Here is a 121,896-nt window from a genome sequence, read left to right as displayed (position 1 = left end):
CTGGCACAGTTGAATTTCCTTTAATCAAAACCACTAACATGAAAATCTTTCTCATGCTGTCCCTGAGTTTGTTCCTGTGCTTTGACTTTTATGGTTATGGAACTGCTTCCTGTGATGGGGAATCAGAGCTGAGAATTCGGAATCTGCAGGTCAGGTTGCATAACGTGACCTGGCCACTTCGAGCTCTCTGTCCTCTGGAGTGTTACGTCACGTGAAGCGTCCAGAAGAATTCTGCCCACCTTTTCCAATTCTGCATGTGTAAATGTCAGAGCTGCTGTAACCGCAGTTAAATGTCTGTCAGCTAAAGAACAGCACTTTTAACAGCGCAGTAGCTACTAGTTCATATAGGTTAGTAGTACTGCAGCAACCACTATGATTGTTTCCTTCTGCTGCCCCTGTCAGTCTGTCTGGTTCCACCTGTTGTCCCTGGGTTTATATTTAGACTGTAAGCTTTTTAGGGCAGGGACTGTCTTATTGTTTTGTGTTTATACAGTGCCCAGCACAATGAGGTCCTGGTCCATCACCAAGCACTGCTGCAATAACCATAATCATTATAATTAATGATACAATTAATAATTGCTCTGCCAGCAGTGGGTGGGATCTCACATGCTAAGTGGGAGCTTGAAACCACAACCTGGCTCAGAAGCAAGAATGTAACCAATTGACCCATGATGAGGATGTACGTTTTCTTGCATAACTGGGGCTGAGAGAACACCCTTTGCAATCTACGCCATATTCAAACACCCATGATGTAAGAATTTACAGGAATGATCCTGGCGACGAGACTGGTTTTGCCACATTTGTTTCATGTCACATTGCTGTTTTTTTTCTTTTAGTTTATTTACTTTGGCTTCATCACACTCAACTGATCATGTCTTTTTGTACTGATGAAATATATGGATCTTCCAGCACTTACCACATGTTCTTGTCCTAACATATGATACCAGAGTTATTAGATACAGGCCACAGCTCTCTAGCTGGGTGGTCAGGTTTGTTCATTTAACCAACTGAAAATTGCAAAATCAGACTCTTCACCAAAAGTGAGTCCAGGACCCAATTTGTCCAATTTAAGATATATGGAAGTAAATCTGATAGACTGTACATACTGTTAAGTATTTCAGTTTCACAGCCACAGAAATCCCAGGCGGTAAATGGAAACCTTTCAAAGAATGAATAAGAAACCACAGCAGGATTGAAACTGCAAATAAGCAAATTGTTTTACAGATTTAATCAGCCCCATGTGTTTATTATCAACAACTTCTAAAGGGATTTGTTACTGATGAAGAAGAACACCCAGCAGGAAATAGGGGCATACTGCAGTAAATTTGAGAATTCTAATCAAGTTCTGTTCCTTTGATGTATGACCTCCTAATTTTATTAGGTAACAACTAATTATGTGCTCTGTTTCTTTGAGGTAACAGATTCGGTTGGATGCATTTTTGTTTTCTATCATCAGCTAAAAGAGAAAGTAGTTATAACCTAAATTTTTAAAAGTCATTTTCAAATGAACAAATAACTCAATAAACAAATTAGTTGCACTCCAGTGGTGGGGAAAAAAACCCTGCCTGGTGGTGAGGATGTAGAGTCCCTCACAGTGTCAAAGGAAGGAGCTAAAAGAAATACAAGGCTATGCTGAAAATAATACTTCACATAACAATTTGGCACATCAAAGAGGAATTAAAATAACATGAAATCTATGATTCTGACACAGTCTATAGTGTTCCAAGTCACACATAAACACTGTTAGAAACTGAATATACATCCTTTCTTCCCTGTATTCACTGAGAGCTGGGAATACATGCATAGCTATAGTAACATGGCAAAAGAAATGCTTTAGCTGAACACAACTTAATTGTCCCTCAGTAATTTCCCAAGAACCGATCACCAAATCCAAAGAGAGACCTCCAAAATGCAACAGTAGCTATTGTGTTCTTTCTTCCCTCCTCAGCAAAGGACAAGACTGCAGTGTAAGTTGTTCAGAACTGTCAGAACCTGTAATGTGGGCAGTCTGATCTAATGGTCACAGCTGGAAGTAGAGTCAGGGTCAGCAGTCCCACCAAGGGCCACAGCAAGAGTCAGAAGCCTTGGCAAGGGTTAAACTGGAGTCAGAGTCACACAGGGCCAAGCCAGGATCAGAGTTAGAAGCCACCTCAGGGATTAAACCAGAGTTGTAACCAGAAGTCACATTGGGATCAAAGCTGAAGTCAGAGTTAGAAGCCATGCCAAGAGTCAAACTGGACTCAGAGTCACAGCAAGGAGTCAAGCCATAGTCAATAACTGGAGTTAGGGTAAAGAGCAGGAACAAGGCACAAGTCAGGGCAACAGGAAAAATGAGCAGCAACTGGAACTTAGTCTCAGAGTTCTAGTCAGCAACAGATCTATTAACTAGCTGCTCAGATAAGGGGTGGGGCAGGAACAGGAAGCGTTATGCAAAGAGGTGCTAATCAAGAGTCGGCTGCTAGTCAGCTGATTATGCTGAGTCAGCACGTGTAGCCCCTCTTTGAGGAGTGTCAGTTGCAGTTCCTTCAGCTGGCTTTGCAATGTGGTGATGCAGAGGGGTAAGGCTCTTGCTTTGCAGCCCTGTTTGGCCAGGTGTTGAGGCCCATAGTGCTTGGCAAAAAAGCTGATGTTTTTCTTTTCTTCTTGATGTTTTTTGCATTAATTGTTAATCAAGCCTATAGAGAAATCAAAGCCTCCTATTAACATGAAAGGGAAAAAAATTAACTATCTTTTATGCCCCATTTAATAATATGGTGAGTTACTGAGCCACATAAAATTTCTACTTTTATATAGGAATACATTGTAAATTAACTAATAACCTACACTAATCTATCTTATGGTACTGAATAGAGCCCACTGGCATAGGATCTAAGCACTGGCACTTAAACTAAATCTTTACACTAATTCATTTAATGTACAAAAGCAGAATCGGAAAAATTATCCATTAAAAGCAAACTTTTGAGTCTATCATGTTATTTTGTATAGTGACTGTCATTCAAAATCTTAAAGCAATTTACAAAGATCTAAATGGGAAAACTAAGTAAAAGCCCAAGTAGAATAGGACTAAGGTTTAAAACCATTAACAATTTCTATGCTCTTTATACTTAAAGAAGAGAATTCCACAAGAAGAGAGCAAAACAGGAAAAAAAAAAAACAAATACAATATTTTAATACAAGTTCAGATAAAGCTGGATGTAGAAGTAGCCCCAGGTACATGAGATCAATCAAACATATAAGCAGAGCAAAACGGTGAAATTTCTGTACAACAAATAAATATTATAATCAGTGTATTGTCATATAGCCATGCATGTCCTGCAGAACTGATGTGGTCTATGTTGTAATTTACCAGTAGAATTCTGCAGAAGGTAAAAATAAAATAAAAAGCAAAATACCAGTCACTTTTGGGTTACTGTAGCTGAATCTCACAGATGCCAAGACTTGAGCAAAGGTGTCCAGACTCTGAAAAGTTAACAAAGAATCATAATATTCCTCAGGTGACAGTAGAATTTCTGATTGTAAAATATTAACAAGTATCAGGAGAGAAGTAAGAAACAGAAATAATGCCAAGATTTCTAATGAAAGTTTCTATTGCCACGGTCAACAAACAGATCCATCAGAGAATATTGTAAGAATACTTCAGGCTTATAGAGACATATTTTTAAAAACAGGTTGAACCTAGCCTCTAATTATGTACCTGTACTAAATTGCAGGGGGAGAAATTGTGCATACAAGTAATTATGGACACAAGTGATAGCATTTAGACATCTGACTATCTGGTTTATGGGTGCATTTTGATAGGGTGTTTATCATTTGTGCCCTTAGTTAATGGGTGATTTTTTTTTGTTAAAATATTGACCTTCAAAAACCAAGTATCTTAATATTGCCAGAAAGAAGCACACATAAATCAAAAGTAAGTGGGCTAGAAATATAGGACTTGGGTTTTTACCACCTAATTAGGCAATAGCAGATGAGCCATCGTCCATGAAACCACTTGGAAAGATAAAATGGCTTTAAGGCTGTGGCTCTAACACCAGGCCAGAATTCAAGTTGTTCCAATACTATGATTGAAGCTAAACTTTCAAAAGCAGCACATTATTATAGTAGTAGAGTCAAGGAAATGAAGTCAAGAAATCCTTTATCCGCAGAGAGAGGCAAAGGAGTAGTTTGGTTATAATGCCGGAATTATCTGCTGTGTTTGAAACTTTAAACCATATGACTGGTGAGAATCTTGAATTCTGGCCTGAGATGACAGGGAAAGCTCTAAAATGGTTACATTCTTTCTTGAACTTTTCTGAGTATCTTTATTTGGGTAATCAGACTGGGAATCTCATGAGATCAGTTTCCTGAAAACTTTCAAATTAGGCGGGCCATTCAGCTGGTTTTAAGCTGGACAGTCCTGTTTTGTCCTTGCCCAGTACTGATATAAAACCAAATGTGGTTGTGTTTGATATCATCATGGACACACAGAGGATACCATTTTCATGTGGGTGGGATCACTCAGGTAGGGGTGGGCCCATATCATTTGGAAGTCCTGTATTCTGGGGGTGCATATGTAGCTATCCTATTTCTAACATTTCTGATTCTGGCTGGGTTAGAAATTTAAGGCCTGATCCAAAGCTCATTGTAGTCACTGGAAAGCATTGTTTTCCAATGACTTAGACTCATAGACATTAAGGCCAGAAGAGACCATCGTGATCATCTAGTCTGACCTCCTGAACATCACAGGCCACAAAACCTCCCCCACTCCTGAAAGAGAACCCTAAACTCTGGCTGAGTTACTGAAGTCTGCAAATCATGATTTAAAGATTTCAAGTTAAAGAGAATTCACCATTTACACTGATTTAAATCAGCAAGTGACTGTGCCCCATGCTGTAGAGGAAAAGAGCCAGACATCCTTCCCAGGGAGCCGAACCGCCAGCAGAGCCCTCGATCAGCTGTGGTAGGTGATTACCCTCCTGAGCCAGCTTGGGGGAGAAAGCAAACCACTGCTCCAAGAGAATAAAAGACCCAATGAGGGAGCAGCAAGCAGGACACTCTACAAGGAGACCAGAAACCAGGCCCCAACAGTCACAGAACAGTCTGACCAGATGCCAGGAGGAAGTAGCCCAGGGAATAGAGACATTGGTCCTGTTGTGTTGCCAGGAGGTAAGACAGTAACCTCATGTTCTCACATCACCCTGTTATGGGATCACTCATTGCTTCTAGGGCCCTGGGCTTAGACCCGGTGGAGCTGGATGGACTCAGGTCCCACTACCCCTGGCCCTGCACTCGGGGCTGGATGAGTGCTAACCCTTACGCCAGAAGGCTGAGTTACTGATTGTCGATTTGCTCAACCCCCAGCCAGAAGGTCTGAGCTACAGACTATTGATTTGCTCAGCCCTTACCCAGAAGGACTGAGCCACTCACTCTACTAGCTCAGCCCTCATTCAGGAGGCCTGTGCTACTGCTTACTCAGTTGAGAGACTAACCAGCCCCTTCTGTGGCATCAGGGAGACCTTGATGCTCATCTACCTGGAAAGTGCCAGATTGCAGCACCTTTTCTGGCTCCTTCAGAACCTTCTCCTAAGATTCTGGCTGCACTTTTCCTCACACTTCCTAAGTTATGCACACCCTATCCTTGGCCCTATGAAGTCACAAGACCTCTTCATTAACCTCCTCCTGGTACTGACCAAGATGGCCGTTTATAAAACTAGGAGGCGGATGCTGGACAGGGAGGTGCTCTGCGACTGTGGAACCTATTTATGTTCCTCCATTCGATCATGTGTCCGGGCAGAGGTCCTCTGGGCCACTTCCACTGGCTCCCTAGAAATCTTTGAGGAGCAGTGGGCACTGTCTGGGGTTCTCTGTGTCCCCCTATGATTCCCTGCTGATAGCCCCAGGACCTCAAACCTGTCCCTGTTTATTTTATTAGTTGTCCCTCAGAATCATTTGAGCCCCGGATTTAATCACTTAGGCTGGGGGAAAGCCCTTTAGACATGGGTGGGCTTGTGCCCACCCCGGTCTCAATAGGGGAGAGACTAATCAACTGTGAGCACTGATTCCCTGCCACCTCCGAAGGGGGCACGCTGGGCCCTGAAATGCAGGAATGTTACAGGCACGCCTGGGGAACCCCAAAGACATAAGAGGAGACTAAAATGCAAAGCAAAATATACACTATACACAGAAAATAAAGAGGGCAAAAGAAATACAGAACTCACCCACTGCCTGGTCAAAAGCAAACAGACATGGAGACAGAGAGTGGAACAATAGAGAGCCCAGGAAAGTCCTTTTGTGGAATGCAGAGGCAAAATCCAGAGCCTCAATGAAATGCCAGTCAAGAGCTGTGGGATAGGAGAAGGTAAGCACGGCAGAACTGAGGACTCAATAAACTCAGTAATATTTAGTAAGCAATATCCTGGGGCCCTCTCCTCCCTCCATAAATAAGTATTATTATCATTGCAAAAAGAAAAGGAGTACTTGTGGCACCTTAGAGACTAACCAATTTATTTGAGCATGAGCTTTCGTGAGCTACAGCTCACTTCATCGGTTGCATCCAATGAAGTGAGCTGTAGCTCACGAAAGCTCATGCTCAAATAAATTGGTTAGTCTCTAAGGTGCCACAAGTACTCCTTTTCTTTTTGCAAAGACAGACTAACACGGCTGTTACTCTGAAACCTGTTATTATTATCACTGTTTCACAGGTGAGGAACTAAGGCAGGGAGGTTATGAGATTTGCTTCTGACAGGATCAGAACACGGGAGATCCTGCCTGACAATCCTGTACTCGAACAATTCTCCTCACCTGTGTGAGTATAACACAGCAGAGAAGTGGGATACATTTGTCTTCACTTGTACAGGACCTACAATCCAGGTACCAGGTGAAAAGGAGGGTCTCAGCACAACCCAGCAGTAGCTTTTTCATCTTAAAAAAAAGCACTGAAGAAGGCAGAGCTTATGCAACAGTGACAGGTTTTCAGTACATATGTGTATACTTTGGGATCTGCCTCCTTGACTCTTTTTAGATGGTCTCTAATGTTGGCCTGCTGTAGTTTGCCCTTTGACTGAGTGCCAGCATCCATTACTTTTCATTCACTTATGTTTTGACAGGACGTGTTCTTAATAAAATCTCCTGTGCACAAGCCAGTATAACCTGACTCTTTAGCGGACTCATTTTTTCCATTTCAGTTCTCTGTGAATCTGTGGTGGGTGCTACGCAAACCCCTTGGCTTCCTTTTGCAAAGTATTCTCCATCGGCTCATAAATATGCATGAACAATCAGGTGTAAATAGGCATGTGACATCAATGGAGAAATGTGATAAAGAAAAAAAAGTCTGAAGAAGAGATGGTGCTGATAATGATTAGCATCCTGCCCATCTAAACACATCTTTGGTGGGCGCTCATGCCTGTGTGCATCTGTTATCGTGACTGTGGCATTATGCCTCATATTCTTCATAGTAATATTATTATGATATGATTATGACATAATTATAATGTACTTTATGCAAGATAGGTCATGTGAGATATCATTGGAAAGGTTATGATTTACTGAATATTATTATCCTATTTGTATGCATGTATCATTTTTATATCTGAAGTTAGGAATATTGACTATGTATCTGTATTACAAATTGTGTTTACAGATGGGGAATGCCCACTGGACAAAAGACTATCAGTCTAGATGGCTAGCTGGGAAGGAACCATTCAAGTTAATGGACCATTAGGGATTAAAATAGGTCTTAGAAGAAGGTAGTCTTCCACCAGGGAGCCTTCCTGGGGAACCTTCTTGTGGACGCTACAAACAGCTTCTGAGTCATGGCTGCTATGTCCCTACAGGGACATGTGACCAAGTCAGCTGGTACTGGACTCCATCATAGAATACCAGTGTTTTTCCACAGAAAGGCATGGGAACTAAAGATCGAGACAAAGGGTTCCCGCCATATGCAAAAGCTATTTAAGGCAGGGGAGTGACATTATTGTAGTTCTTCACTGTCTCCCCACCCAAAGGGATGCTTGGAAACACCTGAGAAACAAGAACTAAACTGGGGGGAGAAGAACTGAACCCTGGCTAGAGGGATTTCTAGCCTGTGAAAGGAATACCTGGAGTTTTAAGCTGCAAGCAAGTGCAGCTTGCCTTCAAGAATCTCTGCAATCTGCCTAAAACAACATTTAGGGTGAGAATTTGCTACACAGATCCAATTTCTTTATATTAATCTTAGTTTGCAGGTTTTGCTTTGTTTGCTTGGTAATCTGCTTTGATCTGTTTGCTTAAGTTGCTTTAATCACTTAAAATATGCCTTTTGTAGTTAATAAAGTTATTTTTTGCTTTGTCTAAAACCAGTGTATGGAAGTCATAACTGGGGGCAGAAAGCTATATATATTCTTCTCCACATTGAGGGAGGGGGCAAATCTCATGAGCTTACGCTGTACAGATCTCTCTCTGTGCAGCGCAAGACGGTATAATTTTGGGTTTACCTTCCAGAGTCGGGAGTGTGCCTTAGGAACTGGGAGGTGCCTTAGCTGAAGCCTTCCCATGCAGAGCTGATCTCAGGAGTAGCTGCAGTTGTGTGTGTCCCTACCTATGTGCGGGTGAAAATGTGAGACTGGGAGCGTGTCTGCAGCTTGTCACAGCATTACAGGGTGAGTGGGAACCCAGGCTGGTGGCTCAGGAAGGCTCCGTGGTTCCCCGGTTCCAGGTGGCACCCCGAGAGGAACCCGTCACAGCGACTTCAAAAAATGGACTACATTTCCATAATTACATATGGGAACAATTATTTGCTGACAAGCAGTCCTTACAGTAATAAATTCCTAAGGGGCATAGAATTTTCTATTGCTGCTACAGCTCAGAAGAGGATGAACTTCAAAACATGTTTAAAATGCTTCTCCAAGGTAGTTTCATTGTCTACTGGAAAAGGATGAGTATTCTGCAATTAGTGGGTATCCATTACACCTCCTTATGGCTTTCTAAAGGAAGTTCCCAAGGAGATGGCTAAATAGAACTGACTAGAAAGTATTCTTCAAAATGACCACATTTCTGCTGAATAGCTAGAAAGCAAAGGAAGCCCATTATGTGGTTTCTGCGAGTGTGGTAATGTGTGGAAAAGATAGGTAACATTTCTGCTGAATAAATGGCATTGTAATTATCTATATTTTCTCTACTAAACTACATGGCTCAAAGCATTTCACACGCATTGGAAGGGAGATATTTGTTGCATGAGATACACTAAATATTTACAAAGTGTCTGGTTATTTTTATGTAATTTGCAAAAGAGTAATTTAAAAGCAATTTATACCTTTCTTGGTTAAAAAAAGTATACCAAAACGCTCATGCTATAAATTTATAAATCAAGTTATTTGCAAATATTGCCTCTAGCTCTTTGAGACCCCATGTACTGAAATTTATTTTCCTACTGTGATAAGTGTGCTATTTACAAATGATCATTACAATTTTGTTTTTCTGAGAGAATCATACAGAACCATTTTATAGACACCTTTGGGCTTACACAACATATGGCTTCCATATATGGTAAATTCCATAGAATTGCTTCAAGCCATGAAAAGGAATAGACGTATGTTGTTATTTCTTTGGAGTTCAGCTTGCATTACAGACATCTCACTCTTACTACACTTTGCCTTCCAATGATCACTCCCTGCTTCCCTTTTTATTTTCTCCTTTCTCAGACAAACCTTTTAATGTCAAAATTCATTCTCATTGGGTCATTCCATTGGTCTTCAGATTTTCATCAAGCCTGGAAAAATGCTTCAGTTCACCTCCTACTTTGGAGCTGGTAATGTAAATATTAAAATACTGTTGAAAGTCTGGTATCACAATGAGCTTGAATGTGGAGGAGTCTTGGAATTACTTTAAGTCAAAGTTGCAGAAACTATCTGAAGCCTGCATCCTAAGCAAGGGAAAAAAAATTGTAGGGAAAGGTTGCAGACCAAGCTGGATGAGCAAGCATCTCAAACAGATGATTAAAAAAAAGAAGAAAGCCTACAAGGAATGGAAGATGGAAGGGATCACCAAGGAAAGCCCCTTTTGGAGGTCAGAAAATGTAGGGATAAAGTGAGAACTGCCAAAAGCCAAGCAGAGTTGGACCTTGCAAAGGGAATGAAAGCCATTAGTAAAAATTTCATAGCTATATAAATAAGAAGAAAACAAGGAAAGAAGAACTGGGACCACTAAGTAGTAAGGATGGGGTGGAGATTAAGGATTATCTAGGAACATCCCAATACCTAAAAAAATACTTTGCCTCAGTTTTTAATGAGGCTAATAAAGAGTTTAGGGATAGTGGCAGGGTAGCTAATGGCAACGAGGATGTGGAGGTAGAAATTACCACATGTGAGGTGGAAGCAGGGGTGAAAGTAAGTCTAGGGACTTACTGGTACGGGGCTGGGCTGGGGCCGGCTCTGGCCCCCGGAAGAGGCAGGGCCTCGGGCGGAAGGGGCAGGGCTGGGAGAGGTCAGAGCCAGCCCCAGCCCACCGTGTACCGGCAAGTGCCTCCTTCCCCCTTCCCGGGGTAACAGCGGCAGCTGGGGGCTCTGGCTGCTGTTTAAAGGGTCCTGGGCGGTAGTGGTGGCCAGAGCCCTGGGCCCTTTAAATAGTCCCCGGAGCCCTGCTGCTGCTTCCCCAGGGCTCCGGCAGCAGGGCTCCGGGGACGGGGCTCCGGCCGCCACGACCTCCCAGGATCCTTTAAATCGTCCCCAGAGCCTGCCGGAGCCCTGGGGAAGCGGTGGTGGGGCTCTGGGGACGATTTAGAGGGCCCAGGGCTCGGCTGTCGCTACCGCCCCAGGCCCTTTAAATTGCTGCCCGAGCCCCGCTGCCGCTACCCCAGGGCAATTTAAAGGGCCTGGGGCTCCAGCTGCTGCTGGGAGCTGCCCTTTAAATTGCACCTGGGGAAGCCGATCCACCCCAGTAAGGCGCACCGGCTCTTGCTAGTATGCCATATCGGGGTGTACCGGCTTACTTTCACCTCTGTGTGGAAATCAAACTCAAACAGCTAAATAGGACTAAACTGCAGGGGGGGGGGCAGATATTCTCAGTCCTAGAATACTAAAGGAACTGGCACATGAAATTGCAAGCCCAGTACCAAGGATTTTAAATGAATCTGTAAACTCCGTGGTCATACCCTATGACAGGAGAATTGCTAATACAGTTCCTATTTTTAAGAAAAAAATGTGATCCAGGAAACTACAGGCCTGTTAGTTTGACCTCAATTATATGCAAGGTCTTGGAACACATTTTGAAAGAGAAAGTAGTTAAGGACATAGAGGTGAACAGTAATTGGGATAAAGAAAAGGAGTACTTGTGGCACCTTAGAGAGCTCACCTCTTGAGCTCATGAAAGCTCATGCTCAAATAAATTTGTTAGTCTCTAAGGTGCCACCAGTACTCCTGTTCTTTTTGCGGATACAGACTAACACGGCTGCTACTCTGAAACCAGTAACTGGGATAAAATACAACATGGCTTTACAAAAGGTGCCAACATGGCTTTACAAATCTCCGTCTTTGAGAGGATAACTGATTTTCTAGCAAAGGAAATGCAGTGGATCTAATCTACCTGGATTTCAGTAAGGCATTTGATACAGTTCCACGCAGGAAATTATTAGTTAAATTGGAGAAGATGGGGATTAATATGAGAACTGAAAGGTGGATAAGGAACTGGTTAAAGGGGAGGCTACAGTGGGCCAGACGGAAAGGTGAACTGTCAGCCTGGAGGGATCAGTCTTGGGACCAATCTTATTTAACATTTTTATTACTGACCTTGGCCCAAAAAGTGTGAGTGTGCTAATAGGATTTGTGGATGACTCAAAGTTGGGAGATATTGTCAATAAGGAGGGGGACTGTAATATCATACAAGAAGATCTGGATGACCGTGAAAATTGGAGTAATAGAAATGGGATGAAATTTAATAGTGCAAAGTGCAAGGTTATGCACTTAGGGACTAACAACAAGCATTTTTACTATAAGATGGGTACCTATCAGTTAGGAGTGACAGAGGAGGAGAAAGACCTGGGTGTATTGGTTGATCCCAAGATGACTTTGAGTTGTCAATGTGATGCAGACATAAAAAAGGCTGATGCAGTCCTAGGATGCATCAGGTGAGCTATTTCCAGTAAAGGCAGGGAAGCATTAGTACCATTATACAAGGCCCTGGTGAGACCTCATCTGGAATACTGTGTGCAATTCTGGTCTCTCATGTTTAAGAAAGATTCATTCAAACTGGAACAGGTGCGGAGAAAGGCTAGCAGGATGAGCTGAGGAATGGAAAACCTACCTTATCAGTGACTCAAAGGGTTGTTTAGTCTAAGCAAAAGAAGGCTGAGGGGAGATATGATTGCTCTCTATAAATACATCAGAGGAATCATAAAAGGGAGGGAGAGGAGTTATTTAAATTAAGCGCCCATGTGGATACAAGAACAAATGGTTATAAACTGGCTAGCAACAAGTTTAGGCTTGAAAGTAGGTGAAGTTTTCTAACCATCAGAAGAGTGAAGTTTGGGAGCAGCCTTCCAAGTGGAGCAGTGGGGGCAAAAAACCTTACTGGCTTCAAGACTGAGCTTGATAAATTTATGGATGGGATGGTATGTATGATAAGATTGCCTATAATGGCATGTGGCCCATTGGTAACTGCCAGTAGCAAAAATTCCCAAGCTGGAGATGGGATGCTAGATGGGCAGGACTCTGAGTTACTACAGAGAATTCTTTCCCTGGTATCTGCCTGGTGGGTATTGCCCACATGCTCAGGGTTTACCTAATTGCTGATAACTGATATTTGGGGTCAGGAAGGAATTTTCTCCTGGGTCAGGTTGGCAGAGACCCTGGGGGTTTTTCACCTTTGTGGTCTGGCTCCAACTGAGATGCAGGGCCCTGATCTTATATTTCCTCCCCCACCACACACACACAATTCCTGCAAGAGGGGTGGGGAGGGATTAGCGGAGCCGAACAAGGTGAGTTAATCCCCTCTGCACTGGAATGAGGCCACTCCACCTTATTACAATGCCACTCATGGAAAATGGAACGTATTGCAAATGAGGATGGTGTAAAGTCTGGCTCAAACTCAAAAAGAAACCAATGGCCAATACTAGTATATCCAGGCAGATTGCTCAGTCACAATATATTCTTCTATTATGTGAGGAGCAATATCTGTCAGTAACCTTCAAATGCCTGCTCTTCTCAGGATGGAGGAGTGTAGTGGCTCAGGTACACTGTGGAAGTAATGTGCTTACTTTGCTTGTGGTCAGGTGACTCTTAAATCTTCTCTTCAGCACCTTCTTCTCGTCACCCTAGAGATAAATAGTAATACATTCAAAAGAAATTGCCTTTTCTGTCCTCTCTCTGGCATAACTGCTGTCAAATCAGTATCACCACCAATGCCTTTGTGGTGGTAGAATTACAATTATCATTATTACATACATAACTACTACACACCAGCCACACAACCATTACAACCACCAGCTGAAGCACTGAACACTGGAATAGGCAACTGGTAGCATTGCTCCTGAAGTTGATAACTTTAGCTGGTATAGTGTAGATGAATTGGGCCTGATTCTTCTCTCACATAGACTGGGATCAATCAGGAGTAAATCTGTTGAAGTCAATGGAGTTACATTATGTACAATCAATGCAAGCCAGAGTAGAGTCAGACCTGCTGTGTCTTTGTTGCTTTTAATTGAGAAAATGCAAATAAATTATCATTGCTTAAATTAGATTGGGAGAGACAGTGGCCTGGGTTCTGTGCCTGTGAAGGGGCAGAAGGTGAAGGAAGACCCACCCATACACACCTAGTGTGTCTCTGTATGGCCTCCCCTATACCTTAGGTCCAGGTATACATGGGTAAATGGCTGCTTGCCCCTCCTCTCCAAACAGGGCAATGCTAATGGACAGAGTCTTGCTCTGCCCATCACTCCCAACTCACAGGCTATTGTAGCTGGAAGGACATGTGGAGATAATAATCCACTGCTGGCATGGGTCAGTAAGGGAGGAACAGAGAAGGAATTATGACTCAGTGAGGCATGCATGATTCCTCCCCTGTGCTGCCCCTTCGTCAGGGCTCGAAGGAGAATCTGATTATTGTTATCAGCTGGAATGTAGTACATAATCAGAATCACATCTGGCACTTTACACATGCTTGAAGCTGTTGCGTATGTGTAAAGTTTTTATTATTATTATTATTATTATTATTATTATTATTTTATTATTTTTGCAAACTGTTCTGATAATTGTATTCCACAAAGTGGGGTTGAGCCTTTATGGGGCACCTTATAGCTGGTTGTTCCTTTGTGAAGGCCTACTCCTTTGCTGATGCAGAATGTACTGGGTACCTGTACGGAAACATCGTATTATCTATTCATTACTGATATAGCCTGACACTGAATACCTTGATTTCAATGTAACATCCATCTAAAGTAGCAACAGCAAGGTTTGAAATAAATCCATTCAGTTGTAAAGAGGTTAAGAATATCCTAGTTTAAATTCCTTTATTTTGTTGAACTATTCCTAGAGGCTTCTAAATTCTGATTAAGTGCAATAGAATCTGAAACCCTGCAGGTAATCTAGAAGCTTTTAAGGTAGGTTTTCAGGGACAGGGTTTAAAAGGCTTGTAAAACATACACACACATGTTGAGCTGAGGGTGGATTCCTACTGGTTTGCCACCTAAAAGCACTGCAGGTAGGTTTGGATTTGCCAACTTTAACTTTAATATCATAAACTCACTTTAATTGCTTCATTATAGGACCAAACAAGAAGTTACAGGAGAAATGAAAGCAGAATCTCTACACTGTTTAAACATGAATCATTAATGGTGGCAAAGGGCACAGAAGAAAATGTGAACCTGCAGGTGTGTATTTAGTTGTTATGGAAAACCAGTGCTGATGTTTCACAGCTTCTTGTTATTTTCATAATATTTGTGTAGTGCCTCACTCTTTGATCATCTGCAAATGGTTTTCTTCAAAGGTCTGTTGATTCCTCCCCCCCCCCCCGAACACCTTATTCTCTTTAAAAAAACAAGCAAACATAAGAACTGGATCCTCAGACACTGGAAGAGGACATGGAATGCTGAACTGTGCCCTGGCCCTGCTTTCTCAAATAACATTCAGAGAGGCCAGAAATTATTAGGCAGTTGCAAAGTCTGACAAACAACGTGACCCCAAACGATTTGCTCTTTGCCTAGAGAAAATACAGAACACAGACATACCCACCAGTTTTGTGATAGAGGTTTAATAAGTGAGGAATTGTTCTGTGGAGCTAGCAGAAGATTTGGGGATCAGATTCTGGCCTCTGCTATAGAGCAGGAAAACTTGCAATAAATGGGCACCTGAGGATTGCTTTGGACCGTTTAACTTGCTCCATGCCATTACCCTGGCATAGGGGTCATGTTGTGAAGGTCTTGGCTACAGTACTCTGCACTTCAGTGTTCCCTGGTTGGTGTAATGTCCCTTAGGGGTCATTACAAGTTGCTATAAGTTAAAGCAGCATTGCAGCTGTCATAACTCAGGCCTGGGCCCCCAAAATCTCCCCACTTCGCCCCCTGCTCATGTCCTGCACTGAGTAGAGCTTAGCTGAGCCTGAAGATCAGGCCTTAGGAAAATTTCAAGGCTGGGAGCCTATATAGTTGCTGATAAAACACTGAATACAGTGAATACTCTTAATATGGTAACCTTGGTGGATTGCCTGTTTTCATTTTTTGTTTTCTTTCTTTTTTGTTTTGATGTAACTAGCTGTCCATTTAAGAGATGGGCCCATTTTTAAAGTTTGAAAAGCCTTAAACCACAGTACTGTGCTAAATGTGGCCCCTCTCCTTCAACTGTCTGTGAATAGGTACATTCATGCATAAATATGGGGTCTTGTTGACTCCATTGGCCTTTGTGCAGGCTCATGGTCCACCCACATGTACTCAATTGCAGGACCAGTGCCTAAAAAGATAAGAGTAAGTTTCACCTCATTTTTCTCTTTGTTTCCTCTTCTTTTGATCTTTGTTTGACAATTTCTCTGTGACTAGAGCTCAGAATTCCATTTTTAGTAGCCACCCTGGGCTTCTGGAACTTACCCTCACTGGAGAAACAGGCTCCGTGTGACTGTGATGGGGCCCCTCACTGGTATGTAAGGGGTTAAAGCAATCTTGGGAAGGCTGCGTGAGAGGCAGCCGATAAGGAAAAGGCTTGTAATGCCAGCCAACTGGGGGAACATTTATTGGAGGAGCCAATCAGGGCCAGACAGGCCCATATAAGAAGGGGCTGCTGAGCAAAACAGAGGTAATCATTCCATGGAGTTTGAGGGAGGAGGACTGGCTGCTTAGAGGGCTAGAGAACCATGGACAGAGCAGTGCTGGGCAGGGTCAGCAGAGTACGAGGAAGCTCCAGGCTGACAGCTGCCTGGCTGAGGCCCTGATACAAGGGCAGAGGAGAGGTGCCGGGGCTGCAGTGAAATGGCCAGGGAAAGGAGATGGTGGAGTTGAAGGAGGGGCAGCATAAGGCTGATGGCTGTAGGGTCCCTGAGTCAGGACCCGGAGTAGCAGTGGGGCCCAGGTCTTCCCCTCCCCGACTTCCTGCTTAGCCTCCACTTGCCACTGAGGGGAGTGGCCAGTGTATGGACTGCAGTTTGCCACTGAGGCAAGTGGTTGGACTGGCAAGTGGTTGGACTGAGGACTGTTGGTCCCCTGGAAGGAGGGAAACAACCGAGTGGGGCACAGCCAGAAGAGGATGACATGGTCAGGGGAGCGATGTGGGTCCTGGAGGTGGAGACAGAAGTGATGATGGGTGAGACACCACCAGAGGAGGATGCACTGGCAACCCTGAGCTAATTCCCAGGATGGCCAGCTGGAGGCGCTGCAGTGGTGAGTCAAACATCCTGTTAGTGACCTATATACCCAGACTTTCTTTGAAGTGTGCCTTGAGTGGGTAGAGTGGGACTTGCCTTTGATGAGTCACTGCACTTTATTGCTGACTTTGCTCAGCCTATATATTTTCTATGTATTTTTAAAATTGGATTATTTGTGGCTAGAACACTGAACAGAATGTTTTAATGTATCTAATTAAGGGAATTTGAATGAGCAATGAAGTCAAAGGGGAGGAGAATAGGGATCTTCTTGTGTAGCACTTTTGCTTGGGAAGCCAAGTCATTAAAACCCTTTCAAAAGATAAAAGAACCTCAATCCTGTGTTTTAGAGCCCTGGAGGAGTCACAGCCAAAGTGACATTTTTAAAGATGGGGGTTGTGAGGGAGTAACAGACAGAGATTTTACCTTTGAAAAACACACTCCCATAGCAGTTAGTAAAGCACACATGGGGAAAAGCTGCTCCAAAACATAGAACTGTAAACTGCACCTTATCATCCCATCAGCTTTCAATGGGAGTATTAACTGGTGGGTGTTTGAGTGAGGGCAGATGTTCCAGACAAAGAAGAGGAAAAGGTTTATCCATATGAAATAACAGTGCCCTCATTTTTGTCTCTTGGCAGCCCAACAGAGGTCCTGATCCAACTCCCACTGAACTCAATGGAAAGAATCCCATTGGCTTTAATGGGATCCGGATCAAGCCTCTATATCAGACAATCTGTAACCAGGATGGAAGCATAGGATCACATCAGTGTAACTTACAATCTTTTTGAGAGGGTTGGTTGAAATATGTATCCCTCCAGTCATATGCACTGGTTTTCTAAATATTCCATGAAACCTCTGGAATGTTTTGGGAGTGGGCCAGGGCCTGGAAGAAAAACACTGGCGCTTCTGGGGGGAAAATAGCAGTAATTGTGTAAAAGAGCATTAATTTAGAGTGACTGAGGAAAGTTGCTGAGCAGGCAGAATGGTTGTATGAAGTTCCAGATTTAGAAATTTTGTTGGAAATCTAAGCGATTCAAGGAACTATAGAGATTTTGGGCTAAGACTTATTTTTGCCTCTTGGTTTTGCTAAGAACTTTTCCCTGATGGTTAATATCACACATTATCAGACCTGTACACAGTGCCATCTAGTGGGTCTGGGAGCACCACTGGTTTCCTTTTCTTTGAACTGTTAAAATAGCATTGAAGTCAGCTTTCTCATTTACTCCAAGAACTAGCATATTTATTTCAACATTACCATTCCAGATAACTCAAAAATGCTTAACTTACTGCCACATGCAATATTTAAACAAGTCTAAATCTCATAAAAGCCATACAAGACTGAAATACATCATCTGCTATCATAGGCAGCGAGTTATATGGGCCTATGGTGCCAATGCTCCACTAGTGTTCGGGTTTATATTTTTGGAGCCGTCCCGTCCATAGGATGGACCAGGGCAACTGCCCTGGGCCCTGTGCTTCAGGGAGATGGAGGGTCCAGGGCAGCCTGGGGGGTAGTGGGGGCCTGGCACCAGCAGCAGCAGCAGGCGACCCGGCCCCAGCCTGCCCTGCTCCACCCCGTCCCCACTCAACCCCTTCCCCCTAGCCTCTGCCCGCCTCTTCCTGCCTCTGCTCTGCCCCCGCCTTGCCTCTTCCCATCCCTGCTTTGCCCACTCCCTGCGCCCACTCCATCCCTTCTCCCAAATCCCTTCTCTCCACCTCTTTCCAGCTTCCATACCTTCCCCCAAGCGACACCGGGAGCTGGCGGAGCGGGGCGGGCTGAGGCGGGGTCGCTTGCTGCTGCCGGCGCCAGGTCCCCCGCTAAGTCCCCAGGCCACCCTGGACCCCATGTCCCCCTGAAGCGTGGGGGCCCCCCCAAAGTGCAGAGCCGGGGGCAGAAAAATGCTCATGTGAAGAGCAGGAGATGAGCATTATGAAGGGTATGTGAAGTTTTTTCTCCAAGAGAAAGAGTAGCAAATGGCCAAACTGAACAAAACTGCTTAAAACAAAAACTGCTTAAAGATAAAGCGCCATTTCTTATGATATGATCTGTTACTTGCACAAAATTCTGTTACACACTGTAAGGGCACCCACCTTTTCCCAGTATCTAGGGCTCAAGGTGTAACCTTATGCTCTAGGGCACCCACTCTTTATCCTTCCATGGGCTCAAGCCATAATCCTGTTAATTTAGGCACCCCCACCCTTACGCAATTCCCAGAGCTCAGAGCATATCTTCTGCAGGTTTGCAGGACCTCTTCTCAGTGTAAAGCTCTTTCACAGTAATATCCTTATCCTCTATTTACTAACAATTACCAAGCAAAATACACATGCTAAGCATACAATGTTATGCTCACAAATCTGGATCATGCAGGTGGACTTTCCCTGTTGGTCAGGCAAGGTCAGTCTCATCTGAATTCACGGCCATGGCCTCAGACCTTACAATATGGCTACAGGAAAAGGCTTTATCGTTACAGATCCAGTCACCGTGTGCTGCCCAGGTGGTGCAAAGTGGCTAGATTCTGTCCACAAGTAGCCAGCTGAGAAGTCCACTTGTGAAGAGAACTTTTCACTGGTGCAAATCTGATGGGACCAGTTTTTATGCCAGCCACCCTCTGCCCTTATTCCTCTGACCCCCCACAGATGTTGAGGCATGCTGGGGAAGAGAGGAACATGCACACTTGACACTCCGCTTACACTGCTCCAAATAATTCTGGGGGTAGGTGGCACAGTGCCTCCCAGATGATTCAGGGGGCCTGGTGCAAAGCAATTTCGGGGGCCCCTTCCATAAAAAACAGTTAGTTTTGCCGTCCCAAGTGGTGAAGAAAAAAAAAAAAGAAAAACCCAAGTCGTGCCACCGAAGAAAGAAGAGGACAGGAGGACCCACCTCCGAATTGCCGCAGAAGACTGAAGCAGAGCGATTGAACTACTGCTGAAGTGCTGCCGACGAGGAAGAGAGGGACTGAAAGACCCACTGCCGAATTGCTGCCGAAATTGCACGCCTGGGGCAAATTGCCCCACTTCCCCCTCCCCCCCTCCCCCGGGCAGGCCTGGGGTGGCAGAGAGTCAGGTAGATGTAACTTGCTCCCTGATGGCCCCTCCCTCTGCTCCCTGTTCTTCTACATATAGGATTATTAAGACTCAGGGGAGAATTGAGCCCAATATGTGTAATCAAATCATACTCTCTGGGCTAGACTGTGAACTTCCTCAGAAAGTGAGCAGCTAGTCTGATATTTCTTTCTCCACATAAGGCCTGCCTCATTGTGTGAGAGCCTGTGCATACATGCCACATTCCTGGAAGTAAGTTGCTTGATATGGCAGAACATGCTTTCTTTTAACTATTGGTGAAACCACTACCATTTGCACAACACAATACCACTAGGAGTCAAAATGCTGTAAACATGAAAAGATCACATTAGAGAAGAAAAAGATACTGTAACTCTGAATGTAATCACAGCCTCACCTTTATCTCCTAATGTGCAGTTTGACTATAGCAAGATCAAATGTGAAAAATAAAGTTGTTTTCCCTCTCAAGCCAAAGTCAGCCTTTGGGCATTTCACAGGATTTCACAAATACTTGAATATTTTTATTGCTGCCTTTCAAATCATTGGTAGGTTCAGTGAAGAACTAAATAAATTTAGGCTCCAGTCCTGCTCCTTTTGAAGTCAGTGGAACAACTCCCATTGACTTTAATAGGAGATGTTTGGGGTCCTAGATACGTAATTGTTTTGATTACATTTTGAAAGAAATAGCCAGGATCAATAGAAATCTGTGCAAAATTGTAGTCGGAAGGAGGGATTTTGTTCCCTCGTGTGTGTCAATGTTCTGTTATTAGATAAGGAATTTTCTTGGAAACATTGAACACTTCACTTGCTGTTTTAATACTTATATACAACTTCCATTATTGCTCCCTTTTCTTAATCTTAAATTTTATTTTAGTCTTGCACTCTAAGTACAATTCACACTGAATGTTCTTTCAAATCATTGAACCAAAGTAATAATAAAGGCTGGAGAGGAAAAAAGAAATCCTGGCTAAAATTGGTCCCATCTGATTTTAAAGCAAGCGCAAATAGAATAAAGCTTTTCACTGACAGATAGTTCAGATAGAACTATAATTATTAGGGCTGTTGATTAATCGCCATTAACTCACGCAATTAACTCAAAAAATTAATCGTGATAAAAACATTAATGAAGATTACTTGCAGTTTTAATAGCACTGTTAAACAATAGAATACCACTTGAAATGAATTAAATATTTTTGGATGTTTCTCTACATTTTCAAATATATTGATTTCAATTACAACACAGAATACAAAGTGTACAGTGCTCACTTTTCTTTTTGTTACATTGTTTTGTTTTTTGAGTGCAGCTATGTAACAAAAAGAATCTACATTTGTAAATTGTACTTTCACGATGGAGATTGCACTACAGTACTTGTATGAGGGGAATTGAAAAATACTATTTCCTTTGTTTACATTTTTACAGTGCAAATATTTGTAATAAAAATATAAAGTGAGCACTCTGTATTCTTTGTTGTAATTGAAATCAATATATTTGAAAATGTAGAAAACATCCAAATATATTTAAATAAATGGTATTCTATTATTGTTTAACAGCATGATTAATTTTTTAATCACTTGACAGCCCTAATAATTCTATATAATCATACAAACAGAATACAATAAACTTCGTAAGGAACAGGAAGCCCTGCTACACCTTCACATGGAATAGGATCTCGTTATCATAGTATCAACTCATTATAAACCCTATAAAAAGTCCAAAATACTCCATGTAAGACTTTCATGCCAAATGGGTTTGGCTAAGATGGTGACCTTATGACCTTTGGCAAGGGTTTCAACTGAGCATCTAAACCAGTGGTCTCCAAACTTTTTTGATTGCGCACCCCCAGGAAAAAGAAAAATTGCCGCAGGTCTGCCGCCGAAGAAAAAAAGGGAAGAGCTGCCACAGGCGTGCCGGTGGCGCTCCTCCTGCCGCGCACCACCAGGGATCATCTTGCGCATTCCACTTTGGAGACCACTGATCTAAGCTATGGAAAGAACAAATCCAAGGATCACATAGGGATGGTAGAAACACATGGGAAAGAATATATGAGAATCTGGTAGTGAGCCAGTAAGTGAAGAATACAATATAGTAAAACTATAAACACCTATTAACTATTTAGGCCCTGATCCAGGAAAGAACTTGCATTTGCTAAACTCTGAGCATGTGAGTAGCAATGCAGTTGTAGTCAATGGAATAAAGTTAAGCAGGTTAACTGCTTTGCTGGATCACAGCCTTAGAAGACACAAAAAGTTACAGGAGAAAACCATGGTCCTTAAGCATGGTATAATTTTACTAACGAGCTATCAGAGACACCTTTAGTCCAGCCAGGAATGGAATCAATACTTATTCCAGGAAGTGATAACTGACTCATGTTAGAAATGTCTGTGAGTCATTCAGATCTGTCACTGCTTCTGTTGCCTGGTGGTCCAAAAACAGTGAAGCACCACCCATTGGAGAGAGAGAAACCTAAATATGTCCTAGTAAATCTTCACATCTGTGTGTCTTGCAAACCCTTATGCCTTTTTCCCGCAGTACACATTAATTATGTGCTCCGTAGCTTTCTGTGCCAAACATTTTCTTTTGCTCTAGAGCTATAAGATTACTTTTTTTTTTGCATTGCTTCTTGTTTTCTCTTTACTTCTTTCCATATAATTTCCCTCCTCTTTGCCTTTGGCTACAGATGGCTCTTTTCTGAAAGAACATCTTGTACCTAACCCATAAAGCGTTTAGTTTCATTAATACTGCTGCCTATAGGGATGAGACTGGCAGAATCAACACTTGGGATTTCTGGCTTCCCCTCTCTTTCTGGAGGATTGCTAGGGGAATACTTCTGGTGTGGTGAGCAGGATATCACCTCCAATTAATATGAATGGGAGCTGTGTTGCCAACACCCTGCTCACAGGGTTGGAAATATATTTATTAGATTATATTTTCTCAACAGCAGAAAAATGCTGTCTTGGCTCTTTTGCTATTTCTTTTGTGATCATTTTTGCAATGCTATCTATTAAACTGTTGATGCAAATCCTCTGTCCCACCCCTTTAAAAAGAAACACAACAAAATAAATGTATCAAATTAATGTTCCAGCTCTGTCATCGGTGAACTCCCAATGAGATTGTCCCCATGTATAAGTAGCACTCCCTAGATGGGACGCATATTGCTCCTTCTTGGAGATGTAAGCCAGTTTGGCATTATTAGATTTTTTTATCGGAAAATGTCAGTAAATGGCAATTTCACTGCACACAAAAAAACTGATGGAAAAATATTCCTATGATAATAAAAATGTGCAGAGAGGTAAAGTATGAAAAATGCTGCTAAAGAACTTATTAGAGTTTGATTTAAGGCTATTTACCTTGTATATTTTGACGTGATGTTAAAAATTTGTGTTCTAATGGTAACAACAGTTTTTTGAATCGCAACATCTACTGTCCTTAAATAATTGTCTGCCGCCCCCAAATTTCCTGTAACTGTGAAAATTTAAATTGACATAAAATAGAAAAAAATACTTTAAAAATAGATATTATGTTTCTTAAGTCATCTTGAAAAAGCCTGATGCTCACTACACAAATCTGTAGCATCAATATCTTTTGTATTTTCATGAGACAATGCCGACTCCAGTTTTATACAAAATTATCTGTTTTGCTGTTTTCTTTTGCAAGCTGTGGATACCATATAGAAAGCCAAATACTGACTCTAGCTGCTGCATCTGTTGAAATCTTTCGTCAATCAAGTGCATAGCAGTATCCAGGACTGCGAAGTAGAAATTCACTTTGAACCTTTGTTTTGGGTTCCGAATGGGTGTGTCTTGTCCTTCATATGAAAACTACTGTTTCTTTTGCCAAATGTGAACTGGCTCTAGTTCAAATTCTGTTAGTCTATTTCTTCAGCAATCTCGAGAGAATCTACCAGTGTTCTTTTGAACCCTTCATCACTTCTGAATTCATCTAGAATATTTTTAGTTTGCTTCAGTATTTGAATAGCAGAATGTATGTTCAAGTTCTTTTCCTGAAGCTGATTACTAGTGAGGTTAATCTCAAAAAGGATATTATACCACAAAATGATTTGAACTTGGAAAGGCCATTTGCAAAAGCTTCTGCGTCTGAACGTGCTGTATTGCCAGATGATCCAGTAAAGGTAGTATCATCAGAAATTTCAATTAGGGCATCATAAATGTTTCCAAGTTCATAGCGAAGAGGCTTCAAAGCATCAGTGCGACTCTCCCATCTTATCTGACTAAGTGATTTCACAGTTAGAGAATTCACATGGCAAGTCAGAATCTCCCAAGGGTGTGTTGAGCCTGAGAAAAACACACAAACACATTGCACCAGGTCAAAGAAACTGCTTGCCTCCAAACAGCATCTAGCAGCATCATTGACAAACAAATTCAGAGAATGCACACTGCAAGGAATGAAAAAGGCCCTAGGATTGATTTCCATCATTCTCCTTTGCACACCATTGTGTTTACCCTTCATGTTACTCCCATTACTTAGCCACGTAAGTTTTCAACAGATAATGACATTGTTCCAAGCTCTTCTAGAATAGTTTCAGTCATAAATGCTCCAGTCATCTCCTTCAGTGGTGCGAAACCCCAAAAATGTTCCTTTATGAGCACTTCAACATTGTCTTCATCTGCAGACTTTTTCATATCCACAAAATGAATGGTCAACATCATTTATTATGAATGATCAATGTCAATGATTCACATCTGGTATACAGTCCAGTATTATTGAAAAGTATTTTGCAGAATGGGCAGCTTCTACAATTTTCTTTTTAATGGCATTTGCTAGGATTTGAATCAGTTCATTCTGCATATTTTTTCCTAAGTAATGAACCTGTGTTTCATGATCAGTTATTTTACATAGATGCTCCTTCATGACTTGATCGAACAAAGCTAGGTATTCAACAAATTTTTTAAAAGTTTTCATTACCTGGAGTGTATAATTTTTCATTTCTACCACGGCTGCAGAATGCTAAATTTTGCCCACTGAGAACTCTCACTAAAACAATCAGACTCTCTAATAATTGTTGCCAGTATTCTTCTTTTACCTTGATCACACGTAAATTTTCTTCATCAATAGTTTTTCCTTTTTTCAATCGTAATTCAAGTTCTTTCCAATTTTGAAAACATTCCAAATGTTCTGTACTTCTTTCATGTGAAGAGAGAATTGAAGATATGTTTTTCCAGTCCTTTGAAATATTTTCAGTAAGTGATGTACCAATTGCTTGATTTCTAAACAACTTGCAGCAAAAGCAAAACACAGAGTCCTTCAACACTGAATATTGTAACCAGTTTTGATGAATTTCTTCCCCATTAATGAGTTTCCTCTTGTAATGCTGAGCAAAGAATTTTCTTTTATTTCTACCCTTAGGGAAGGGAAATTCATGAACTTGTTTGGGTCCATGTTCCACGAGAATTTGCCACACACTGTCATCACATCTGGGCCATGAAGCTGGGTCCCCATACTGTAACTTGTTTGTAACTTCCTCATCCTTTCTTCCTTCTACTTCATTTACTTCAATTTCTGCATGTGTCTCTGAAGGTAAATAAATTTTTTCCACTTCCATATCAGTCTGATGCTGTGAGCTGCCTTCATCTAGAAGTAAGTTTCCATCATCTTGAGTTTCCAAACTGCTTTTTTGTGGATGTGAGTTACCCCCATCTCAAAGTAATATACCTTCATCTTGATGTTCCAATCCGCTTCCATGCGGATGTGAGCTAACCTCCTCGCCAAGTAAAATGCCTTCATCTGGATGCTGTGAACTGCTTCCATCTTTATTTGGATTAAAGAGAAGATATTTCAGGAAGAATCCCTGCTGTTTTGCTTGGTCCTTTTCCTTCTCAGCCTTTTGTTTATGATACTCAGTTCCTGAGGGCTTTCTTTTCCTCTTTCTGCCATGGGGCATTTGAATATTGTTATGTACTAACTGTGTTCCCAACTGCAAGCATTATAGCGTTAAGGATGGCTGACACACCACATGGTTGGTGATTTAAACCACATTGCAGCTATCCCAACACTGCTTAAAGGTTCACTGATTAGTAACATACACTCACTTACCTATTAAAACAGTTAGTTACAACGTTTACACGGAAACAAAATGACCTTTTTTGACGTAATAACCTGACACTGGTTGTTTGGAAAGTAATCCCCTTCCTCATGGTTACCCGCTTGGCCTGTGACATCAGCACTTTTGTAGTCTATTAAGCTTTAATGCTGTTACTTTTCTTTTATGGACCTTATTTATTACATGTGAACTAGTTAGAACAAAGAAAAGTTCATAATTATACAGCCCGATAATAACACTAAGGCAGGGGTCGGCAACCTTTCAGAAGTGCTGTGCCGAGTCTTCATTTATTCACTCTAATTTAAGGTTTCGCGTGCCAGTAATACATTTTAATGTTTTTAGAAGCTCTCTTTCTATAAGTCTTTAATATATAACTAAACTATTGTGGTATGTAAAGTAAGTAAGGTTTTTAAAATGTTTAAGAAGCTTTATTTAAAATTAAATTAAAATGCAGAGCCCCCCAGACCGGTGGCCAGGACCCAGGCAGCATGAGTGTCACTGAAAATCAACTCATGTGCCGCCTTTGGCACACGTGCCATAGGTTGCCTACCCCTGCGCTAAGGTTTAATAACGCTTAAATATACTCACGTTTTGGATTTATAATGGTAAAAGACGTTATTCTTTATTCTTTGGCACGAAGAAACATAATTTTCCACAGTAGTCACTCGATTCTTAACCATCTACCTCCGATGTGTATTAAAATGACCGTGTGATGGTGCCCCTCATAAAGCTTTATGGAAATATGCTTATGAATGTATATATGACATAACTGGAATGTGTTTTATGTGACATATGCCATGTAATATATCTCTGTAAAGGTTATGATCTACTGAATCTATTAATCCTATTTGTATGCATGTATCATTTTTTATTCAAAGTTATGAATATTGGCTGTGTACTTGCTTGATTTTTAAGTAGCCTTAGTAAAGCATTTGGTCAGCTTCTTTAGAAAGGAATTTACAAGTTAAGTGCCCAATCAAGAAGCACGTAATGAACAATGGATCTTGAAAGGCTCCAATCCACATAAGAAGTCTACATGAGGACGTTCAAGGTAGGATGTGGGCAATGGCTGCTGCCTGTAAAAATTGAGTCATGCATGAACATGTGACTTGCCCATATGACTCAAAAACTCCATCTTGGAGCTGGACTTTGCAAAGGAGAGAGGAGGTGATCTCCACCCATAAGACAGTCTATGTAAACCCCTGGGAGACCCCTCCATTTTGTCCTGAGCTGGCTAAAGAGATAGCTTCTCCACCCCCAAGGATACCTGAAAGAAATTGGAACAAAGGACAGTAACTAAGGTGTGAGTGATTACTGGACCCGGACTAGAAGGAGACTAGTCTGTAAAAGGAAGCTTACTGGAATTCTTCTGATGGTGAGGTTTTTATCTGTATTCAGTTTTCTTAGTGTATTAGACATAGACTTGCGTGTTCTATTTCATTTTGCTTGGTAATTCACTTTGTTCTGTCTGTTACTACTTGGAACCACTTAAATCCTACTTTCTGTATTTAATAAAATCGCTTTTTACTTATTAATTAACCCAGAGTATGTATTAATACCTGGGGGGGGGGGGGCAAACAGCTATTCATATTTCTCTATCAGTGTTATAGAGGGCGAACAATTTGAGTTTACCCTGTATAAGCTTTATACAGGGTAAAATGGACTTATTTGGGGTTTGGACCCCATTGGGAATTGAGCATCTGAGTATTAAAGACAGCAACACTTCTTAACCTGCTTTCAATTAAGCCTACAGCTGTTAGGGGACATGGTTCAGACCTGGGTCTGGGTTTGCCGCAGGCTAGCGGGTCTGGTTCAAACCAGGCAGGGCACTGAAGTCCCAAAATGGGAAGGCAGGGAAAGCAGGGGCAGAAGTAGTCTTGGCATATCAGGTGGCAGCTCCCAGGGGGTTTCTGTGATCCAACCCGTCACAGTGGCGTAGTCGGCAGGATCTGTACACTTAGAGTGTAATTGCTTTATAACAAGGACGGTCTCTTCACATGTGTTTCTACAATGTCTACCACATTTTGGGTGCTTGCTGTAATGCAAATAATAAATAATTCAATGGCAGCAGTTTAGTAGTTCTTGTGCTCACAAGATTATGTTATCCCCACAAAATTCTGTTACTTGCACGCTGTAGGGACACCAACATTTACCCAGTTCCTAGGGCTCAAGGCATAACCTTACACTCTGCAGGTTTGCAGGGTCTTTTAGCAGTGAAAGAGCCTTACACAGTAATATCCAATTAATCTCTATTTATTAACAATTACCAAAACAGAATACAAACGCTAAGCATACAATGCTCACCACTCCCAATAAGGCAGATGAACTTTTCTTGATGGCCAGTCAGGATCAGGTCATGTGGGGGACTCCAGCTTCTCCACAGCATGGTTGGCAGGCTGTTGAGGTCTGGCAGCTCTGGTCTTGGGGTTGTGTCCTGGAGTTGATTCCAAAGAACTTCCTTTTGGACCCCAGTTCACACAGTGAAACTTGAGTCCTGCTTAGCTATACCTTAACCAATCATTTTACTAAAGTATTACTAAACAATTTTCTAACCAATCCTAACATATTGTAAAACAATCCTTTAACCAATCATACTCCACCACCTTCCTTGATTTACACCTCACAACATTAATTATGTAACAGACAGAAACGATCAAAGAACCAGACAGAGATCACACAGACAAACAATAGAGAAGTGGGGACCATAAGGACAAAACAAGAAAGAAACCACAACTATTGATATTGATATATGATTTCTTGCCAGACGGAATGCTATTAAACTAAGTTTTCTTTAACCATCTTAAGATCTGTTTCTTAATCTGGTGATGGTGGACTATTGGGACAGGATCGACTTCTTAACAGCCCGATAGTACATTGTTTTAATGTAATTTAGATGGAATGTGAAGATGTGACTTTCTGGTTCTGAGCTCATGGCTGCTTCTCTCCTAATATGGCCACAGACAAAGGCCTCAGACCTTACAATATGGCTACAGGAAAAGGCCTTATCCTTACAAATACAAGGATAATTTTGTGCCCAGCCTGTATATGGGTGCTTGCACCCTTCTAACCCAACCTTGAACATCTGTGCAGGTCCAAAAAATAAAAAAGTCTTGCCCATTATCTGCATGATGACCAGTATATTGCAACAAATTGTATTTGATTTTGGGTTTTGGTCATTTCCTGCAGGTGTTTTTGAGACTGTCATAAATATAAAGGGAAGGGTAAACCCCTTTGAAATCCCTCCTGGCCAGGGGAAAGCTCCTCTCACCTGTAAAGGGTTAAGAAGCTAAAGGTAACCTCGCTGGCACCTGACCAAAATGACCAATGAGGAGACAAGATACTTTCAAAAGCTGGGAGGAGGGAGAGAAACAAAGGGTCTGTGTCTGTCTGTATGCTGCTTCTTGCCAGGGACAGAACAGGAATGGAGTCTTAGAACTTTTAGTAAGTAATCTAGCTAGGTATGTGTTAGATTATGATTTCTTTAAATGGCTGAGAAAAGCATTGTGCTGAATAGAATAACTATTTCTGTCTGTGTATCTTTTTTGTAACTTAAGGTTTTGCCTAGAGGGGTTCTCTATGTTTTTGAATCTAATTACCCTGTAAGATATCTACCATCCTGATTTTACAGGGGGGATTTCTTTATTTCTATTTACTTCTATTTTTTATTAAAAGTCTTCTTGTAAAAACTGAATGCTTTTTCATTGTTCTCAGATCCAAGGGTTTGGGTCTGTGGTCACCTATGCAAATTGGTGAGGCTTTTTATCCAACATTTCCCAGGAAAGGGGGGGGTGCAAGTGTTGGGAGGATTGTTCATTGCCCTTAAGATCCAAGGGTCTGGGTCTGTAGTCACCTAGGCAAATTGGTGAGGCTTTTTACCAAACCTTGTCCAGGAAGTGGGGTGCAAGGTTTTGGGAAGTATTTTGGGGGGAAGGACGCGTCCAAACAGCTCTTCCCCAGTAACCAGTATTAGTTTGGTGGTGGTAGCGGCCATTCCAAGGATAACGGGTGTAATATTTTGTACCTTGGGGAAGTTTTGACCTAAGCTGGTAAAGATAAGCTTAGGAGGTTTTTCATGCAGGTCCCCACATCTGTACCCTAGAGTTCAGAGTGGGGGAGGAACCTTGACAGAGACAATGTTATTTTTATCATAATTCCATTGAGGAAATGTTGGCTGGCATTATACCAGGTATCACTGGTGCCTGCCAAGATTTCTCTAGCAGGCCCTGGAGTCATGCAATTTACAGTGAAAACAAATGGGGATTCTGCTTAGGGATAAACTCTATTCCATTTGTCTGGCAGAATAGTTTGAATTCTCTTAGCCAATCCTAGATTGCCAAGCTTTATTTGTAAAACTTGTTATTCTGGCTGACTCACTTATAGACTTGGGATATCAATGACAATTAGATCAGGATTTGACTTTTCTGTGTCTTCTCATCAGCAATGTCAGATATAGTTAAAATTTCACAAGATGTTTCTGCACTCACAAGTAGTGCATTGTAACTGCCTATAGAAATCCCGGGGCACTGTGTACTCTGCTTTTAAATATACAGCCTGCATATCTGGGATTTTCACCTCTTTAAAAATAAGAGATCATGTAGGCCCATTGTCTGACTGAGTTTCCCATTATCAGTATTCTGACCATCCAGATCTATATCTTGAGCTCCTAACAGTCGCCCAACCTAACCTCTCAGCTCCGTTTCCTAACTCCCCAGTTCCTTCATCTCAACATTCAGGTCTTCTGCCTTCTGTTGGAAGCAGAAAGGCAAGGTCTCAGGTCTGGCACTCACTCTTTTGCTGTCTTCATATTGCAGTTTTCAAACTTAGCAAGTTGTGGGGCTCTCCCAGCTCAGTCGTTCCCAGAATGCATTTCCAGCACTCGTGAGATCTGTAGACAGTGGCTAGACAAGCAGAGACTGCTAGATCTGAGACTCACCTTGCAATATATTTCAGTAAAAGACAGACCTGCTATGGTGAAAAAAGCAGGAGAAGGGTTGTGTACCTGAACCAATCAGAACAAAAATGAAATCTGAGGTCCACTTTATTCTGAGATTTGGGATTGCTCTTGTATTTTCCCCAATTGGTTTGCCCATTTGCAATACTGGCACCACTGACAGTGGCCAGTGCCAGATGCTCCAGAGGGAATGAACAGAACATGTCAATATAGAGTGGCCCATTCTCTGTGGTCCAGTCCCAAGTTCTGGCAGTTGGAGGTTTAGGGATATCCAGAATATGGGGTTGTCCCTGAGCCTCATGGCTAAAAGCTATTGATGGACCTATGAACTTACCTAATTTTTTTTAACCCCCAGTTATACTTTTAGCCTTCACGACATCCCCTGACTAAGAGTTCCCCAGTTCCCCACCTTCACACAACTTCACACATTTGTGTGAAGCAGTACTTATGTCCTTTTTAAACCTGCTGCCTATTAATTTCATTGAGTGACCTATTAATTTCATTCCTGTGTTATGTGAAGAAGTAAATAACACTTTCCTATTCATTTTCTCCATGTCATTCATGATTTTATAAACCTTTATCATATCCCCCTTTAGTCATCTCTTTTCTAATTTGAACAATCCAAGTCTTTTTAATCTCTCCTCATATGGAAACTGTTCCACACCCCTAATCATTTTTGTTGCCCTTCTCTGTACCTTTTCCAGTTCTAATGTATATCTTTTTGAAACGGGGCAACCAGATCTGCATGCAATAGTCAAGGTGTGGGCTTATATAAATTTATATGGTGGCATTATATGGCTCATGGATTTATAAGGGGGATTGGTCCTGCTTTGAGCAGGGGGTTGGACTAGATGACCTCCCGAGGTCCCTTCCAACCCTGATATTCTATGATATAGTGGAATTATATTTTCTGTTTTATTATCTATCCCTTTCCTAATGGTTCATAACATTCTGTTAGCTTTTTTGACTGCTGCTGCTCATTGAGACGTTGTTTTCAGACAACTATTGACTCCAAGGTCTCTTTATTGATTAGTAACAGCTAATTTAGATCCCATTATTTTATATGTATGGTTGAGATTTTTTTCCAAAGTGCATTACTTTGCATTTATCAACACTGAATTTCACTGGCTGAAATTGCCACTTGGTAAGGCAACTCCCATCCTTTCATGTGCTGTGTATTTATACCTGCTACTGTATTTTCCACTCCAGGCATCTGATGAATGGGTTGTAGCCCACAAAAGCTTATGGCCAAATAAATTTGTTAGTCTCTAAGGTGCCACAAGGACGCCTCGTTGTTTTTGCTGATACAGACTAACACGGTTACCACTCTGAAACCATTGGCTGTTCTGTTGCTCAATCACACAGTTTTGTGGAATCCCTCTAACTTTTCACAGGATTTAACTATCTTGAATAATTTTGTATCCTCTGCAAATGTTGCCACCTCATTGTTCACTCCCTTTTCCCAATCATTTATAAATATGTTGAACAGCACAGGTCCCAGGACAGATCCTTGATGGACACCATGATTTACCTCTTTCCACTGGGAAAACATACCATTTATTCCTACCCTTTGTTTCCTATCTTTTAATCAGTTAGTGATCCAGGAGAGAATCTTCTCTCCTACCTCATGACTGTTTGTTTTGCTTAAACACCTTTGGTGTGGGACCTTGTCAATAGCTTTCTGAAAGGCCAAGCACACTATATCAACTGGATCACCCTTGTCCATATGCCTTTTGATCCCCACAGTGAATTATAATTGGTGATGCATGAAGCTGTGTTGACTCTTCCCCAACATATTGTGTTCATCTGTGTCTGTTACGTCTGTTCTTTGCTATAATTTCAACCAATTTGTCTGTTACTGAAGTTAGGCTCACTGGCCTGTAATTGACAGGATTGCCTCTGAAACCTTTTTTTAAAAATCAGCTTCACATTAGCTATACTCCAGTCTTCCAGTACAGAAGCTGATTTAAATGATAGGCAACAACCACAGTTAGTAGTTCTGCAATTTCACACTTGAGTTCCTTCAGAACTCTTGGGTGAATACCATCTGGTCCTGGTGACTAAGCACTACTTAATTTATCAATTTGTTCCAAAACCTCCTCTACTGACTCAGCCTGGGACAGTTCCTCAGATATGTCACCTAAAAAGAATGGCTTGGGTGTGAGGATTCCCCCCACATTCTCTGCCATGAAGACAAATGCAAAGAATTAAATTACCTTCTTCACAATTGCATTGTGTTTCCTGAGTGCCCCTTTAGCATCTCGATTGTCCAGTGGCCCCACTGGCTGTTTAGCAGGCTTCCTGCTTCTGATGTACTTAAAACTAGTGTTTGTGTTGTATGCTAGCTGCTCTTCAAATTCTTTCTTAGCCTGCCTTATTATACTTTTATACTTGACTTGCCAGAGTTTATTCTCCTTCCTTCTTTCCTCATTAGGATTTGGCTTCTAATTTTTAAAAGGATGCCCTTTTTTTGCCTCTACCTCTTTAACTCTGCTGTTTAGCCAGAGTGGCACTTTCTGGTCCTCTTACTGTGGGGTTTTTTTGTTATTTTTTTTTAATTTGGGGTATACATATAGTTTGAGCCTCTATTATGGTGCTTTAAAATAGTTTTCATGAGGTTTGCAGGGATTCAACTCTTGTGACGGTTTCTTCTAATTCTTATTTAGCTTCCTCATTTTTGTATAGTTCCCCTTTTTAAAGTTAAATACTGTTGTGATGGGTTTCTCTGGCATTTCCCCTTACAAGTATGTTAAATTTAATTACATCATGGTAGTTATTACTGAACAGTTCTGCTGTATTCACCTCTTGCACCAAATCTTGTGCACCAGTTAGGGCTATATCAAGAATTGCCTCTCCTCTTGTGGGTTCCAGGACAAGCTGCTCCAAGAAGCAGTCATTTATGGTGTCTAGAAATTTTATCTGCATCTCTTCCTGAGGTTACATATATCCAGTCAGTATAAAGATAGTTGAAATCCCCCATTATACCTGCATTTTCTGCCTCTGTAGCCTCTTTAAGCTCCCTGAGCATTTCACAATCACAGTCACCATCCGCATCAGACAGTCAGTAGTATATTCCTATTGCTATACTCCTATTGTTCAAGCATGGAATTTTTATCCATAGAGATTGTATGGTAAGGTTTGAGTCTTTTAAAATTTTTACTTTATTTGACTTTATGCTTGCTTTCACACATAGTACTACTCCCCCACCAGCACAACCTACTCTGTCATTTCTATATATTTTTGTACCTGGTATTACCATGTCCTGTTGATTATCCTCATTCCATCAAGTTTCTGTAATGCCTATTATATCAATATCCTCATTTAATGCCAGGCAAATTAGTTCATCCATCTTAGTGTTTAGACTTCTAGCATTTGTATATAAGCAATTGTACATTTTTGTCAATATTCAGTTGCTTGCCTCCATGTGTTATATTTAAAGAGGACTCTTTTTTATATTTGACTGTTCCTCTCTAGCCCCTACCCATCCTTACTATCTTCTTTCCTATCCTGTTTTAGTATATGCCATTCCCCTATTAATATATTCCTTCTGAAAGGATGTCTCCACTCAAACTGTGTGCTCCTCTGCATCTAGTGTCCCCTCAACCCATAGTTTAAAAAGTCATCAACAATCTTTTTAATTTTACATGCCAGCAGACTCATTCCATTTTGGTTTAGGTGGAGCCCATTCTTCCTGTATAGGCTCCTCCTTTCCCAAAAGGTTTCCCAGTTTCTAATGAACCTAAAGCCCTTCTCCTTATACCATCATCTCACTCATGCATTGACACCCTGCAGTTCTGCTTGTCTTTCTGGCCCTGTGCATAGAAGTGAAAATATTTCAGATAATGCTACCATGATCCAAAGAGTTGTACAAACCACAGCCACCATAGACATGCAGTCACTTCTTGGGAAGAAAGCAGAAAATGTCAACAGAGCACCTTTAGGGAAGAAAGAGATGAAATATTCCTTATCCACCTGAAGCTACCAGGATAATTTAGGGGGAGAAATAAATTACCCAAAATGGAATGTGGACAGGACATTGGGATTCTTGTGATGTACCAGGGGCTCTTTAATTATGCTACAGTGATAGGTTGCAATATACAATGTTCACAGAGTTACTATCAGGTGATTAGACACTCAGTTTTGCATTTCATTTGCATATGGCACTTCTTAGAGCAGTGCTCCTTAAAATAACTGATAATCAGACAATTTGATGATGAATGCACTGTAGCCAGAGTTTTTAAACATACCACATTAATAACTCCTGGATTTTACATATCCAACAATTTGCACAGCACTGACTATGTCATGTTGTAGATTTGGTTTGACTGACTTGACGGTTTTGCTTGGTGCCTATGCTGAGTGTGAATCGTTTGAGTGATTCGTATTCTAATGAAGCCCTGCCATTTAGCAGAAGTCCAGCTTAATTAAAAGATCTTCTTATGTTGTATTCAGAGCCCATGTTTAGGGGTTTAAGGAAGTAAGTTAATACCAAGGCTGGGATCATCTCTTGGAATGGAGAAGCCTATGGATGGGGGCCCTTGGGGAGGATCCCCTTGTAGAGCTCCTCCCTATCATTTTATTGAGGGTATGGAGAGCATAATTGCCGTCCCATAGAAAAGGCCAATCCCATTGGAACCTGTGGGATCCATGGGAGACCATGGTCATGCACATGAAGACCCTGTGAATCTGGCCTGGTTCCAGCCCCTGGCAGGCACTCCTAGTCCTTGCAGCACTGACTTCAGCGGAGCTAGACCCATTTACACCACCTGAGGCTCTGTCACTGTCTCTTTACAAGACTAATTGGTATGACATGTAATTCAGGGGAATAGATTCGAGTCTCATATATCTATACATAAGACTTGAAGTAATTGGAATATGTTAAACCAAAAAGATTTTGTGGCAACGTAAACTTTGTGCAATTTATTAACTACATTTTCAAATAAAAACCAGGGATAAATGTAGTTATTGTACACAAACAAATTCAATAAACATTTAATTTTGAAACAAGCTAAAAAGCAGTAAAATGCAGCAACGTATAAGACAACCCTCTTTCAAGAGGTTATGTGGCAACAGTTAGTTCATTTAAAGTAAATATATCTGACATATTTTTCTTTGTCATTTCTATGGCTTTTAATATCTTGCCTAGAAGTATTTTAGCAAAAGTGATGCTGTATTTAATAACTCACTTCTTTCTATCATCCTTTCAATGATATGAAAAGCCTAGGATGGGATTACAAGTTTTCCTGGAATGAAATCTCAACTATTGGTTTCTTGATGTGTGAACCAACTCAGGTCTAGGCACTGCAGATTTTTTTTCTTTGCACTTTATTTTAGCTTTTTTATTGCATAAATTACATTTTTGTCTTTCCAACTCCTTCCACCACTAGGATCATGAGTTCAGTGAACTTCTTCAAAAATCAGAGTTCCTGGCTCAACCAAGGGAAAATGGAAGTGTAAAACTTGTTTCACTGTAGTGTTCATTAGAAATCAGCACAAATAGTATAACATATTTCAAAAATGAATATCAGTGATGCTACAAATGGGGAAATGTATGAAGTTTATATGGAAAATGAATTGATACTGCTTTAGACTAAAGAGTCTTAATGTTAGTGGTGCAGACATTATTAGCATAGCAAGAGAGAGGGATGGTCTAGTGATTACAGTGTTCACCTAGGGCAAGGGAGACTGAATTCAAACCCATGTAGTCTCTCTGGGCCTCAGTTCTCCATGTGTAAAAACAGGGATGATTGTATTACCCTACCTCACAGGGCTATTCTGAGGTTACACACGTACATTCCAAGACAGCAAGGTACTCTGATGTTATGGCAAGGAGGGACAGATATTTCAATTTTCCATTGTCATCTAAAAATCAATACAAACCCTTCCAAAATGAGACGGAGTATATGCAACAACTATATTACATTTTTCAGTGGTGTATTTCTAGCAGGAAATCATTGTATCCTTAAACTCCATTTCTGTTTCTGCAGTGTATTCACAAGGCTTATTTACTACTAATATTGTGAAAAGAACAGGTATTGCATGACTTCTGGATCATGCAGTTCTGCCTCATATTTCAAGAAATGATGTTTTCAGAGAAAGTAACCCTCAAATATATACAGCTGGCGTTTGCTTCCTGAGCAGTATGTGCTTTCAGAGTGCTGCTTCTCAAGGTTACTGCTGGAGGGCATGTTTCCCAAAGGTAGAGAAGTGACAACTGGCACCTTGTGACTTTCACAGAACCTCACTGAAGTGTTCTGCCTGACATTTATTAATGTCCATTGGTACAGTGCGAAAAAAACTCTCCATTTTACTGTTAGAAAACAATTTATAAAAAAGGGATAGTCACTTTAAATGTTATAAACAACTCAACTTTCTTGCTATCTATAAAACACAAATAGTGTCCTGTGCGCAATGCTCCAGCAAGAGGTACTCAGTATTTATGCCATTTCCATACCACTGCCTTCAGTTCAGGATGTACAATTGAGAAGCCAATATGGAATAAAACTTGTTTGAGGAGTTCATATATTTTAAAAAAGGGAGCTACATTTCTTTTTCCTTCACCAGACATAGAATTAATATATTAGTTATTTTCCAAATGCCCATCCCCATGGTATCTGAGCAGTATTGTAAAGACTTTCCATTATGGGTTGCTACCACTGTGTAGAATTTTGCCACAAATATGCAGATATAACTGTAGCTGCAAAAATCTGCTAATAAACATGCCATTCCGTTACCAGTGTACCTTGTTTAGTAAAATGATAGATAAGTTGAGCTTTGTTGCTTCATGTTTAGTAACAGAGCTGCTGACTATATTCTGACACTTTAACTTGTTGTGCACTTCTTCAAATCATGTCAAAGTTTGTGAAAGTTCACGATACAAAAACATCCTATAGAAAAACAGCTTGGACTCAGTCCTGTATTTCAAATTCAGGCAGAAAATTTGCTTTTGTAATTTGGGGAAGAGGAGGAAAACCCATTATTTAAACTAAATGGAAGATCAGCACACGTGTCTTCATATATAACTGATGAATTTTCTCTTGACTAAAGCAGACTGCACTGCTGAGAGGAAGCAAACAAGCAAGTGCATGTCTACTGCAAAAGTAGCCTGAATGCTGGTTGAACAGTGAGTTTAATTAATTTGTCTTCAAGGAATATTTTTCACACAGCTTGAAGATGAAAGATTAGTGGGATCTTGTGACTATCCACCCAAAGTTTAAATGATGTTTAAGTTATTGCTGGATGAAAACCACAAGGCAATTTAATAAAATTATGATGAATTCACTAAATTTCATCAGAAGGAAGAGATCAAAGTTTTATGGCATATTGCTGGTTTCACAACTGCCATGATCAGGTGTTTCTAAAATCAGGTGAAGCAGGAAATGTGTTATAAAGAATTAATGAATGTGTTTCTGTCACTTTACATTTAACACAGCCAAACCCAAACTGCCCCTCTTTCTTCCCAAGCCTTCCTATCTCTCTCCACTGCTCCATCACTACTGAGCATGCCATCAGACTCCCAGTCACTCCGGCCCACAATGCCGGTGTCATCGTCAAACTCCCCTCTTTTTAACCGGCGCAACCAGCCCATTTTCAAATCTCACTGCTTTGTCCTCCAAAACATTTCCCTCTGGCCTTGTGTCTCTGCCCACATCACCAGAACTATCATTCAGGTTCTTGTTGTTCAGAGCTACCCAGAGGAAGCCATTGTAGTGCACAATAAGGCCTTTTCCTGATCCTATGAACCCAGGAAATATGCTGCTTAAATAACAGACGTTGACCACTCTCATAGTGCTTATTTCCCATCTGAGCTGCTGACACGCCCTCTGCCTGAACTAATCTGTAAAACCACTACTCTGTCCTCCTCTGAATCTCTCCTCAAGATCCACTTTTGATAAGTGTAACAGTGATAGGAACCCACACATCAGAATATTCTTGTCAGAATACTCAGTTACACTCATCACTGTTAATGTTCCCAGTTCTGGAGGCCACATTTTAAAAAGGCTGATAAGTTGCAGACAATTTGGAGAAAAGCCACATGAATGATTAAAAGATTCAGAAGTATGCCTTAAAGTGGGAGACTCAAGGAGATCGATCTATTTAGCATGTCAAAGAGAAAGTTAAGAGGTGACTTGTGTGATGCACTCTATAAGATTTTATAAAAATATGCTAATGAGTGTGAATATAATGTAACTAAAATATGCTTCATGCAAAAGGTCTCTTCTAAGGTATCATTACAAAGCTTATAATCTCCTGAGCGTTGTCATCCTATTTGTATAAATGTATCACTCTTGTATCTGAAACTAGAAATATGAAATATAACTCTGAGGGCCTTTTGTAGTTATGCAAAATGTGGGCCATTAATGGTGGTCTGGAATCTTGATGGCTCCCATCAGCCAGGGCAATTGACTGTAGATGGCTCTGATTGCAAACAGGCCTTTTTGTGAGTCAGGCTGGGAGGAATGGAGGCTTGGGGTCTCACAGGAAATGTGACCATGTCACCTGGTACTGAAATCCATCTTAAACCTGGTTCTTTTCCATCTTAAACCTGGTGCTTTTCCATTTAGGCGGGGGGGGGGGGGGGGAAGAAACCCAGAGAGACAAAGGATTCCTGCCTCGTGCCAAAGCCATATAAGGGGGTGGAACAGAACAAAGGAGGCAGCTATCATGAGAAATCCCCTAGCTACCACCTGAGCTGGAACAAGGGCTGTACCAGGGGAAAGGATTGTGCCCAGACTAGGAAGGTGTCCAGTCTGTGAAAGAAACTTATTGAAACATCTCTAAGGGTGAGATTTTATCTGTATTCAGTTTTTATTACTGTACTAAACTTAGACTTGCGTGTTTTATTTTATTTTGCTTGGTAATTCACTTTGTCTGTTACTACTTGGAACCATTTAAATCCTACTTTCTGTATTCAATAAAATCACTTTTTACTGATTAATTAACCCAGAGTATGTATTAATACTTGGGGGGAGAGGGGCAAACAGCTGTGCATATCTCTCTGTCAGTGTTATAGAGGGCAAACAATTTATGAATTTACCCTGTATAAGCCTTATACAGGGTAAAATGGATTTATTTGGGGTTTGGACTCCATTGGGAGGTGTGCATCTAAGTGTTAAAGACAGGAACACTTCTGTAAGATGCTTTCAGTTAAGCCTACAGCTGTTAGTGGACATGGTTCAGACCTGGATCTGGGTTTGCAGCAGGCTAGGGGGTCTGGCTCAAACCAGGCAGGGCACTGAAGTCCTAAGCTAACAGGGCAGGAAAGCAGGCAGAAGTAGTCTTGGGACATCAGGTGGCAGCTCCCAGGGGGTTTCTGTAATCCAACCTGTCACAACTTGATTACAATCTGTAAGTACCTATGTAACCCACACACCTCCTGGCTGTGGTAGTTTGTCCCCTCTAGTGGCACCGAGAGCACTTAGATTAATGAGTATTCTACAGCCTTAGCTAAAGGCCCTGTGGCTTTTAGCTCATGCATTTAGCTCTTGAGGTCCCAAATTCAACCCTGCCCGCTGATGACTGGGGTCTGTGGGTGTTACACCTACATGGGGAATAAAAATTTGATAATGAGCTCTTCAATCTAGCTGAGAAAGTTATAACAATATCCAGTGGCTGGAAGTTGAAGCTTGTCAAATAAAAGTGGAAATAAGGTGCAATTTGGGGGGGGGGGGGGCAGGGGTGTAATTAGCCTTTTGAACAATTTACCATGTGGATTCCTCATCATTTGGAATTTTTAAGTCAAGATTGGATGTTTTTTTCTAAAAGATATGTTGTAGTGCAAACAAGAATTAATTCAGAGACATCCAATGGCCTGTTTGGATAGGAGGTATGAGCAGATGATCGCAACGGGAAAATGGGATTAATACAACCTCAGAATGTCGCTGGTGAAGTACCTGCAATCATTTTTAACTAATTTTTGAAAAACTGACGAGACTTCAAATGGACTGTCTTTTTAATTCTGATTCTCAAAGATTTTCTTGGGAAAATAATTTACATACGAATTTCACTGGGAACATAAAGTTTCAGTCAAGATTACTTTTAAATTAGATTAAAGATGAAAACAAAACGAGAGAGAATAAATATAAAATCTTCCTAAGAGAGAAACCAGAGTATCTCTCATTTTGTAAGATCCTCCATCTTGAATCCTCTCACAGGCAGACATCTTACATTTAAAGGTGCATTACACAAGAAAACAGAATAATAACTACACACAGCACAGGGCTGAGTCCTGCAGACTTCATGCAGGCAAATAGTCCTTTCTTGTGTAAAAACAACTTGGGTAATTGTTGCAGGATTGGACCCAGGTTCTGTAATTTTCTTATGGAGCCAATGAACCAAATTTTTTCCTATCATAATATCTTTTCTGAACATAACATGTTTTATAGGTCATACTTCAAGGTAAATTCAAAAGAAATTAGTTTGGCAGGCAATATAAAACTACATATAAACCTGGATAAATTGGCAGTATGCACCTAGCATGAATTAAAATTAGTGATTGAGTTATAAACAAAGAACAGAAAACATAACCATCACTTCACATAAATGTCTGTCTAGTTAGTATTTATATTTTCTTTACACAAAACCCTTCCACTTAATCACACTAATTTAATTTTCTTCCTGTTAACTTCCAGATATTTCACAAGATTACCTGACTTGACATAGAATCTTCTGATGGAAATTAAATTTTATTTGTCTTGGGGCAGAAATTCTTCAGTTAGTTTCAGCCAGAGGTCCCATGAGGTAGTTGATTTGTCATCCACACTTTGCACAGAATACTTTATGAGCTCACTCCAGTAAATAATAGAGGCAAGCTACATCTTCCCATTTAATTTTAATTTTACTGATATATTTCAGGACCTAATAGAATATGCTGATTAGATATTTGTGCCAGATCACACTGGATCTTGGGTCCCAGGAATTGGGTCTTAGGCCTTGAGTATGCATTACTGAAATCAACGCTATTGTCTTCCCTGGGCGCAGGATCAGGCCCTTGGTTTATATCAAGTAAAGCTGCTCAGTAATTTTCCACTGGAATGACTTTCCAAAGGAGAGCATAGTTTCCACAAAATCTAAATTTTCTGTAGGAAAACTTCAATTTAGGGTGCTAAAGGAGTTGGCGGATGTGACTGCAGAGCCATTGGCCATTATCATTGAAAACTCATGGTGATCAGGTGAGGTCCCAGATGACTGGAAAAAGGCTAATATAGTGCCCATCTTTAAAAAAGGGAAGAAGAAGGATCCAGGGATCTACAGGCCAGTCAGCCTCACCTCTGTCCCTGGAAAAATCATGGATACACTGGAGGGAAGGGATAGGATACAGAGGGACCTAGGCAAATTGGAGGATTGGGCCAAAAGAAATCTGATGAGGTTCAACAAGGACAAGTGCAGAGTCCCGCACTTAGGAAGGAAGAATCCCATGCACTGCTACAGACTAGGGACTGCTACAGACTAGGTAGGCAGCAGTTCTACCAAAAAGGAACTAAGGGTTATGGTGGACGAGAAGCTGGATATGAGTCAACAGTGTGCCCTTGTTGCCAAGAGGGCTAGTGGCATTTTGGGCTGTATAAGTAGGAGAATTGCCAGCAGATTGAGGGACGTGATCATTCCCCATTTGGCATTAGTGAGGCCTCATCTGGAGTACTGTGTCCAGTTTTGGGCCCCACACTACAGGAAGGATGTGGAAAAATTGGAAAGAGTCCAGCACAGGGCAACAAAAATGATTAGGGGGCTAGAGCACATGACTTATGAGGAGAGGCTGAGGGAACTGGGATTGTTTAGTCTGCGGAAGAGAAGAATGAGGGGGGATTTGATAGCTGCTTTCAACTACCTGAAAGGGGGTTCCAAAGAGGATGGCTCTAGACTGTTCTCAGTGGTAGCAGATGACACAACAAGGAGTAATGGTCTCAAGTTGCAGTGGGGGGAGATTTAGGTTGGATATTACAAAAAACCTCTTTCACTAGGAGGGTGATGAAGCACTGGAATGGGTTACCTAGGGAGGTGGTCGAATCTCCTTCCTTAGAGGTTTTTAAGGCCTGGCTTGACAGAGCCCTGTCTGGGATGATTTAGTTGGGGATTGGTCCTGCTTTGAGCAGGGGGTTGGACTAGATGACCTCCTGAGGTCCCTTCCAACCCTGATATTCTATGATTCTTTTACTATTGCTGTTTCTTGTTCCATTACATTAATTGAAATTAATAACATTTAAAAAAATGTAAAATATTAAAATTGCCAAGGAAATTGTACATTAGATTTGTCACACATACTTAATTTTGGCAGTATTATATGAAACATATTAATATTTTTAAAAAGCTGTCTTGCAAAAGAATCTACAAATCTCTCTCTATATAGGGATTTCTTTTAAGATAAACAATATGGGTTTATTCTAATTCTCTTCAACCCTGCTTGTTATCACCTCAATTAAGGTTCAATTAAGCTAATTTTCCTTTGATTATTTTCTGTCATAGCAAGATCTGTCCATATTTTTCAAATCATGGAGTTGCCATGCTGTTTAGCACATCTTGTTTTTTGTTGTCTGTAGTTTACTGCAATTCCTTTAGAGCTTCCGAAAAGGTCATGAACTACTCTGCTCTTTTGACAACTGAAATCTCTGACTTTCTTCAGCTATTTTCTTGATGATCCTTCCATTGCATAAATTATAGTAATGGTATATTAATACTGCTAGAGTTCTCTGTCCATGCACTCCATGCTTCTGAAGAAGTGGGTTTTTTACCCATGAAAGCTTATGCCCAAATAAATCTGTTAGTCTTTAAGGTGCCACTGGACTCTTTGTTGTTTTTGTGGATACAGACTAACATGGCTACCCCTCTGATACTTATCTTTAAATGGACTGTGGGTTAGCTTAAATGAGGCTATCCTCTCTCAGAGTTGAAGGAATTGCTGACTAGTGTAATCAGTGGTTGTTGTTTTTTTCTTTTCCGAAAAGCTTCTTTTCTCCAAAGTTGTATCCCTTTGGCCATCTGTGCTCCTATAAGCAAAATATAATGGTTTCTTCTGATTCAGATGCCAGTGACAATCTTGCCTTTCTAGTAGAAATCCACAACCTCTTATGGAACTTGGACTCCTTTTCCCTCTTAGAGATTATGACAATGGTGGACATCAAATTAGGGTCCACATGGGTCTGCCACGTGGGCCTTCTGAAACCACTATGCTACAAAAGCTATTTTTTCTTGTTTGAGTACATAAGGTTATCTAAAAAAACAAAGCTTATAGTGGCATACAGGTACATAACACAATAAATGGCCTTTGTGATGTACTGCTAATTTTGAATATTCTGAAACCTACCAGTTTCAGTGCTCACTCAGGTATGAGACTCCACAGCTTCCTTTGGCTGGTAACTGCAGCCAATGGGAGCTGCAGGGACAACACATGTGGGTGCGGGCAGCGCATGGAGCCCCCTGCTCCTTCCCAAGGGCCACAGGGATGGGACGGCCACTTCTGGGAGCAGCGTGGGGCCAGGGCAGGCAGGGAGCCTACCTTAGCCCTGCTGCGCTGCCGACCAGAAGCCACCTGAGGTAAGTGCCTCCAGCCCAAAGCCTGCACTCCGCACCCTCTCCAGCACCCTAATCCCCTGCTCCAGACCAGAGCCCCCTCCAGCACCCAAACTCCCTCCCAGAGCCCGTACCCCACACCGTCTCCCACATCCCAGCCCGGTGAAATTGAGTGAGGGTGGGGGAGAACCAGCGATGGAGGAGGGATGGAGTGAGCAGGGCCGGGCCTCGGGAAAGGGTGGGGCAGGGGTGGGACCTCTGGGAAAGGGCAGGACAAGGATGTTTGGGTTTCTGTGATAAGACCGTTGGCAACCCTAGATTTGCATCTCCATTGATACTAGGAATAGCAACTTGTGAGTGGACATACTGGGAGTGTAACAGAAGGCATAGACATGGCTGAGATTTCGAATGAAATCCTGAAGTCAAAGAAGTTTTGTCCATAGGGCCAAGATTTCACCCTAGAATGTACAATGTAAGGATTATGAACCAAATTCCCATTCAGGCATATAGATAATGCTCTGTGTCAAACTGCATTCCCTATCGTTAGAGAAGATACCATCTCTGCTGTAGCTCAGAATTGGTTTAACTTTGGGGGGAAAAGCTTTCAAGTTGCAGTGGGGGAGGTTTAGGTTGGATATTAGGAAAAACTTTTTCACTAGGAGGGTGGTGAAACACTGGAATGTGTTGCCTAGGGAGGTGGTGGAATCTCCTTCCTTAGAAGTTTTTAAGGTCAGGCTTGACAAAGCCCTGGCTGGGATGATTTAATTGGGGATTGGTCCTGCTTTGAGCAGGGGGTTGGACTAGATGACCTCCTGAGGTCCCTTCCAACCCTGATATTCTATGATTCTATGAATGTCATCATATCCGAAATAATAGTCTTTGTGACAGAAGGGTAAATCAGAAGGGAAGGAGAAGAATTATAATGGCATTTTCACTCTTGCATAGCTGTCTGCAATAATAACAATGGCATCTTCAAGCCTGCAAAGCTGACTATAATAATTATGGCACATCTTCAGTCCTGCATAGATGTCCATAGGAAGTGATATGGATTCAGGCAAAAATGCATTCATAGTCTAGCCGTGATTCCTGTTGAATAACTTGGCTGCCTAGAGAAGACATTTGGCTTCCTGTAAAGGGATGTCTGTGTAATTATTGCTACACTGGGCATCACTATCTATACTGATGTTTTGAGAACCTTTCAAACAAGAATTTGGCGCAATTAGTCTTTTGTGACATTTAGGATTCCGTTGACAGATATTCCCATTAGTTCTAGGACCTTTTCTTCTAGTAAGTGGTTTTGTAAGCACTAGAAAAATAATTTTTCTAAAATAAAACATTTAGCCATTTAATTTCAGTATTAAGTAACTGAACAGCATGGAGGCTTTTCATGCTCTTCCATACTGATTTTCCAGTCTGAAAATCTTTGTTCTGAAAAGAAGGCAGAAGTAATTTGCAACAAATCCTGTTCCTGATACCAAAGATAGTTTTACTTAACTCTATCTTTGTCACAGAAATTCTAGATATAAATTGAGTAGCTAACATGTTCTTTAGGTTATGAACATAATTTGAATTCTTAAAGATCTCCAGTGCTAATTTTAATAAAAAGGAAAATAATGATCAAGATAACTTACTATCTAGCAGTTGGAAATTGTTTAAAAATTCCATATCTCCAAATGTGAGATTTTTTTAAATTTTGTATGTCTTTCTGACTTCTAACTGAGAAGGTGTTATTCATATACGCTGCCTAATGAAGTCCTAATGCTTAGACATCAAATGGCATTGTCATCAGAAAAAATCACGTGTCTAGCAGCATTAAGGAAGACAGAGGATATGTGGCAGACAAAGGAAACAGGGAATCAAACAACTGTGCCCTTCCACTAGAAGGATGTATTATTTTACATATGTTGGCAAAGTTCACTGAGGTAATGAGGATCAGAAAGGAAAAAGACAGCAGGGTTGAATGACAGCTGGGATAGTTAACCAGAAAATTCCTTGTAGTTAAGACTAAATAAATAATACAGGAAGAATACTAGGAAACTGGTCTAAATCACACCTGGCCAGGCCCTTGTCTCTCTCCAAAATACAGGGTAAACAAAAGCTACTTTTGTTCCACCCCTCTGTTTCTGCACTGAGTGCAGGACAGGCAGGGCTAAGAATTGAAGCCAAGGGGATCTATATCTAAGAGATTTCCTTAAAGTGGCATACATTAAGAAGGACTCCCCTACCTCTTTTGCTCCCCAGTAACATCAGCTACTGTTTCCACCTCCCTGCTGGCAGGTTTCTTAATGGTATGATTTCAGATATATTGGCCTATATACCCATGCCTGCAGGGTGACAAATTGGATAAATCCTTATAAATAAATTGTATAATATCCATCATTTGGCTTCCCTTTTCCTAAACATTTCTAAAGGCAGAACCCCAGTGACTGTGACATCAACTGAGTTACATTATCCCTTAGTAAACCACAATTCCCTTGGATTATCCAGTTACTAGCAAATGCTGAAGTAATGCTGTTGAAAGTCTTAAACAAATGTATCTATTTATTTTTTGATATCTTGGATTTATCTTTGGAAAGGCTATCCTACTGTTGAGAAAAGCCCTGATAATTCATGACTGTAAAAACTACATTGGACATCAGAAAGCTTTTCTCCTAGAAAGGTTAAACATAAGCTATTTTGTTCCAATATTATACGTTCAACTTAGAAAACAGGCAATTAGGTCACTTTGTAAAATGGGTCTGCCCTTTAAATATTTCCATTTGTTAAAAATGTTGGTATGATTTTGATTTGGAACCACTTCACACTGCTCATTTAGCTGTCATTGATGCTTTTTTTTTTTTTTCTTTTTTGCCTTAGTCACAAAGTTGGCTTGTCTCAGATACAACGTTGTAAAATGGCAGGAAAAGTTTGGGAAGGTATTTTGATCTAATTGACCAATGAACTCATGCTGTTGAAGAAAGTGATGATAATAGTATAAACATGCTACATATGTAGTATATCAACTGAATAATTCACAATGATACATTGTGTTGAAAAGCAAAGAATGTTCATGTCATATTGACAAGTTAGAAATTAGTTCGAACTCTGTTTGCACCTGGTTAAATTGTACTGAGAGTTGTTTTCTGTACTCTGCTTGTCTGCACTTTGAGTTTGACTTTGTGTGGTCTGTCACTTTCTTTGTTGAGAGACCACCTCTTTTCCTGTGATAACCAGATGGCTGAGATGACCTTAGAAACTTGAACTGACAGTTCCTTGCTTTAAAACTTGAGCCTACAAAGCCCTTAAGGACATGCTTAACTTGAAGCACACGAGTAATGGGACTGTTCACATGCTTAAAGTTTAGCACATCCTTAAGTGCTTTACTAAAGTGAGGCCTTAACCCAGAGGAGGCTTTTGGCAGGGCATTCTCAGTGAGGGGCTGCCCTGGGTTCTGGAACTTTGACTCTTTTCCTCTCCCTTAGCCTGACACACCCTCAATCTGCTTGAGGATAGAGCATGCTACAAGGTCTGTCAATTATCTCAGGCTTTTGAGAAGAGGGTGAGGAAAGAAGAGGATTTACGATAATTTGTATTTAATCTTGAATAAGGAATTTGATGTTTATTTAATAAGGTTAGTCAATGATTTTAGTGTGCATGTGCCTGGAGCAGTACATAGGACATTTAAAACAATACCTATATATACATGTGACACGCTGGTTGATGATTTACTGGAGAATGGCTGCTGCTCTTAGGGCTACACAACAGCATTCTCTACTCAATTGCCTCTTGCAGCAGATTGCCTCTTCTGAAGTGAGCAACTCCTTTTGTTACAGTAGACACTACTGGGCCAAATTCAGACCTGATATAAGAGAGGCCCTCTCCAAATTGCGAGTGTAACAGAGTTATGTCCTTTTACAACAGAACTGAATTTGGCCTTCTGTATTTTCTCTGTGAAACACACATGAACTATGCGATCTTTATGGCCATCTCCCTTTCATGAAAAGGCTAATGGCATTTAAAATGTTGACAAATTGTATGTAATCACATAAATAAAACCTGAGGTAATGCAAAGACATGATAGGGCAGAGTCAAGTTTGTTCTTTCGCAGTTCCTGACCTTTAAATTCTCAACTGTGCTACCTTAATGGTGTAATGTCTTTGGCTGAAACCTAGGACTACCTGCTCAGTTAGCAATATGGGTCTCAAATAGACCTGCTATATAAGAAGGAAGAACACTTCAGTAGTTAGGCCTCTGGCTAAGGACCTAGAAGACCCAGGCTCAATTCACTGCTCTGCGATGGACTTTCTGTATGACCTTGGGCAAATCTCTTAGTTTTCCAAGCTGTAAAATGTGGATAATAGAGCTTCCCTATCTCAGAGGAATGTCCTGGAGCTAAATACATTAAAAGACTGTGATGTGGTTTGAGAGCTTCTGATAAAAATGCTATATAAGAAATTGTTTAAAAAAATATTATTACAGCAAAACATTTCAGATTTCCTATAATGAAAGGATGAGGAATGAACTTTAAAAGCAGATAATGACCTTGTGGTATTCTCTTTTCTGGCTGAGGACTGGCTGTTTGCCCTAACCCCCTGTGATGTTTCAGGGACCACTCAGACGGGTAAGGGGTTCTGCCACCACCTGCTCTGTAACTTCGGAGGCCTTTGTGCTGTGCAGCTATGGTTCAGATCCCTGACACTATTAGCCATCCCACAAGCATAAGGTCTCACCCTGCTCTCACCAGCCCAGTTACTTCTTGTAGGGTGACATCAACAGCCCGTCCAATTCCAAGTCTCCCCAAATATGCCCTCCCTGAGTTTTAAGTTATCAGAGGCTCAGATGGTTCCACTCTGGGTCATTATCCCTGAAGGCATGAACCCCCCCGCCACACCCCAGTTATCAGCTCCCTTTGGTGCACACACACACACACACACACGCACACACAGTTTGCACCATAGGCGCTGACTCCGTGGGTCTCCAGGGCTGGAGCACCCACGGGGAAAAAATGGTGGGTGCTTAGCATCCCACCGGCAGCCCCACAATGAGCATCTCTCCCTCCCCCTCCCCTCAGTGCCTCCTGCCTGCCAGCGGGCCCTGCCAATCAGCACCTCCCCCTCCCTTCCTGCACCTTCTACCCGCCACAGTCAACTGTTTTGTGACGTGCAGGAAGCTGGGGGGAAGGGAGGAAGAGCAAGGACATTGCACACGCGGGGGAGGGGGTGGAATGGGGTGGGAAGAGGTGGGGAGGAGGTGTGGCCTTGAGGGAAGGGGTGGAGTAGGGGTGGGGCCTGGGGCAGAGCCAGAAGTGAAGCACCCCCCAGCACAATGGAAAGTCGGCACATGCGTTTTGCACACCAGAGACCTGTTGGGGATGAAAATAAACAAAAAGTTTATTTAATAAAAACAACCCAGACTCAAAGATGAAATAGTAAGGGAGCTCAAGCACATACAGGTTACACAGAAAATAAACATAAAGACGAAACCTCAGGCTTTACACTTCCATATTAGATAAAATCCCTTTTATAATAAGAGTTACCCTATTGCCTTAAAAGAGTTTCCCAGTGTAGCCCCCTAGTTGTAGGAGAGATCCAGCATTCACGGACAGCCTCCTGCCTCAAAACTGTCCCCCAAGTTCTGGATAAGAAACCCTAATTTCCAAACCTGCCTTTAAAAGCCTTTTTAAAAAACTTTTTTCTCCCTTCTCGGTCCACAGTGACTCATGGTGAATCAGAGTGAGGAAACTCCTTCCTGATTTGATGCGCAGGGTCTGGGGAGCCAGGGTATTCCTTTTAATTTTGAGTTGTCTCCAGGTCTTCCCATTAACTCTAATGGTCCATCATTGTCCCTTCCTGGGCTGGACAATGGATAGTTACTGGAAGGCAGTTTCTTGCAAATAACTGGCTGCCCTCTCCTGTTTGACTGATGTCAGGTGGAGTTGAAGTTGCAGCACAGATTATGAGCACGGTTTTCTATATACATAGATACATACATTCATAACCACAGTCTCCTGTATACCTATCTCTTAATGATTGAGTTTAGAACATTACAAGGTTTAATAAAAGAACTAACAATGTATTTTTATAGTACAATACTATTGTATAAAATCAGTTGATTTAACTGCTTATTTTGGGAGTTTAAACCTTCTGTTCTCCCTTTTGGGTGTCTTCATCCTGATTGTCACACCCTCTCCCAGCCCCTTCCTCAGTCTCTTCAACTCAGTCTTACTCCACCTGCCATGCTCCTGTCCTTCCTTCTCTCCCTCTTCTCTCCTCCTGAACCTGTTACTTCCCTCCCTTCTATGTCCACTTCCTTTCCTTTGTCTTTCCATTTTGCTATTTCCCCTCTTAACAAAACCTCACACAGAGAATTAAAAATAAATTGTGTAGCTAACATGATGTTTGCAAATCATCACTCTGCTTGTCTGTTTGTACTTTCTATCTATTTCCCTTACCCTTTGTCTCTCTTGTCTCTTTAGACTGTAAGCTCTTCAGAGCAGGGCCTGTCTGTCGGTCTGTATTTGTACAGTGCCTAGCACATTGGGGTGCAGTTGTCAGTTGGCTCTAGACACTACCCTAATACCAGTAACAAAGAAAATATCCAGCCTTGATATGGCTACTGTTCAGTAGCATTTTTAAAAAATGGCATTTTCAGTCTCATTCCTGGATCCTGAGACATTACTGAGGAGCAGAAGTGGGAAAAGGAGTAGACTTATGTCTGGAAAATGTAAACACATGTAACTAAGCCCCCAGCCTGAAAAACAGAAAAGTTACACAGACGTAACTGAGGTTAAGAATAGAAGCGTTACATCATCTTTTGAACAGTGCAGTAGTGGGAAAAGGGAGGAAATGAGGCCTTGGGAGAGGAATAAATAAATTACAGCCAGATTTTATAGAAAAGTGGCTAGACTGGAAGGTCCTTAGGAAAAATCTGGATTGTGGTGTGTGTTAGATACAGGTGAGGAAAGAATGGAAAGAATCATTATAACAAAGGACAAAGAACCACTCAGGCTGCATAATGACATGGAAATAGATGTTAGAGAAAATAAAAATGAGCTTTATAGAATTATCAATTACTTTTTAAAACAAGAGATCTCTTCTGCTGGCAATCTGCCAGATCTTCCTACTCTACGAGCCTCTCTAGGCTTAGCTGGAAAAACGTATACCAAAGTGTAAACAGTGTTTATTGTGTTTTACCCACAAATGAAATCAAATAGGCCAAGAGAAAGATTTCTTGGGGCAAATCAGCCCCTCATGTCTGAAACTGTGGAGGCTCCTCTGGCACCAGAACCATTGCCCAGGGAAGAGGGCAGGAGTACAAAGCCCCTGCATCATTGAAGCTCAGTTATGCAGTGGTCCCCTGTGCATGGACAAACCATGAATGAGTTGGGCTAAGCCAGTGTGAGTCATGAGGAAGGATTCAGAGGATCCACAGCTATGCAACATCTCCCATCCTCCCCACAGGTAAGAGGGCACCTAACAAACCTGAGGGCTGTTGCAGCATCCAGGCTGTGGAGGAGCTCAGCAGCTGCTACAATCCTTAGAGGAGATTTCCTCTTGACTCATTGTGGAGCAGGACAGTGCACAGCCCCCGACACAAGCTGTGTGCTGCTGCTGTGTAGCATTTAGGCCTCAGTGTTACAAAATGAGCAAATCTTTTGTAAAACAGCAGCTGCCCAGTTTGGTTTATGCATGAATATGGAAATAAACAAAGGGTTCAGAAGATAACTAGTAAAAAAGCACCTAACCTGTTGGAGGATGATCTGAAGAAAGAATCGAGTTGGGTGGTTTATCAGCCTCTAAAACTTTGAGTTAGAACTTTATATGAAGACTCTTTCTTTTAAGGTTTTGAAGACAGGCCTAGAATGGGTGGTGGTGGTGGTGGTGGTGGTGGTGGGTTGGGGGGGTGGGGAGAAAGGAAGAAAATCCTCTGGTAGGGTGTTTTTTAACTCAGACGAATGGAGGAAAGCAGCATCATAACTCTGAAAGGAAACACTGAAAAGCTGAAAGCAATTTTAAGTGCAATTTTGAACAATTTAAAGCTTGGAAAAATAAACAAAGTGTACATTTTTAAATGTAAGAATATTGGAAACTATGATTAAATCAGAAGCAGGTGTCATAAGAAAATTGGAAAAACTCTAGCTTGGGGATAAAGATGAACTTCATCAGGTTTCTAGAATATGTAACCCTTCTGCCCGTCAGAGTTGGCAGCAACAAGGACCGGGTTCAATATCTAGGGGTTCCATTCCAATAACACAATGCAAACCGGCTCGAGCCCCCACCCAGTGACCTGGGACAAATATATACCACCCCCGCTGGGCGCCTCCAAGAGGCAATACTTCCCCTCTCGCAAGCACATAGTCTGAGTGTAGCAAAAGCCTTTTAATAACAGAGAGAAACAATGTGGCATTATGTTGGGGAAACACCACCAACAGGATTCATAACACAACCCATGAGCAAAAAAAACCCACCCCAGGCAAATTGGGGCATGCCCTTTTCCCTTTGGTTCTTGAGTCCAGCAACCCCAAATCACCCAAAGTCCCAAAAGTCCAATGCCCCAAAAGTCTCTGTCCCTGGTCAGGGCAGCCCCAGAGTTCGAAAGTTTATCTGCGGAGCTTTACCTCCCAACCTGGGTGGAAATGGAACGGGGGTAAGAGGCACCTTACATGATCTGAAGCTGACCGCCCCATAGCTCCATAGTGGCGCTCCGCTCTGCCAGCCGCCCCACAAACTCCTTCACTCAGCTGCACTCTGCTCCGCCAGCCGCCCCACGAACTCCTTCGCTCAGCTCCACGGCCCACAAGCAGCTTCTGCCATCCACACACTGCTCTGCGTCAAACTGCTTCACCAGCCGTCCCGCAAACTGCTCCACAATATATCTTTAGACTCCTCCACTACTTAACACAACACTCAGTGATTTCAGCTCTTAGGTGAATTCAGCTTGTAGTAGGGGAGCCCCAGTGCTGGTGCACTGTCAGCCCAAAGTGAGCTCAGCAGCCTATAACTAGACTTCTAATGAAATCAAAATTAGCTCTGATATTCCACAGTGGAGAGAGGAGGAAGTGCAATTAGCATGTAAGGCCCTCACCAAGGGGCCCATGCCACCAAGTATTAATACTTGTCCCCAACCTCTCTCTATTCACACAGTTTTGGAACCCATGACCCTTGCCTAGCGAGTGCTACTTAGTTGATGGTGAATCCCTCCATCATAACAAAAGGCCCAGTACAGTTCCAAGCACAGTTCCCATAATCAGGGTAATAACAATTTATTCTTCCTGCCCCAATAACAGAGACACTGGGGATCCCACAGCAGCCAAAGTGACCATTTGGGCAGCTATGGTCTCATTCTAGGCGTGGTGGGTGTGCCTATGCAAATGAGGTCGGCCCCTGAAGTTCTTTTCCACAACTTGCCACACCTCACCACCAGATGTCAGGGTGGAGCTCATCCTGACACTGCTTACATCCTCCCCCCAGCTGAGACTTTGTCGTCCCGACAAATCACACTCCCTTTATACCAACTCATTGGTTTCCTCCAAAGGGCCTCAGGAAGCCCACTTTAGCTTCCACAAGCCTGTGTGCTAAATGTATTGGCTCCTCACTAGTCACCCCAGGTGCATCATAAGTTAACCGTTTCACAGGTCTTATCACCCTGTCTCGTCTATTGAGAATCTCTGTTGCCGAGGTAGGGGGAACATCCTCTTGAGTGACGGATGGAGAGGCTTCCCTGGAGGGTCCCTCGGCTACTGGCGTAGGCCCCTGCACTCCTAGTTCTAACGCTGGAGGGTCCAAGGTGCCCAGGATATCCTCTACCTGTCTGTCCCCATTGTCCAATAACCTGTGTGTGTCATCACAGGGGGGTCTCATCAGCAGCACCGGGGTATCAGAAAGGGGCCTAAATAGTTCCGCCATTGGGTTTAGGGCGGAAGAGGGAAAACTCTCGTTTGGTTCAGCTGATCGAGACTGAAATCTTGTCTCCATCCCAGGATACACCAGGGTTGTGTCTTCCTCCTCAGACTCACTCTCAGATGTGCAGAATAGGGGTAAGTTAGCTGCAGGGGGCCCACTGTCTGTGTTGGATGGCGGCTTTGGTCTAGCACCTCTGTTCTGCCCGGCGGCCCTGCCGTGGCCCATCTCACAAGGGGTGCTTACCAATTCCCCCACAGGGAGCAAAAGGTTTCTATGCACCGTCTTTATTTGCCCTGGACCGTCTTCAGGTTTGATCTTGCAGACCAGCAGATCTCCCAGATTTTCCATCACCAGGTAAGGTATTGCCTTCCATCTGTCAGCTATCTTGTGTTTGCCAACAATACCCAAATTTCGCAGCAGGACTCTGTCCCCCGGCTGGAGCTCCTGCGAACGCACTCTAGCATCATATCGATGTTTGTTGCGGTCTGCGTTCTTCCGAGCCGCAGCGGTAGCTAAGCGATAAGCATCCCGCAGCTTTTCTCTTAGTCGGGATACATATTGCTGATGAGTTTCATAGCTATCTCCATCCTCTGATACACCAAAGCACAAGTCTATGGGTAATCTTGGTTCTCACCCAAACATCAAGAGATATGGGGTGACTCCCGTAGCATCGTTCTTTGTGGCATTGTAGGCATGCACCAGAAATGCGACATGCTGGCTCCAGGTTGCCTTCTGCTCTGGTCGCAAAGTTCCCAACATATCTAATAGGGTTCGATTGAACCTCTCTGGCTGAGGATCACCTTGGGGGTGATAAGGCGTTGTCCTAGACTTTTTAATTCCTGCTATCTTCAGCACCTCCTTCAGAAGGTGACTCTCAAAATCCCGCCCCTGATCAGAGTGTATCCGAGCCGGGAATCCATAGACTGAGAAATATTTGTCCCACAATACTCGAGCAACGGTGGTGGCCCTCTGATCACGTGTGGGATATGCTTGTGCATACCGTGTAAAATGGTCAGTCACTACTAGAATGTTTCCAACATTCCTCTTGTCTACCTCTACAGACAAGAAATCAATGCATACCAACTCCAAAGGTTTGTTGCTGGTGATGTTCTTGAGATATGCAGCCCTCGTGGGCAGAGTTTTCCTTTGAACACATCGAGCGCAAGTCTCACATTTCCTGCGAACATCTTCAGCCATTCGGGGCCAATAGAACCTACTACGAATAAGTTCCAGGGTCCTCTCCATCCCTAAATGCCCAAAGTCATCATGCAGGGCCCTCATGGCCAGGGCTCTGTACTTTTTTGGCAGTACTAGTTGTGCTCGTTGTTTTTGTAAAGGGTCAGTGGTCATTCGGTGTAGCACTCCCTGAATCAGTTTTAGTTTGGTCCATTCTCTCAATAGTAGTTTACCCTCCGGGTTAGGTGGGACAACCGCAGCTGGGCTTCGCCCCTCCCTTTTGGCAAGTAGTGTATCACGAATGTTAATATCTTGCCGCTGGGCTTCTTGCCAGTCAGCCGCATTGAGCATGGGCAAAGGAGATTGGTCTAATGCAATATAGTTCACCGAAGCAGAAGGCATGCATTCAGGGGGCAGGCCCAAAGCTTCTGCAACACATCCCTGAAAGCCCTCACGGGCCTCTGGCTCTCGGCGACTCACACTGCAAATAGATCTCACTCCATCTGTGGGTATCACAGCAACTTCTGGAGCCTGCGGACGCCTGGACAATGCATCTGCATTTACATTGCTTCTCCCTGATCGGTACTGAATGCTGAACTCATAGCTAGCCAAGGCGGCCACCCATCTCTGCCCTGTAGCATCCAGCTTAGCACTTGTTAACACATAAGTCAGTGGATTGTTGTCTGTCCACACCTGGAACTAAGCACCATACAAGTAGTCTTGAAATTTCTCAGTGATGGCCCATTTCAAGGCCAAAAATTCCAGCTTGTGGGTGGGATAGCGAGTTTCACTATCAGACAATCCTCGGCTGGCAAAGGCTACAGGTTTACATTTGCCTTCCACTTCCTGGTACAGGACTGCTCCCAGACCCTCCAAACTGGCATCAGTATGCAGGATAAATGGTTTGCTTGGGTCAGCAAAAACTAGGACTGGAGCATGAGTTAGGCAAGTAATGATTTCTCGAAAAGCCCTTTCACATCTCTCATCCCACCGTGGCCCAAATGGTGCAAAGGGGCCATTGTGTCTCTGCACAGGAGGCTTTGGGGACCTCCCCTTATTCTTGGACTTAGATTTGTTCTTGCTGGACTGATGTCCCCTGGTAAGATCATTCAGAGGCTTTACAATCGTAGCATAGTTTTTCAAAAATCTGCGGTAGTAGCCACTAAATCCAAGAAAGGTCTTGAGTTCTCTGTAGTTACTTGGACGTGGCCATGTAGTGAGTGCTTCTATTTTATCAGGATCAGTACTCACACCTTCTTGGGACACAATGTGACCCACATACTTCACTGAGGTTCTGCAGAACTGGCATTTGTCAATTGAAAGCTTCAGACCATAATCCTCCAACCTATCAAGCACTTTAAGAAGTCTTTCTTCATGCTCCTCTAAGGTTCTTCCAAACACAATCAGGTCATCCAAATAAACTAACACTTACAGTAAATTCATGTCTCCCACAACTTTCTCCATGAGACGTTGAAAGGTGGCAGGTGCTCCAGAAATCCCTTGGGGCATGCGTTCGAACTGATAAAACCCTAATGGGCAGATGAAGGCTGTCTTCTCCTTATCTTCTTCTCCCAGAGGGATCTGGTAGTATCCACTTCGAAGATCCAACACAGAGAACCACTGGCTTCCCAGCAAACAGTCTAAGGCATCTTGCACTCGAGGCATAGTGTACTGGTCGACCACAGTACGGCTGTTTAGGGTGCGGTAGTCAATACACATCCGGATTTTCCCATTCTTTTTGCGGACTACCACAATGGGTGAGGCGTATGGGCTGCGGGACTCTGTAATGATGCCATTCGCAGCCAGCTCCTGAAGATGATGTCGCACATCTTGCATCTCAGAGAGAGCAATCTTCCTAGATCTCTCCCTGAAAGGTCGAGAGTCATGTAGTCTGATATTGTGCTCTACTCCTTTTGCACATCCCACATCCCACTCATGCAGTGAGAACACCTTGGATCTTTCACAAAGTTTCTTCGTCAGGCGATCTTTCCAGTCCTCGGACACTGGTGAATCTCCAAAGTCAAACTTTGCTGGGTCTATTGTCGGAACTTGAGTTTCACACTGGGGTTTTACAATCGACTCAGGCTCAAAGAGGTCTGCTATCTTTTGTCCTTGCTTCACAAAAATATCACGACTCGTTTCATTAGCAATCAGTATAGTCACCCTTTCCTGGGCTTCAGCAGGTAGGGTTATGACTCCACTGGGGACCAGCACTCCTTCAGGGAGCTCTCCTCCCATCGGCTGCTCTATCATTGCTAACGTCCCTTTACTGCCTTTCAGACAGGTACTCATGACAAGCACTTCTTGCTCCGTCCTTGCAGGCACTACTAAGGGGGTTGTGCCCGCGTACTTCAGTGCCCCAAGCGGTAGCTCAGAGGTGTCCCTTTTAGCGCTCTCAATTTTCCTATAGGCTTCAGCACAAAGCGTATGGATCATCAGGGTATTCAGGTATTGGTCCCCAGCCCGCCTTCTGCAGTAATCCGCGAGTACCTTGAAGAGACTGGAGTTGGTCCCTATCAGCACAGACACATCAGAAGTCCCTTTAGGGTCAGGGCATATTAAGGCAGCTGTGTCTACCTCTTCTCTTACCCCAGCAACCTCCTCTGGGAATTCCAGGTGCACTATGACATACCCTTGGTAGGGGTACTCATCCATGCTGAGGCCACACAGGCCAAGGCCAGTCAGTGGCTGTATAGGCAGGTGCCTAAGCATCTGTTGGTAGAATGACTGAAATATAATAGTCACTTGAGATCCAGTGTCAAGCACTGCTTTACACTCCACCCCTTCGATCCTCACCGTGACCTCTGCTCGAGGCCCTATCAGTCCTGCAGGGATCCCAGCTGGACAGTCTTTCCTGGGGGAATCTTCAAATCCTGCAGACCTGGGGGGTCCCCGTCCCCAGACCCTCTGGCAGCTACCGGATCTCTCCCAACTGATCCTCAGCTTTCCATACACTAAGGAGGGGTTTTCTTCATTACGGCACTTGGCAGCACTGTGTCCATCCTGACCACATCGGTAGCAGAAGAATTGACCTTTCCCCCTTCGCCTGGGGGGGATGGTGGCTCTAAGTACGGGCTTCTCAATCGCCACAGTTTGAGGCTTCTTATTCCTGGAAGTCTTAACTCGGTCAACGGTACTTTACAGCTCAGCTATCCGTTCCGTCAGGACCTGCATTTGTTGGGCAAGTTCCTCTCTGGTGCTCACCATCAGTACACTGGCCGTTTGCAGTGGTGTTGTGCTGCCTGGCTCCGATGTTTGGGCTTCCCAAAACTCACTGGCAGCCTGCCTTTCTTCCTCCTCTCGGACCTCTTTTATCAGCTGGGAGTAACTTGGGGGATGTTCCCGTCGTTCTCTTAGCTGGAGATGAAGTAGAATCGGGTTCTGATACTGAGTTCCTCTTACAATTTGAGCCAGTCTGGTCTGATCCATCTGCTCAGCAGTCACTGGGGATCCCACAGCAGCCAAAGTGACCATTTGGGCAGCTATGGTCTCATTCTAGGCGTGGTGGGTGTGCCTATGCAAATGAGGTCGGCCCCTGAAGTTCTTTTCCACAACTTGCCACACCTCACCACCAGATGTCAGGGTGGAGCTCATCCTGACACTGCTTACAAATACATCTACAGGAACTGGGAATATCTTTGAGTTAAGAAGCCATCAATTAGAGCCAGCTGTTTGTTTAATTTTAGTGCTCTGCATAGTCATGTAGGACGGTCCAGTCCAATTCCTGGTACCAACCTTACTCCCTGGAGTGTAAAAGACTGGAAGACATGGAATACAGTATCATACTGCTCAGCACTTTTTACACTATAAAACTACAACGAATACTACATTTTATTTCAAATTGTTTCAGAGTGTGGATATAATTATGGCTTACACAGCTGAGCCAAGCCAGATTCATCAAAAGTATGTTTTGTGTATGGAATAATGGGGCCTAATTCTACTCTTATTTAGAGCCTATTGCTGAAAGTTTCCAACCATCAATGGCCATTAGTGGTTCTTAGTACCTTGCAAGATTGAGGCCATACACCCATGTAAATGCAGAATAAATAAATTGGGCCCAGCTTTTTGCAGATGGTGTAGGAGGTGTTCATCCTGAGCGTGCAAGTGGTGTTTTTGCCAGACTGTCCTTTGGGGTATTACACTGGGTAAGATATAGCAGGGGCTTGGCCAGGAAAGAATGCTAAGGGGATACTCTGAATCAGTGCTTTTGCTGAGCATGCATGCTCAGAACCACCCACTTTTGATGTCATGCTGACCTCCTGCACACCTTAAGAAAATAAATTTGCAGTTGTGAAAGCATCTTACAATTGTCCCCTTCCCCTGTTGACTTTCTGCTGCTGTTGGCTTATACCACAAACTGGAATTGATACCAGAGAAATTCCCCAAACTCCATTTTGTATCCCTGCCTTCTATTTTAAATAAGAGTCAGTCCATCATTAGATGGAAGCTGCAGGTCATATAGCATAGCACTAAAAATAGAATTGGTGGGGAAAAGGGTGGCAACAGCACATCATAACCCTGAGGAAAATAACAGTTGCAAAAATAGAATTGGCAGCAATAAACAAGTCTAAATATAGAACTGGCATGCTTGGAATGTTGGCATGAGTCCAAGAAAATTCAGACAGAAAGATATTAGCAGAAGTGTCTAGAAAGTTCTGACAGGATAGTATAAAGGTCAGTGTGTCAGTGGATAGTTGTAAGAAGGGAAAGGGATGCCTGAGGTGAAGCGAGAGAAGAACAGCAACAGCAGAAGTAGAAGAAACAGCAGCAGCGTTTGAGAAAACCAGCAGCAGAGGGAGTCCTGTCACGGGAGCAGAGGGAGAAGAGACAGTGTGCATGAGGAACGGTGCAATGAAGTCAGCAAACAAAGTAAGCTTGTCAGTTATAGTGTTAGTGTATATACGTGTGTGTGGGAGGTTAATAAAGATGCATGAGTGCATGTTAAGTATGAAGTATGAAGTTAAGTATGGAATTAGAAAAGGTTCAGAAAAGGGCAACAAAAATGATAGGAGTATAGAATGGTTTCCGTATGAGGAGAGATTAATAAGACTGGGACTTTTCAGCTTGGAAAAGAGGTGACTAAGGGGGGATATGATAGAGGTTTATAAAATCATGAGTGATATAGAGAAAGTAAATAAGGAAGTGTTATTTACTCCATCTCATAATACAAGAACAAGAGACCATCAAATGAAATTAATAGGTAGCAGATTTAAAACAAGCACAAGAAAGTAATTTTTCATGCAATGCACTGTCAACCTCTGGAACTCCTTGCCAGAGGGTGTTGTGAAGGCCAGTACTATAAATGGGGTTCAAAAAGGAGCTAGATAGATTAATGGAAGATAGGTCCATCTATGGCTATTAGTCAGGATGGGCAGGAATGGTGTCCCTAGCCTCTGTTTGCCAGAAGCTGGGTTTGGGTGACAGGGCATGGATAACCTGATGTTGATCTGTCTGTTCATTCCTTTTGGGGCACCTGCCACTGGCCACAGGACAGGCTACTGGGCTTGATGGACCTTTGGTCTGACCCAGTATGGCCGTTCTTATGAAAGGAATTTATATATGTAAGAGCTAAACAATGATTTAAAACTATCAGTTACCTGTGAACAACAGATCACTGTAAGCAGGGCACATCATTTAGAATAATCTCAACTGTATGTTATTGCAGTTTGGGTGCTTTTTAACTTGCAAGGGATTTGTGTCTTAGATTATTATTGTATTAGGGATTGTGATTTGCAACAACTAAAAAGATGCCTTGTTCTGGAAAGGGCACTGCTTGTGTCAATCTGTTATTTATTGGAAGGCTGTATCCGTAGCCTCCAAGTATTTCCCTTGTCACTCTGGAGACCCATACCTAATGAGATCAGATTGGTTACGTTATGGGTATACCCTGAAATAGACTTAGGGTAACAGCATCAGCCCTATCTCTTGCCCAGACTCTAAAGGCTAACTCTTCTGGGTTAATTTACAACTATAACCTAATGCATATACATGAAGGGGCAGAGTTAAGGTTGTGCAGATAGCCTTAACTTTGGCATTTCTTTACTTTTAATGTTTAATTTTGCAACCTTAGCAATCTCCTGAAGTTTTTTTTTTTAACAAATTTCATATATATTAAAATAGTTTTTTAAAAATCTCTTCTGTGGAATTAAATGCTAGACTACATTAGAATTCTCTGTCTGGCATACAATGGACTATCAATTGGGCATGGTATTACATTAGAAAATGACTGAAAATTGATGACATCAGATAATTTTTTTTACATAAAAAACACATAATATTTAGGCTTTCATACGGTCTGTCAGTTCAAAGAAAACCTCCTTTTCTTAAATGCATGCTTCCTGTTTACAATTTCAGATGACTATTTCATGATTTCAAAATGCTTACCTGTTCTCTGTCCTCCAAACGTCAATCAGTTTTAAAACAAATAGAGTTAGAGGGGATTAAGCTGTCAAAAATGTAAATCTATATGTTGTAGTTAAAGTCTGCTCTGGTTACTGATCAGACTATAGTTTAGTGTACGATGAAAATAAAGATAAATTTGAAACACATATCAAGAAGTACTGTGCTGTATAAAGAGCCAAGTTTGGAATGGCCTAACCAGGCAAGGTCATTGAGGCTGAACTCAGAGGCTGTTTAAGAAAAAGTACCTATTCTAAGGGGAATTGGTGTATTATGGTAGTGCTATTATCATTGCTCACTTTTTCCATTATTAGCCCACAGCTTTAAATGGTTTATAACTCAGTGATTGTATTAAAATATCATACCCTGACTAAAACTCTGCATGTAAGATCCAATTAGGAATTAAAAAAAAAATAAAATTTGTTTGGCTTTTATCTGAATTTTAGCAAACACAACAAAAGGATTATTTGGTTACTAATGGGCTAACCCAGTTTACCTCTGAAGCCAGCTGTGGTGCCATGATGAATGCTACACATCACACCAGCTCACCCTCCTAGGGAGTGTGGGCATCTGAGAGTAAGGCGCTGATCATTACTGGCTAATACCATGAAGTGATAATATTCTTCAGCTGCTACTGGCACAAATTCCTGTGGCCATAGTTAAATTAGTGGCATACATAATTTCCTCATTAACATGCCCTTCCGTACCTGTAACCCTCTCCATCAGGAGGGGCTTATTTATATATCACCACTAAGCATAATAATGCGTCTGAACAGGCCCTTCTTCGTAGAGGGAAAAATGGAAGGGGATGGAAGGGAGGGAGGTTGGAGCTATGATGTTAAGTGGAGTGTTGCTTTAGGAAAAACTGCAGGATTGAGTTTAGAAGTTTCCTAAAACCCAAAACGCCATTGGCTTCTCATATCCCTATTAGCAATGTTGTCCAGACTTCTTTACATTCTAATTCATTCTTTCCCATGTTGTATGTGAGTGCCTTAGTGTGGAATCTGCTCCCTTTTTAATGCTCTCACATTGTCTTGCCAATTGCCTGAGTATAATAATTTTGCCACTATAAGATTAAGGGAAATCCATCTTGATGTCTCATATGGAATCTGTTTTGATTATTTCAAGATGAGCTGTTTGTAAATATGGGATTTCATGATAGACTCTTTATTGTATGCTGTTTTGGAATGTGTTACCATGACAGAGTACTGGAAAGAGGCTGATATGACGGGAGTTGTGTTAGGATTCAACACTGAGCTGTTTTCATGTTGGCATTTTGCTCAGTACTCTGAAGGGGTTTTAGAGTCCAAACAATGCTCGCTTAATGCTGGCATTAAGCTTTAACACAGTGGAGGGGGCTTTGAATATGTGGCTCTGCAGGTTTACATGTTAGTTGACTGTTGGTGTTTTGCCTGCATTTAAAAGCATGTCATTTAAATAAAAATATAGAATGCGTTTCTTTGTTAGGTTGTTTTTGGGATTCTAAAAAGAGCTAATAAGGACTGTTCAACTTATTGTTTCATGATAATATGTAAATTATGCATAGTACATAATATTTAACTCACATGATGCTTCTTGAAAAGTTATTTAGTAGATTAAATACATGGTTTTTACACAAAACTAAATATATAGCTAAGAAACATGGACTTTTTTGTCTCTTGGATAATATTTTTTGTTTAACATAGGGTATGTGCTTTTATAAAACCTTTAAATCTAAATGTGAGATATGGAGGAATATAGTCTAAGATTGAGGGACCACTAAATTAATAGTATTACCTAGCTCTTACATAGCACTTTTCATTAGTAGAACTAAAAGCACTTTACAAAAAAGGAGACAAGAATCATTGTCCTCATTTCACAGATGGGAAAACTGAGGGACCAAGGTCACCAGCCAAGCCAGGACTGGAGTGCATATCTTCTGAGGCCTTGTTCAGTGCTCTAGTCAGCAGGACACATTAGTGAACTCTGATCCTGAGGCGCTTTGAGTTCCATTTAATTTGTGACTGTTCAGAACATGGTTTATTTAGTTCAAATAAAAATAGAATCAACTCCAGAAATAGAATTTCTCTCAAGTTTTCCAGCCCTAACATAATACAGTTTTGTGTGTGATTTTATATGATAGGAGTACAAACTGTCCAAGTCCTTGACTCATTCGCCATTAATTTCATTCTTTTTAACAACCTCATATTTTGGATAACATTGTTAAGCAAGAGTTATTAATCTGTCTATAGTCATCTCTTTTATTAAGTGTAACTTTTCCTATTGCTTCCATTGCATAAGAGTCCAGTACTATGGACTGTTAGGTTTCTGTAAACCGGGCTATTAACTGATCTGTTGCATATTGAAAACATCTGCCCAAAATTAAGGAAATACCAGACAATGAAGAGATGATATGATTTTATCATTATATTTTATAATTGTCTGTCCTTTAAGCTTAGCATTGACTTATTTTGTTTTTTAGTTCTTTAAAATAAGTTTAACACACTACGATGGAAAGAAAGTAAATGGAGCATGCTTCCTTGTTTTGTCACATCCAACATATTCCTTTCTATGGATCAAATTAAAGTATTTACCCTACTCTGGTATTGAGAAGAATTTTTGCAGTTGTCTTTTTGAACATGTACATGTTTCTGAAATATACATCCAGGAAGCTGCTACATCTACTCTCATAATGTCCAATTCCCCACTCAGTATAAGTCAGGAGTTACTACACTGACGTAAATCAAGTTAAACTAATGTAAAATTGAAGTAAATAAGAGCAGAATTAGGCAGGCCTATATCCTTATTGTGTTGATCTTCTCTGCTAGTCTTCACCAGCTGAGTTTAACTCTCTCCATTGACTCTCCTGCCAGATGAATTAGCAGCTTTCATTACACTGCATTTCATCATTATGGTCTCTAGATTACTTTCAATTGGATAATTAATAAGCAATAGATCTACTGATGAAAAATGCTATATAAGGGCTATGACAAGGTGGCTATGATACTCTGAGTACGTTTCCCAGACCTGAAGAAGAGCAATGTGTAAGCTTGAAAGTTTGTCTCTCTCCTGAACAGAAGTTGGTCCAGAAAAGATATTCCCTCCTCCACCGTATCTCTCTATATAAGAGCTAGGCATTATTATTACCAGAATATGTTAACAAAGGGCTTCATATATCACTACAGAATATTATCACTACTCAGGAGCTGCTCCGATAAGGTTGGGGGATCAAAAGGATTCAAAGGCAAATTTGAATAATCTAATATTTTTGCGAATATATTGAACAACATTAGGTTTCGGGGGGGGTTATAAAATAAATGTTACATACAAAAAGTTACATTGAAATAATAGTACTTTGCTTGTAAAATCAAGCACTCAAAAGTTTGAAAATGACAGATTTAGGATTGCCTGTGCAACCTGAATTTGATCCCCTTGTGCGTCTACATTATTATGCAGTCTTTAATTACATGATCACATATTTCCTCTGTAGGATACCTGTCTCATTCAGTGCATAGGAAGGATGGTGCTCAATGAATGAGGCTGCTGTTCAATATTATTTGCCTCCACACCTTATTTCTTGCACACTTTTTTATCCCTGCCCTAAATACAGGATTATTCATTGCCTTGTGGCCTTTTATACGGTACTCAGGCCAGTTGTAACTGAGTATCTCATTCATATTAATGAATTTATCTTCACAACTCCCCTACAAGATAGTGTTATCAGCCCCATTTCACAGATGTGGAAACTGAGGCAGAGGCAAAGGCTAGGATCCACAAGGCCCAATTTTAGGTGCAACTGCACACTACAAAACTACCTCTTGACTGCCATCAAACCCTGTAGTCAGTGCCAGTCCTAGCCCATTGGGGACCCTAAGCAGGAATATTCCCCCCCTCCCCCACACACACAAACAATACATACTAATAATTCATAGGGAGTCCTATACTACAATCTTAAATCAATCCAGGTTGGGTTGACTTACAACCACCACAGTAATTACCCTCCTTCTGTCAGTGGTGTGTGTCCTCCCCAGGAATGCTTCCACTGACTGAAGAGGGTCAATGTGGGGGGCTGAGAACCTGGGATTCTAGCCTCTGGGAGTGGGGGAATCCAGCCAGGACATCTCACCTCTGGTGGGGAGATCCGCGCCCAGGGTCCAGTTAGTTGCTGTGCGCCTAGTGGGAAACCAAGAGGCAGGGGAGGCAGCCAGGCTTCTAGCCAAGAGCCTTGGTGTAGCTAGGCTCTCTGTTGGGAGCAGGAAGCAGGGACCCCGGGGAGGGCGGTGGGGAGGGTAGCAGGGCTCCCTGCAGGGAGCAGGGAGCCCAGGCAGCAGACCAAGCTGGGAGCCTGGGTGACAACCCAGCTTGGAGTGGACAGCCAGCAACAGCCCGGCTGGGACAAGACAGCCAACAGCCGATGTACGTAACGCAGTGCCTACATTGACACTGAGTCGCCTTAACTACACTGAGGCATGGTCTACACTATGAGTTTATGTTAGATTTAGCAGCGTTAAATCCGAATTAACCCTGCACCCGTCCACACAACGAAGCCATTTTTTCGACATAAAGGGCTCTTAAAACTGATTTCTGTACTCTTCCCCAACGAGGAGATTAGCGCTGAAATCAACATCGCCGTTTTGAATTAGGGTTAGTGTGGACGCAATTTGAAGGTATTGGCCTCCAGAAGCTATCCAACAGTGCACATTGTGATCGCTCTGGACAGCACTCTGAACTCAGATGCACTGGCCAGGTGTACAGGAAAAGCCCCGGGAACTTTTGAATCTCATTTCCTGTTTGGCCAGGTGAGCTCATCAGCACAGGTGACCATGCAGAGCTCATCAGCACAGGTGACCATGCAGTCCCAGAATCGAAAAAGAGCTCCAGCATGGACCGAACGGGAGGTACTGGATCTGATCGCTGTATGGGGAGAGGAATCCATGCTATCAGAACTACGTTCCAAAAGATGAAATGCCAAAACATTTCAAAAAATCTCAGAGGCCATGAGGGACAGAGGCTACATCAGGGACGCAACACAGTGCCGCGTGAAACTTGAGGAGCTCAGACAAGCATACCAGAAAACAAAGAATCAAACGGACACTCCGGGACAGAGCCCCAGACATGCCGCTTCTATGCTGAGCTACATGCAATTCTAGGGGGGGCCGCCACCACTACCCAATCACTGTCTGTGGACTCCGAGGATGGGATACTCTCCACCATGGCTGAGGATTTTGCAGATGGGGAAGAATAGGAGGACGAGCTTGGGGAGAGCACACAGCACACTGTTCTCCCCAACAGCCAGGATCTTTTTATCACCCTGACTGAAATACCCTCCCAAACCAATGAAGCCAGAGAAGGGACCTCTGGTGAGTGTACCTTTTTAAATATAATACATGTTATAAAAGCAAGCGTTTTTTAATGATTAAGTAGCCCTGAGGACTTGGGATGCATTCGTGCCCCTTACTGCTACTGGAAAAGTCTGTTAACGTGTCTGGAGATGGAGCGGAAATCTTCCAGGGACATCTCCATGAAGCTCTCCTGGAGGTACTCTAAAAGCCTTTGCAGAAGGTTTCTGGGGAGAGCAGCCTTATTCCGTCCTCCATGGTAGGACATTTTACCATGCCATGCTAGTAGCAAGTAATCTGGTATCATTGCATGACAAAGCCTGGCAGCATATGGTCCCAGTTTTTGCGGGCATTCAAGCAACTTCTGTTCTTTATCTCTCTGTGTTATCCTCAGAAGAGTGATATTGTTCATGGTAACCTGGTTGAAATGGGGAATTGATTAAGGGGACATTCAGAGGTGGCCGTTCCTACTGGGCTTTTGCCTGTGGCTGAAAAGAAATCCTCCCTGCAGTTAGCCATGCGGTGGGAGGGGGGGCCATTGGTGCTGAGCTGTTCGCGTTTGGCTAGCAGGGATCTTCCTGATACTAGCCAGGCAGTGGGGGGAGGGTATTGGATGGGGGTAGGGGGTTAGTTTGGTTTCTGCTGCTGCACGTTAACAGGAAAACTGCAGCAGTAAATGGCCAACTCAACAGGCTTTGCTTGGTATGGGAAAGGAGGGGGCTTCTGTTATGAAGGTTGCAGAAGCCGAAAGACTATGGCGTACCATGGCTGCCTGCAAGCCGAATTCTGTTGCCCGGCCCTGCGTGTGTGATCTCTAACACCAAAGCTGCAGGCACTCAATATAAGATGCAAAATGCGACCTTGTACCAAAATCACATGTGCTATGTAATGTGAATAGTGTTGTTCACCATGAAAGAGTATAGTCATTGTTCTGTAAAATGTATCTTTTTAAGTACTTCACTCCCTTTTTTTCCTCCAGCAGCTACAAATGTTTCAAGCCTCCCTCCTCTATCCCAGAAGCTATCTCAGATAAGGTGGCGAAAAATCGCACGCGCGATGAAACATTCTCTGAGCTCACGCAGTCGTCTGGCACTGACAGAGCTGTGTGGAGGGACACAATAGCAGAGTACAGGATGGTGGACGATGAACATGAGGAGAGGTGGCAGCAGAAAGATCAGAGGAGGCATGAGGAAATGCTGCAGATACTGTGGGATCAAACAGACATGCTCCAGCGTCTGGTGGAGGTTCATGAATGGCAGCAGGATCACAGACTGCTGCTGCAGCCCCTGCTTAACCGCCCTCCCTCCTCCCGAAGTTCCATAGCCTCCTCACCCAGACGCCCAAGAACGCGGGGTGGGAGGCTCCGGGTACCCATCTACTCCACCCCAGTGGACAGCCCAAGCAACAGAAGGCTGGCATTCAACAAATTTTAAAGTGGCCTTTTCCTTCCCTCCTCCCCTCCTCCCACACCCCACCTGGGCTATCTTGTGAGTTATCTCCCTATTTTTAAAATCAATTAATAAAGAATACATGTTTTTTAAATGATAGTGACTTTATTTCCTTTGCAAGCAAGCTGTGATCAAAGACGGGAGGGTGGGTGGCTTACAGGGAATTAGAGTCAACCAAGGGGGCAGGTTTTCATCAAGGAGAAACAAACAGAAGTGTCACACAGTACCCTGGCCAGTCATGAAACTGGTTTTCAAAGCTTCTCTGATGCGCACTGCTTCCTGCTGTGCTCTTCTGACTGCTCTGGTGTCTGGCTGCACGTATTTAGCAGCCAGGCGATTTGCATCAACCTCCCACCCCACCATAAACGTCTCCCCCTTACTCTCACAGAGATTGTGGAGCACAAAACAAGCCGCAATAACAATGGGAATATTGGTTTCGCTGAGGTCTGAGTGAGCCAGTAAACTGTGCCAGCAACCCTTTAAATGTCCGAATGCACATTCTACCACCATTCTGCACTTGCTCAGCCTATAGTTGAACAGCTCCTGACTACTGTCCAGGGTGCCTGTGTACGGCTTCATGAGCCAGGGCATTAAGGGGTAGGCTGGGTCCCCAAGGATAACTATAGGCATTTCAACATCCCCAACAGTTATTTTCTGGTCTGGGAAGTAAATCCCTTCCTGCAGCCGTTTAAACAGACCAGAGTTCCTGAAGACATGAGCGTCATGGAACTTTCCCGGCCATCCCACGTTGATACTGGTGAAACGTCCCTTGTGATCCACCAGTGCTTGCAGCACCATTGAAAAGTACCCCTTGCGGTTTATGTACTCGCCGGCTTGGTGCTCCGGTGCCAAGATAGGGATATGGGTTCCATCTATGGCCCCACCACAGTTAGGGAATCCCATTGCAGCAAAGCCATCCACTGTGACCTGCACATTTCCCAGAATCACTACCTTTGATAGCAGCTGCTCAATGATTGCGTTGGCTACTTGCATCACAGCAACCCCCACAGTAGATTTGCCCACTCCAAATTGCTTACCAGCTGACCAGTAGCTTTCTGGCATTGCAAGCTTCCACAGGGCTATTGCCACTCGCTTGTGAACTGTGCGGGCTGCTCTCATCTTGGTATTCTTGAGCTTCAGGGCAGGGGAAAGCAAGTCACAAAGTTCCATGGAAGTGCCCTTACGCATGCGAAAGTTTCGTAGCCACTGGGAATCAACCCAGACCTGCAACACTATGCGGTCCCACCAGTCTGTGTTTGTTTCCCGGGCCCAGAATCGGCATTCCACGGCATGAGCCTGCCTCATTAACACCATGATCTCCAAATTGCGGGGCAACGTGGTTTTAGAGAAAAGTGTGTTCATGTCCTCATCACCGCACTGCTGTCGCCTCCTCGCCTGGTTTTTCAGGTGCTGGTTCTGCATACACTGCACGATAAAGCGCGAGGTGTTTACAATGGTCATAACTGCTCTGGTGAGCTGAACGGGCTCCATGCTTGCTGTGCTATGGCATCTGCTCCTGCTTGGGCAATCAAGGGAAAAGGGCGCAAAACGATTGTTTGCCATTGCTTTGGTGGAGAGAGGGGCGACTGACAACATTGCTTACAGGGTTGGTTTACAGGGAATTAAAATCAACAAAGGGGGTGTCTTTGTGAGAAACAGAATGGCCCCCTCAAGGGTAGAACTCAAAACCTCAAGGATAGAGCTCAAAACTGGGTTTAGCAGGCCGTTGATTTCACGGAGGGAGGGAGGAGAAAATGCATACAAACCAAATCTGGTCTATTTCTTGTTTTGATCCACTTCAGCTATCTTTATATATCTTGCTGGCAGCAGACTGTGCAGTACAACCGCTAGCCATCGTCATCTCCTGGGTGCTCGGCTGAAGACAGTACAGTATGACTGCTGGCCATCGTCTTCTGCTGGCTGCAGATTAAAAGACAGTGCACTGCCGGTAGGACTGAATCGCCATGAGACGAAACTTAAAAGGGAAATGACCTGGCTGAGTCACTCCCATGTTTGCCCAGGCGCCCCGATCTCATCGAGCACCCTGGACTACGTTGACAACAGCTACCAGTCATACTGCACTGTCTGATGCCAAAAAGGCAATTAACTGCTGCTGTGTAGCAATGCAGTACCGCGTCTGCCAGCACCCAGGAGATATACAGTGACAGTGAGCTGAGTGGGCTCCATGCTTGCCGTGGTATGGTGTCTGCACAGGTAACTCAAGAAAAAAGGCACAAAACAATTGTCTGCCCTTGCTTTCATGGACGGAGGGAGGGAAGGGGGGCCTGACGATATGCACCCAGAAACACCCGCGACAATGTTTTAGCCCCATTTCTACCCAGAATTCAAATGGGTGGCGGAGACTGCGGGAACTGTGGGATAGCTACCCACAGTGCAATGCTCCGGAAGTTGACTGTTGCCTCGGTACTGTGGACACACTCCGCCGACTACATGCACTTAGAGCATTTGTGTGGGGTCACACACACAATCAACTGTATAAAAACGCTTTCTACAAAACCGACTTCTATAAATTCGACCTAATTTCGTAGTGTAGACAAGGCCTGACATAAGCTCTATGCCTCTCCTGGAGGTGAAGTTATAATTTCAGTGCAGTAGGGCACTTACATCAGTGGGAGCAAGACTACTGTGCACACTGACATAATTAGGTCAACAAACGTAAGCTGCCTTATATTAACCTAACTGTGTAGGGTAGTCCAGGGCTCAGTCTGCTTATGCCTAGTGCCATATCTGTCTGGAGGTGCTTAAATGCACTTGACACCTACATTTTCACAGTTAAAGTTTCCAAGGTGCCTATGTTTCTGCCTCTGGGCAGGAACACTGCTGCCTCTAGGTTCCTGGATGCCTATCTCTCACCTAAGTATCAATATGCAGTCCACAAACTGGAGGGGGATGATCGTTCACCCACCCATCTTGCTTGCAGGACCCAATCCAGTCCACATGTTCAGATGCCACCTAGCAGCGAGGGGGAGGTAGGATTTGCTCCCTTATAACCTCGGTCCCAATGAATAGAACACTCCCCTATTGTGTAGGAGGTTCAAGTCCCTCTCTGCCTGATGAAGAGAAGGGATCGGAACAGGGATCTGTCACCTCTCAGATGAGTGCTCTGACTATTGGACTGTAGAGTGATTCTCTCTCTTCCTCTGGCCCAATTCATATTTAATTATTCAATTATAGTGAAACAGCTTTGTAGCTCTGGCCTTGGGAGACTGTAGCAGGGTGGGCAGCCCCTTTGGGTGGGTCTACACAGCGCGCAGAAGTGAGCCGTCCAGCCTGAGTTGACAGACTCCAGCTAGTGGGACTTGCATTAGTTCTCTAAAAAGAGTGGCATAGGCAAGACTCTGACGTTGCAGCTCAGGCTGGGGCGTGGGCTCTGAAGCCCACTCACCCTTTTTATAGCTATTCATCACCTCCTCTTTTGTCATCTATCTCTAGTCCCCATTCCTCTCTGAAATTTCTCTTTAGCTGCTTGGGTCAATTCTTATTTTAACCACTTTGGTTTGCCCATTGCTAGCGATAAACCAAATAATGTGGTTCCCAATGTATTACAACTAGGTAAAAGGGGCATCTAAGTAATGAATCATTGTAATAAACATTTTAAAACGTCAAAGTTACAGTACTGTATGGGGGAGCAATGTGGCCCAGTGAACAGAGCACTAACATGGGACCCAGAAGACCTGCATTCTATTACCAGCTCTGCCATTGGCCTGTTGTGTGACCTTAGGCAAGTCATTTCAACTATATGTGCCTCAGTTTCCCCAACTGTACAATGGGTGACAATACTGACCTTATTTGTAAAGTGCATTGAGCTCTACAATTGAAAATACTATATATGAACTAGGTATTTATTAATTGCCAGGTTGTGTAAAATACACTATTGAGCAATTTGGTTTGGATTTCTTTTGCTCCTTTGATATGTATGTAAACGTCTCTAGCGCCTCAGCAAATACTGTGTTTATTTTGTGATGGTGACTGCATGGATATTCTGCTCTTTATGATGATTATAAGAACACTGGCTCACAAGAGGTTAAGCAAATGTTTTCACATCATCATATACTTATTTTACATCGTTGCGAAAACAAAGTTTATTCTATTATTTGAAATTAACATATCCTGTTGCTTCAATAAAATGGTTTCATCAAAGGTAAATATATTCTTCCTCTTGTCAATTAAGCTAAGTGGGAACAGATGCATAAGCTAAACCCTCAGGTGGTCATCAAGGTTAAACAAATCCTGAGGTCTATTCATAAGGTGCACTGGCATTTCCTAAGTATTATTTTTCTTGGAGAGGAAGGGGATGATATACTTCAATGGTGTGTGCAGCTGAGGTCTACATCCATTTATACCCTACTTTATCTGGAGTGAGTTGCTCCTGCTCTGAGGCACTCTGATGTAGGTGGTCTGTATCAAATTGCACCAGATTGTGCCATCTGTTTTTAAATAGAACTCCCCTTATACCTCGGGGTTTAGCGGCAGACATCTTCAAATGCGAGGATTGGAGAATATCTCAGTTAGCTCCTTGAACATTATTCCCCTTCCCACGAGTGCTTCTTCAGTCTTTCTGGCTTCAGTTAATACTGACTGTTCAACTCTTGCTGGCAATAGGAATCTTTTTGATGGCATTGGTTGTATTGGTAGAAAATGAAATATACATCAGGATTTCATCACTTTTTTGTTGGGTTTGGAGCCAGCAACATAACTTCAGCAAGAGCTGCTATGTACTGAAGAAGAAGGCCCAAGGGGCATATGATAGATCCTAGTAGGCCACTGCAAGTGAAAGCTTCTGGGGAAAGAGACATTGCCAATCTCTGGATCCTGTTCGAGACGAATTACTGAAGCCACTATAGTGTTTTACCATCTGCTTCTGCTATTGCTATGTAAGAATCTCAGCAGCACCACTCACCTTCCACAATTGCTCTGTATCTCTGATATGTAATGGTGTTGTCCTACAAAATATTCATTTATGACTTTATTGTTATCTTTTAAGCTATATGATAATAAATTGTTAAGCTTATATTGAGAACACATCTAACACTTTCTGATGGCTAAAGCAGTGCTGAAGAGCACTGAGCTCCAGAATTCCTTAAGGAGAAAGAGGCATATCAGAAGGAATTTCAAGTTTTGTATCAACTATTGAAACAGACAAGACAGACATTTGTTCTTCAGATTGTTCTGAATGTAAAAATTAAAAATGAAGCTCAAACAAATATCAAGTTAAACAAATTATACATATGTTACACTGTGACAGGGTGCTCGACTTACCGCTGGATAGCGCCTCCTTGTGGCCATGTCTCAGGATTAGCTCCACTCAGGTCTGACTCCCCCTTTTGCTGCGTGCTGCATGCCCTGCCATCTGTCTCTTGCTCCCTGTGATTCAGTGTACTCTGTCTCTGTAGCTTGGCCCTCCAGCCAGGTCACTATAATTTTCCCCTTCTGGGGTATCAAAGTCCTGCTGCACACACAGTCTCAGGCAGTCTTCTCATGCACTGTCCTGATGGTGCCACTTCCCCATTGGCCAGTAGGGGAACCTGGGCCCACCCACTACTCCAGGTTCCAGACCAGGGACCTTATATCTGGCAACTGTATGGTTCCCCCCTCTCTAGGTGTCCCAACTCAAACTCCCTCCTCCCAGAGAGTACTTGCAGACTACTGAACTCTGTAGCCTCAAACACACCTCCCTACTCCCAGGGAGTGGCAGCAGACTACTTCCCTGCAGCCCCCTTCTGTTGTCAACTATCTGTCTTTATAAACCCAGCCCAGCTCCTCCTGCAGCTGGACTGGCATAGGGGGAGTTCTACTTAAAATTAGGTTTTAGCATTCCCTGGCTTTCCTGGAGGTGCAGCCTACACTTTAATTGACCTAATTAACCCCTTCAGGCCTTGTGTGGGGTTCACCCCCATCACATACATACAAACACATAAGGTGGATGAGGGAATATCTTTTATTTGACCAACTTCTGTTGGTGAAAGAGACAAGCTTCTTCTTCTCAAGAGTTCAAAAGCTTGTCTCTTTCACCAACAGAGGTTTGTCCGATAAATACGACCTTACCCACCCTGTCTGCCTAGTATCCCGGGACCAAAAGAGATACAACAACAACGCATACACATAGGAGACGTATTATAGAAGCCTATCTGCCAATGTAAATATGAAATCAATAATATTTTTCATCATAGTTTATAAAGTGAATGAAAGGTGCAGGAATGAAGATCCTGGAAAATCAAATCTTTTCTTTCTTCACAGCACACATATGACATTAACAGAGTATCAGAGATTAACAGAGGTGCTTGAGCTGAAGCCCCCTTGTTGCACACAAGAAGAGGCTGCTGGCTAGACATTCTTTGGGAGGCCTAACAGCTATAGATCTCATTCCCCTTACTTATCCAAAATAGCCCACATTTGGTACCCTTCTGGGCATGTTGCAAAGCTCATCATCTCCCCTAGACATTTGAAAATGGGGAAAATGTGGGAGCAAGAAGGTGATTTGAACTTTTTAGTTTCTTGGTTGACAGGTAGTGAGTGGCTTATACTGGACAGTACTTCTGCACTGCTAGCAGACCCTAAGCTATGATGTAACGGAACTGGCTGTTCATCATTTTATAATGAGTACAGAGCGTGCTCAAGGGGAGGATAGTAGTTCGGACAGCAGCGCTGAACAGGGTGTTTGCTTTCAGCATGAAAAGTGATGGAAAAGACTGTCTGACCTGCTCTCTGAATTTGTTTGACTCACTAATTTTTATGCTCTTGGAGGTGAGAGGAGTGAGAAGAGGAATTTTTGTTTGAAAGAGTACTCCTTATCTTTGTACTCAGATGTCAAGGGTAAAAATTATGAAGTCTGGTCAAACTGTCAAGCTAAACTCTAAGTTTCCATACATGGCTGAGTTTCATGAAACATTTTTATTTTAATTCAAATCCTTACACCTATTTTTGAAGTTACATTGTGTGACGGGGCAAGGCCAGATGGCTATAGAAAAGTAGTGGGAGATAGATATATTACCTCCAGGCTAAACAAATCCCTGGTACCAGGTTAAGTGAAATGGAAGCTGCTCCAGGTCAGTTAAGACACCTGGGGCCAATTAAGAACTTTCCAGAAGGCAGGGAGAATGCTAGGTTGATTGGGGCACCTGAAGCCAATCAGGGGCTGGCTGAAACTAGTTAAAAGCGTCCCAGTCAGTCAGGTGGGGGTGCATGTCAGGAGCTGTGGAAGGAAGTTGCGCTGTTGGAGAGGCTGAGTAATACACACCATATCAGGTACAAGGAAGGAGGCCCTGAGGTAAGGGTGAAGTGGAGCTTGGGGAAGTGAGGACTGCTGTGGGGGAAGTAGCCCAGGGAATTGTACATGTCATGTTTCTAAAAGGTCAGCTACCATAGCTGATACGATTAGGGTCCCTGGGCTGGAGCCCGGAGTAGAGGGTGGTCCTGGGCTCCCGCCCCTTTTTGCCCCCTGATTAATCACTGAGACTGGGAGACATCAGAGACTGTGCAAGGAAGGCTAACTTCTCCTCACCTCCCTTGCTGGCTTATGACGAAAATGGCTCAGTAGACTGTGACCCTTGTCTCTAGAGAAAGAAGGGTTACATGGAGGGTCACAGTGAGCCTCTGAGGCTAGAGAAATCTGCCAGGAAACGCGGGACCCATGGAGGCAAGGACAGAGCTTTGTCACAACTGGTGTCAGAAGTGGGATTTCATTCACACCGTGGCAGAAGAAAGAGGTTTAAAAAAAAGCGCACTGGGGTTTTGGATTTTTTTTTTTGGTTTTTGTTTGTTTGCTTTGTACCACAATGGAGGAGGTGGTAAGAGCTCTGGTACAAGCCACGACAGCCCAGCAGGAGGCCACCTGGGTTCAGGCAATGGCACAATAGGAGTCTATGCGGCTACAGCAGGAAACCAATCAATTATTGATGAGCCAGGCAACCCAAGATCGTGCCCTCTTGAGAGAGGTGGTGGACCAGCTGAAGCTCCTCACCACCCAGGCCCGGGGGTCCGACGGGACGCGAACCCTGAAGGCCACTGGTTGTCTGCCAAAGACGACGTCAGGAGATGACATAGAGGCATATCTCCTCTCATTCGAAAGGACTGCTCAGCGTGAGGCATGGCCCCAGTAGCAGTGGGCCAGCATTCTTGCCCCTTTTTTGTGTGGAGAGGCCCAGAAGGCCTACTTTGACTTGCCTGCTGCAGATGCCACTGACTATACCCGTCTGAAGGCAGAGATCCTAGCACGACCAGGGGTAACGGCAGGGGTAAGGGCCCAGAGTTTCCATGACTGGAAATACCAGGAGAACAAACCCCCACCTCGTCGACCTCATACACCTTGCACAGAAGTGGTTACAGCCCGAGGTGTGCAAGCCGGAGGAGATTTTGGAGACCCTGGTCATCGACCATTACATGCGGGGACTGCCGCCAGATCTCCGCAAATGGGTAGGCCAGAACGATCTGTCCATATACGACGAGATGATCGCACTGGTAGAAAGATGGATGACAGCCAGGGAAATGACCTGACTACCCAAGGTAGGCCCCTTTCGAAGCAAGCACCCGACCCCAACCCTGGAAGGTTGGGCAGCCAAACCCTGGGGAGTCCTAGGTGGAAGAAGGGGGGGCCCGAAAACCAGCGGGGACCCCAGAAGGAAGGAATTAGCCTGAGTGGGGGGAACCCCGGGACTAAACCCTCTAACCCCTGGGTTGGGGGGCTGATTAAAAGCAATTATAGATGTCATGCATGTGGGGAGTGGGGACACATAGCAGCACAGTGTCCCAGCACCGAGGAGCCTATGCAATGTAACTTGGGGGATTGGGAGGTCCCATGCTCCCTTATCCACCTCGCGGGGGTTGCATTAGCCCCGCATAATTACACCAGGCCAGTGAGGATAAATGGAGCAGAGACTACAGCGCTTGTGGACTCTGGGCGTGCTATCACCCTCATATCGGGTAAGCTGGTAAAAAGTAGTCAGCTGCTACAAGCTAAATGCGTAGCAGTGACATGCGTGCATGGGGCTGTGAGCCATTACCCCACCATCCCAGTGGAGATAGAGGTTCAGGGAAACCCCATTGAGGTGACCATGGGTGTAGTTCCTAAACTTCCATATCCTGTAGTCATTGGGAGGGACTATCCAGGGTTTGATAATTTACTTCCCCCGGAGAGGCTGGAGGGAGGTGGGGACCCTGAGGACAGCGACTTGTCACCGGGGGAATGCCAACCCCCAATGTTCGCTGAGATTTCTCAGGATTTGTTCTCAGCCCCCCAAAAGACCCGGAAGACAAAAAAAGAGAGGAAGGCTGTGAAGGCCATGGGAACCCGGATCCTGACCCAGGGCCAGAAGACCTCCCTAGTAGGCAGATGGATGCGAGCAGCCAACAGAGAAACTTCCACCACAGAAGGTGAGCCAGAAGCTCCCCCAGCCATGACGGCGGCGAGCCGTTGGAAGAAGCAGAAGCCAGCCCCTGGGAACTTGGGCAGGTTAGTCCCGGGAGAGAGACTTTTGGGCAGGGCCAGGCGGAGGACCCCAGATATGATAACGCCAGGAAAGAGGTGGCCGAGATCGATGGGATACCTGTGGATGGGAAGGTCCGGGGTCCCGGACCTTACTTTATAGTGAAGAAAGATCTCCTGAACCACGTGGTGCAAATGCAGGAGCAAGAGATACAACAACTTCTGGTGCCACGAAAACATCAAAACGGATAGCCATGGATCTGGTAGGGCCCCAAGAGAACACAGCTCGGGGCCACCAATATGTGCTTGTTGTACTGGACTATGCAACCCGGTACCCGGAAGCTGTTCCCCTGCGCAACACAGCTTACAAGACAATAGCTAAGGAGCTAGTACAGATCTTTGCCCAGGTTGGGCTACCCAAGGAGATATTGACTGATCAAGGGACACCTTTCATGTCCAAGTTGATGAAAGATCTCTGTTCATTGCTCCATGTACAAGCCCCTATGGACCTCTGTATACCACCCGCAAACAGATGGCCCTGTGGAAAGGTTCAATAGGACCCTCAAGGCCATGATCAGGAAAGTGGTGAGCTGGGATGGGAAAGATTGGGATACCCTATTGCCTTACCTCATGTTCGTCATCCGGGAGGTTCCGCAAGCCTCCATGGCTTTCTCTCCATTCGAACTACTATATGGGCGCCACCCTCGGGGCATATTGGATATAGCCAGAGAAGCCTGGGAAGAGGAGCCAAATTCCAGAAGGAACATAGTTGAGCATGTACTGCAGATGAGAGATCGGATAGCCTGAGTTACGCCCATTGTATGGGAGCACTTGGAGAGAGCACAGGAGACCCAACGAACCCATTATAACCACCAAGCAAAGCTTTGACGGTTCCAACCAGGGGATCGGGTGATGGTACTGGTGCCCATAGCAGAAAGTAAACTGTTGGCCCAGTGGCAGGGACCCTATGAAATAATCGAAGCCTTGGGAGAGGTGAACTATAAGGTGCGGCAGCCAGGTCACGGAAATGAGAGCAAATTTACCACATCAATCTTCTAAAACCTTGGCAAGATCGAGAGGCATGCTTAGTCATGCAGGAGACCCTTCCCCAGGAGGATACTTACACGAGCAAGTGAGCATATCATCCGACTTGACGCCGATCCAAAAGATCGAGGCAGCCGACATGATTAATCGCAACCGAGATGCATTCTCTACAAAACCAGGGCGGACGACTGAGACCTATCACCATATCCACACGATCCCCGGAGCCAAGGTAACATTGAGACCCTACCAAATCCCAGCAGCCAAAAGAGAAGAAATCAAGGCCGAAGTAAAGAAAGTGTTAGAATTAGGGGTTATTGAAGAATCTTACAGTCAGTGGTCCCGTCCCATTGTTCTAGTGCCTAAACCTGACGGTACCAGGAGATTCTGTGATGACTTTTGCCCCCTGAATGAAATATCCCAGTTTGATGCATACCCCATACCACCCATCGACGAACTGGTTGACTGACTGGGTAGTGCCCGATTCTTGACTACACTGGATCTGACAAAAGGGTACTGGCAGATTCCTCTGACCAAAGAAGCTGAAGAAAAGACAGCATTCTCCACCCCAGATGGGCTATTCCTGTACACCGTCCTCCCTTTTGTGCTATCTGGGACCCCAGCCACATTCCAGCGCCTCATGGATAAGCTGCTGCGCCCCCATACTAGTTATGCAGCTGCATACCTAGATGATGTCATCATCTATACGCCAGACTGGGGAACCCACTTGGAGAAAGTTGAGGCAGTACTGCGCACCTTAAGGCTGGCTGGCCTCACTGCTAATCCAGCCAAATGCGCCATAGGGCTAGCAGAGGCTACGTACCTGGGATATATTGTGGGAAGGGGCATAGTGAAGCCCCAAATGAATAAGCTAGAGGGAATTCAAAACTGGCCCCGGCCGACCCGAAAGAAGCAGGTCCGTGTGTTCCTAGGCGTGGTAGGCTACTACCGACGGTTTATTCCCCACTTCACAGCTAGGGCAAGTCCCCTAATGGACCTGGTGAAGGCCCGAGGTCCATACATGGTAAAGTGGACAGACACAGCAGAGGGGGCATTTACAGACCTTCGGATGGTCCTCTGCAATGACCCCGTACTCATAGCCCCAGACTTTCACAGGGAATTTATTTTACAAACAGACGCTTCCGAGGTGGGGTTGGGAGCAGTTCTGTCGCAAATGGTGGGAGAAGAGGAACACCCGATCCTCTACCTAAGCAGAAAGCTTCTCCCAAGAGAACAGAAATACGCAGTAGTCGAGAGAGAATGCCTTGCTATCAAATGGGGTATGGAGACACTGTGTTATTACCTCTTAGGCCGGCGATTTACTCTTGTGACAGACCATGCACCCCTCCAGTGGATGCAGTGGAATAAGGAAAAGAATGCAAGGGTCACCAGGTGGTTCTTATCCCTCCAACCATTCCAGTTCCACATACGACACAGGGCTGGATGCCACCATGGCAATGCTGATGGTCTGTCACGAGCATACTGCCTAGCGTCCCAAGTTGCCCAACTCTATGGTGTTGATCAGAGGGGGGGGGGGGGATATGTGACAGGGCAAGGCCAGATGGCTATAGTAAAGTAGTGGGAGATAGATATATTAGCTCCAGGCTAAACAAATCCCTGGTACCAGGTTAAGTGAAATGGAAGCTGCTCCAGGTCAATTAAGACAGCTGGGGCCAATTAAGAACTTTCCAGAAGGCAGGGAGAATGCTAGGTTGATTGGGGCACCTGAAGCCAATCAGGGGCTGACTGAAACTAGTTAAAAGCGTCCCAGTCAGTCAGGTGGGGGTGCATGTCAGGAGCTGTGGAAGGAGGTTGTGCTGTTGAAGAGGCTGAGTAGTACACACCGTATCAGGCACAAGGAAGGAGGCCCTGAGGTAAGGGTGAAGTGGAGCTTGCGGAAGTGGGGGAAGTAGCCCAGGGAATTGTACATATCATGTTTCTAAAAGGTCAGCTACCATAGCTGATACTATTAGGGTCCCTGGGCTGGAGCCCGGAGTAGAGGGTGGGCCTGGGCTCCCCCCCTCCCCTTTTGCCTCCTGATTAATCACTGAGACTGGGAGACATCAGAGACTGTGCAAGGAAGACTAACTTCTCCTCACCTCCCTTGCTGGCTTATGATGAAAATGGCTCAGTAGACTGTGACCCTTGTCTCTAGAGAAAGAAGGGTTACGTGGAGGGTCACAGTGAGCCTCTGAGGCTAGTGAAATCCGCCAGGAAATGCGGGACCCACGGAGGCAAGGACAGAGCTTTGTCACGATTGTTACATTTTATTCTTTAAGAGGATGGGGGTGACAGAACAAGTAGTAACAGATGACAGAACAAGGAGTAATGGTCTCAAGTTGCAGTGGGGGAGGTTTAGGTTGGATATTAGGAAAAACTTTTTCACTAGGAGGGTGGTGAAACACGGGAATGCGTTACCTAGGGAGGTGGTGGAATCTCCTTCCTTAGAAGTTTTTAAGGTCAGGCTTGACAAAGCCCTGACTGGGATGATTTTGTTGGGGATTGGTCCTGCTTTGAGCAGGGGGTTTGACTAGATGACCTCCTGAGGTCCCTTCCAACCCTGATATTCTATGATTCTATGATGGAGAGAGAAGAAAAAAAGCAACAAAAATATTTTGTGAGTGCAAGTGAATTCACACCATAGCAGGAGCTGTGCAGATGTCAGATGATTGCATTCCTGTAAATTGTGCAGCCTCCTGTAATTTATGCACTATTTTCATCAGTGTCACAAATTGTGCATTGTTTTATCACTAATCTAGATCTTGGTGCAAATTCACTTGAAAAGCTTCATGACCTTTGAACAAAGCTTTCAGTTAATCTGGGCTGAGTTTCAAATTCCTAACAAAACCTTAAACCAGGCAAGATTCACATGGTATTTGTTTTGCAATGAACATTTTGTATATCCATCCATCATAAAATCATTATGCTTACTGCCAGCTGCAGAGATCTGTGGGTCTGATCCTTCTGTGATTGACGTCAATGGCAAAACTACCTTTAATTAGCCATCAGGCCCTAAATAACACATTTCTTTCTTTTCAAGATAACAAAAATAAAATAAAAAGAGTAGAACTTGACTTTTCTCATTTGTATGCTCCGTTGTATAGTATGGGGGAGGAAAGGTGAGCTAATGGATTCTCATTCCAATGCACTGTCTACTGGTCCATTCTTTTTCTCTACATTGTGTATCATAATGTACAAAGGAGAAAAGAAAAGGAGTACTTGTGGCACCTTAGAGACTAACAAATTTATTTGAGCATAAGCTTTCGTGAGCTACAGCATCCGATGAAGTGAGCTGTAGCTCACGAAACCTTATGCTCAAATAAATTTGTTAGTTTCTAAGGTGCCACAAGTACTCCTTTTCTTTTTGCGAATACAGACTAACACGGCTGCTACTCTGAAAAGGAGAAAAGGTGAGTTCATCTCTCTCTTGGCTTGAAAGAAAGAAAGAAAGAAAGAAAGAAAGAAAGAAAGAAAGAAAGAAAGAAAGAAAGAAAGAAAGAAAGAAAGAGTGTTATTTATGGTCTGATCATGTACCACAAAAATCAATGAGAGTTTCACTTTTGACGTCAGTGACACTAGGATCAGACCCTAAAATCCACGTAGTTAGCAGTAAGTGAAAAGATTTTATGATGTACGTGTTGGCCATGTGACTGATACTGAAATAAACTTCTATATTCACCACCTGAAATATGTTATAAGGAACCCAACTTTCAAACAGTCAAACACAGTTTGCTAAGTTTAACAAATACTTTAAGCTCTCAGACTGAACCAATAACTTTGACTGTGACCAGAGTGGTATAAACCAGGCCTGAAATGTAGCAGCAGCATGAGTATTCCCTGGAGCAATATCCCTGGAGCAGCATCCCTGGAGCATCAGCATGAGTATTCAAAGTGAAAGCTGAAGTACAGCAAGATGGTATAATTGAGAAGTATTTTCATAGAATCATAGAATCATAGAATATCAGGGTTGGAAGGGACCTCAGGAGGTCATCTAGTCCAACCCCCTGCTCAAAAGCAGGACCCATCCCCAATTAAATCATCCCAGCCAGGGCTTTGTCAAGCCTGACCTTAAAAACTTCGAAGGAAGGAGATTCCACCACCTCCCTAGGCAACGCATTCCAGTGTTTCACCACCCTCCTAGTGAAAAAGTTTTTCCTAATATCCAACCTAAACCTCCCCCACTGCAACTTGAGACCATTACTCCTTGTCCTGTCCTCTTCCACCACTGAGAATAGTCTAGAACCATCCTCTCTGGAACTACCTCTCAGGTAGTTGAAAGCAGCTATCAAATCCCCCCTCATTCTTCTCTTCTGCAGACTAAACAATCCCAGTTCCCTCAGCCTCTCCTCATAAGTCATGTGTTCCAGACCCCTAATCATTTTTGTTGCCCTTCACTGGACTCTTCCAATTTATCCACATCCTTCTTGTAGTGTGGGGCCCAAAACTGGACACAGTACTCCAGATGAGGCCTCATCAATGTCGAATAGAGGGGGATGATCACGTCCCTCGATCTGCTCGCTATGCCCCTACTTATACATCCCAAAATGCCATTGGCCTTCTTGGCAACAAGAGCACACTGCTGGCTCATATCCAGCTTCTCGTCCACTGTCACCCCTAGGTCCTTTTCCGCAGAACTGCTGCCTAGCCATTCGGTCCCTAGTCTGTAGCTGTGCAGTGGGTTCTTCCGTCCTAAGTGCAGGACCCTGCACTTATCCTTATTGAACCTCATCAGATTTCTTTTGGCCCAATCCTCCAATTTGTCTAGGTCCCTCTGTATCCTATCCCTGCCCTCCAGCGTATCTACCACTCCTCCCAGTTTAGTATCATCCGCAAATTTGCTGAGAGTGCAATCCACACCATCCTCATGCATCCTTCATGAATTCCATCATGTGACATTTTTCTCAGAGACATTTTCATTTAATTAAGGCTATGGGAATCAGTGATAGAACACAATGAGTCATCAGGGTTAAGAGCATCCTAAGGGACAAGCTGGCAACATCAGAGAATCAGCATGAGCAGACTGTGTTGCAGTAATTCTCTGGTGTAATGCCGTGTACCCTACTTGTTCCATGGTGCAGATGGTTTCTTTTCTGAATATCATGAAAAAGGAATCTGTCTGCATTAAGTCAGGCACAATTTTCCTACAAGGTAATAAAAACCAACATCACTGCCTTATGTCTGTGTTTAAAATATACACACAGGCTTGGTCAATAAGCCCAATAGAGACTACTGTTTGGACATGTATCTTGGAAATATTTTTTTATATGTTAATGCATATATAAACAGGAATTAATTCAGGGAAATTCTATGGACTGTGTTATATTGGCGGTCAGACTAGATGATCATAATGGTCCCCTCTGGCTTTATAATCTATGAATCTATGAAAATGAGCTCCTGATTGCACTGACTAGAGCAATGCATAGTACAGGCAGGCTTGTCAAGCCTACCAATATAAATATGTGTCTGACCCCCAATCCTGAGGAACAATATCCATGCACACTGAATCCATCATTCTAGTAACAGGTTGCTTCTGATTAAATCTGGCAGCTCTTCTGAACAGCATGCTAAATTTACAGTCTGAACAAAGGTGTACTAGGTTTTCATCTGAAAAAAAAACCCATCGCTGTTCAACTTGTAATCTGAAACAGACTTTAACTTGGCGTAAGGTAAATTTGAATTTTATAATAAATTATCTTGGTTTTCATCCCAACTTCATAGCAAACTAAGCCCAAACTTTTTTGAGATTTGAAAAAGAAATTGACTTAAAAAAAGGGTTCTGGGTTTCAGCTAGTTTTTCTGACCTGATCAAAACTAGGAAGTACTGGAAATCTCATGTGATATCCTAGAATCGAGATTTCCAGTCCAAAATGATTCAGATAGGTTTCATAAGCTTTTGATTCATCCATTGATAATTTTAACCCATTGTTTCAAAGGTGAAATCTAATGCCCAGTTCTTGAACACAGTCCTGATTCAGTTTAGTCCTGGCCACCTGGGCCATCCAAACTATGCTATAACTGTGATTAACACATCAGAGGACAGGGGTGATGGAGAGAGAAGAAAAAAAGCAACAGAGTTTTTAATTTTCTGCTATGCTGAAGCCCAGTTGTTAATTTCATTTGGACAGAGCAGTTAGGCTGTTGACTATGGATTTTTGAATTCACTGGGCAACCTAGAACTTGTTAAGCCCCACTTGTCTATTTTTTTCACCAGAATTCACTGATATGTTGAAAGGCATATTCATGACACTATGTAGACAGCTTAAAGATCTGATCTGTGTCCCTGGTGAGGCCATTCAACGCTAAATTCATATTGGGAGTAGAATCTATCTGTCTATCTAAGGGAAGCAAAGATGCTAAATGAGTAGGCAGAGATAAAGAGGAGAATTAATTCAGGAGAGATTAAATAAATACCTACAGGAAAGAAGGATGAGGACTGGCTGATTGTGTAGAACTTGTCAGACAGAACAAGGATAGACACCAAAGAGACCCTTGGCCTTGGCCAAAAAGAGCTCATTAATAGAGCTGGGTAAAATTTTTTGGTCAAAACTATTGTTGGTAAAAGATACAGATTGAGTGACATCAAAATGTTGCCCAAATTCATGCCAGTTTGCTGAATTGTACCAGTAAAAGAACCCCAAAAATCCTACTACAAATGTTTAAAATGTCAAAACATTTCATTTTGACATTTTTCTAAATGAAAACTTTTGATTTTTTGATACAAAATAACTTTTCATTTCAAAATTTCCTTTAATTTTATTAAAAAGGAATCAGGAATTAAAAAAATTTTGTGCCTTTTTCCTCACGTCGCTCTTGCACTGTAAATAAGCAAAGAGAGTTAGAATGCATTCTGTTACTATTTTTCTCCCTCATTAGCGCATTAGTTTCTGCAGATGGCAATTTCAATTTCAAGGCTACAGTATGGAACGATATCGCCTCCCATTTTTTAAATTAATTTGACGTCATTAGCAAGACTAAACAAACACATTTTAGTAATCTGGTAGGAAAATGCTACAAAATGAGTGACACTTAACATTATTTTCACATGGGAAGAAACTTGATCTGTAATTTTCACTTTTACCTTCACAGTACAAATTCGATTCAGATGGTAGGATCTATTTGGTAGGTACATCTAGCTGTGGTTCAGAAGAACTCTCCAAGGTGATAACAGAGTGCTACATTAGTACAAAGTGCTTAGATGGAAATGTATGTAGCACCATTTGGCTTCAGTTAGCACTCAAGTTAATGCTTCATGTTATTACCTGTCATTTGAGTCCTGCTTGTGGCCTTGAGAGCCAAACACAAAGTTAACTTCTGCTCACAGCAATAGTGTAACTGCCAATGTCTGTTTAGGTTGTAGTACTTTCATTTGCACAACTAAAACTCTAACAGCCAATATATCATAAAGGAAAAAAAATGTATTTTCTATTCATCCATTATACTTTACAGAGATTTTCATTACTGTTAGTTTCCACATTTTCCATGGAGTGTGCTTGAGTGGTTGTAAAATTATATACTTATGAACTGTTAAGCAGACAAAACCATGATTTTATAAAAACATAATATTATCAAATATCCTTTATGGAACTTATGGCATATATTCAGTTTATGTAACTTGGTGTCTCTTTTAAATAAAAAAGTTTGGTATTTTTTTCAGTTATGGAATGTGTATACAGAAAGGGTGTAGCTGGAGCAATTGCCTTTGCTGTCCTGTTTTTTAAAAGGGTACATCAGAAGCCACTTAAAAGACAGTTTACTTACAACAATGTTCTGACGAAGCTAATGTCATTTCGGTGAAATAAAGTGCAATGTAAGCATGACATCAAACATGATGCACTAGCATATAGTAATTTTATTAATACATCACTCTACATATTGAAATATTGGATCAAATTCATTCTGGCTCAGCATGAGGGGATGGACTAGATGACCTCTTGAGGTCCCTTTGAGCCCCACATTTCTGTGATTCTATTATTATTTTATTATTATTATTGTTTGTTATTTACTCTTTGTATTACCACAGACCTCAGGTCAGAGACCAGGACTCCATTGTGCTTCGCACTTTACATACACACAACAAAAAGACAGTCCTCAGTGAATTCAACATTTACAGTAAGAATGGATTTGTCCCATTAAATTTAAAATTAAATTTGAAAACAAAATATTAAGGAACTTTAATGAGTAAATGTAACGGAATAAGCCATGTATTAATTGAATGAATTCTTGTGGTTAGTTCTATTCTTCACTGTAGTGATGGTGACTTTGACATGTTCATATTTTTATATTATCACACCATTCCTACTCTTGTTTGCATCACACAAAAGGATTAATGGATCAAGTCCCTGAAGAAGGAGTTTTCCAGCATGGCTGGTAAATAAAGTAGACAAGACAATTAGTGTTTTGGTCTTGACTGGCTGATATATGTGTCCAACGTAGCTAGACTATCATCTGTGTACTCTTAACCATTTTCAGCTAGTTCTGTTATCACTTCTTAAGATAACAAAAGTAAAACAAAGTGTGATACTGTCTTCCCTGTTCAAGATCAGATGCTTCTGCTTACATTCAATCTGCTACACACATCTTATATTTTAAGATCTGAACCTGTGAGGTGCTGAGCACTCATAGCAAGAAGCCCTAAAACAGGGATATGCTTTACTTTCTGCAATTTCTTTTGTTTAGAATGGACTCCAAAAGTACTATTTAAACAGTATGGCTGGAGACCCTGCATGCTTTCCTTTCTGTTGATGGGAGAGCCAGAAGAGGGTGAGACGCTTCTGTAAAGCCCTTTTATCTTCAGGAACATCACTTCTGCATGTTGCTTCATGGCTGCTCACAACACATCACTGATGTCTGTAAAATGTGGTTCTTTTCCATCATCAGGGTCTGACTGTACTCACCCCAGTATGGAATGATAAGCAAAAGAACTTCCTGAACAAATGTAAATATAAAAATTTAATATTGATGAGATGTTTAAGATCATGAAAGGAGTCACAGATCTAACACAATTCTTTTCTTCCAGGCACTTTGAAAGAGTCACAAGTGCAGAATGTCATGGGGTTTGCTATGACCATTTTCTAACTGATGTTGATTTAAAATGAATCAATTAATGTTTGCAATAGAACATTGACATACAACAGCTAAGCAGGAAATACAAGGGAAGTACCGGAGCTCAACAGGTGCTCAGTACTTCCTAGGATTTGGCCCAGTGAGCTGAACTTCTGACTATACTCTGTGTTTTAGCTAGACCTTTTATTTTCTTGCCTTGCAGTTTAAATGCTCTATGCTTGAATTCCATAGCAGTTGCATAATCCACCACGATACAATTTTGCAGTAGCTCAGTGTTTCAAACGTCCCAGACATAGATGGATCTGGCTTTGACTCCCCACAGATCATATAGATTTGGCCGTTTGCTTTTTTGGCTGCTGCATGTTTAAATTCTGACAAGTTTAATTATACAAATCAGAGGTGGAAGAAAAAATGCTTGTCTTCATACTTTACTTGATTTCTGTTCTCTGAGCTGTAATATTCTCTTTCTTTTGTTCAATTAACTTTCTTGTTTTTGAAAGAAGTTCAAGGATATCTGTACTTGGCTATGGTGTCCCTTCAGGGGAGTATCAACTTTGATAAATTCTGTGGGGCCAGAAGAGAATGATATTCATCTGCCTGGATCTACCCCTGACCTGGACCCTCCCTCATCTACCTGTCTCCAGGGTCATCCTGGATCCTCCCTCATCTCCACTTCCTCCTTCTGGTCAGACCCAGACCCAATTTTCATTGTTAATATATTTTTCTTGTTAACAATAAACCAAAATGTTGAATTAATACGTATGATTATAAGTGTGGATACTTGCCAGATTCGAATTGTTATTGAACTCACTGTGAGCACTGTAATTCTTCATGACACTGAAGTATTTCCCATACCACTGATGACTTGTTCGAGTGAAATACTGGCCCCATTGAAGTCAATGAAAAAATTCCCATTGACTTCACAGGGCCCAGAATTCACCCACAATGCTGCTGGTACACTTTGGGCCTAAGTACTTCCATTCATAGAGTGGCTACGAAGTTGGGCCATCTTTCTCTGAATCTTCTTTCATAAAGTATTATGGTTTCTTTGTTGATTTTTTTTTAAAATAAGCTGTACTTAAAGGCTAGTTTCTAAACCCCTCATTTCTCATTGGTGAGAAGTTCTAGAGAAGTGAAGGGGACCGCTCCTAGGAGAAAACTGCATGCCAGTGAGAATAAAGGATTTACAATCTGGCACTAAATGAAAAAGTATAAGGCAAAACTCACAGTGACTTCAGTGGGACCAGGATTAGACCAAAAATGCTGCATCTTACCCAATGTGTTCATTATATCCCCTGCACTGCACATTGGTATCTAAGAAGGAAACCTTTTGTTGGAACAAAAATGCCTTTTGAAAAAAACATTCTACTTGTTGTAAATGAAGCAGGTAATACAGTTGTTGTTTGTCTTCAGTTTAATTAGGTTATGCAATATTTCTTTTCAAACTGTGAGGAAATGTGCTGCAGCCTTTTTTTGTCCTTTTACATGAAAAGCTGACGTTCACTTCCTCTGTTGGAAAATATGCAACACCAGCTGGACAGGCGAAAATGTGAAATACAAAGTGAAGTTATCTCAGTTAGCTATTCTCAAACTCCAAAAACACAGCATATCACTAAAAGACACATTGCCAATACATTACATTTTGTCTTCCAGGGAAGCAATTTGGCACATGCTTTTAGAATAATACAAATCAAATGTGTTGTATACGTACAATAACATTGTATGCTGGAGACCACCTTGAAACTAAGGCTACTAATTTGGAGCATTATGCGGCTATGTTATCCATCTAACTTGAATTATATTGTAAATACAAGAGATGGAAACAATGTATTGGGTAATTCTTTCCCATCTCCCAAGGGATCATACGGGATTTTTATAATGTATTCTAGGTTGTTTAGAACAATCCAGTTTTTAAGTGACTTAACTCATATGTAACTAAAACATTGTCCAGCTGTGACTTCCATTCTGTACATTTTTTATTCCTGCCACCCTATAAACTAGAATCCTCTGGATTCAGCTTTCAGGAGTTTTTTCAGTTTTTAGTAAAAATCATAAGCTGCAACACCGATTGTTCTCTGCCCCAGCTATTTCCCCCTTTCACTCTGTGATCTCTGCACCCTCTGTCCAGGGGTACAAGTAACTTAAGGGACTTACCGGTATGCAGCAAGGTGTAGGGGGTGGCTCAACCAGAAGGGGCGTGGCCTCAGATGGAAGGGGCGGGGTTCCGGCAGCAATTTAAAGGGTTCGGGGCTCTGGCTGCTGGAGCGGTAGCGGTAGCAGCAGCCGGGAGCCCCGGGCCTTTTAAATCACTGCCGGAGCCCCGGGGCTCCCGGCCGCCGCTGGTACGGTCAGCTGTGTACTGGCTCTTACCAGTACACCATACTGGACCATACTGGCTTACTTTCACCTCTGCCTCTGTCATTGCTCGCTCTCAACCTTATCACTGATTCACTGCCACTGACAGTGGTCTCTGCCTCCCACTGGGTAGGCATAATTGCCTACCGATGTGCCTTGTAGTGTGCTGCATGCACGTCTACATGGACTGTAAGCATATCACCAGACAATAACATGGTGTGTAGTTAATGGGTTTAGCAGGGTCCTGTTCATTATAAGGATTATTTTCCTAACTTTGAAATGAAAGATGTTTTTGGCCTGAAAATTGACATGCTTATTCTCAGAGGAAAGGAGAGAATTTTTTTTAACCACTTGAGGGAAACTGACCTGCCATTCTGGAGTTAAAGCTAGTTAATAGACCGTCACAGGATGAGATAGGTAGATGACGTGCCCAAGGTCACACAGCGAGTCTCTGTTGAAAATGGGGGTTAGAATCCGGGGCTCCTGACTCCCAGACTAATGTCTAATCCACTAGAGCGAAGTATGGGGCGCCCACAGGAGCAGTGCTGGCAGGGGGTGCTCAGACAAGGCACCAAATCCCTGTGTTCCCTGGCCACGTCCACTTCCTGGCCAGTGTTACCCATTTTGTGGACAGAGCCTGCATTGTCTGGTATATTTAACCCTCACAAGTCAAGCCATGGTATGTTCCTTCCGCTTTAGCTTCGTGATGAAATATGCAGAACCAGAACAAGCACACAAAAGCAAGGGGCATTTTTCACAGTACAGCTATTATTCTAATTACAAGTTTCACCATTAACGTCAATGGGAGCAGGATCACCTCCTAATAAGTTAGAGTATGTCATACTCACTCTAGCTCTGCTGCAGCTATTGCGCTAAAAATAGCAATGTGGCTGCAGCAGCATGGGCAGCAGCATGGGCTGGCCTCCAAAGAACAATCTTGCCCAATCCCCTAGGTACATACTTGAGGGGCTAGCCTGAGCCACTGTTCATGCCGCCTTGGCCACCTTGCTATTTTTAGGCACTCTCTAAGGCATGTATGTCTACCCATGCTGGGAATTACATCTTCCAGCTGCTGCGCAGATGTACCTTTAGGCCCTGTCTTCTGGAAAGTCTCACTAGTGTAGCACATGCAGATGTGCTACAATGGCACAAAGTGGGGCTAACACCATTGCAGTTTAACCTAGGATAATATGAACAGCTGAATCCTGTAAATTGTACCGGTGTGAACCTTGCTTTGTGCCAGTGCAACAAGTCTACACTGGAGGTAGCTACATTGATGTAGCAACACCAATGAGAATTTCTTTAATGGAAACTGGACCTTAGGTACAGAGAGATAAGTGACTTTCCAAGGTCACACAGCAGGTCAGTGGAATAGCCAGGGGTAGATCCTAGGACTTTGGACACTCAATCCTCTATGCTACCCACTAAGTCAGGGATCGGAAACTTTTGGCATGTGGCCCATCAGGGAAATGCACTGGTGGGCCGGAACTGTTTGTTTACTTGCAGGGTCTGCAGGTTCGGCCGATTGCAGCTTCCACTGGCCACGGTTTGCCGTTCCAGGCCGATAGGGGGTGCGGGAAGCGGCACGGGCTGAGGGATGTGCTGGCTGCTGATTTCCGCAGCCCCCATTGGCCTGGAACGGTGAACCGTGGCCAGTGGGAGCTGCAAATGGCTGAAACTGCGGATGCTGCAAGTAAACAAACCATCCCTGCCTGCCAGCGGATTTCCCTGACGGGCTGCGTGCCAAAGGTTGCTGCACTAGGTCATACTGCTTCTCAAGTGTTTGGAATATGCCAACCCAAATATAGTTTGGCCTTAAGAAGGGGGAAATGAAAAATTCCCTCCAATACAATGCATTTGAGATGAAGGCATCCGATTGTATTGTTTTCTCTAAATATATTTCTTTATTAGATATGATATTTGAATAGGTTTCAGAGTAGCAGCCGTGTTAGTCTGTATTCGCAAAAAGAAAAGGAGTACTTGTGGCACCTTAGAGAGTAACCAATTTATTTGAGCATAAGCATCAGATGAAGTGAGCTGTAGCTCACGAAAGCTTATGCTCAAATAAATTGGTTAGTCTCTAAGGTGCAACAAGTACTCCTTTTCTTTTTGCGATATTTGAATAGATTGACAGATCGTAACCACACACTAATATTTTCCTCTAAAAGGGATATAGATCTTAAGATATTTGGCACCAAGAAACTAACCCCAGTGTAACAGAACACATCATATGTTTTACAATCCTCTCTTGCTATTTTCTAATCCATCGTGGTCTAATTTTATGGTTTATGTAGACTTGTTCATTCTGACCTTATGAGTCCTTTTGTAGAGTTCTCTCTCTCTCTCTGTGTGTTTGCATTTGTTCTGGTACACTAAGTCTGCAGGAATTTGCCACATCCTGTCTGTACATATGTATCTTAGACCGATTTGTTTTTCTTTAACATTCTGTCCCTGTAGAAAGGAGAGTCCTGCCCCTAAAAGCTCCTCACATCTTTCTTCACAAGGACTTAAATTAAAAAAAAATATCATAGGAACATAGACATTGTCCTACTGGATTAAAGAGCTGGTTCACTTTGTCCAATATTCCATGTGACCAGTAACAGATGCTTAAGAACAGGGTAGAGCGTGGAACATTTCTACCTAATCCTGTCAGAAGTGGTTGGTTTATGAATTTGAAATAGGAGAGTCTATAACACTAATAATTTTAGCTTATTTAATGTAATTGTGTTTGCTTGTTATCTGTATTGAGGGCCCACTGGGTGAAGTGCTGTGTGAGCACACAAAAAAAGATGGTGCCTATCCTGAAGAGTTTTCTTGCCAATAAGAAAAAAATGTCTTCGTCTGTAACACTTCCATCAAGTATCTTACAGGTCTCTTATTGCCACTGTGCTGAGCATTGCTATTAGAAACAGTAATTTTGCATAAGTTTCTCTGGTTATCCCACCACACAATATTTAGACTTATTAAACTGCATAAAAGCAGAGCAGCACGCTAATGGAAAAGCATTTCCTTTCCAGCCAAACTCCAATTCTGAGAGGTGCTGAATGTTTCCTTCATGTTCTGAGCACCCTCATGTTCTATTACGTGAAAGATCAGGCCCTTATTGACAACACGGGGAAACATGCAAGGACAGATCTACCGTGCCCTTTCCAAGTGGTTTGCACTGCTCAAGTAGGATAAAGCAGTCAGAAAGCTGCCCTACGAGGAAACTGGGGATTCTCTTTGTGTAGGGAAAGCCCACATACATGTCTTTCCACTACCTGCTCCTGGCCTCCTAGCCTAAATTAGAGCAACCTTTAGGCTGTTCTAACTTGCATGAGGGCTGATCCCAGCATTGGTATGGCAAAAGTGTAATCATACTTGTAACTTTGCAACATGTCTCTTGTGATTTCTTGATCTTTCGTACTATTTTTCTCATCTAGTAAGGTATGCTTTCAGTTGAAAATCATTTTTAAAAAGTAGGAGAGAAGAAATATATTCAAGATGGGTATGGAATGAAGACACACTGCAGTTTTCATTCCAGTACTCAAAATTTCATGTGATACACACTTCATTTTTGGCAACACTATCGACATTTCTGAAGAAGATTGGGGGGAAATAATGTGGATATATGGATGTGTGGTTAAAATAAAGGAGCGTAAATATTATTTTGAAACCATAAATTGTGATGCATATGTTATGTATATGCAGTAAAATGGGTCTTTGACAAAATCTGTGTAGGAAGGATGCACTGGTAGTCTTGTTACCTAATTGTTTTGATTTATCATCAAAAATGATATATTTTGAGCACTATTTAAAATACTACCTTCCTTGTAATTATATGATATGGATGGATGCTAATGTAAAATGATAGATCGATAGATTAGATTATCCTGTCACACTGTTGTAAGACTGGAGTAACTCCATTGACATCAGGATTATTCTGGTTTTATGACAGTGTGAGATCAGAATCTGGCCCAATATTTTCGTAATGCCTTTCTGAAAGACCTAAAGACAGAATTTTGGCCAACTTAAACAAAGAATTAAACTGAAGTGCTGGAAGAGGAATATAATACTTGTATTTAATGTGCCCTGATAGCCTTGTTCCACTTAGATTTCATTCTCGGTATAAGTGTCTCCTTTGAGGATTTGTAGATAGTTTTCTATGGAGTAAAGCATGATGAATCTTCTTCCTTTCACTTTTACAGCATGTCTCAGCTTCACTCAGAGTTGCCAGAAACAAAGGAATTTACAAATATTTTGGCAAACACATGTACTGTGATCAGAGAAACCTTTAGAGTCTGATAGATTCAAAAGGCAGTTAAATTAATCTCAGAAATTTTCCCTCCAAAATTGCCAGGAGATGCAAAGGAACATGGTTTTAATAATTACATTCTTAATATAGGATTTTATATATTGAACAAACCCACGCCAAGTTTCAGCAGATGCCTTTAGTTTTCTCTTAACAATTTCCTGTTGGTTTTTCATGCATGGTGCTAGAAATTAAACATACAACAAATACAAAAAGAGACTTTAATCCTGCAGCATTTTCATGACTGTTTTCAGTTACACCACCCAAAATAATGGTAATCTTTGGCCCTTTTCCTCCTACTCCTGGTGGCTGAATGACTTTCCTTGTGACTCTCATGTGAGCATCATGGGGCTGGGAAATCTTAGCTGTTGCTTCAACTGAGTGCTTCAGGATAGGTAGTGTCTCTCACACAATGTCAGAAGGTTGGTTTTCCTTTTTCAAAAAAACATATTGCGGTGACTTTACTTCAGTACAATCTTAGACTCAAATAACTTAATATTAGTAGTCTCATTAATAACAGGTCTCCATTTGTCCTTTCTTCTAGCCTAACAAATGTGTCACTCTGAAGGAGCGTATCAGTCTAAATCCAGTTCATTGTCTGCCTTTCTTGACAATTCCCCTTAACTTTATTCTGCTAAGGTAAGTGCTTTATAAGCACTACTCATAAGTGCACAGAAGCCAATGGGATTTGATTGCATCCTGCTAATCGACTGATCAGCCAATACCCTCACTTTTCCAATGCCACAGCCACTGGCCCAGAAGGAGGCTGGGCTCCCATGAGAACAGGGGCAGAAGTGGGAGATAATCGTTAAAGGGGGGTCTTTGTTTTTTTTTTACATGCTTTTAGCCCAGAGAAGCCCACCTCTGACGCTAGTTGGCGAGGGGAAATTCATTATAGTGAATTCCCCCTCCCCCCCGCACTGCTAAAGCAAACTAAACATCAGATAATAAGTTTTCCATAGGATTAAATTATGTCGATACATGATTTTTTAAGCTAACCCCAAATTCTTGGTGAATATTCAACTAGCTACAATTCTATCTGACATTTTCTATGCTTATTGCATGAGAGTGATTGGCATTTACATATTTCAAAATGTGGTTTTAGACATGCATGCTAAACTACTTTGAAACTAGGACTGTGTGGGCTTTGAAGTGACTGCATCTAACCAATATAGTTCAGAAAGTTGTCCTCAAGGGAGAAAAGTTCAGCGCTGACCTTTAGAGCAAGTGATTAGCAGTATAATAGCCTGGCAGTGTGTCCTGAAACACCCCAGTCTAGTATGTAGCTATTCTGGGAAAGGCTGAAGTAAGTTCTGCTGACTCATTATGGCAAGTGGAGTGTTAATCTTATCCAGACACAAATGAGGGAGGTTCTAGGGTGTGAGCGGAGCAGTCCTGAGATAAGAGGAGCATCCAAATCTGGGGGGAAAGATTAACATTATGTTATCTTATTGTGTGTTACCTTGTTAATAGAGCCCCAGTGAGCTGTAGCTCATGAAAGCTTATGCTCAAATAAATTGGTTAGTCTCTAAGGTGCCACAAGTACTCCTTTTCTTTTTGCGAATACAGACTAACACGGCTGTTACTCTGAAACCAGAAAAGGAATGAGATTTTGATACTGCCACAAATGTGGATCTGATTTTAGAGCAGGTTGGGAAAGATGTCTAATTCCCTGCAGATGTTCTCAATTTTGACATCCCTCCCAGGCCTGAATGTTACTGTTTTTCTGATGAAGACAATGGTGTTTACAGATTTGCTGACTTAGAGGAATTGGCAGGCATACAGGAAGTAGAAGACAGGAAGAACAGCTTCTTTGCCCATCATATTTTAAGCCACAAAATGGAATAGAATTGACAACCAAAGCAAAGCACATCCAAAATTATGTGACAGTTGTACTGTAATCACTTTTAACCTAAGACGAATGAGAGTTTCACCCAAATTTTCAAAGGCTGTTGCCTATGTTACACTCACACATTTGTTCACATTCCCATTGTGGATACAAAACCAATATTTTTCCTGAAAAATAGGTAACTTATGATGATTATTTATTACAAGTGAAGTTACCTATTTTGCATATGCAACTATAAGTTTTCATGCGTATCGTTTGCCCAGGCATTTGCATGTGCAAAATTGGCAATTGCACTTGAAAACAGGTACCTGTGTGCATAATTACATATTTTTGCATTAACTTCTTGGTATGAGCATGCGATGGAAATGCAGGAATATTTTGTGTTTGCAACATAGATGTCAATCTTGAAAAATGTGGCCTTTGTTTCTCAGTTCTTGAAATTTCAGTGGAGTCCTAATAACAAATGAACTCAAGCCTGCTTAACACCAACAGCAACTTTTTGAGTCTGGATTTTACAAGATGTTATCTGACCTTCCTCAATTATAGTCCTCCTCCCAGTTCTTTTAATATGTCTGCTTATGAAACTCCTGTTTCCTAGCTGTACACAAAACCACTGGACACCAACACTTTGAAAACAATATAATAAACTGAAAAACCTGAAAACAATTGTGCTGCATGGTGTCGTTTGCAACAATTCATACTGTGCAGCTTAGAACATGGAATAAATATTAAGTTAGCTCCTTTTTGGTTGCAAATTGATCTTAAGTTTCTTTTAATGCCATCAAACTATTTCTGCAAGTTGCTGCTCAGTACTATGTGTAAGAAGTTCTCCATCTGGGCATGTATGATTCTAAACTAACATAAAGATTAATTAAACAGGAGAAAGAATAGTAGCATCAAAAGATTCACAGAGATTTAATTAGTAAGTAAGCAAAGAATAGCTGTTGTCAGTACTAACCATTATGTTGTGATATTTGCTGTGGCTGCAAATATAAATTAGTCTTATGTTTGAACAACTAATGTGCCTCTTACGTAAGAATACGTTAGTGCATAAGTACATTACGGACAACATCTTCAAAGTAAGAACAGTTGGTACACAAATGCTTATTGCATCCATAAATCTTGCAATTGGATGCATAAATCAGACAATTGCAATTGCAAATGGGTATAGTATACCATACAAAATGCCTAGATTTCACAGTCATAAGGGATCAATACGTATAACAGAGGCCGCAGAATTTTACCCAGTAATTCCTGCATCTATCCTAAAAACTGGGGTTGAACTAGAGCATGTGTTTTAGAAAAATATACAGGTCTTGATGTAAAGATTTGAAGTGATGAGAATTGACCACATCCTTTAGTAATCTGTTCCAACGGTTAATTATATTCAGTGTTCAAAATTTTCATCCTGTATGCTAACATAATTGTTACTAATATTTAATACGTTATATCATTTGTGGTAACTTAGAATCTTGGAAGTTATTAGTGGTAACTAATTTTAAATACAGATTAAAGAAGTTTGCAATGTGTGGGAGCCAGGAGTTCCCTCATTGTATTCAAAAATGTATTAGAACTTGATGTTTTTCTATTATGCTGACTAGTTAAATACTAAACACTTAGCATCCTGGTGTGTGGGGATTTTATGACCTGTAAATCAGATTTTCACATAATTTTAAAAGCAAGCATAAAGATACAGCTGTTCCATCTAGTGTAAGTAAAATAGGCATCACCCATCCTGTGTGACTATAGACAGAGATACTTGAACTCAGTGGAAGCTTCTGAAGAGAAAGTAGAAAGAATTGTGCAAGTCTGAAGAGACAGAACAAAAAGCGGAGAAACAAGGCCTGATATTAATTTGTGTAATTATCTTTAGAACATTGTTTAATTAAAACATCTGTTAAAAATTTTGAAGACTAGTTTATTAGGGAAAATGTATCACAGTGACATAGACAATTTTCCAATGAATCAATTGCTAACTACTACAGAATGTGTTATTATTTTTAATGGAAATATAGCACAAATAAAAGAGAGTCTTTCCAGGACAGTGTCTTTTAAAACAGTACAGATAAGGAAGGGAAAGCTTTCATCTCAGCCAACAATAACCTATGGAACTGGTGCTAGGCGATCAGCCAAATCAAGGTGTTTTCAATTTGAAGCAAAGCAACGCTAACCTGCAAATAAAATGAACAGGTAATGACACATGATGTGGAATTTCAAAAGGTTTGAATAACCACAGCCTCCAGAAAAGCTTACAACTTTTCAGATTCTCACCAATATCCCTATGTTCATGGTTTTTTATATTAAATTGAGGGCTAAATTTTCAAAAGCAACGAAGTGACTTTGGAGGCTAAACGCCATTTTCAAAAGTGACTTTGGAAAGTCAATAGGAATCAGGCTCCTCAGGGCCAGATTTTCCAAGTTAGGTGCCTAAAAATGCAGATAGGCACCTGGTGGATTGATTTCAATGGGAGTCAGGCTCCTAACCTGAGCAAGCACTTTTGAAAATCCTATTAGAGCTCAGATCCTCAAAGGTATTTAGAGGCCTAACCACCACTGAAATCAATGGACCTTTGTGACTATCTGCATCTTTTTGGTGTTTAAATATTTTGAAAATCTGACTCTCAGTGCCTAACTCTGTTTTGAAAATGGGACTTAGGCTTCTAAGTTTCTTAGGCACTTTTGAAAATTGTACCCAAAATGTACTAATATGTGGAAGTCAATGAAATCAAATGAAAGTCAAACAATTCTAGGTTTCTATAGTAATAGGCTCAGTAAGGGGCCTGATGCAAAGTGCACTGAAATCACTGGAAAACTTCAACTGACTTCAGTGGGCTGCTTTGAATTGTAATTATTGGTCAGTTTCCTAAGAACAAGGCTTTCATATGTGCCTGCATCCAGTTTGGTATTCTATTATACTATTTGAAGTAACAATCCCTACTGTACCCTGTCCTCGACACCTGTCTTTTCAGTCTGCTGCAACAGAAGAGTGCAGAGGTGGACCCAGGTCAAATGGTTTTCAAAAGTGAAGTTTCCTGTGCTGTGCAGCATCATTCTATTTGTGACTGCATTTATCCCAAGGAACTTTATTTGTCTGAACTATTTGCACTGGTAAATGAAAAGAAACCCATTCTATGGAAGAGTTTAATTGTGCCCTAACTATTATCATAATTCAAGAAGTATGGGGAAAAAGGAGTATTTGTCAGTCCACTCAAGAAAGGCTGTGATGGGGTGTCCACCCCACACAAAACTTAAAGGGGTTAAGGTGGCTAGGTGGTCCAATTAACTCCCCAGGCTGCACCTGGAGAAGGAGCCAGGGAGCAGAGATTAATCAAAGAAGGCTCTGCTGGATGGGAACAAGAGCAGCCTGTATAAAGCCCAGTAGCTGAGGGGAACTAGGGGGCTGCGGGAAGTAGTCTGCAGGGAGAAGGGAGGTGTGTTGGGGCTATCGAGGCAAGTAGCCTACAGTTACTCCTTGGGAAGAGGGAGCTTGGGCTGGCAAACCCAGAGAGCAGGGAGAGACAGAAAGATAGGAATGCTCAGGGGAATAGCAGCAAGCTATGGTATAGGGCAGACCTTGGCTGCTGATGAAAGAGCCCCTGAGATGGAACCCAGAGTAAAAGGCTGGCCCAGGTTCCCCTACCAGCCACTGGGGAAGTTGCACAACGGAGAGTGGACTTCCTGGGACAGTTGGCCCTGAAAGACTGTGATACCCCAGAAGGGGGGAACACGCATGGTGACCTGGACGTAGGGCCAAGCCATGAAGAAGCAGCCCCTGGAAGGAGCTAATTCCTAGAGAGGCCAGGTGGTGGCACCCCTAGCCGTGAGCAGACCATGTGACTCAAGTAGACAGTTGAAATCCTTATAATAGCTTCATGTAGCCAGTATATAAGACTAAAATATTCATGTAGAGAAAAAGGAAATGAATACAGTAACTCTGATGGTTTACAATATTATCTTTTGCTTCTTTCTTTATGTTATTTAAACGGAAGAGGAAGGGCAGAAATGTTAATATTAATGGTGATAGTGCAACTAAGTTGCTGTGGGATGTGATCAGAAATAAGGCACATGGAAGTGATGGAATCTCATGAAAGAAGGTGGAGAATCCAAACCCTTTACTATGTACATCTTGGAAGACTGTGTCGGAGCAGTGACCTCAGTCATCTTGCTATATAAGAAAGGGGATAAAGCGAGCCTGAAAAACTAGCATCTACTATATACAAGCTGTTTGTCAAGGGGTTAACAATGGGAAGTCTGAAATTAGACCTCAGCCAGTTGTGGGGCCACACAGGGACCAAGATATGCAAATGGATAGTGTGTCTTACAATCACTCACTGTGAATAAGTATTTGATATCCATAACATAGAACATAGACAACATAGAAGCACTGGTGTATAATTTATTCATTTGGATTGAAATTTACAAAATGCCCGTTATCCATGACTCATAGTGACTTTGCACTGTTTATCAAATGCTTTAACAAACCCTTTTTATGCTAAGTTCTGAATGGAAAAGGCAAGAATACCTGGCAAGATGTACAGAAAGCTAGAGTCTCTGGCTGACCATGCCAACTCGGATTCCAGGAGATAAGGGCGGACCAAGAACATTCCCAAATTACAAACATCTTGAATAAAAGGAGGACAGATCCTTCAGTAAAAGGATCAGAGACTATTCCTGTAATTGTTTTCAAGATCCTTCTCACTAGCTTCACCTCCATTTTGTCCATACTGAGTTTATTTACTCTCTAAATCCTAATCTTTGCCAGACACTAGCATCTGGGTCTGGTAAAAAATGATACATACTTATAGCTACATACTGATGGCATGGAAGCCCAAATCATCATACTGTCTTCCCTCGTGGACTCACATACATGCTGGATGGGAGGGCTGAGATGTTAGGCCCTTGCAGAGCTTCTAACAAGACCACAATCAATGGTATATTGATGGAGAATGTCTGTGTTGATTTAGGGCTTGTCTATAGAGTGCATTAGTCCTCACCAAAGGACTGTAAATTCTAGTGTGCTCCTGCATGTTAGGCAATAATGGCCTGTGTGGACCTTGCTGGTGCAAGCTAAAAGTTCTCTAGTGCATGTGAATGTAGTCCCGTTTCCAGTGGTACTATGTAAACACTCTCTGTGGAAATTTCCATGTGTGCCAGCAAGCTCCACATGAGCCAGTTAGTACATGACACACTGGTGTGTGCCAGAAATTACCCCACTCTGTTATGGACTAACACACGGTGTCAATGAGCCCTTTGTAAATGACAAAAAGGTTTACTCATGTCACGTTAAGAAAGAACCATATATATTCCTGAAAACAATGTCTGATTTTTTTCTGCCATGGATCAATGGGCACATTGTATTTATATCCCAGTCTCTCTTTCCACTTTGTATCATACATTTTGTGAAAATGCAAATGAAAGGTTTTTTTTTTTTGAGCTCAGTATTCCCCATATAAAGGAGATAGTGCAGGGGTGGGCAAACTACTGCCCAGGGGCTGCATCTGGCCCTTCAGACATTTTAATCTGGCCCTCGAGCTCCTGCCAGGGAGCAGGGTCTAGGTCTTTCCACCCTCTGCACGGCTCCCAGAAGCAGCAGCCTGTCCCCCCTCCGGCTCCTACACGTAGGGGCAGCCACGGGTCTCTGTATGCTGCCCCTGCCCCAAGCGCCACCCCTGCAGCTCCCACTGGCCAGGAAAAAAGGCTGATGGAAGCTGTGGAAGAGGCAGTCCGCAGAGCCGCCTGGCCGTGCCTCCACGTAGGAGCCAGAGAAGAGACATGCCACTGCTTCCGGGAGCTGCTTGAAGTAAGAGCCATCCGGAGCCTGTGCCCCTGACCCCCTCCAGCGCCCCAACCTCCTGCCTCAGCCCTGATCCCCTTCCTGCCCTCTGAACCCCTCAGTCCCACCCTCCTGCACCCCAGAGCCTGCCCTGCCAGTTGCAGCCCTCACCGCCCTGCCCCACCCCTGAGATAGTGTCTACTTCCATCTTGTTTCCATTTAAAGCCACCAAATTGTTCATGGGGTTTGTCCATGTCAGAGAACAAATGAGATGGGATGCCATCATACATCCCAGGATCATACCAAATGATTACCACCTGTTTTCATTTTTTCTTGTAAGACTCTAGCTTCTTTGTAGGGTCACTGAGTAAATGCATTAAAGCAGTTAATGATGTTCCTCAACACTTCATTGAGGAAGAAGTATAGAGTCACTGGCAAAAAAGAGGTTTGTTTCTGCATCATGTTGCTTTTGCTTGAATTGCCAACTACCCATTTCTTCAGATATGTTTTCATTTGTTGTATTAATGTTTTGGTTTTTATATGGTATATTTTATGTTGCTGTAATAAATTGTTTGATATACTTATACTGTTAGCAAATCCGAATTGTAATATATTGTCAAAGTCAAGCCAGAACTATTGTAAAGCACAGATAATGCAGCAATTTCTATGTTTATACAAAGTAAGAAATTATGGAAACTTATCATCTGAACAGAGAAGACTTAATATTTTTTTCAGATATCTACACAGCCAGGTGGCAGGAATGGGAATATGAAGTCAAAAATTGGGAATTTCAGATCCATGGTTAAATTTTCAATGGCACTTAGCCCTGGTCTACACTAGGACTTTAGGTCGAATTTAGCAGCGTTAAATCGATTTAAACCTGCACCCGTCCACACAATGAAGCCCTTTATTTCGACTTAAAGGGCTCTTAAAATCGATTTCCTTACTCCACCCCTGACAAGTGGATTAGCGCTTAAATCGACGTTGCCGGCTCGAATTTGGGGTACTGTGGACACAATTCGATGGTATTGGCCTCCGGGAGCTATCCCAGAGTGCTCCATTCTGACCGCTCTGGACAGCGCTCTCAACTCAGATGCACTGGCCAGGTAGACAGGAAAAGAACCGCGAACTTTTGAATCTCATTTCCTGTTTGGCCAGCGTGGCAAGCTGCAGGTGACCATGCAGAGCTCATCAGCAGAGGTGACCATGATGGAGTCCCAGAATCGCAAAAGAGCTCCAGCATGGACCGAACGGGAGGTACGGGATCTGATCGCTGTTTGGGGAGAGGAATCCGTGCTATCAGAACTCCGTTCCAGTTTTCGAAATGCCAAAACCTTTGTGAAAATCTCCCAGGGCATGAAGGACAGAGGCCATAACAGGGACCCGAAGCAGTGCCGCGTGAAACTGAAGGAGCTGAGGCAAGCCTACCAGAAAACCAGAGAGGCGAACAGCCGCTCTGGGTCAGAGCCCCAAACATGCCGCTTCTATGATGAGCTGCATGCCATTTTAGGGGGTTCAGCCACCACTACCCCAGCCGTGTTGTTTGACTCCTTCAATGGAGATGGAGGCAATACGGAAGTAGGTTTTGGGGACGAAGAAGATGATGATGAGGAGGTTGTAGATAGCTCACAGCAAGCAAGCGGAGAAACCGGTTTTCCCGACAGCCAGGAACTGTTTCTCACCCTAGACCTGGAGCCAGTACCCCCCGAACCCACCCAAGGCTGCCTCCTGGACTCAGCAGGCGGAGAAGGGACCTCTGGTGAGTGTACCTTTTAAAATGCTATACATGGTTTAAAAGCAAGCATGTGAAAGGATTACTTTGCCCTGGCATTTGCGGTTCTGCCTTTGCAAAAGGTTTCTGGGGAGGGCAGCCTTATTTCGTCCTTCATGGTAGGACACTTTACCACTCCAGGCCAGCAACACGTACTGGGGAATCACTGTAGAACAAAGCATTGCAGTGTATGTTTGCTGGCATTCAACCAAAATCCGTTCACGCGGTGGGAGGAGGCAAAATGCGACCTTGTAACGAAAGCACATGTGCTATGTATGTAATGTTAACAGCAAGGTTTACCCTGAAAGAGTGTAGCGACTGTTTTATAAAATGTGTCTTTTTAAATACCGCTGTCCCTTTTTTTTTCTCCACCAGCTGCATGTGTTTCAATGATCACAGGATCTTCTCCTTCCCAGAGGCTAGTGAAGCTTAGAAAGAAAAAAAAACGCACTCGCGATGAAATGTTCTCCGAGCTCATGCTGTCCTCCCACACTGACAGAGCACAGACGAATGCGTGGAGGCAAATAATGTCAGAGTGCAGGAAAGCACAAAATGACCGGGAGGAGAGGTGGAGGGCTGAAGAGAGTAAGTGGCGGGCTGAAGACAGGGCTGAAGCTCAAAGGTGGCGGCAGCGTGATGAGAGGAGGCAGGATTCAATGCTGAGGCTGCTGCAGGACCAAACCAGTATGCTCCAGTGTATGGTTGAGCTGCAGCAAAGGCAGCTGGAGCACAGACTGCCACTGCAGCCCCTCTGTAACCAACCGCCCTCCTCCCCAAGTTTCATAACCTCCACACCCAGACGCCCAAGAACGCGGTGGGGGGGCCTCCGGCCAACCAGCCACTCCACCACAGAGGATTGCCCAAAAAAAAGAAGGCTGTCATTCAATAAATTTTAAAGTTGTAAACTTTTAAAGTGCTGTGCTTAAAGTGCTGTGTGGCATTTTCCTTCCCTCCTCCACCACCCCTCCTGGGATTCCTTGGTAGTCATCCCCCTATTTGTGTGATGAATGAATAACGAATGCATGAATGTGGAGCAACAATGACTTTATTGGCTCTGCAAGCAATGATTAAAGGGAGGAGGGGAGGGTGGTTAGCTTACAGGGAAGTAGAGTGAACCAAGGGGCGGGGGGGGTTCATCAAGGAGAAACAAACAGAACTTTCACACCGTAGCCTGGCCAGTCATGAAACTGTTTTTCAAAGCTTCTCTGATGCGTACCGCGCCCTCCTGTGCTCTTCTAACCGCCCTGGTGTCTGGCTGCGCGTAACCAGCAGCCAGGCGATTTGCCTCAACCTCCCACCCCGCCATAAACGTCTCCCCCTTACTCTCACAGATATTGTGGAGCACACAGCAAGCAGTAATAACAGTGGGAATATTGGTTTCGCTGAGGTCTAAGCGAGTCAGTAAACTGCGCCAGCGCGCCTTTAAACGTCCAAATGCACATTCTACCACCATTCTGCACTTGCTCAGCCTGTAGTTGAACAGCTCCTGACCACTGTCCAGGCTGCCTGTGTATGGCTTCATGAGCCATGGCATTAAGGGGTAGGCTGGGTCCCCAAGGATACATATAGGCATTTCAACATCCCCAACAGTTATTTTCTGGTCTGGGAATAAAGTCCCTTCCTGCAGCTTTTGAAACAGACCAGAGTTCCTGAAGATGCGAGCATCATGCACCTTTCCCGGCCATCCCACGTTGATGTTGGTGAAACGTCCCTTGTGATCCACCAGTGCTTGCAGCACTATCGAAAAGTACCCCTTGCGGTTTATGTACTCGGCGGCTTGGTGCTCCGGTGCCAAGATAGGGATATGGGTTCCGTCTATAGCCCCACCACAGTTAGGGAATCCCATTGCAGCAAAGCCATCCACTATGACCTGCACATTTCCCAGGGTCACTACCCTTGATATCAGCAGATCTTTGATTGCGTGGGCTACTTGCATCACAGCAGCCCCCACAGTAGATTTGCCCACTCCAAATTGATTCCCAACTGACCGGTAGCTGTCTGGCGTTGCAAGCTTCCACAGGGCTATCGCCACTCGCTTCTCAACTGTGAGGGCTGCTCTCATCTTGGTATTCATGCGCTTCAGGGCAGGGGAAAGCAAGTCACAAAGTTCCATGAAAGTGCCCTTACGCATGCGAAAGTTTCGTAGCCACTGGGAATCGTCCCAGACCTGCAACACTATGCGGTCCCACCAGTCTGTGCTTGTTTCCCGAGCCCAGAATCGGCGTTCCACAGCATGAACCTGCCCCATTAGCACCATGATGCATGCATTGTCAAGGCCCATGCTTTCAGAGAAATCTGTGTCCATGTCCTGATCACTCACGGGACCGTGCTGACGTCGCCTCCTCGCCCGGTATCGCGTTGCCATGTTCTGGTGCTGCATATACTGCTGGATAATGCGTGTGGTGGTTAATGTGCTCCTAATTGCCAAAGTGAGCTGAGCGGGCTCCATGCTTGCCGTGGTATGGCGTCCGCACAGAAAAAAGGCGCGGAACGATTGTCTGCCGTTGCTCTGACGGAGGGAGGGGCGACTGACGACACGGCTTACAGGGTTGGCTTCAGGGAGCTAAAATCAACAAAGGGGGTGCCTGTACATCAAGGAGTATTTCAGGCAGGACTGCACGGAGGGTTCCAACAAGAAATGGTGCACCTAAGTTATCGTTGTTATTGGAACAAGGAGGTTAGCCTGGCCTCTGATTGATACATGGCTAGATTTACCTCGCTGCACCTTCTCTGTGAGTGACTGCAGTGTGACCTAGAGGAATGAGTCCCCTAGACAGGGGAGGAGGCAAATGAGTACAAAACAAATCTGGTCTATTTCTTGTTTTGACCCACTCCATCTATCTTTTACATCTTTGGCTGGCAGCAGACGGTGCAGAAGGACTGCATGCCATCCACATCTCATGGCTGCTCGGCAGAAGATGGTACAGTACGACTGCTAGCAGTCCGTATCGCCTGCCCGCTCACCATAAGACGGTTCAATAGGACTGACTGCAGGACTAAAGAGAATGACCTGGTCAAGTCACTCCAAATTTAGTCCCTGTGCCCATGTCTGCCCAGGCGCTCCTGATCGACCTCACAGAGGCGACCAGGAGCACCTCAGACATGACGATGACGGCTACCAGTCGTACTGTACCGTCTGCTGCCACAAGGCAAGGGGTTGCTGCTACTGTGTAGCAATGCCGTACCGCGTCTGCCAGCACCCAGGAGACATAGGGTGAGACATAGCCTGAGCGGGCTCCATGCTTGCCATGGTATGGCGTCTGCACAGGTAACTCAGGAAAAAAGGCGCGAAATGATTGTCTGCCCTTGCTTTCACGGGGGGAGGGAGGGAACGGGGGGCTGACGATATGTACCCAGAACCACCCGCGACAATGTTTTAGCCCCATCAGGCATTGGGATCTCAACCCAGAATTCCAATGGGCAGCGGAGACTGCGGGAACTGTGGGATAGCTACCCACAGTGCAACGCTCCGGAAGTCGACGCTTGCCTCGGTACTGTGGAAGCGCTCCGCTGAGTTAATGCACTTAATGCACTTAGAGCATTTTCTGTGGGGACACACACACTCGAATTTATAAAACCGATTTCTAAAAAACCGACTTCTATAAATTCGACCTTATTCCGTAGTGTAGACATACCCTTAGGCTTCTAAGTGCTAAAGTCACTTTTCAAAATAGGCCATAGCCTTCTAAGTTACTTCAGCACTTTTTGAAAATTTTATCCCCAGATTTAAAAGTATCAACCCAAGTTTGTCTCTATATCATAACTATTCTTGAACTAACAACAGAAACTATACCCAAGGTTGGAGGAAAAAGTTACTTTAATCAAAAATGATTTTAAGGTTCCAGATATGGACACTACTTTTCTGTTGTCTATTAAAATACAAATTCCTGTTAAAGATCAAAAAAGCTAGTCTATTACAGCTAGTCTATTAAGCGATTTGTATTTGCTCACCAAATATAATAATAAAGTGAGGGACAAGGATAGTATACAGTGAAATTTATATGAAGAATTGTTGTCAAGTTCAGTTATATGAATTGTCTGATCCAGTGCTTATCTTTAATATCGTCTATTTTTGTTTGTTTGTGTGTTTGTTTGATCTCATTTCCAGAAAGTAGGTAAATGGCTTTCTTTACTCTTTGATATCTTTAAACAAGTTTAATGTGTTATTTATTATTCCTCTGAGTGTGTAATAAATTTGAGGAAATTCACAATAGGGAATTTACAATAGTTGTTTCCTGAACTATTTAGTCTGCACAGTATTAGATTAAATTGCTTCTTTAATAGTGAATTTTCTAGAGAAAATTATATATTTTAATTTTTAAATTTTGTTTTTATCACCTATTAAATAATTCAAAACTCCATGAATAAAACTAGAGAACACCAAACTGCCACACCTATAAAACTGAGGAAATTCTGAAATAAGACCATTGGCCCATGAAATACATACTTTTCCTTCTTCAGGGCCTAATACCTGGTGCAGTAAAAAAAGATGACAAAGAAATAGTGGTACTACTGGTAAATCAATTGGGGATCTTTAAAACATTCAGCTACCATATATGAGTCAGATCTCCTGCAACAGTATGTTCTGTGGGTTATCTATGCAAACAGACATTTTACCTTTTATTTCCTTTACTAGACATATTCCTTTTATATTCTTTACCTGACATTATTTCAAGTCATCCCATTCTCATTTTATGAGAAAGCAAACAGTTTTCACTGTATTATTCATTTAACTACCTATTCTTACTAACATTCTCATTACCCACCGCTCGTATCTCACATTAACACCCCCACTGCATCTATTATTTTTCTTTCATCTGCATATGTAATATAAAATAGAAGTACTGATAAATGATACTGCAATGTGGTTGTATCCAAAATGATTCAGTATGGTTCTTCAAGCCACTTTAGGTGAACCATCAATTTCATTAAACTTATATTTTGGTCAAAATGTTTTCAGATTCCAATTTCTCTCTGGGTCACTGACGTAAATGTTAAGAAATAAACTGGGCAGAGAATGTTCCAAGTGAATAACAGTAACCAACTTGAAAAAAACATCTTAAAGTATTTCATCTTCCTTAGATGAAGTATGTTTGTTGTAATTGGCCTGCTTTAGAGGGAGAGCAGTAGAAGGATCCAAAATAAAGACACAAGGTAAATTAGGCAGAAATGTATTGGTTATGACAACACTGAATAAAAAGACTTTTTCCAGGGTGTGCAGAATTCACACATCAACAGTATACATTTTGGTTCAGATACTGTATGTTGGAGAACCTTTTTTTTTTTGTATAAATGAGAAGGGCATTAAAAGTGGACCAAATCCTTAACCTGCTTGGCAGGGGTATAACCTGCTTGGCTTATAACAGTAACAAATTGCAACACTTCCCTTAGCGACCTCAGCTGTGTTGCTTGGCTGTTTGAGAAGTTGGAATCAGGACTCTGCCTATTCACCCTAAGGTCAACTGGAAACTTAAATGCAGTTTCCAACTGACCTTTCAGGGGGTAGTGCCAGGTAGAGTGCATCACTTAAGGTGTCAAAGGCATGGGTGATTGTAGCAGATTCTACATGCTTTTTGCCAGGTGTAAGATGAAAAGAAGAAGTTCAAAAGCTGTTGGAATTCTAACAAGACTCCCAAACTGGAAAACAGAGGTGTATATCCTCCACCAAAGAGGCTGACATAGTGTCCTCCTTTTCTTCTAATTATATTCCCCAATGTGCAAGTGTCATCTTTATCTTCCCTAGACTGAACCCTGACCAACTTGTCCTCACCAAAGCTTCAGTCCCATTCAAACCCTGGGTGAGTTGTTCAGCTGTTCCAGGTGGCTCAGAATGGATGGAACTATAGAGATGGGTGTCAGCCCAGTGAGGTTATGTCAGCTTTTACCTCCTTGTTAAATCTTTTAGCAGACTCATATATACTCTGAACAAAAGGAATGAGATGAAGGAACCTTGCAGTCCCTAGTGCAAGGAAGTCTTTGGAGCAGACAGTACACTTCCTAGTATTGCCTTCTGGAACCTCTCAGAAAAAAAAGATAGGAGCCACTTAGGTTACTCCATTAAACCCTTCTAGAGGCTGCAGAAATACCAGCAAAACCTGATGTTCAACGGTAATAGAGATATATCTAAAAGAATCAGCATCAATATCTTTACTCATCAACATCAGGAAATCAGTGACTAATGTAGCTGGTGAAATGTCTGTACCATCCCCAAGGTCATGCCTGAAGCCAAACCAACCTGCCACAAATTGCTAGCGTTACCTCAGCACGACCTTCTCAAACACCTTTTCCAAGTCAATGAAATTATAAACAGGGAAACAATGATGCTGTCTGTGTCAGGAGATTGTGTTTTCAATAACGGCCTAACACTGCCTGCTTAAAACAAGCTAGCGCTAACCTTATCCTCCCAATGGAGGTACTAATAATCCCCGCCTAGAAGCAGTCCCAGCTGGCCTTTAAATATTGTGTAGTTTACACAGCATGTTTCATAGAAGAAACACAATCATGAAGTCATCCATGTTTCTCTTCTCAGACACTTGCTAAATCTGTATTAGTTGTTTGTAAATGTGTGATTAAATTTCTCTTGTGTTTAGAGTGGAAAATAAATAATTTCACTAAGTATGAACTCATTGTTTTTTCTTGCCCATTACCTTTAGGATTGGGCCGGGGGAAAGTGAGGACTCCAAGCTCTTTAGAGTCAAGCTTTGTGAGACTAAAGCTTTGTAGTAAATGGAAGGTCTTTTTCAATTTATTTTTATTTGGTTTTGTAAATACATCTTGGACCATTTTCAGTTGTTTATCAACAGAGGAATATTTCTGGTATCCTTCTAGTTAATATTAACCAGTGAAATATAAAAGACTTTCTGGCAAAGAAAACTCAACTAAAATCACATGGCCTTTTAATTCTAATATAAAAATAGAATAAATATGACTTCTGTTGTTGAAGAAAATTTATTTTTTTGACTTTTACATAATATTATACAGACTGTGAACAATATGATTGTTTTATAACAGCATTATACAATATAGAGCCATCATTCACAAGCACCATTCAAGAAAAGGATTAGAAAAGCTAATGCTGAATAAAACATCACTTACAAACAGAAATAAACCATTCATGATCGAGTCTTAGAATGGAGATGTCCTGGTGGAAAATGTGCTTCACAGGATTAAAATTTAAAAAATTATACTGGGTTGGAGCTTCAGATGTGTTCCAGTACAGTGGAATGGCACCGGGAAGTTACTAAATGAAACTGACAAATGTCCAAAGTAGATTGAATTTTCGAATTAATTGAACACCCAGCGAAGGTGTGACACAATTGAAGTACAATCTCCTTTAAAGCAGAATGTGCATAAAAGGCTGAACACTTTTCTGGCTCTCTTGGTTCACCAGTTACTGTAAAAATGCACATCACACCTTTTCTAGGATAATAATGTCATAATATAGCACCTGTTGTTCAAGCACTTTTTATCTTGGGATTTCAAAATGCTTTGCAAATATGAATTGCAGCCCTCCTATGATGAAGGTAACTATTACTCATTCAGCAACTGGTAAATTGAGACACAGAGAGATCTGGTGGCTTGACAAATGCACACAATGAGACAATAGCGAAGTTGGGAATAGAACACAGGAATCCACAGATCTAATCACTATAGTCTTGTGACAAGACAACACACTAACTGTATCTGAAGCAAACTCTCTGAAATGTTGAAACCCTTGGAGTTAATCAGAAGTGCAGCCTAGTCATTCTAGTTAATATCACCTCCTACATTAGGAAATGACAACACACTTCCAAAAATTCCACATTTTTAGAAACTATGTTGTTATTCCTGAAATTTTTGTTTTCATGGATGTTTTCATGCTTATCAGAGAGGGAACTTTGTCATTGTACCAGTCTGTAAAACTTAGAGTGTGCTATCAATATTATGCAAATTAATTAATAAATTAGTAATGAATGGCAAAATTATTTAGAAATGTATGGTGAAATTTTCAAGCAACAGTTCCTGGAGCACTGCATTTTTTTTTCAATTGTCTGTGGTATCACAGGATAGGAAAAACAAAATGAAGAAAGGAGAGAAAACAATAAGAAGGAATAATGGAAGAAAGATTTGGTTGGAAACTGAACTATGTGAGATGACTTAAAATGCATATCCCTTCCCTTAGTTCACTATTTGTTCAGTACTTGATCTGTACTTACAGCAGATGGCTATCTACAGATACAGTACATGTAGCCTAGTGACTAGAGTATTGGACTGAGATTAAGAAGACCTGGGTGTTATTCCTAGTTCTACCACTAGCGTACTGAGTGCCTTCAGGGAAGTCATTTCCCCATTAATAAAAAAGGGGATAAAGATGCCAGTCTCCTTTGTAAAGTGCTGAGGGAAAAGAGCTAAGTATTATTATATGACACTTTTATACATACTTGTACATTAATGACATCAAGATTTGGGGATCCCTAGCAGACATCCCACAAAAGTAAAGAGATAAGGTGAACTCCTAGTTTTTAAAATTTCTTAATCAGTTTAATAAAAAAATACTGAAAAGTATGATTTCTAAATATGTACTCAATTTAGGGAAGAAAATCAAGGGCTGCTTTGTGGGATTAAGATAAGAAACCTGATGTTGAATCATTTCTCGGAAGCCTCTTCTAACTTGTTTCCAGTGGAACTGCACAAATAAGAAAACTGGGACAGTCTTGCTTGTTAGCTAGGCCTGCCACCACATTACTTTTTGCAGAAACCATTGCCATCTGGAAAATGAATGATTCAGCTGCAGTGGAACAAGCACATCATCTGTATGAAACAGGAGAACAAGGAATAAAACCTCTGAATAAACAGTGAATATTTGTGGAGGTATTCTAGCTAGTTACAAAGCTGGATTAAAGGGTCCAAAGGGTTGTGATCCTGATCACCACGTGACCTGCATTTCAGCATCATGAGTCAGGATCTATGTTTATATGCATTATGCCCACAGCACTTGGAGAATGATAATGAATAACAAATAGATGACAGCATATAAAACCATGCATAACCTATCCAGTGAAAGCACAAAGGGGACATGTCATTTCAGTGCCTCCCAATTTGGGAAACTATGGTACATTGCCATGCTCCAAGATAACCTCTAAATTTTCAAAGTTCGGCACGTAATTTTAGTTCCATAGGACCTAACCTGGATGTCATTATTAAGTTTTTACTTAACCCTTACTCTGGCCAACATCCCAGTGACTGAGTGAGAACTGAGTAAGGGCCTCAGGTTTTGGCCCACTATTAACGGCAGTGGGATTTGGGTACTAGGGTACCATTTTGAAAATCTATGCATAAAGGCTGTCTTTTCAGTATGTTTATGTTCACTTTGCAGGATATCAGTGAGTAGTCTAATGGCTCATATCACCTTCTTTCTGGATGAAATTCATCCCTCTGGAGAGGGCCAGTGTAAGATGATGGATCACTTAAGTTCTACATAAGCATTCGAGTTATGGAAGGTTTGCAATATTCAATATTCAAAATCCACACTCAAATGGCAAATATAAACCCTAGATTTTTACTTTTTCAATAATGGTAATTGTCTGCCCCAATCTGATTTCTTTGAACTGCTCAGACAATGGTCAGAGAGCAGAAACTTCCATATCTCCCCTTTTGAGATACCCCAATGTAGGGAGTCCCTGGGCAGATGCAGAGTCAGAGGAGACAGCTGCCCTGGGAATCAACAACAAAATGGCCATTATAACAAAGACAGAGCTTTAAAATCAGTGTAATATTTCTGCAGTGGAACGGTTTCCATGTTAACTGTTCCTCAGAATTTACAGTTAAGCCTAAGCACATCTAACAGATTGCAGATGAAACTATGCATCTGAATGGCAGTATTTAGTCAGCATAATACAAAAAACACTTTTCTTCAGTGCTTCTGGCTTGCCTATAGAAAGTTGGACAGACATCACAGCTGGCACTTACATTATTGTGTTTTTTTAGAAGGAAGTAACATTTTTGTGGGTTCTTTTTTAACCAGGGAAGGACAGAAGGAGAGTTGGCTGGACTTACCCTATATAGTTTGCAACTTATTTGGCTGCCAGAGTACAAATGCTAATTTTAATAAAGTAACTGGCTAAAACTGGGTTGATGAGCATGCCTGGGAATTTCATGGCAATATAAGTCTTTCCGCGAATAAAGTACCGAACGATTTTGGGTACTTTACTGCCTATAGACACTCCCAAAGGAGTGAAAAATACAATAAAAATGAGACTCCTTTCAGAAAGTCTTCCAGCAGGACATATTAGTGCTCTTTGTACATCTGATTTATTGAAAATTCAATCTGGAAATGTTTACTCTATTCAGTTTGCCTATGCAGAAGTCTCCACGCTATCCCTTTATGTGTGCACCCATCCCGTACACTACAGGTATGTGAAATTTGTGCAGATACTCAGTATAAAGTCTGGAGCTTTAATAACAACGTTTTTGCATCAATGAGAGGGTTTAAAGTAACATACGATAAACTCATCTGTATTTACTTACACTTCTCCACTTTGTCTCGCCACCATTCTCCACTCATAACAAAAGAAACATGTAAAGCATTTTTTTAAAAATAACCAGTCTTGCGTATGAGCATACCTCTGGGCCTGGGCCCAGCCCCATTAAATACTTTGAGAATCATGTCTCTTTAAGAGCTAGTCTACTACTCAGGGCTCTCTCTCTCCCTCCCTCTCTCCGGTTTCACTTTCGATTTGAGCTCTGCCTCCTAGTTAGACTTGCCGGAACAGGCTGGGTGTTAATTTCCATAAAGTATATGTTTCTCATACTCTGGTTTTGGACTCCTTCATCAGAACTCTAAAAAGAACAAGACATGGTACCAGAAAAGGATGAACGTAAGTGGCTGGATCATATGGAGTGAACACTGAGAACGAGAAAATGGAACAACCAAAGGCTCGAGTGGAGCTGAATGTCTCCCATCAGGTGGCAGACAACTGGAGGAGGTTCGAGCAGCAGTTCAGACTTTACTTGTGGGTGAGCGGCGCCATTGAGAAGCCAGTACAGTGAGGGATGAGGCGTTGGATGTCTATAATAGTCTGCAGTTGAGCCAAGCAGAGCAGGCTGATGATGAGACAGTGTAACCCATATGGGTGTAGTGTTCTGTCCCATCTAGTGGCTTCAAAATCACTTAGAGAGAGAGAGAGAGAGATTAATGAGTTTGCTCTACAGCCTGCACTAAGAGCCATGTGGGTTTTAGCTCAGGTTGTAGAAGCTCATGTGCTAAGCTCCAGAGGTCCCAGGTTTGATTTTGCCTGGGGTCTGTTGGCATTGCAACAGTGCTCTGAAAGTTTGAGGAGTACTGCACTCCAAATAAAAATGAGACATTTGAGAGATATCAATTTCATATGAGGTCACAAAAAGAGGGAGGCTCATCTGAGGAATTTGTAAAGGATCTCAAACCGCTCAGCAATCATGTAGTTTTGGATGACTCACAGGGTATGTCTACACTGCAGTGTAAGCCCAGGGTCAGTAGAACTTGAATTAGGAGACCTTGGGGTAGGTAAACTAGGATTTGAGCGTCTACACTCATTTGTAACCCCAGGTTAGGAATAGTTGAACTCTGGGTCCCAACGTGGGGTTCCATTGTCTACACTGCATTATGCAGGCCTGAGCCCAACCCCTCATATTCCAGGCTTCCTAGTACCTTCCCAAAATGCGGCTGCTCTAGCCCCTTGTTCATCATGCGGTGTGGGAAAACTCATCTGTCCACCAAACTTGACTGTCCAGAGAACAAATAACATCACCCTGTGGGATGCTTTTGCAGCTGCCTAGAGCATGAGTACAATGGGGCCGCATCTACACTGCAGAGCAATAGTGCTTGAACCCACACCTGAGTTGACTCAGGCTCAGACCCACCATCCCCATGGGATTCTGAGATCTTGGGTGAAATTTGAAATTTGTGTGTAGACAGAAGGGGGATTAGGCTTCAGACTGAGTTTGAACCCAGGACTGCAGTGTAGACATATCCACAGGATCCCTAATTTGAGACCAGATAGTGCTGGGGATCAAAGACTTACATCCCAGAAAAAGATTGCTGGAGGATATTGATCTCAAGCTAGAGAAGGCAATCAGCATCTGCCAAGTAACCGACTCTCCAGACCAGCCTGAAGCTTTTGGAGGGAAAGCAAGGCACTAAAACTGTGAACAGGAAAACAAATCCTCAGAGAAAAGAGAAGAGACAGAACAGAAATCCCTGGGAGAAAGCTGAGAAACACAATCAGAAAGAGTCTGAAGAGGACAGTATAAAGAGCTGTGTACGCTATGGTAACAGACAAAGGCACCGGCTTTCTCTGGGCCGAGGGGGTGCTCAACCCCTAGGGTTGCCAGGTATCTGCTTTTTGACTGTAACGCCTGGTCGAAAAGGGACCCTGGCGGCTCTGGTCAGCATTGCCGACGGGGCTGTTAAAAGTCTGTTCGGCTGTGCTGCGAATCTAAGGAAGGCTAGTCCCTACTTGTCCTGGCACTGCGCTGTGCCCCAGAAGTGGCCAGCAAGTCTGGCTCCTATGTGGGCAGGCCACAGGGCTTGACGTGCTGCCCATGCCCCGAGCACCACAACTCCCATTGGCTGGGAATCACAGCCAGTGGGAGCTGAGGGGACGGTGCCTGTGGGCGAGAGCAGCATGCAGGGCCTCCTGGGCCTGGCCCCCGGCCTAGGAGCCAGACCTGCTGGCCACTTCCAAGGCACAGCCTGGAGCTAGGACAGGCAGGGAACCTGCTATAGCCCCTCTATGCCACTGACTGGGAGCCACCCTAGGTAAGCCCACACCCCAACCCGAGCCCCAGCCACCTGACCCAGACCTGAGCCCCCCTCAAACCTGATGCCCCATCCTGTACCCCGCACCCCTCATCTCTAGCCTCACCCCAGAGCCTGCATCCCAGCCCAGAGCCTGTACCCCTTCCAAATCCCTCCTCCATGCCTCAACCCGCAGGCCAAATCCCTCACTCCCCAGCCTGGAGCCCCCTCCTACAACCCAAAGCCCTCATCCACAGCCCCACCCCAGAGCCACAACCCCAGTCGCAACCCCCTCCTGCACTCTGAACCCCTCATTTCTGTCCCCACCCCAGAGCCTGAATCCCCAGTTAGAGCCCTCACCCCTCCCGCACCCCAATCTCTCCCCCAGCCCAGTGAAAGTGAGTGAGGGTGGGGGAGAGCAAGCCACTGGGGGAGGGGGAATGTAGTGAGCGGAGGGCAGAATCTGGGGAAGGGGAAGGGGGTGGGGCCTCAGGAAAGGGGCAGGGCTAGGGTGTTCAGTTTTGTGTGATTAGAAAGTTGGCAACCCTATCAACGCCCCCGCTCCACCCCAGGCCTCGCCCCCACCCACCTCCTACCCCCAAATCCCCACCCTGCCTCTTCTCACCCCAGCTCTGCCCCAGGCTCTTCCCTCAAGCCTCACCCCCACCCCTTCCCTCAAGCCTCACCCCCACCCCACCTCTTCCCACCCAGTTCCCACTCCACCCCTCCCCTGAGCACACCCCATTCCTGCTCCTCCCACTCCCTCCCAGCATCTCCTGCATGCTGCAGAACAGCTGATTGCGGCAGGTGGGAGGTGCTGGGAGGGAGTGGGAAGAGTTGATCGACGGGGCCACCAGCAGGCAGGAGGCGCTGCTGGGGGAAGGGGGAGAGCTGGCTGCTGGTGGGTGCTAAGCACCCGCTAATTTTTTTGGCGCACCCACGGGGTCGGTGCCTATGGTAACAGCCATAGACTGCAGCAGTGTCACACCTTAGGACAATGTTGCAACAAGTGCAAGAAGTTAAATCATTCAAGAGTTTGCAGACAAGAGGAGCATGGGTCCAGAAAGAAACAAACTGTACATTTGCTGCACAGAGAGGAGAATCACAACAGTGCAAGCAAGAATGAAGAAAACCTTTTCAGAGAAATTTTGCAAGAAGTAACACCTTCAAATGACTGGACTATTACACTGGAAATAATTGGAATCCCTGTGACTTTTAAATTGGACAGTAGAGCACAAGCCAGTGTTATACCAGACTCTATAAATGACTTGGAGGGGAAAAAAAAACACGCAAAAAACAAAAAAACAAATAATTCACAGCAACCAGATAAAGCTTAGAACTTACAGTGGGGAGCTGATTCCTACTGTTGGTGAATTTGACCTGGGGGTAAAGATAAAAGATAACAATGAAAAGATTACGTTTGTTATTATGCGTTGGAAGCATATGCCTATAGTAGGGTATAAGACATGTCAGGTATTAGACCTTATTCAGAAAGTATGTGCCATAGAAGGGCAGGAGCAGATAAAAAATGAAGATAAATTTCAGTATGTCTTTCGGGAATTGGGAAACTGATCACAGAGTATAAAAATGAACTGTCAGACCCCAATAGTTCCACGATATGTGCTCCTAGGAATGTTCCTCTGGCTCTAAAAACTCCCCCAAAAAACAAAAAAAGGAACTAGATAAATTGGTTGCTTGAGGCATTATTGAGAGAGTGAAGGAACTCACAGAGTGGGTCCATTCTCTAGTTATCATGCACAACAAACAAACAAACAAACAAACAAACCAAACAAACAAACAAAACAACTCATCACCTATGCTTAGACCCAAAGGCACTCAATGAATATATAAAAAGGGAACATTTCCCATTCCCACAGGGAAAAACATGTTGGAGAAATGGCACAGACTAAAAATTTCTCCACATTAGATGCATCAGCCGGGTTTTGGCAAGTTCCACTAGAAAATGCTAGCACATAGAATCATAGAAGATTAGGGTTGGAAGAGACATCAGGAGGTCATCTAGTCCAACCCCCTGCTCAAAGCAGGACCAACCCCAACTAAATCATCCCAGCCAGGGCTTTGTCAAGCCAGGCCTTAAAAACCTCTAAGGATGGAGATTCCACCACCTCCCTAGGTAACCCATTCCAGTGCTTCACCACCTGCCTAGTGAAATAGTGTTTCCTAATACCCAACCTAGACCTCCCCCACTGCAACTTGAGACTGTTGCTCCTTGTTCTGTCATCTGCCACCACTGAGAACACCCTAGCTCCATCCTCTTTGAACCCCCCTTCAAGTAGTTGAAGGCTTCTATCAAATCCCCCCTCACTCTTCTCTTCTGTGGACTAAATAAGCCCAGCTCCCTCAGCCTCTCCTCATACGTCATGTGCCCCAGCCCCCTAATCATTTTTGTGATCCGATGAAGTGAGCTGTAGCTCACGAAAGCTTATGCTCAAATAAATTTGTTAGTCTCTGAGGTGCTACTCTGAAAACTAATAATTTTTGTTATCCTCTGCTGGACTCTCTCCAATTTGTCCACTTTCTGTAGTGGGGGGCCAAAACTGAACACAGTACTCCTGTTGTGGCCTCACTAGTGCTGAATAGAGGGAAATAAGCACTTCCCTCAATCTGCTGGCAACACTCCTATTAATGCAGCCCAATATGCCATTAGCTTAATTGGTTAGTCTCTGAGGTGCCACAAGTACTCCTTTTCTTTTTGCGAATACAGACTAACACGGCTGCTACTCTGAAAAGGGCACACTGTTGACTCATGTCCAGCTTCTTGTCCACTGTAATCCCCAGGTCCTTTTCTGCAGAACTGCCACTTAACCAATCGGTCCCCAGCATGTAGCAGTGCATAGGATTCTCCCATCCTATGTGCAGGACTCTACACCTGTCCTTGTTGAACCTCATCAGATTTCTTTTGGCCCAATCCTCCAATTTGTCTAGGTCACTCTGGACCCTAACCCTACCCTCCAGTGTATCTACCTCTCCCCCTGGCATAGTATCATCTGCAAACTTGCCAAGGGTGCAATCCATCCTATCATCCAAATCATTAATGAAGATATTGAACAAAACCGGCCCCAGGACCAAACCTTGGGGCACTCCACTTGATACCAGCTGCCAACTAGACATCGAGCCATTGATCACTACCCCTTGAGCCCAATGATCTAGCCAGCTTTCTATCCACCTTGTAGTCCATTCATCCAGCCCATACTTCTTTAACTTGCTGACAAGAATATTGTGGGAGACCATATCAAAAGCTTTGCTAAAGTCAAGGTATATCATGTCCACCGCTTTCCCCATATCTATAGAGCCAGTAATCTCATCTTAGAAGGCAATCAGGTTGGTCAGGCATGACTTGCACTTAGTGAATCCATGTTCACTGTGTCCTGTTCACCTTCCTCTCCTCCAAGTGCTTCAAAATGGATTCCTTGAGGACCTGCTCCATGATTTTTCCAGAGACTGAGGTGACGCTGATTGGCCTGTAGTTCCCCGGATTCTCCTTCTAACCTTTTTTAAAGATGGGCACTATATTTGCCTTTTTCCAATCATCCAGGACCTCCCCTGATCGCCACAAATTTTCAAAGATAATGGCCAGTGGCTCTGCAATCATATCAGCCAACTCCCTCAGCACCCTCGGATGCATTAGATCCAGCCCCATGGACTTGTGTATGTTCAGCTTTTCTAAATAGTCCTTAAGCTGTTCTTGTGTATGTCCAGCTTTTCTAAATAGTCCTTAAGCTGTTCTTTCACCACTGAGGGCTGCTCACCTCCCCCCCTAACTATGCTGCCCAGTGCAGCAGTCTGGGAACTGACCTTGTCTGTGAAGACTGAGGCAAAAAAACCATTGAGTACTTCAGGTTTTTCCATATTACCTGTCACTAGGTTGCCTCCCCCATTCAGTAAGTGTCCCATACTTTCCCTAATCTTATTGTTGCTAACATACCTGTAGAAACCCTTCTTTTTACCCTTCACATCCCTTGCTAGCTCCAACTCCAATTGTGTTTTGGCCTTCCTGATTACACCCCTGCATGCTTGAGCAATATTTTTATACTCCTCCCTAGTCATCTGTCCAAGTTTCCACTTCTTTTAAACTTCCTTTCTGTGTTTAAGCTCACCAAAGATTTCTCTGTTAAGCCAAGCTGGTTGCCTGCCATATTTGCTAATCTTTCTGCACATCAGGATGGTTTGTTCCTGCACCCTCAATAAGACTTCTTTAAAATAGAGCCAGGCCCTCCTGGGTTCCTTTCCCCTCATATTAGCCTCCCAGGGGATCCTCCCCATCAGTTCCCTGAGGGAGTCAAAGTCTGCTTTTCTGAAGTCCATAGTCTGTATTCTGCTGTTCTCCTTTCTTCCTTTTGTCAGGATCCTGAACTAGACCATCTCATGGTTACTGCTGCCCAGGTTACCACCCACTTCTACTTTCCCTACCAATTCTTCCCTGTTTGTGAGCAGCAGGTCAAGAGGAGCACAGCCCCTAATTGGTTACTCCAGCACTTGCACCAGGAATTTGTCTCTAGCACTCTCTAAAATCTTCCTGGATTGTCTGTGCACTGCTGTATTATTCTCCCAGCAGATGTAAGGGTGATTGAAGTCTCCCATGAGTACCAGGGCCTGTGATCTGGAAACTTCTGTTAGTTGTCCTAAGAAAGTCTTGTCTACCTCATTGCCCTGGTCAGGTGGTCTATAGTAGACACCCACCACTACATCACCCGTGTTGCTCTCACCTTTAAACCTAACCCAAAGACACTCAACAGGCTTTTCTCCAGTTTCATACTGGAGATCTGAGCAATCATACTGTTCACTTACATAGAGTGCAACTCCGCCACCTTTTCTCCCCCTCCTGTCCTTCCTGAAGAGTTTATACCCATCCATGACAGTGTTCCAGTCATGTGAGTTTCCCCACCAATTCTCTGTTATTCCAATCACATCATAGGTCCTTTAAAAGAAAAGGAGTATTTGTGG

The 121,896-nt window shown here is 42.9% G+C and overlaps 1 long non-coding RNA gene across 1 annotated transcript; it reads right to left on the bottom strand.

Annotated features, from left to right (window-relative positions):
• Positions 1-3,062: 3,062 nt before the first annotated feature.
• LOC125634764 (uncharacterized) lies at positions 3,063-74,237 on the bottom strand. Its single transcript, XR_012667428.1, has 4 exons — positions 73,873-74,237; positions 13,205-13,261; positions 6,198-6,320; positions 3,063-3,459 (listed from the first exon to the last, which is right to left on the bottom strand). It is a non-coding gene; the product is annotated as an uncharacterized LOC125634764 (long non-coding RNA).
• Positions 74,238-121,896: the final 47,659 nt, after the last annotated feature.

The sequence above is a fragment of the Caretta caretta genome, chromosome 3 (assembly GCF_965140235.1).
Source record: "Caretta caretta isolate rCarCar2 chromosome 3, rCarCar1.hap1, whole genome shotgun sequence".
Taxonomy (NCBI): domain Eukaryota; kingdom Metazoa; phylum Chordata; order Testudines; family Cheloniidae; genus Caretta; species Caretta caretta.
This window is presented reverse-complemented; position numbering and strand designations above follow the sequence as displayed.